Source organism: Heterodontus francisci, chromosome 2 (assembly GCF_036365525.1).
Source record: "Heterodontus francisci isolate sHetFra1 chromosome 2, sHetFra1.hap1, whole genome shotgun sequence".
Classification (NCBI taxonomy): Eukaryota; Metazoa; Chordata; class Chondrichthyes; order Heterodontiformes; family Heterodontidae; genus Heterodontus; species Heterodontus francisci.
In genome coordinates this window covers 225070125-225214303 of record NC_090372.1, presented here as the reverse complement: position 1 = coordinate 225214303, position 144179 = coordinate 225070125, and the positions used below count along the sequence as shown (strand labels likewise).

The window sequence follows — 144179 nt, the reverse complement described above, 5'->3', positions numbered from 1 at the left end:
AAAATAAAAGCTAAATACTGTGGCTGCTGGAAATCTGAAATAAAAACAGGAAGTGCTGGAAATACTCAGCAGGTCTGGGAGCATCTGTGGAGAGAGAAAAACAGACTTGATGTTTCGAGTCAGATATAACTCTTCAGAGGTTCTCAAAATACGGAGGATGAGTAGAAGAGGGTCAGGGTTGGAATGGTGGTGAGTTTTACTGAAATTTAAGGTTTATATTCAGGAGGTAATAACAGAATGTGACACTGTGACACATCTCTCTCACCTACAACAACTGCGAAAGGGTCATGAATGTCTTCATCAATAGGAAGCAGAGAATAGAGATGACCGCTTGTTTTTCGGACTGGAGGGAGGTATACAGTGGGGTTTCCCAGGGGTTGGTACAAGGGACATTGCTTTTTTTGATATAAATTAAGTATGTGGACTTGGCTCTGCAGGGAACAATTTCAAAGTTGCAGAAGACACAAATCTTGGAAGTATTGAGAACTGTGAGGAGGATAGTGATAAACTTCAAGAGGACAGAGACTGGCTGGTGCAGGGATCAGCACCGACATGTTGCACAATGGACATTTAACAAAATTATTAACTCAGCCATGGACATGAGGGCGATTAATCTGTATTTAAAGTCAATAGCCAATCCAATCCCATCAAAACACAGCCCAATTTAAAGCCCTATAAATAAAGTAGCTAAGCATATAAACATCAATGGAGAGCAGCGCAACTGTATTAGCTAGCTAGCAAGCATAATGGCATGCAATGCCAATGTGAATTACTTTTGTAACTACATTTAGAAATATAGAAACATAGAAAAATAGGAGCAGGAGTAGACCATTCGGCCCTTCGAGCCTGTTCCGCCATTTAATACGATCATGGCTGATCTTCCAAACTCAGTAACCTATTCCCACTTTCTCCCCATATCCCTTGATCCCATTAGCCCTAAGAACTATATCTAACTCTTTCTTGAATATATTTAATGATTTGGCCTCAACTGCTTTCTGTGGTAGAGAATTCCACAGGTTCACCACTCTCTGGGTGAAGAAATCTCTCCTCATCTCAGTCCTGATTGGCTTACCCCTTATCCTTAGACTGTGACCCCTGGTCCTGGACATGGGGAGGCGGTGGCGTAGTGGTATTGTCACTGGACTAGTAACCCAGAGACCCAGGGTATTGTTCTGGGGACATGGGTTCAAATCCCACCACAGCAGAAGGTGGAATTTGAATTTAATTAATAAATCTGGAATTAAAAGCTAGTCTAATGATGGCCATGAAACCATTGTCGATTGTTGTAAAAGCCCATCTGGTTCACTAATGTCCTTGAGGGAAGGAAATCTGCTGTCCTTACCTGGTCTGGCCTACATGTGACTCCAGACCCACAGCAATGTGGTTGACTCTTACATGCCCTCTGAAATGGCCGAGCAAGCCACTCAGTTGTACCTAACCATTACAAAGTCAATAAAAAGGAATGAAAAACTCCCTTTCTAACAGCACTGTGGGTGTACCTACCCCACATGGACTACAGCGGTTCAAGAGGCCGCTCACCAACACCTTCTCAAGGGCAATTAGGGATGGGCAATGAATGCTGGCCTGGCCAGCGTCGCCCACATCCCATGAATGAATAAAAACAAACCCTGCCATCGGGAACATCCTTCCTGCATCTAGTCTGTCCAGTCCTGTTAGAATTTTATAGGTTTCTATGAGATCCCCTCTCATTCTTCTAAACTCTAGCGAATACAAACCTAATCGACCCAATCTACATCAGTCCTGCCATCCTTCGCTGCACTCCCTCGACAGCAAGAACATCCTTCCTCAGTTAAGGAGACCAAAACTGCACACAATACTCCAGATGTGGTCTCACCAAGGCCCTGTATAATTGCAGCAAGACATCCTTGCTCCTGTATTCGAATCCTCTCGCTATGAAGGCCAACATACCATTGGCCTTCTTAACTGCCTGCTGCACCTGCATACTTACTTTCAGCGACTGGTGCACAAGGACACCCAGGTCTCGCTGCACCTCCCCCTTTCTAATCTATTGCCGTTCAGATAATAATCTGCCTTTCTGTTTTTGCCACCAAAGTGGATAATCTCACATTTATCCACATTATACTGCAACTGCCATGTATTTGCCCACTCACTCAACCTGTCCAAATCACACTGGAGCATCTCTGCATCCTCCTCACAGCTCACACTCCCACCTAGCTTTGTGTCATCTGCAAACTTGGATATAATACATTTAATCCCCTCATCTATATCATTAATATATATTGTGAATAGCTGGGGTCCTAGCACTGATCCCTGCGGTACCCCACTAGTCACTACCTGCCACTCGGAAAAAGACCCGTTTATTCCTACTCTCTGTTTCCTGTCTGCCAACCAGTTCTCTACGCATGTCAGTAACTCACCCCCAGTCCCATGTGTTTTAATTCTGCAGGTTAATCTATTATGTGGGACCTTATCGAAAGCCTTCTGAAAGTCCAAATACACCACATCCACTGGTTCTCCCTTAGCTATTTTACTAGTTACATCCTCAAAAAATTCCAGTAGATTTGTCAAGCATGATTTCCCTTTCGTAAATCCATGTTGACTTTGTCCGATCCTGTCACTGTTTTCCAAGTGCTCTGCTATTACATCTTTTATAATTGACTCTAGCATTTTCCCCACTACTGATGTCAGGCTGACCGGTCTATAATTCCCCGTTTTCTCTCTTCCTCCTTTTTTAAATAATGGGGTTACATTCACTACCCTCCAATCCATTGGAATTGTTCCAGAGTCTATAGAATTTTGAAAAATGACCAGCAATGCATCTACTATTTCTAGGGCCACTTCCTTCAGTACTCTGGGATGTAGATTATCAGGCCCTGGGGATTTATCAGCCTTCAATCCCGTCAATTTCCCCAACACCATTTCCCTACTAATACTGATTTCACACAGTTCCTCCTTCTCACTAGACCCTATGTTCCCCAACATTTCTGGGAGGTAATTTGTGTCCTCCTTTGTGAAGACAGAACCAAAGTATGTATTTAATTGGTCTGCCATTTCTTTGTTCCCCATTATAAATTACCACGTTGCTGACTCTAGGGGACCCACATTAGTTTTCACTAATCTTTTTCTCTTCACATATCTATAGAAGCTTTTACAGTCAGTTTTTATGTTCCCTGCAAGCTTACTCTCGTACTCTATTTTCCCCTTCCTAATCAATCCTTTTGTCCTTCTTTGCTGAAATCTAAACTGCTCCCAATCCTCAGGTTTACTGCTTGTTCTGATAATTTTATATTTCTCCTCCTTGGATCTAATACTATCCCTAATTTCTTTTGTAAGCCACGGTTGAGCCACCCTTCCTGTTTTATTTTTGCACCAGACAGGAATGAACAATTGTTGTAATTCATGCACTCTTTAAATGCTAGCCATTGCCTATCCACTGTCAACCTTTTAAGTAATGTTCCCCAAACTGTTTAAATGAGAAGACTAATTTATTGACTTACTTTCTGGTCACTGTGTTGGACACTAACTTAGTGAGGTACCTGGCATTTTTTTTCTTGCACAAGTCATCAATGTTTGCCTGCACACTTGTAGCAATGTGGAGTATTCCGGATATACATCCATCTGTCAGGAATGATCTTAATCACGCTCTCTCCCACTTCTCTCTGCCTGTGTCTCCGTCTGTGTGTGTGTGTCTTTCTCACTCCCTCCCTCTCTATGTCACCCTCTCTGTGTCATCCCCCCCTCACTGTGTCTTTGCCCCCTCTCTGTGTCGTCCTTCCTGTGTCCTTCCCCCATCCCTGTGTACCGCTCTACCCCTCTCTCTGCCCCTGCTCTCTCTCTCTGCCCCTGCTCTCTCTCTCTGCCCCCCTCACCCTCCCTCTGCCCTCTCTCTCCCTCTGCCCTCTCTCTCTGTCTGTCCTCTCTGTCTGTCTCTCTCTCTGCCCCGTCTGTCTCTCTCTCTCTCTCTCTGCACCCCCTCTCTCGCTCTGTGCCCTCTCTCTCTGCCCTCTCTCTCTCTGCCCCCCCTCGCTCTGTGCCCTCTCTCTCTGCCCCCCCGCTCTGTGCCCTCTCTCTCTGCCCTCTCTCTCTCTGCCCCCCCCACTCTGTGCCCTCTCTCTCTGCCCTCTCTCTCTCTGCCCCCCCTCGCTCTGTGCCCTCTCTCTCTGCCCCCCCGCTCTGTGCCCTCTCTCTCTGCCCCGTCTGTCTCTCTCTCTCTGCCCCCCTCTCTCGCTCTGTGCCCTCTCTCTGTGCCCTCTCTCTCTCTGCCCCCCCTCGCTCTGTGCCCTCTCTCTCTGCCCCCCCGCTCTGTGCCCTCTCTCTCTGCCCTCTCTCTCTCTGCCCCCTCTCGCTCTGTGCCCTCTCCCTCTGCCCTCTCTTGCTCTGTGCCCTCTCTCTCTGCCCCCCCGCTCTGTGCCCTCTCTCTCTGCCCTCTCTCTCTCTGCCCCCTCTCGCTCTGTGCCCTCTCTCTCTGCCCCCCCTCGCTCTGTGCCCTCTCTCTCTGCCCCCCCGCTCTGTGCCCTCTCTCTCTGCCCTCTCTCTCTCTGCCCCCCCTCGCTCTGTGCCCTCTCTCTCTGCCCCGTCTGTCTCTCTCTCTCTCTGCACCCCGTCTCTCGCTCTGCGTCCTCTCTCTCTCGTCCCCCAACTCTCTCTCTCTCTCTCTCTCTTACAGTTGCAGAGAGTGGGAACTCTCCCCTGAGCTGCTTCGTGATTGGTCTGTTTTTAAAAAAAATATTCACAGCCGTCAGTTTCACAGCTGACAGGTGTTTAGAACGGGAATAACACTTCCCATACCTCAATCAAGTTTAGGGTTTTCCAGTGAGCTTTAAAAAAATTGGAACCCGCTGGAATAATCCGAATCTTTCTGAGGTTTGGAAATGTTTTTCCCGCTCTAAGCACCTGGCAGCTGGGAAAATGATGCTTGCGAATTTTTTTTTTAAAGCCGTTCTGAAGAAGCCAATGGGAAATTTCTCTTTCCTGAAATTACCAGTCACGGACCCCAAAATCTTTTACCAGGTACACTGGTGTCCCTGTATGGACATGTTGCCGACTACTGGGCTGGTGGAATGGGAGGACACGTGGCAGATGAAATTTAATTCAGACAGTGTGAAGTGATACAGGTAGACAGGTCAGGTGTCTTTGATGCATTGGTGCAGACTCGATGGGCCGAAGGGCCTCTTCTACATTGTATTATTCTGTGAGTCTGTGATACATTTTGGAAGGAAGAATGAGGAAAGGCAATATAAGATAAATAGTACAATTGTAAAGGGGGTGCAGGAGCAGAGGGACCTGCAGGGTATACGTACACAAATCATTGAAGGTGGCAGGGCAGGTTGAGAATTCGGTTAATAAGGCAAATGGAATCCTGGGCTTTATCTTCTTTGGCCTCCTTGTCTCGAGAGACAATGGGTAAGCACCTGGAGGCGCTGCAGATAAAATTGGTTGTCGGGGCTGTTACACAGTTGGCTCTCTCCTTGCGCTTCTGTCTTTTTTCCTGCCAAAAGCTAAGTCTCTTCGACTCGCCACACTTTAGCCCCGCCTTTATGGCTGCCCGCCAGCTCTGGCGAACACTGGCAACTGACTCCCACAACTTGTGATCAATGTCACAGGATTTCATGTCGCGTTTGCAGACGTCTTTAAAGCGGAGACATGGACAGCCGGTGGGTCTGATACCAGTGACGAGCTCGCTGTACAATGTGTCCTTGGGGATCCTGCCATCTTCCATGCGGCTCACATGGCCAAGACATCTCAAGCGCCGCTGGCTCAGTAGGTTGTATATGCTGGGGATGTTGGCTGCCTCGAGGACTTCTGTGTTTGAGATATGGTCCTGCCACCTGATGCCAAGGATTCTCCGGAGGCAGCGAAGATGGAATGAGTTGAGACGTCACTGTTGGCTGACGTACATTGTCCAGGCCTCGCTGCCATAGAGCAAGGTACTGAGGACACAGGCCTGATACACTTGGACTTTTGTGTTCCGTGTCAGTGCGCCATTTTCCCACACTCTCTTGGCCAGTCTGGACATAGCGGTGGAAGCCTTTCCCGTGCGCTTGTTGATTTCTGCATCTAGAGACAGGTTACTGGTGATAGTTGAGCCTAGGTAGGTGAACTCTTGAACCACTTCCAGAGTGTGGTCGTCGATATTGATGGATGGAGCATTTCTGACGTCCTGCCCCATGATGTTTGTTTTCTTGAGGCTGATGGTGAGGCCAAATTTGTTGCAGGCAGCCGCAAACCTGTTGATGAGACTCTGCAGGCACTCTTCAGTGTGGGATGTTAATGCAACATCATCAGCAAAGAGGAGTTCCCTGATGAGGACTTGGGCTTTATAAATAGAGGCATATGAATAGGAAGGGAATAGAGGGATATGGGCCCGGAAGCGCAGAAGGTGTTAGTTTCGGCAGGCATCAAGATCGGCATAGGCTTGGAGGGCCGAATGGCCTGTTCCTGTGCTGTACTGTTCTTTGTTCTTTGTTCTAGCGTGCAAAAGCAAGGAATTTATGGTAAATCTTTATAAAACATGGGTTCGGCCTCAACTGGAGTATTGTGTCCAATTCTGGGCACCACACTTTAGGAAAGATGTGAAGGCATCAGAGAGGGTGCAGAAAAGGTTTCTGAGAATGGTTCCAGGGATGAGAGACTTCAGCTACATGGATAGATTGGAGAAGCTAGGGCTGCTCTCCTTAGAGAAGGTTGAGAGGAGATTTGATTGAGGTGTTCAAAATAATGAAGAGTCTGCACAGAGTAGATGGAGAGAAACTGTTCCCATTGGCAGATGGGTCAAGATACAGAGGACACTGAATTAAGGTAATTAAGTCAAAAGAAGCAAAAGTGACCTGAGGAAAATCTTTACACGGCAAGTGACTAGGATCTGGAATGCACTGCTTGAGAGGCAGATTCAATCACGGTTTTCTAAATGGAATTGGATAATTATCTGAAGAGAAAAACTTCACAAATTTACAAGGAAAAGGCAGGGGAATGGAATTAGGTGAGTTGCTCTTGCAGAGAGCTGGCACAGATATGATGGGCCGAATAGCCTCCTTCTGCGCTATTACCATTCCGTGATTCTATGATTGTATGATTCGAGACAATTGTCTAGAATTTGCACAGTGCTCTCCTGACCTTCTGCTCGAGCTTTGGTTGATGAGCATCTGTTTATATCAAGAACAATTTGCATTGTCTTTGATGATGATGGTTCGTTCTTTGCAGATGAAAATCAAGGGAAGATTCAGTGGTATGGGTGCTGGCACACTCACTGGTGGCTATACCATCCAATTGGAGATCAGGCTGGTGAGCATTTTGGCCACAGGAATTCTCAAGCTGGGGGACCCCAGATATAAGCTGCTTCCTTCTGTTTGATGTTTCTCTCCTACAGCTTCACATCTTCTGGTCTCAAAACTGTGTGTAACATTCCTGAGTTCTGAGCACCAGTCAAAAAATATAGTGCCTTTAATGATGTAAAAAATCACAAGGTGCTCACAGTCGTGTCATTATATAGAAACACTGAGTCACGTTCGGAGATATTAGGGCAGATGACTAATGTGGTCAAAGCTGTAGGTTTTAAGGGGCATCTTAAAAGAGGAGAGAGAGAGGCGGAGAGAGAGAGAGAGAGAGAGAGGCAGAGAGAGAGAGAGAGGCAGAGAGAGAGAGGTCAAGAGGTTTAGGCAGGGAATTCCAGAGCTTAAGGCCTCGGCAGCTGAAAACACGACCACCAACAGTGGAACGATTAAAATTAGGAAAGAGCAAGAGAGCAGAATTGGTGGAGTGCAGGGATCACGGAGGGCTGCAGATCTCAAGGAGATTACAGTGATAATGAGCAGCATGGTCACTGAGGTATTTGAAAACAAGGATGAGAATTTGAAAATCAAGACACCATTGCTTCGCAGTTTATGATGTTGATCAGTTACATAGATTCATAGAGTCATTACGGCACAGAAGGACAACATTCGGCTCATTGAGTCTGGCTCTCTGTGGAGCAAAGCAATAAATCCCACTTCCTCCCATCCCACTCCCGTAGCCCTGCAAGTTTATTTCCCTCATGTGTCTATCCAATTTCCTTTTAAAATCATTCATTATCTCCACTTCCACCACTCTCATAGGCAGCGAGTTCCAACACTCCCCCCTGCTCTCATGCTCACATCTCTGTCCTGGGATTGCTGCAGTGTCCCAGTGAACATCAACGCAAGTTCGAGGAACAGTATCTCATTTACCGATTAGGCACACTACAGCCTGCCGGACTGAACATTGAGTTCAATAATTTCAGAGCATGATGGCCTTTTTTTATTTTTACTTTATTTTATTTTGTTTCATCTTTGTTACCATGTGACCACCTACTAGGTTTTTCATGTTTGTGCTTTTGACTAGGACTGCTCATTAACACTCTCTCCGCACTAATGTTTTGTCTTATTATCACTATTATCACACTCTCTTTGCCTTTACCCCATCACCTCCTTCTCAGTTAATCTCTCCTGCCCCTCTGTCCTATCACACACCTTCCCTTTTGTTCTTTTCCCCCACCCCAGCTTTACTTTTTTGAAACCTATTACATTTCTAGCCTCTGCCAGTTCTGATGAAGGGTCACTGACCTGAAACGTTAACTCTGTTTCTCTCTCCACAGATATTGCCAGACCTGCTGAGTATTTCCAGCATTTTCTGTTTCCAGCATCTGCAGTATTATCACTCGGTGCATAAAAAAGTTCTTCCTCACATCCCTCCTGCATCCCTCGTCCAAAACTTTAAGTCTTATTTATATATAGCCAAAAAAAAGCAGTGGTCCTAGCACTGAACACAATAACACAAGAAATAAGAGCAGTTGTAGACCATATGACCCATCGAGCCTGCTCCGCCATTCAATACGATCATGGCTGATCTTGGGCTTCAATTCCACTTTCCTGCCCGCTTCCCTTATCCCTTGATTCCCGGAGAGGCCAAGAAACTATCTATCCCAGCCTTAAATATATTCAATGATGGAGCATCCACAATCCTCTGGGGTAGAGAATTCCAAAGATTCACAACCCTTTGAGTGAAGTAATTTCTCCTCATCTCAGTCCTGAATCATCGGCCCCTTATCCCGAGACTGTGTCCCCGTGTTCTAGATTCCCCGACCAGTGGAAACAATCTCTCAGTGTCTACTCTATCCAGCCCCTTTCAGAATTTTGTATGTCTCAATGAGATCAGCTTTCAGTCTTCTAAATTCTGGGGAATATAGGCCCAATTTACTCAGCCTCTCATCATAGGACCTTAGTGAACACCACTGTCTACCATCCTCCAGTCTGAAAAACAACCATTTACCATGACTCACTGTTTTCTGTCCTTAAGACATTTTTTTAATCCCAGTTTACACTGACCCTCCTATTCCATGAGCTTCAATTGTGTTAACCAGTCTTTTTATTTGATATGTTATCAAAAGCTTTCTTCAAATCCATACAGACAACACCCATTGCTTTTCCTTTATCAACCTTCTTGTTAATTCATCAAAAGGTTCAATTAGATTAGTCACGTGCAATCAGCCTTTCTTGAATAAGGGGGTCACATTTGTCACTCTCCAATCCTCTGGAACCTCCCCCATATCCAGGGAAGATTGGATGATTACAGCAAGCCCTTCCACCATCTCCACCCCACTTCCTTTAGCAACCTGGGATGCAAACCATCTGGAGCAGGCAACTTATCCACTTTAAGCATAGCCAGCCTTTCCAGTACATCCTTCCTATTAATTTTCACCTCATCCATTTCCCCCAACATCTCCGCTTCTACCAATATTTTGTCAGCATCCCCTTCCTTAGTAAACAATGATATAAAGTATTCATGAAATGTCCCAACCTTGCCCTGCGCCTCTAAGCATATATTACCCTCTTTGTCCTTAATAGACCCTACCTCTCCTCTTACTACCTGCTTACTATTTACATGCCAGTAGATGATTTTTGGGTTCCCTTTTATGTTAACTGCTATTCTATTCTCATATTCTTTCTTTGCCAGTCTTATTTTCCTCTTCACCTCCCCTCTCAAACTTATTAGATTTGCCCTGATTCTCACTTGAAGAATTCACCTGACATGCATCATACACCCTCTTTTTTTGTTTCATCATATTCTCTACCTCTCTCATCATCAAAGGAACCCTGGCTTTAGTTCCCCGACCTTTCACCCTTGTTGGAATGTACCCAGCCTGTATCTGAAACATCTCCTCCTTAAAGAACAACCATTGTTCCGTTACTGTTCTTCCTGTCAATCTTTGGTTCCATCAATTTCTATTAAATATCAGTAAGTAGCACCAAGTCCAGCTTGATGAAGTACTGCTGAGACAGAGTTCATAACTTGGGGAATTCAGCGCAGTCAGTGAAGAGATGCTGTTCTGGTCTTTTACAAAACAAGGAGCAGTCCGAGTGAGAGATTGGAAGACAGTGAGACCTGGTGGCAGCAGCAGTGGTGGCTGATAAATCAGAGCAGGAAAGAGCTGACCCTCCACTGTGTTTTCCAAACAAGCAAGGAGTGACGTCAGAGGACAGTGGGTAGGTGATTGATTGGAGAGTATTTAAAGGGTTTTTCCTTTCTCTCTAATCTAGGGTAGTCATTTAAACTAGAAGGCAAACTATAAAGTATTGTATTAAATTTACAGCTTAGATTAATTAATAGAATCCCAATTGGGGTGAGTATAACAGTAACTGAATTGAACTGTGGGAAGTCGTGGATGCATCATGTGTCCTTGACTAACACATCTGCAGGAAGTGTCACCGGCTGCAGAAGCTTGAGCTCCAGGTTTCAGAACTCGAGCAGCAGCTGGGATCACTGTGGTGCATCCTCGAGGCAGAGAACTACGTGAATAGCACGTTTCAGGAGATAGTCACCCCGGAGCTAAAGAGAGCACAGGCAGAGAGAGACTGGGTGGCTGCCAGACAGACAGAGAAGGTCAAGGCAGGTAGTGCAGGAGTCCCCAGAGAGCATCCCACTTTCTAACTGGTATTCAGTTCTGAGTACGGATGGGAGAGAGGGTTCCTCTGGAGAGTGCAGCAAGAGTCATGACCAGCGCACCATGGGTGGCTCAGCTGTGCAGGGAGGGAGGAGAAAGGACAAGAGAGCAATAGTGATAGAGGATTCTATAGTTAGGGAAACAGATAGGTGATAGGGCTTCAGATTTCTGGGGCATTGGGACCAGTTCTGGGGAAGGTGGGCCCTGTACAAACTGGATGGTCTGCAGCTGAACAGGACTGGGACAAATATCCTTGCAGGAAGGTTTGCTAGTGCTGTTGAGGGTTTAAACTAGTTGGACAGGGGGATGGGAACCTGAGCGCAGTCTTAGATAGGACAATTTCAGGGGAGAGAACAGGAGGCAGAAAATTAGTGACACTGAAAGACAGAAGAAGCAAAGGTTAAAAAGTGTGCAGCACAGAAATTTGGCAGTGTTAAAGGATATTTATTTAAATGCAAGGAGTATAGGAAATAAAGCCGATGAGCTGAGAGCAAAGATGGACATGTGGCAACACGATATCATTGCTATAACGGAAACTTGGCTTAAAGTGGGGCAAGAATGGCAACTCAACATCCCTGGATATAGAGTTTTCAGGTGGGAAAGGGAGGGAGGTAAAAAAGGAGGGGGTGTAGCATTATTGGCTAGGAATCAATAACAGCTTTGAGGAAGGATGATATGCTAAATGAATCATCAAATAAGGCCATATGGGTGGAGCTCAGAAATAAAAAAGGGGCAGCCACACTACTAGGAGTGCACTATATACCCCCAAATAGTGAGAGGGAGATAGAAGAACAAATATGTCGACAAATTTCTGAGTGCAAAAACTATAGGGCAATAATAGTTGGGGATTTCAACTACCCCAATATCATCTGGGATACAAACAGAGTGAAGGGCACAGAGGGGACAAAATTCTTGAAGTGCATTCAAGAGAACCTTTTTAGCTAGCATGTAACGAGCCCAACGAGAGGGGGCACAATTCTAGATTTAGTCTTCGGTAATGAGACTGGGCAAGTGGATGAAGTAGCAGTGGGTGACCATTGTGGAGACAGTGACCATAATAGTTAGTTTAGCATAATCATGGAAAGGACAAAAGGTAAAACAAGAGTAAAGATTCTAAATTGAGGGAAGACAAATTGTACGAAACTGAGAGGTGACCTGGTGAAAGTGGACTGGATACAGCTACTTGAAGGAAAATCAGTGGCAAACCAGTGGGAGGCATTCAAAAGCGAGATTCTATGGGCACAGTGTAGGCATGTCCCCACAAAGATAGCGGGTGGTACTGACAAATCTAGAACACCCCCCTCCGGTTATCTAGAACCTTATAGGAAAAGTTAAAGCAGAAAAAGAAAGCTGATGACGATCACAAAAATCTTAATACTTTAGTAGGTCTAAAGGAGTATAGAAAGTACAGAGGTGAAGCAAAAAAGGAAACCAGAAAAGCAAAGAGAGCACATGAAAAATTATTGGGAGGTAAAATCAAGGAAACCCCAAAGATGCTTTATCAGTGCATTAAAAGCAAGAGGATAACTCAGGAAAGGGTAAAGCCAATCAGAGATGTACAAGGGATGGTGTGAATGCAAAAGATTCTTAATGGTTTTTTTGTGTTATGACCAGGCGAGAAAGGTGTCTCGGGGTCTTTTATTGTCTTCACCTGGGCGACACAGTGGCGCAGTGGTTAGCACCGCAGCCTCACAGCTCCAGCGACCTGGGTTCAATTCCGGGTACTGCCTGTGTGGAGTTTGCAAGTTCTCCCTGTGTCTGCGTGGGTTTCCTCCGGGTGCTCTGGTTTCCTCCCACAAGCCAAAAGACTTGCAGGTTGATAGGTAAATTGGCCATTATAAATTGTCACTAGTATAGTTAGGTGGTAGGGAAATATAGGGACAGGTGGGGATGTTTGGTAGGAATATGGGATTAGTGTAGGATTAGTATAAATGGGTGGTTGATGTTCGGCACAGACTCGGTGGGCCGAAGGGCCTGTTTCAGTGCTGTATCTCTACTCTAATCTAATCTAATCTGTGATGCTGGGGACTTCAGGAGAAGGCTGAGATGGATCATCAACTCGGCACTTCTTGCTGAAGCTTGTTGCAAATGCTTCAGCCTTATCTTTCGCACTGATGTGCTGGGCTCTCCCATCATTGAGGATGGGGATATTTGTGGAGCCACCACCTCCAGTTAGTTGTTTAATTGTCCACCACCATTCACAGCTGGATGTGGCAGGATTGCAGAGCTTAGATCTGATCTGTTGGTTATGGGATCGCTTTTCCTTCTCAACAGTCCCCATTATCTGACATACATGTTCTTGCTTATCCTCCTCCCGGCAATGATATAGTTTCAACATATTGATATGATACAGCCAATTCTTTTTCCAGCGGTCTGGGGTGTCAATCAAATAATTTACTTCACCAATTCTTTTGGCTATTTTATACGGACCACTGAACCGTGCTTTCAGCTGTTCACCCTGTATAAGCAGTAATACTAACACCACATACCCTGGTTGAAATGTTCGGGTCTTGGCATGCTTGTCTGCCCATTTCTTCATGGTTGTTTGGGAAGCTCTCAGGTGTTCCTGAGACACTTTGAAAGCTCTCATGAGCCGCTCCCGGAACACAGATACATAATCTAATACAGAAGATTCGTCCCTCTGTCCTAAAAACTTTTCTTTAAATAGTTTGAGAGGATCTCATCTCATGCCCATAAACTAATTCAAAAAGACTAAAACTGGTAGACTCATTACACAGAATCACAGAATGATACAGTGCAGAAGAGGCCCTTTGGCCCATCAAGTCTGCACCGATGCATTAAAACACCTGACCTGTCTACCTAATCCCATTTGCCAGCACTTGGCCCATAGCCTTGAATGTTATGACGTGCCAAGTGCTCATCCAGGTACTTTTTAAAGGATGTGAGGCAACCTGCCTCTACCACCCTCCCAGGCAGGGCATTCCAGACCGTCACCACCCTCTGGTAAAAAAGTTCTTCCTCAAATCCCCCTTAAACCTCCTGCCCCTCACCTTAAACTTGTGTCCCCTCGTAACTGACCCTTCAAGTAAAGGGAACAGCTGCTCCCTATCCACCCTATGCCCCTCGTAATCTTGTACACCTCGATCAGGTCACCCCTCAGTCTTCTCTGCTCCAGCGAAAACAACCCAAGCCTATCCAACCTCTCTTCATAGCTTAAATGTTCCATCCCAGGCAACATCCTGGTGAATCGCCTCTGCACCCCCTCCAATGCAATCACATCCTTCCTATAATGTGGCGACCAGAATTGCACACAGTACTCCAGCTGTGGCCTTACCAAAGTTCTATACAACTCCAACATGACCTCTCTGCTTTTGTAATCTATGCCTCGATTGATAAAGGCAAGTGTCCCATATGCCTTTTTCACCACCCTATTAACCTGCCCTTCTGCCTTCAGAGATCTATGGACAAACACGCCAAGGTCCTTTTGTTCCTCGGAACTTCCCAGTGTCAGGCCATTCATTGAATAGTTCCGTGTCACATTACTCCTTCCAAAGTGTATCACCTCACATTTTTCAGGGTTAAGTTTAGTTAATTTAGTTTAGTTTCGAGATACAGCACTGAAACAGGCCCTTCGGCCCACCGAATTTCGACCCATCCCTGGTCACCTTGCAGCCATGTCTCTGTAATCCCGACTATATCATACTCGTTTACATTTACTTGCGTGATTAATTCATCCACTTTATTGCGAATGCTCCGCGCGTTAAGGAACTCCTGCAGTGATGTCCTGGGACTGAAATGATTGACCTCCAACAACCACAGACATCTTCCTTTGCACTAGGTATGACTCTAACCAGTGGAGAGATTTCCTCCTGATTCTCATTGACTTCAGTTTTGCTAGGGCTCCTTGATGCCATACTCGGTCAAATGCTGCCTTGATATCAAGGGCAGTCACTCTCACCTCACCTCTTGAGTTCAGCTCTTTTGTCCATGTTTGTACCAAGGCTGTAATGAGGTCAGGAGCTGAGTGGCCCTGGCGGAACCCAAACTAAGAATCAGTGATAGGGACCAACCCTGGTTCAATGAAGATCCAGATACCAATGACATCAAGGGATATGGGGAAAAGTGGGGTTGAGGTAGATGATCAGTCATGATCTAATTGAATGGCAGAATAGGCTTGATGGGCTGAATGGCCTACTTCTGTTTCTATGTTCTTAGGGGAGCAGGTTATTGCTGTGTAAGTGCTGCTTGATGGCACTGTTGATGACATCTTCCATCACTTTGCTGATGATCGGGAGTAGACTGATGGGGCGGTAATAGGCTGGGTTGGACTTGTCCTGCTTTTTGTGTACAGAACATACCTGGGCAATTTTCCACTTTGCAGGGTAGATGCCAGTGTTGCAGCTATACTGGAACAACTTGGCTAGGGGCACGGAAATTTCTGGATCACATACTTTCAGTATTATTGCCGGAATGTTGTCAGGGCCCATAGCCTTTGCCGTATCCAATGCCTTCAGTTGTTTCTTGATATCATGTGGAGTGAATTGAATTGGCTGAAGACTGGCATCTGTGATGCTGGGGACTTCAGGAGGAGGCTGAGATGGATCATCAACTCGGCACTTCTGGCTGAAGATCCATAAAAATGCTTCAGCCTTGTTTTTCGCACTGATGTGCTGGGCTCCCCCACCATTGAGGATGGGGATATTTGTGGAGCCACCTCCTCCAGTTAGTTGTTTAATTGTCCACCACCATTCACAGCTGGATGTGGCAGGACTGCAGAGCTTAGATCTGATCCATTGGCTGTGGGATCACGTAGCTCTGTCTATTGCATGTTACTTCCACAATTTGGCATGTAAGTAGTCCTGTGTTGTAGCTTCACCCAGTTTGACACATCATTTTGAGGTATGCCTAGTGCTGCTCCAGGCATGCCCTCCTGCACTCTTCATTGAACCAGGGTTGATCCCTTGGCTTGGTGATATTGGTAGAGTGAGGGATGTGCCGGGTCATGAAATGTGTGTACAATTCAGCTGCTGCTGATGGCCCACAGCGCCTCTTGGATGCCCTGTTTTAAGTTGCTAGATCTGTTCAAAATCTATCCCATTTAGCACAGTGGTAGTGCCACACAAAACAATGGTGGGTATCTCCAATGTGAATACAGGACTGCATCTCCACAAGGACTATGCAGTGGTCAATCTACAAATACTGCCATGGACAGATGCATCTGTGCCCTTGCCACCCTCAGTGCTTCCTCCAAGTGGTGTTCAACATGGAGGAGTACTGACTCATCAGCTGAGGGAGAGCGGTAGGTGGTAATCAGCAGGAGGCTTCATTGCCCATGTTTGACCTGATGTCATGAGATGGGGTCCAGAGTCGATGTTGAGGGTAATTCCCTCACTACTGTATACCACTGTGCCACCACCTTTGGTGGGTCTGTCCTGCCGGTGGGACAGGACGTACCCGGGGATGGTGATGGCAGTGTCTGGGACATTGTCTGTAAGGTATGATTCCGTGAGTATGACTATGTCAGGCTGTTGCTTGACTAGTCTGTGGGACAGCTCTCCCACCTTTGGAACAAGCCCCCAGATGTTAGTAAGGAGGACTTTGCAAAGTTGGATGTGCTGTTATCATTTCTGCTGCCTAAGTTGATGCCAGATGTTCCGTTTCAGTTTGATTCTTTTTTGACCTTTCTCTGGTGGTTTGGTACAATTGGATGGTTTGCTCGGCTATTTCAGGGGGCAGTTTAAGAGTCAACCACATTGCGGTGGGTCTGGAGTCACATGCAGGCCAGACTAGGTAAGGACGGCCAGTCCTGTGGCTACAGGAGCAGGTCAGAGGCTGGGAATTCTGAGATTGCAAGCACCAGACAGAGTTCAAACTCCAGTTCTCCACCTGTTCCTAAACACCACTTCCAGCACCTCACTCACTTTTGTTCTAATGTCTGCAGTTTGCTGATAATATTCAACCTGAGACAAAGAACAACACTTGCTGCATCACTGACTGATAAAAAGCAGAGCAAAACTATTTTAACCAGGATTGAATTTGATTATTATGGTCTGGACAAAAGCCAGGTTGATTTTGGTGTGAGGTTTTTCATATTTCTGCCTTCAGTTTTGACTTTTGGTCTGCATCCAAAATAATTCTGTTCATTATTAATAGTGTTAGACTGTTTGATTGTACATGACCTTAGATTGACCCTGGTGTGATGACAGGTTGTATTTAGAGGGAAATGCAGCCGTTATTTATTACACCACATTCAGTGTTTCAAACGGTTATCTCGTTGGACCAGGATGTCCTTTCCCAACTGTCAGTTTGTCAGAGAGAAGTTCTGTTCTGAAACAGAAGTTTGTAAACTTGTGTTAATTGTGGCTCAATGGAATTTCTCACCCGTTAGTCAGAAGGGGAAAGGTTCTAGACCCACTCCAGAGACTTGACTCGAAAGGCCGACTCGCGTCTGCAAATGAAACGTGACCCAAGCCCACCCTGGCCAGATTCCTTTCACTTTTTCCCATGCCCGACCAACCATCAGTTAATCAAGCTTCTGTTTTTCACTTTGTTGCTCATCTGCACAAGCTTTAAAGAATTGTAACAAAACCACATTTCAAGTCCAAAAAGTACATTAACATTGGAGCCACGTGGAGGTGGTGATTGAGTGTGTCTGACCCGGTCCGTTCCGGCCCAACCCGACCCAGCCCGAAGAGTGGACCCGGAAGAGTGACCCGACCCGAACCTAACACATGTTGTCGGGTCCAATCGGGTTCAGGTCAGGCAGTCACGCTCTACTTGACTCTATAATTTAGGATGACACTTCAGTACGGTACTGAGGGAGGGCTGCACTGTCGGAGGGTCAGTACTGAGGGAGGGCTGCACTGTCGGAGGGTCAGTACTGAGGGAGTGCTGCACTGTCGGAGGGTCAGTACTGAGGGAGTACTGCACTGTCGGAGGGTCAGTACTGAGGGAGTGCTGCACTGTCGGAGGGTCAGTACTGAGGGAGTACTGCACTGTCGGAGGGTCAGTACTGAGGGAGGGCTGCACTGTCGGAGGGTCAGTACTGAGGGAGGGCTGCACTGTCGGAGGGTCAGTACTGAGGGAGTGCTGCACTGTCGGAGGGTCAGTACTGAGGGAGTACTGCACTGTCGGAGGGTCAGTACTGAGGGAGGGCTGCACTGTCGGAGGGTCAGTACTGAGGGAGGGCTGCACTGTCGGAGGGTCAGTACTGAGGGAGGGCTGCACTGTCGGAGGGTCAGTACTGAGGGAGCACTGCACTGTCGGAGGGTCAGTACTGAGGGAGGGCTGCACTGTCGGAGGGTCAGTAGTGAGGGAGGGCTGCACTGTCGGAGGGTCAGTACTGAGGGAGTACTGCACTGTCGGAGGGTCAGTACTGAGGGAGGGCTGCACTGTCGGAGGGTCAGTACTGAGGGAGTGCCGCACTGTCGGAGGGTCAGTACTGAGGGAGTGCTGCACTGTCGGAGGGTCAGTACTGAGGGAGTGCCGCACTGTCGGAGGCTCAGTACTGAGGGAGTGCTGCACTGTCGGAGGGTCAGTACTGAGGGAGTACTGCACTATCGGAGGGTCAGTACTGAGGGAGTGCTGCACTGTCGGAGGGTCAGTACTGAGGGAGTGCTGCACTGTCGGAGGGTCAGTACTGAGGGAGTGCTGCACTGTCGGAGGGTCAGTACTGAGGGAGTGCCGCACTGTCGGAGGCTCAGTACTGAGGGAGTGCTGCACTGTCGGAGGGTCAGTACTGAGGGAGTACTGCACTATCGGAGGGTCAGTACTGAGGGAGTGCTGCACTGTCGGAGGGTCAGTACTGAGGGAGTGCTGCACTGTCGGAGGGTCAGTACTGAGGGAGTGCTGCACTGTCGGAGGGTCAGTACTGAGGGAGGGCTGCACTGTCGGAGTGTCAGTACTGAGGGAGGGCTGCACTGTCGGAGGGTCAGTACTGAGGGAGGGCTGCACTGTCGGAGGGTCAGTACTGAGGGAGGGCTGCACTGTCGGAGGGTCAGTACTGAGGGAGGGCTGCACTGTCGGAGGGTCAGTACTGAGGGAGGGCTGCACTGTTGAGGGTCAGTACTGAGGGAGTACTGCACTGTCGGAGGGTCAGTACTGAGGGAGGGCTGCACTGTCGGAGGGTCAGTACTGAGGGAGTGCCGCACTGTCGGAGGGTCAGTACTGAGGGAGTGCTGCACTGTCGGAGGGTCAGTACTGAGGGAGTGCTGCACTGTCGGAGGGTCAGTACTGAGGGAGTGCCGTACTGTCGGAGGGTCAGTACTGAGGGAGTGCTGCACTGTGGGAGGGTCAGTACTGAGGGAGTGTCGCACTGTCGGAGGGTCAGTATTGAGGGAGCACTGAACTGTAGGAGGGTCAGTTCTGAGGGAGTGCCGCACTGTCGGAGGGTTAGTAGTCAGGGGGTGCCGCACTGTCGGAGGGTCAGTACTGAGAGAGTGCCGCACTGTCGGAGGGTCAGTACTGAGGGAATGCCGCACTGTGGGAGGGTCAGTACTGAGGGAGTGTCGCACTGTCGGAGGGTCAGTATTGAGGGAGCACTGAACTGTAGGAGGGTCAGTTCTGAGGGAGTGCCGCACTGTGGGAGGGTCAGTACTGAGGGAGTGCTGCACTGTCGGAGGGTCAGTATTGAGGGAGCACTGAACTGTAGGAGGGTCAGTTCTGAGGGAGTGCCGCACTGTGGGAGGGTCAGTACTGAGGGAGTGTCGCACTGTCGGAGGGTCAGTATTGAGGGAGTGCCGCACTGTCGGAGGGTCAATACTGAGGGAGTGTCGCACTGTCGGAGGGTCGGTACTGAGGGAGCACTGAACTGTAGGAGGGTCAGTTCTGAGGAAGTGCTGGTCTGTTGGAGGATGAATACTGAGGGAGCCTCGCGCTGTCGCAATACACAGTAGTGGTAATTTAGGATAATAAAAACAAAAAATGCTGGAAAAACTAGCAGGCCTGGCAGCATCTTTTTTTTATTCATTCACAGGGTGTGGGTGTCGCTGGTCAGGCCAGCATTTATTGCCCATCCCTAATTGCCCTTGAGAAGGTGGTGGTGAGCTGCCTTCTTGAACCGCTGCAGTCCATTTGGGGTAGGTACACCCACAGTGCTGTCAGGAAGGGAGTTCCAGGATTTTGACGCAGCGATAGTGAAGGAACGGCGATATAGTTCCAAGTCAGGATGGTGTGTGACTTGGAGGGGAACTTGCAGGTGGTGGTGCTCCCATGTATTTGCTGCCCTTGTCCTTCTAGTTGGTAGAGGTCGCAGGTTTGGAAGGTGCCGTCGAAGGAGCCTTGGTGCATTGCTGCAGTGCATCTTGTAGATGGTACACACTGCTGCCACTCTGCGTCGGTGGTGGAGGGAGTGAATGTTTGTAGATGGGGTGCTAATCAAGCGGGCTGCTTTGTCCTGGATGGTGTCGAGCTTCTTGAGTGTTGTTGGAGCTGCACCCATCCAGGCAAGTGGAGAGTATTCCATCACACTCCTGACTTGTGCCTTGTAGATGGTGGACAGGCTTTGGGGAGTCAGGAGGTGAGTTACTCGCCTCGGGATTCCTAGCCTCTGACCTGCTCTTGTAGCCACATTATTTATTTATATGGCTACTCCAGTTCAGTTTCTGGTCAATGGTAGCCCCTAGGATGTTAATAGTGGGGGATTCAGCGATGGTAATGCCATTGAATGTCAAAGGGAGATGGTTAGATTCTCTCTTGTTGGGGATAGTCATTGACTCGCGCTTGTGTGACGCAAATGTTACTTGCCACTTATCAGCCCAAGCCTGGATATTGTCCAGGTCTTGCTGCATTTCTACACAGACTGCTTCAGTATCTGAGGAGTCACGAATGGTGCTGAACATTGTGCAATCATCAGCGAACATCCCCACTTCTGACCTTATGATTGAAGGAAGGTCATTGATGAAGCAGCTGAAGATGGTTGGGCCTAGGACACTACCCTGAGGAACTCTTGCAGTGATGTCCTGGAGCTCAGATGATTGACATCCAACAACCACTACCATCTTCCTTTGCGCTCGGTATGACTCCAGCCAGTGGAGAGTTTTCCCCCTGATTCCCATTGACTTCAGTTTTGCTGGGGCTCCTTGATGCCATACCTGGTCAAATGCAGCCTTGATGTCAAGGGCCGTCACTCTCACCTCACCTGTTGAGTTCAGCACTTTTGTCCATGTTTGAACCAAGGCTGTAATAAGGTCAGGAGCTGAGGGGCCCTGACAGAACCCAAACTGAGTGTCACTGAGCAGGTTATTGCTAAGCCACTTGATAGCACTGTCAATGAAACCACCCATCACTTTACTGATGGGTTTTAATTTTCCAAAATTCCCTAGATTCAGGGAAGTTTCCATTAGATTGGAAAATTGGAAAAAAGATAGGGAGACAGAAAGCAGGAAACTACAGGCCAGTTAGCTTAACATCTGTCGGAGGGAAAATGTTAGAAGCTATTATTAAAGACGTTATAGCAGGGCATTTAGAAAAAATCAAGGTAATTAGAGAGTCAACATGGTTTTGTGAAAGGGAAATCATTTTTAACCAATTTATTGGAGTTCTTTGAGGGAGTTACATGTGCTGTGGATAAAGGAGAACTGGTGGATGTATTGTACTTAGATTTCCAGAAGGCATTTGATAAGGTGCCACATCAAAGGTTGTTATTACAGCAAATAAAAGCTCGTGGTGTAGCGAGTAACATATTGGCATGGATAGAAGATTGGCTAGCTAACAGGAAACAGAGAGTAGGCATAAATGGGTCATTTTATGGTTGGCAAGATGTAACGAGTGGTGTGCCACAGGGATCTGTGCTGGGGCCTCAACTTTTTACAATTTATATAAATGACTTTGATGAAGGGACCGAAGGTATGGTTTTATAAATTTGCTGATGAGACAATGATAGGTAGGAAAGTAACTTGTGAAGAGAACATAAGGAGGCTACAAAGGGATATAGATAGGTTAAGTGAGTGGACAAAGACTTGGAAAATGGAGTATAATGTGGGAAAGTGGGAAATTGTCCACTTTGGCAGGGAGAATAAAAAAGAAGCATATTATCTAATTGCTGAGGGGTTGCAGAGCTCTGAGATGCAGAGGGATCTGGGTTTCCTGGTGCATGAATCACAAAGGTTAGTATGAAGGTACAGCACGTAATTAGAATGTTATCATTTATTGTGAGGGGAATCGATTACAAAAGTAGGGAGATTATGCTTCAGCTATACAGGGTATTGGTGAGACCACATCTGGAGTACTGTGTACAGTACTGGTCTCCTTATTTAAGGAAGGATGTAAATGCATTGGAAGCTGTTCAGAGAAGGTTTACTAGACTAATACCTGGAATGGGAAGGCTGTCTAATGAGGAAAGATTGGACAGGCTAGGCTTGTATCCACTGGAATTTAGAAGAGTAAGAGGCAACTTGATTGAAACGTATAAGATCCTGAGGGGTCTTGACAGGGTGGATGTGGAAAGGATGTTTCCCCTTGTGGAAGAATCTAGAACTAGGTAAGTAGAATCTAAACTATTGTTTAAAAATAAGGGGTCGCCCATTTAAGGCAAGGATGAAGAGAAATGTTTTCTCTCTCAGAGGGTCATGAGTCTTTGGAATTCTCTTCCTCAGAAGGCGGTGGAAGCAGAGTCTTTGAATATTTTTAAGGCAGAGGTAGATAGATTCTTGCTCAGGAAAGGGGGTGTAAGGTTATCGGGGGTAGGTGAGAATGTGGAGTAATCAGTTCAGACATGGTTTTATTGAATTGCAGAGCAGGCTTGAAGGGCCGAGCGGCCTACTCCTGCTCCTAATTCGTATGCTCGTATGATGGAGAGTAGACTGAAAGGGCAGTAATTTGCCGGGTTGGATTTGTCCTGCTTTTTGCGTACAGGCCATAGCTGGTCAATTTTCCACATTGCAGGGTAGATGCCAATGTTGTAGCTGTACTGGAACAGCTTGGCTAGAAACATAGAAAATAGGAGCAGGAGGAGGCCATTCAGCCCTTCGGGCCTGCTCCGCCATTCAAAAAAGATCATGGCTGATCGTCTAATTCAGTCCCCTGTTCCCGCTCTCTCCCCATATCGCTTGATCCCTCGGGACGCGGCTAGTTCTGGAGCACAGGTCTTCAGTACTATTGCCGGAATATTGTCAGGGCCCATAGCTTTTGCAGTATCCAGTGCCTTCAGTCGTTTCTTGATATCACGCGGAGTGAATCGAATTGGCTGAAGACTGGCATCTGTGATGCTGGGGACTTCAGGAGGAGGCCGAGATGGATCATCAACTCGGCACTTCTGGCTGGAGATTGTTGCAAATGCTTCAGCCTTTTCTTTCGCACTGATGTGCTGGGCTCCCCCACCATTGAGGACGAGGATATTTGTGGAGCCACCTCCTCCAGTTCGTTGTTTAATTGTCCACCACCATTCACGACTGGATGTGGCAGGATTGCAGAGCTTAGATCTGATCCGTTGATTGTGGGATCGCTTAGCTCTGTCTATCGCATGCTGCTTACGCAGTTTGGCACGCAGATAGTCCTGTGTTGTAGCTTCACCAGGTTGACACCTCATTTTGAGGTATGCCTGATGCTGCTCCTGGCATGCCCTCCTGCACTCTTCATTGAACCAGGGTTGGTCTCCTGGCTTGATGGTAATGGTAGAGTGGGGGATATGCCGGGCCATGAGGTTACAGATTGTGGTTGAGTACAATTCTGCTGCTGCTGATGGCCCACAGCGCCTCATGGATGCCCAGTTTTGCATTGCTAGATCTGTTCGAAATCTATCCCATTTAGCACGGTGATAGTGCCACACAACACGATGGAGGGTATCCTCAATGTGAAGACAGGACTTTGTCTCCACAAGGACTGTGCGGTGGTCACTCCTACCAATACTGTCATGGACAGATGCAGTCCTTTAGGACTCGGCCAACTCAGTCCTTAGTGGTGCTACCAAGCCACTCTTGGTGATGGACATTGAAGTCCCCCACCCAGAGTACATTTTGTGCCCTTGCCACCCTCAGTGCTTCCTCCAAGTGGTGTTCAACATGGAGGAGTACTGAGTCATCAGCTGAAGGAGGGCGGTAGGTGGTAATCTCCCCTCTCTCACCCTCCCCTCCTCTCGCTCTCTCTCACCCTCCCCTCCAATCCCTCTCTCTCACCCCCCCCCTTCCTCTCCTTCTCTCTCACCCTCCCGTACTCTCTGTCTCTCCCTCCCCTCCTCTCCCTCTCTCACTCCCCCCTCTCTCTGTCTCTCCCACCCTCCCCTCCCCCACTCTCTCTCCCCTCCCCTCCTCTCCCTCTCCCACCCTCCCCTCCTCTGTCCAACTCCCCCCTCTCTCTGTCTCTCTCACCCTCCATTCCTCCCTCTCTCTCTCTCACCTTCCCCTTCTCTCTCTCTCCCCCTCCCTCTCTTTCACTCTCCCCTCCTCTCTCTCTCTCCCCCTCATTCTGTCATTCTCACCCCCTACCTCCTCTCTCTCTATCTCCTTCTCCTCCTCTCCCTCTCCCCCTCCCACGCTCTCACCCACCCCTCCTCTCTCACTCTCCCCCCCTCTCCGTCCCTCTCACCCCCTACCTCCTCTCCCTCTCTCTCACCCTCCCTTCCTCTCCCTCTTGCTCACCCTCTCCTCCTCTCCCTCTCTCTCACCCTCCCCTCATCTCCCTCTCTCTCACCCTCCCTTCCTCTGACTCTCTCTCTATCCCCTCCTCTCCTCTCCCTCTCTCTCTCCTTCCCCTCCTCTCACTCCCACACCCTCCCTTCCTCTCTCTCCCTCCCCCACTCTCTCTCTCTCCCTCCCCTCCTGTCCCTATCTCTCACCCTCTCCTGCTTTCTCTCTCCCTCTCACCCTCCCTTCCTCTCCCTCTTGCTCACTCTCTCCTCCTCTCCCTCTCCCTCACCCTCCCCTCATCTCCCTCTCTCTCACCCTCCCTTCCTCTGCCTCTCTCTCTATCCCCTCCTCTCCCTCTCTCTCTCCCTCCTCTCTTCTCCCTCTCTCTCTCCTTCCCCCCCTCTCACTCCCACACCCTCCCCTCCTCTCTCTCCCTCCCCCACTCTCTCTCTCTCCCTCCCCTCTTGTGCCTGTCTCTTACCCTCTCCGGCTTTCTCTCTCTCTCTCAACCACCCCTCCTCTCCCTCTCTCTCCCTGCCCTCCTCTCCCTCTCTCTCACCCTCCCCTCCTCTTTCCCTCTCTCTCTCCCCCCCTCTCTTTCTCTTCCCCTCTGTCTCTCTCATACCTCCTCTCTTCCCCCACTCCTCCCCATCTCTTCACCTTCCCTTGCTGTCCCTCTCTCTCACCCCCCTCCTCTTTCCCTCTCTCTCTCACCCCTTCTCTCTCTCCCCCCTCTCCTCTCCCTCTCTCTCACCCTCCCCTCCTCTTTCCCTCTCTCTTACCCCTTCTCTCTCTCCCCCCCCCCCTCCCTCTCTCTCACCCTCCCCTCCTCTCCCTCTCTCTCACCCTCCCCTCCTCTTTCCTTCTCTCTCTCACCCCTTCTCTCTCTCCCCCCTCTCCTCTCCCTCTCTCTCACCCTCCCCTCCTCTTTCCCTCTCTCTTACCCCTTCTCTCTCTCCCCCCCCCCTCCCTCTCTCTCACCCTCCCCTCCTCTCCCTCTCTCTCACCCTCCCCTCCTCTTTCCCTCTCTCTCTCACCCCTTCTCTCTCTCACCCCTTCTCTCTCTCCGCCCCTCCTGTCCCGCTCTCTCACCCTCCCCTCCTCTTTCCCTCTCTCTCTCACCTCTTCTGTCTCTCCCCCCTTCTCTCTCTCCTCCCCTCCTGTCCCTCTCTATCACCCTCCCCTCCTCTTTCCCTCTCTCTCTCTTCCCTTCTCTCTCTCCCCCCTCCTGTCCCTCTCTCTCACCCTCCCCTCCTCTTTCCCTCTCTCTCTCACCCCTTCTCTCTCTCCCCCTTCCTCTCCCTTTCTCTCACCTTCCCCTCATCTCCCTCTCTCTCACCCTCCCTTCCTCTGACTCTCTCTCTATCCCCTCCACTCCTCTCCCTCTCTCTCTCCTTCCCCTCCTCTCACTCCCACACCCTCCCTTCCTCTCTCTCCCTCCCCCACTCTCTCTCTCACCCTCCCCTCCTGTCCCTGTCTCTCACCCTCTCCTGCTTTCTCTCTCCCTCTCACCCTCCCTTCCTCTCCCTCTTGCTCACCCTCTCTTCCTCTCCCTCTCTCTCACCCTCTCCTCCTCTCCCTCTCTCTCACCCACCCCTCCTCTCCCTCTCTCTCACCCTCGCTTCCTCTCCCTCTCTCTCACCCACCCCTCCTCTCTCACTCTCCCCCCCTCTCCGTCCCTCTCACCCCCTACCTCCTCTCCCTCTCTCTCACCCTCCCTTCCTCTCCCTCTTGCTCACCCTCTCTTCCTCTCCCTCTCTCTCACCCTCTCCTCCTCTCCCTCTCTCTCACCCACCCCTCCTCTCCCTCTCTCTCACCCTCGCTTCCTCTCCCTCTCTCTCACCCACCCCTCCTCTCTCACTCTCCCCCCCTCTCCGTCCCTCTCACCCCCTACCTCCTCTCCCTCTCTCTCACCCTCCCTTCCTCTCCCTCTTGCTCACCCTCTCCTCCTCTCCCTCTCTCTCACCCTCCCCTCATCTCCCTCTCTCTCACCCTCCCTTCCTCTGCCTCTCTCTCCTTCCCCTCCTCTCACTCCCACACCCTCCCCTCCTCTCTCTCCCTCCCCCACTCTCTCTCTCTCCCTCCCCTCTTGTCCCTGTCTCTCACCCTCTCCGGCTTTCTCTCTCTCTCTCAACCACCCCTCCTCTCCCTCTCTCACCCTTGCTTCCTCTCCCTCTCTCTCACCTTCCCCTCCTCTCATTTTCTCTCACCATCCCCTCCTCTCCCTCTCTCTCCCTGCCCTCCTCTCCCTCTCTCTCACCCTCCCCTCCTCTTTCCCTCTCTCTCTCCCCCCCTCTCTTTCTCTTCCCCTCTGTCTCTCTCATACCTCCTCTCTTCCCCCACTCCTCCCCATCTCTTCACCTTCCCTTGCTGTCCCTCTTTCTCACCCCCCTCCTCTCTCCCTCTCTCTCTCACCTCTTCTCTCTCTCCCCCCTCTCCTCTCCCTCTCTCTCATCCTCCCCTCCTCTTTGCCTCTCTCTCTCACCCCTTCTCTCTCTCCGCCCCTCCTGTCCCTCTCTCTCACCATCCCCTCCTCTCCCTCTCTCTCACCCTCCCCTCCTCTCCCTCTCTCTCACCCTCCCCTCCTCTTTCCCTCTCTCTCTCACCCCTTCTCTCTCTCACCCCTTCTCTCTCTCCGCCCCTCCTGTCCCGCTCTCTCACCCTCCCCTCCTCTTTCCCTCTCTCTCTCCCCCCTTCTCTCTCCCCCCCTCCTGTCCCTCTCTCTCACCCTCCCCTCCTCTTTCCCTCTCTCTCTCCCCCTTCCTCTCCCTTTCTCTCACCTTCCCCTCCTCTCCCTCTCTCTCACCTTCCCCTCATCTCCCTCTCTCTCACCCTCCCTTCCTCTGACTCTCTCTCTATCCCCTCCACTCCTCTCCCTCTCTCTCTCCTTCCCCTCCTCTCACTCCCACACCCTCCCTTCCTCTCTCTCCCTCCCCCACTCTCTCTCTCACCCTCCCCTCCTGTCCCTGTCTCTCACCCTCTCCTGCTTTCTCTCTCCCTCTCACCCTCCCTTCCTCTCCCTCTTGCTCACCCTCTCCTCCTCTCCCTCTCTCTCACCCTCTCCTCCTCTCCCTCTCTCTCACCCTCTCCTCCTCTCCCTCTCTCTCACCCACCCCTCCTCTCCCTCTCTCACGCTCGCTTCCTCTCCCTCTCTCTCACCTTCCCCTCCTCTCCCTCAGTCTCCCTGCCCTCCTCTCCCTCTCTCTCACCCTCCCCTCCTCTTTCCCTCTCTCTCTCCCCCCCTCTCTTTCTCTTCCCCTCTGTCTCTCTCATACCTCCTCTCTCCCCCCCCCCTCCTCTCCATCTCTCTCACATTCCCTTGCTGTCCCTCTCTCTCACCCCCCTCCTCTTTCCCTCTCTCTCTCACCCCTTCTCTCTCTCCACCCCTCCTGTCCCTCTCTCTCACCTTCCCCTCATCTCCCTCTCTCTCACCCTCCCTTCCTCTGACTCTCTCTCTATCCCCTCCTCTCCTCTCCCTCTCTTTCTCCTTCCCCTCCTCTCACTCCCACACCCTCCCTTCCTCTCTCTCCCTCCCCCACTCTCTCTCTCTCCCTCCCCTCCTGTCCCTGTCTCTCACCCTCTCCTGCTTTCTCTCTCCCTCTCACCCTCCCTTCCTCTCCCTCTTGCTCACTCTCTCCTCCTCTCCCTCTCTCTCACCCTCCCCTCATCTCCCTCTCTCTCACCCTCCCTTCCTCTGACTCTCACTCTATCCCCTCCTCTCCCTCTCTCTCTCCCTCCTCTCCTCTCCCTCTCTCTCCTTCCCCTCCTCTCACTCCCACACCCTCCCCTCCTCTCTCTCCCTCCCCCACTCTCTCTCCCTCCCCTCTTGTCCCTCTCTCTCACCCTCCCCTCCTCTTTCCCTCTCTCTCTCCCCCCTCTCTCTTTCTCTTCCCCTCTGTCTATCTCATACCTCCTCTCTCCCCCCCTCCTCTCCCTCTCTCTCACCCTCCCCTCCTCTCTCTCTATACCACCCTCCCCTGCCCCCGTATCCCTCTCTCTGTCTCTGACAGTTGCAGAGAGAAGGAACTCTCTGCTTTGTGGTTGGTTAGTTTTTAAAAATATTGCAGTTGTCGGTTTTACAACTGACAGGGGTTGAAGCAGAGACAGCAATTTCTGAACTTTGAACAAGTTTGTGGTTTTTCAGTGGGCTTTTAAAAAAAAAAAATCGGAACGGCCAGGAATCCAGGAATTTGTGTAAAATTCAGAAACCACTGTCTCTAAACTGACAGCTGCAATATTTTTCAAGTTGGATTGCTCTGGGAGAAGAAGCCAATGGGAAATTTCTCATCCCCGAAATTACCAGTCGTGGACTTCAAAACTTTGACCTTGGGCACTGCTGTCTGAGTACGGACAAGTTGCTGACCCCTGGTGAGAAGGTCAAGACCCAGCCAGAGACTTGACTCTACAATCCAGGCTGACTTAGAGTCATAGAGTCATAGAGTTATACAGCACAGAAACAGGCCCTTCGGCCCATCGTGTCTGTGCCGGCCATCAAGCCGATCTATTCTAATCCCATTTTCCAGCACTTGGCCCGTAGCCTTGTTTGCTATGGCGTTTCAAGTGCTCATCTAAATACTTCTTAAATGTTGTGAGGGTTCCTGCCTCTACCACCCATTCAGGTAGTGCGTTCCAGATTCCAACCACCCTCAATTCCCCTCTAAACCTCCTGTCCCTTACCTTAAATCTATAGATTCTATAGGTATGTGAAGAGAAAAAGATTGGTGAAGACAAATGTAGGTCCCTTACAGTCAGAAACAGGGGAATTTATTATAGGGAATAAAGAAATGGCTGACCAACTAAATGCATACTTTGGTTCTGTCTTCACAAAGGAGGACACAAATATCATACCAGAAATGTTGGGGAACACAGGGCTTTGTGAGAGAGAGGAACTGAAGGAAATCAGTATTAGTAGAGAAATGGTGTTGGGAAAATTGATGGGATTGAAGGCCGATAAATCCCTAGGGCCTGATGGTCTGCATCCCAGAGTACTTAAGGAAGTGCCCCTTGAAATAGAATCATAGAGAGATACAGCACTAAAACAGGTCCTTTGGCCCACTGAGTCTGTGCCAACCATCATTTGATACTAATCCTACATTAATCCAATATTCCCTACCACCTCCCCACAATTCTCCTACCACCTACCTACACGAGGGGAAATTTATAATGGCCAATTTAACAATCAGCGGGCACATTTTTGGCTGTGGGAGGAAACCAGAGCACCCAGCAGAAACCCATGTGGTCATTGGGAAAACTTGCAAACTCCACACAGACAGTACCCAGAACCGAACCCGAGTTGCTGGAGTTGTGAGGCTGCGGTGCTAACCATTGTGCCACCCCTAGTGAATGCATTGGTGGTCATCTTCCAAGATTCTATAGTCTCTGGAACAGTTCCTACAGATTGTAGGGTAGCTAATGTAACCCCACTATTTAAAAAGAGAGGTGGAGAGAAAGCAGGGAATTATAGACCAGTCAGCCTGACGTCGGTAGTGGGGAAAATTCTCGAGTCCATTATCAAAGATTTTATAGCAGAGCACTTAGAGAACAGTGGTAGAATCGGACAGAGTCAGCATGGATTTACGAAAGGGAAATCATGCTTGACAAATCTACTAGAATTCTTCGAGGATGTAACTAGTAGAGTTGATGAGGGGGAGCCAGTGGATGTGGTTTATTAGGACTTTCAGAAGGTTTTGAACAAAGTCCCACATAAGAGATTAGCGTGTAGAATTAAAGTGCATGGGATTGGGGGTAGTGTATTGCGATGGATAGAAAATTGGTTGGCAGACAGGAACTAAAGAATAGGGATAGATGGGTCTTGTTCCAAATGGCTGGCAGTGACTAGTGGGGTACCGCAGGGATCGGTGCTAGGACCCCAGATATTCACAATATACATTAATGATTTAGATGAGGGAACTAAATGTAATATCTCCAAATTTGCAGATGACAGAAAACTGGGTGGGAGGGCGAGTTGTGAGGAAGATGCAGAGAGGCTTCAGGGTGATTTGGACAAGTTGAGTGAGTGGGCTAATGCATGGCAGATGCAGTATAATGTGGATAAATGTGAGGTTATCTACTTTGGTAGGAAAAACAGGAAGGCAGATTATTATCTGAACGGCTATAAACTGAGAGAGGGGAATATGCAGCAAGACCTGGGTGTTCTCATATACCAGTCGCTGAAGGTAAGCATGCAGGTGCAACAGGCGGTAAAAAAGGCAAATGGTATGTTGGCCTTCATAGCGAGAGGATTCGAGTACAGGAGCAGGGATGTCTTGCTGCAATTATACAGGGCCTTGGTGAGGCCACACCTGAAGTATTGTGTGCAGTTTTGGTCTCCTTATCTGAGGAAGGATGTTCTTGCTACAGAGGGAGTGCAGCGAAGGTTTACCAGACTGATTCCTGGGATGGTGGGACTGACGTACAAGGAGCGATTGAGTCGGTTAGGATTATATTTGCTGGAGTTCGGAAGAGTGAGGGGGAATCTCATATAAACCTATAAAATTCTAACAGGACTTGACAGGGTAGATGCAGGAAGGATGTTCCCGATAGTGGGGGAGTCCAGAACCAGGGGTCATAGTCTAAGGATACGGGGTAAACCTTTCAGGACTGAGATGAGAAGAAATTTCTTCAGCCATAGAGTAGTGAGCCTGTGGAATTCGCTAACACAGAAAGTAGTTGAGGCCAAAACATTGTATGTTTTCAAGAAGGAGTTAGATATAGCTCTTGGGTCTAAAGGGATCAACGGGTATGGGGTGAAAGCGGGAACAGGTTACTGAGTTGGATGATCAGCCATGATCATAATGAATGGCGGAGAAGGCTCGAAGGGCCGAATGGCCTACTCCTGCTCCTATTTTCTATGTTTCTATGCCCCCTGGTTATTGACCTCTCTGCTAAGGGAAAAAGTTTCTTCCTATCTAACCTATCAATGCCCCTCATAATTTTGTATACCTCAATCATGTCCCCCCTCAGCCTTCTCTGCTCTAAGGAAAACAACCCCAGCCTATCCAGTCTCTCTTCATAGCTGAAATGCTCCAGCCCAGTTAACATCCTGGTCAATCTCCTCTGCACCCTCTCCAGTGCAATCACATCCTTCCTATAGTGTGGTGACCAGAACTGTACACTGTACTCCAGCTGTGGCCTAACTAGTGTTTTATACAGCTCCATCATAACCTCCCTGCTCTTATATTCTATGCCTCGGCTAATAAAGGCAAGTATTCCATATGCCTTCCTAACCACCTTATCTACCTGTGCTGCTGCCTTCAGTGATCTATGGACAAGTACGCCAAGGTCCCTCTAACCCTCTGTACTTCCTCAGGTCCTACCATCCATTTTATATTCCATTGACTTGTTAGTCCTCCAAAAATGCATCACCTCACACTTCTCAGGATTAACTTCCATTTGCCACTGCTCTGCCCATCTTAGCCATCTATATCATCCTGTAATCTATTTATGAAATCACCAATGTTCGTGTCATCTGTGAACTTGCTGATCACACCTCCTATAGTCACATTTAAATCATTAATGTACACTACAAACTGCAAGGGTCCCAGCACCGATCCCTGTGGTACACCAGTGGTCACAGGCTTCCAATCGCAAAAACAACCCTCGACCATCACCCTCTGCCTCCTGCCACGAAGCCAATTTTGGATCCAATTTGCCAAATTGCCCTGGATCCCATGGGCTCTTACCTTCTTAACCAATCTCCCATGTGAGATCTTATCAAAAGCCTTACTGAAATCCATGTTGATTACATCAACTGCTTTACCCTCATCTACACATCTAGTCACCTCCTCGAAAAATTCAATCTAGTTAGTTAGACACAATCTCCCCCTGACAAAGCCATGCTTACTATCCCTGATTAATCCCTGCCTCTCCAAGTGGGGATTAATCCTGTCTCTCAGAATTTTTTCCAATAGTTTCCCGACCACTGATGTTAGACTCACTGGCCTGTAATTACCTGGTTTATCCCTACTACCCTTCTTGAATAATGGTACCACATTCGCTGTCCTCCAGACCTCTGGTATCTCTCCTGTGGCCAGAGAGGATTTGAAAATTTGTGTCAAAGCCCCTGCTATCTCCTCCCTTGCCTCACATAACAGCCTGGGATATATCACATCTGGGCCTGGGGATTTATCCACTTTTAAGCGCATATTTTACTTGCCACTTATCAGTCCAAGCCTGGATATTGTCCAGGTCTTGCTGCATTTCTACACGGACTGCTTCAATATCTGAGGAGTCACGAATGGTGTTGAACATTGTGCAATCATCAGCGAACATCCCCACTTCTGACCTTATGATTGAAAGAAGGTCATTGATGAAGCAGCTGAAGATGGTTGGGCCTAGGACACTACCCTGAGGAACTCCTGTAGTGATGTCCTGGAGCTCAGATCATTGACCTCCAACAACCACAAAGCAGGTTATTGCTAAGCAAGTGCTGCTTGATGGCACTGTTGATGATACGTTCCATCACTTTACTGATGATTGAGAGAAGGCTGATGGGGCAGTAATTGGCCGGGTTGGGTTTGTCCTGCTTTTTGTGTGCAGGACATACCTGGTCAATCTTCCACATTGCAGGGTAGATGCCAGTATTGTAGCTGTACTGGAACAGCTTGACGAGGGACGTGGCAAGTTCTGGAGCACAGGTCTTCAGTACTATTGCTGGAATGTTGTCAGGGCCTATAGCTTTTGCAGTATCCAGTGCCTTCAGACATTTCTTGATATCACGTGGAGTGAATCGAATTGACTGAAGTCTGGCATCTGTGATGCTGGGGACTTCAGGAGGAAGCCGAGATGGATCATCAACTCGGCACTTCTGGCTGAAGATTGTTGCAGATGCTTCAGCCTTATCTTTTTGCACTGATGTGCTGGGCTCCATCATTGAGGATGGGGATATTTGTGGAGCCACCTCCTCCAGTTAGTTGTTTAATTGTCCACCACCATTCACCTGATAAGCTACATCCCAGAGTACTTAAGGAAGTGGCCCTTGAAATAGTAGATGCATTGCTGGTCATTTTTCAAAATTCTATAAACTCTGGAACAGTTCCAATGGATTGGAGGGTAGTGAATGTAACCCCACTATTTTAAAAAAGGTAGAGAGAAAACAAGGAATTATAGACTGGTTAGCCTGACATCAGTAGTGGGGAAAATGCTCGAGTCCATTATAAAAGATGTAATAGCAGAGCACTTGGAAAACAGTGACAGGATCGGACAAAGTCAACATGGATTTACGAAAGGGAAATCATGCTTGACAAATCTACTGGAATTTTTTGAGGATGTAACTAGTAAAATAGATAAGGGAGAACCAGTGGATGTGGTGTATTTGGACTTTCAGAAGACTTTCGATAAGGTCCCACACAGGAGATTAGTGTGCAAAATTAAAACACATGGGACTGGGGGTGAGTTACTGACATGCGTAGAGAACTGGTTGGCAGACAGGAAACAAAGAGTAGGAATAAATAGATCTTTTTCTGAGTGGCAGGTAGTGACTAGTGGGGTACCGCAGGGATCAGTGCTAGGACCCCAGCTATTCACAATATATATTAATGATATAGATGAGGGAATTAAATGCAATATATCCAAGTTTGCAGATGACACAAAGCTGGGTGGGAGTGTGAGCTGTGAGGAGGATGCAGAGAGGCTTCAGTGTGATTTGGACAGGTTGAGTGAGTGGGCAAATACATGGCAGATGCAGTATAATGTGGATAAATGTGAGGTTATCCACTTTGTTGGCAAAAACAGAAAGGCAGATTATTATCTGAACGGTGATAGATTGGGAAAGGGGGAGGTGCAGCGAGACCTGGGTGTCCTTGTGCACCAGTCGCTGAAAGTAAGCATGCAGGTACAGTAGGTAGTTAAGAAGGCAAATGGTATGTTGGCCTTCATAGCGAGAGGGTTCGAGTACAGGAGCAGGGATGTCTTGCTGCAATTATACAGGGCCTTGGTGAGACCACATCTGGAATATTGTGTGCAGTTTTGGTCTCCTTATCCGAGGAAGGACGTTCTTGCTATGGAGGGAGTGCAGCGAAGGTTCACCAGACTGATTCCTGGGATGGCAGGACTGATGTATGAAGAGAGATTGGGTTGATTAGGCTTGTATTCGTTAGAGTTCAGAAGAGTAAGACTTCACTGTCAGAGGGTCAGTACTGAGGGAGTGCAGCACTGTCAGAGGGTCAGTACTGAGGGAGCGCTGCACTGTCGGAGGGTCAGTACTGAGGGAGCGCTGCACTGTCGGAGGGTCAGTACTGAGGGAGCGCTGCACTGTCGGAGGGTCAGTACTGAGGGAGTGCTGCACTGTTAGAGGGTCAGTACAGAGGGAATGCCGCACTGTCGGAGGGTCAGTACTGAGGGGGTGCTGCACTGTAGGAGGAGTCATCATTTACAGAGGTGCAATTGTAGAAAATGATCTGTCAGTTTGAATGACTGTTATCTGGAGAGATGTAAAGAATTTCTATATTTATATTTTTAAAGAGAATGTCAGGTGTTACAGAACTGAAATATCTTCACCTTTCCAATGAGTCAGGTGTCCTGGATCTTATTCTCTCCCGGTTTCCCCTCCATTTCCTCTCCAAAATTCTTCAACATGTTCTTCCCTCCTTTATCAGGTACAACTCCATCCAATCAGTTTCCACCTGAGCTAGATCAGCCTTGTCACGACACTGGTAACCCAGATCCCCAGGCAGATGGTTCAATTGAAATTCAATTAATAAATCTGGAATTAAAAGCTAGTCTAATGATGACCATGAAACCATTGTCAATTGTTAAAAACCCATCTAATTCACTAATGTCCTTTCGGGAAGGAAATCTGCTGTCCTTACCTGGTCTGGCCTACATGTGACTCCAGATCCACAGCAATGTGGTTAACTCTTAACTGCCCTGTGAAATGTCCCAGCAAGCCACTCAGTTGTATCTAACCGCTACAAAATCTAAGAAAAGGAATGAAACCAGATGGACCACCTGTCAGCGTCCGAGACACCGGAAACAACAAAGACAACCCGGCCTTGTTGACTTGGCAAAGTCTGGCCCAAGTTTTGGGCCAACCATCAAGAAGATCGTCCCCCCTCAAATCTAAATCAGGGGACACAATCACTGACCAAAGCAAGCAAATGGACCGCTGGGTGGAGCACTACCTAGAACTGTACTCCAGGGAGAATGTTGTCACTGAGACCACCCTCAATGCAGCCCAGTCTCTACCAGTCATGGATGAGCTGGACATACAGCCAACCAAATCGGAACTCAGTGATGCTACTGATTCTCTAGCCAGCAGAAAAGCCCCTGGAAAGGACGGCATTATCCCTGAAATAATCAAGAGTGCCAAGCCTGCTATACTTTCAGCACTCCATGAACTGCTCTGCCTGTGCTGGGATGAGGGAGCAGTACCTCAGGACATGCGCGATGCCAATATCATCACCGTCTATAAAAACAAAGGTAACCGCGGTGACTGCAACAACTACCGTGGAATCTCCCTGCTCAGCATAGTGGGGAAAGTCTTTGCTCGAGTCGCTCTAAACAGGCTCCAGAAGCTAGCCGAGCGTGTCTACCCTGAGGCACAGTGTGGCTTTCGAGCAGAGAGATCCACCATTGACATGCTGTTCTCCCTTTGCCAGCGACAGGAGAAATGCCACAAACAACAGATGCCCCTCTACTTTGCTTTCATAGATCTCACCAAAGCTTTTGACCTCATCAGCAGACGTGGTCTCTTCAGACTGCTAGCAAAGATCGGATGTTCACCAAAGCTACTAAGTATCGTCACCTCATTCCATGACAATATGAAAGGCACAATTCAGCATAGCGGTGCCTCATCAGAGCCCTTTCCTATCCTGAGTGGCGTGAAACAGGGCTGTGTTCTCGCACCTACACTGTTTGGGATCTTCTTCTCCCTGCTGCTCTCACATGTGTTCAAGTCTTCAGAAGAAGGAATTTTCCTCCACACAAGATCAGATGGCAAGTTGTTCAACCTTGCCTGTCTTAGAGCGAAGACCAAAGTACGGAAGGTCCTCATCAGGGAACTCCTCTTTGCTGACGATGCTGCATTAACATCTCACACTGAAGAGTGTCTTCAGAGACTCATCGACAGGTTTGCGGCTGCCTGCAACGAATTTGGTCTAACCATCGGCCTTAAGAAAATGAACATCATGGGACAGGACGTCAGAAATGCTCCATCCATCAACATCGGCGACCACGCTCTGGAAGTGGTTCAAGAGTTCACCTACCGAGGCTCAACTATCACCAGTAACCTGTCTTTCGAATCAAAAATCAACAAGCGCATGGGAAAGGCTTTCTCTGCTATGTCCAGACTGGCCAACAGGGTGTGATAAAATGGCGCACTGACACGGAACATAAAAGTCCGAGTGTATCAGGCCTGTGTCCTCAGTACCTTGCTCGACGGCAGCGAGGCCTGGACAACGTATGTCAGCCAAGAGCGACATCTCAATTCATTCCATCTTCGCGGACTCCGGAGAATACTTGGCATCAGGTGGCAGGACCGTATCTCCAACACAGAAGTCCTCGAGGCAGTTAACATCCCCAGCATATACACCCTACTGAGTCAACGGCGCTTGAGATGGCTTGGCCATGTGAGCCGCATGGAAGATGGCAGGATCCCCAAGGACACAGAGAGCTCGTCACTGGTATCAGACCCACCGGCCGTCCATGTCTCCGCTTTAAAGACGTCTGCAAATGCAACATGAAGTCCTGTGACATTGACCACAAGTCGTGGAAGTCAGTTGCCAGTGATCGCCAGAGCTGGCGGGCAGCCATAAAGGCGGGGCTAAAGAATGGCGAATTGAAGAGATTTTGCTGTATGCAGGAAAAAAGACAGAGGTGTAAGGGGAGAGCCAACTGTGTAACAACCCCGACAAACAAATTTATCTGCAGCACCTGTGGAAGAGGCTGTCACTCTAGAATTGGCCTTTATAACCACTCCAGGCGCTGCTCCACAAACCACTGACCACCTCCAGGCGCTTACCCATTGTCTCTTAAGACAAGGAGGCCAAAGAAGATGACGACTCTGGAAGTGGTTCAAGAGTTCACCTACCTAGGCTCAACTATTACCAGTAACCTGTCTCTCGATGCAGAAATCAACAAGCGCATGGGAAAGGCTTCCACTGCTATGACCAGACTGGCCAAGAGGGTGTGGGAAAATGGTGCACTGACACGGAACACAAAAGTCCGAGTGTATCAAACCTGTGTCCTCAATACCTTGCTCTACGGCAGTGAGGCCTGGACAACGTATGTCAGCCAAGAGCGACGTCTCAATTCATTCCATCTTCGCTGCCTCCGGAGAATCCTTGGCATCAGGTGGCAGGACCGTATCTCCAACACAGAAGTCCTCGAGGCGGCCAACATACCCAGCATATACACGCTACTGAGTCAGCGGCACTTGAGATGGCTTGGCCATGTGAGCTGCATGGAAGATGGCAGGATCCCCAAACACACATTGTACAACGAGCTCGCCACTGGTATCAGACCCACCGGCCGTCCACGTCTCCGCTTTAAAGACGTCTGCAAACGCGAAATGTAGTCTTGCGATATTGACCACAGGTTGTGGGAGCCAGTTGCCAGTGATCACCAGAGCTGGCGGGCAGCTATAAAGGCGGGGTGAAGAGAGGCGAGTTGAAGAGACTCAGCAGTTGGCAGGAAAAGGGACAGCTGTGTAAGGAGAGAGCCAACTGTGTAACAGCCCCGATAACCAACTGTACCTGCAGCACCTGTGGAAGAGCCTGTCACTCTAGAATTGGCCTTTATAGCCACTCCAGGCGCTGCTCCACAAACCACTGACCACCTGTAGTCACATTCCCATTGTCTCTCGAGACAAGGAGGCCAAAAAAGAAAGGAGCCTGTTTGATTGTACATGACCTTGGATTGACCCCAGTGTGAAGACAGCTTGTATTCAGAGGAAAATGCAGCTGTTACCTATTACACCACACTCGGTGTTTCAAACGGTTATCTCGTTGGACCAGGATGTCCTTTCCCAACTGTCAGTTTGTCAGAGAGAAGTTCTGTTCTAAAACAGAAGTTTGTAAACTTGTGTTAATTGTGGCTCAATGGAATTTCTCACCCGTTAGTCAGAAAGTCAAAGGTTCCAGACCCACTCCAGACACTTGACTCTACAATCCAGGCTGACACTTCAGTGCAGTACTGAGGGGAAACTGTGGTGTCAGAGGGGCAGTACTGAGGGACTGCTGCACTGTCGGAGGGCCAGTACTGTGGGAGTGCTGCACTGTCAGAGGGTCAGTACTGAGGGAGTGCTGCACTGTCGGAGGGCCAGTACTGTGGGAGTGCTGCACTGTTGGAGGGTCAGTACTGAAGGAGTGCTGCACTGTCAGAGGGTCAGTACTGAGGGAGTACTGCACTATTGGTGGGGCAGTACTGAGGGGAAGCTGTGGTGTCAGAGGGACAGTATGAGGGACTGCTGCACTGTCGGAAGGTCAGTACTGAGGGAGCACTGCACTGTTGGATGGTCAGTACTGAAGCAGTGCTGCACTGTCGGAGGGTCAGTACTGAGGGAGCACTGCACTGTTGGATGGTCAGTACTGAAGCAGTGCTGCACTGTCGGAGGGTCAGTACTGAGGGAGCACTGCACTGTTGGTGGGGCAGTACTGAGGGGACATTACTCCATCAGAGGGGCAATACTGAGGGAGCACTGTGCTGTTGGAGGATGAGTACTGAGGGAGCACTGCACTGTCTCAATACACATAGTGGTAATATAGGGCATGGTATATATCAGGAAATTAGAGATGCAGATAGCAAGTGTAACACAGTGATCATGGGAGATCTCTATCTACATATAGATTGGGTCAACCTAATTAGCACTGATGCTGTGGAGGACAAATTCCTGGTATGTACACAAGATGGTTTTCTAGAACAGTATGTTGAGGAAACAACTCGCCAACGGGCTATTTTAGCTCTAGTTTGTGCAATGAGAAAGGGCTAATTAATAATCTCATTGTAAAGGAGCCTCTAGGTGAGTGACTATTAATTATAACATTTTATATTAAGTTTGAAAGTGATGTAGTTGAATCTGAAACTGGGATCTTCAATCTAAACAAAGGAATCCATGAAGGTGTGTAGGGAGGATGAGCAAACTGACCACAGCACCGTGGTACAGGGAGCCATTCAAGTGGGGGGAGAAAAGAGAAATGTAGTCATCATCGGGGATAGTGTAGTTAGGGGCATAGATACTGTTCTCTGTGGCCAGGATCGAGAGTCCCGAAGGCTGTGTTGCCTACCTGGTGCCAGAGTTCAGGATATCTCATCTGGGCTGCAGAGGAACTTGGAGTGGGAGGGGAAAGATCCAGTTGTCATGGTCCACGTAGGTACCAACGATACAGGTAGAATGAGGATAGAGGTTATGATGAGGGAAAGTCAGCAGCTAGGGGCTAAATTAAAAAGCAGAACCAAAAAGGTAATAATCTCTGAATTCCTACCTGAGCCACGAGCAAATTGGCAAAGGGTCAATAAGATTAAAGAGGTAAATGCGTGGCTCAAAGATTGGTGTGAGAGAAATGGGTTCGAATTCGTGGGTCACTGGCACCAGTACTGGGGAAGGAGCGAGCTGTTCTGATGGGATGGGCTCCACCTGAATCATGCTGGGACCAGAGTTCTGGTGAATCACATAACAAGGGCTGTAGATAGGGCTTTAAACGAAATAGTGGGGGGGAGGGTTCAGTTACATAAAAAACAGGAAGTTAAAGGAGAAGGTAGGAGTGCAGGTTAGTGGTGAGGCTGATTGTTACCGAACTGCAAGAAGTATACTGGTTAAACCAGAAGAGAGAAATAATAAACAGGTGAATAAAGCATCAGTGCTGAGGGACAGATTAGGGGGTATAGCCCAAATAAGAGTTCTATATACAAATGCACGGAGTGTAAGGAATAAAGTAGATGAGCTGCAGACGCAAATTCAAATGGAAGATTATGATGTGGTGGCTATTGTGGAGATGTGGCTGCAGGATGGTCGGGACTGGGAACTAAATATACCTGGTTATAAAGTTTACAGGAGGGACAGGGAAAATAGCAGAGGGGGTGGAGTAGCCTCACTGATTAGAAATAATATCACCTCATTGGTGAGGGAGGATATAATGAGGGGAAAGCACCTTATGGGTGGAATTGAGGAAGAGAAAAGGATCTAAAACTGTAATGGGTGTTGTCTATAGACCCCCTTGTAGCAGTTCTGAGGCGTTAGATTGTATAAATGCACAAATTAGGCAAGTGTGTAACAAAGGCAGAGTAGTATTAATGGGGGATTTTAACTTCCACATAGATTGGGAGAGGCAGACTAACACCTGTCAGAAAGGTAGTGAATTTCTGGAATGTGTCCGGGATAGTTTCCTACAGCAATATGTCCCAGATGTACAAAGAACAAAGAACAAAGAAAATTACAGCACAGGAACAGGCCCTTCGGCCCTCCAAGCCTGCGCCGATCCAGATCCTCTATCTAAACCTGTCGCCTATTTTCTAAGGGTCTGTATCTCTTTGCTTCCTGCCCATTCATGTATCTGTCTAGATACATCTTAAAAGACGCTATCGTGCCCGCGTCTACCACCTCCGCTGGCAACGCGTTCCAGGCACCCACCACCCTCTGCGTAAAGAACTTTCCACGCATATCCCCCCTAAACATTTCCCCTCTCACTTTGAACTCGTGACCCCTAGTAATTGAATCCCCCACTCTGGGAAAAAGCTTCTTGCTATCCACCCTGTCTATACCTCTCAACCTCCCTCAACCTCCGTCTTTCTAATGAAAATAATCCTAATCTGCTCAACCTCTCTTCATAGCTAGTAACAAGGGGACAGGCAATATTAGATTTAGTTATGAGTAATGAGCCAAATTTAATTAGTAGCCGAACTGTGTGTGAACATTTATCAAATAGTGATCACAACATGATCGAATTCAAGGTAGCGTTTAAAAGTGAAAAGCACGAATCAGCTACTAGAATTTTAGACTTGGGTAAGGCTGACTTTACTGAGATGAGACAGAGACTGTCCACGGTAAACTGGGTAGATCTGTTAATGGGTCAAACGACTGAAGAACAGTGGAGAATATTTAAAGAAACATTTAATGAAATACAGAATGAGTATATACCCCTGAGAGGAAAAAGCTCCACTTGACAGAAAAAACAGCCATGGACAACTAAAGAGATTAGGGATAGAATAAAACAAAAAGAAAGGGCTTATAAAAATGCAAAATGCAGCACAGATCCAGCCAAATGGGATCAATACAAAGACCAGCAAAGGGTCACAAAGCAGCTTATAATAGCTACTAAAAGAGATTATGAAAGGAAACTTGCAAGGGACATCAAAATCAATAAGAAGAAATTTTATAGTTACATAAAGGGAAAGCGGGTGGTCAAGAGCAAAGTAGGCCCAATAAAAGCTGAAACTGGAGATATTGTCATTGATAATGGGGAAATGGCAGACATGTTGAACAATTACTTTGCCTCAGTATTTACAGTTGAAAAGGAGGATAACTTGCTGGAAGTCCCGAACAAATTAATAGCCGATAGGGGACAGGGACTTCAGACAATTAACATAAGTAAAACAAGGAAATTAATGGAACTAAAGAGTGAGAAATCCCCAGGACCTGACAGTTTCCATCCGAAGGTGTTAAAGGAAGTAGGGGAGAACATTGTAGATGCCCTAACTATAGTCTTTCAGAGTTCCCTAGATTCAGGAGTGGTCCCTCTGGATTGGAAAGTTGCGCATGTCACTCCACGTTTTAAGAAGGGTGAAAGGGGAAACCAAGGAAATTACAGACCAGTTAGCCTGACATCTGTGGTGGGCAAGTTGCTGGAGTCTATAATCAAGGATAGGGTGACTGAACACCGAGAAAAAATTCAGTTAATCAGGGACAGCCAGCATGGATTCATGACGGGAAGGTCAGGCCTGACAAATCTCATTGAGTTTTTTGAAGAGGTGACTAAGGTAGTGGACAGGGGAATGTCTATAGATGTTATTTATATGGACTTCCAGAAGGCATTTGATAAGGTCTCACATAGAGACTGTTAACTAAGGCAGAAGCCCATGGAGTTGAGGGCAAATTATTGACATGGTTAGAAAGTTGGTTGAGTAGTGGGCGACAGAGAGTGGGGATAATGGGTAAGTACTCTGATTGGCAGGATGTAACTAGTGGTGTCCCACAGGGATCTGTGTTGGGGCCTCAATTATTCACATTATTCATTAACGACTTGGATGATGGCATAGTAAATCATATATCCAAATTTGCTGATGATACAAAGTTAGGCAGCATTGTAGACAGTCTAGATGATAGAATAAAATTGCAAGGAGATATTGACAGACCAGGTGAATGGGCAAAACTGTGGCAGATGGATTTCAATGCGGGCAAGTGTGAGATTATCCATTTTGGACCAAAAAAGGATAGAGCAGGGTACTTTCTAAATGGGAAGAGGTTAAGTACAGTGGATGTCCAAAGAGACTTGGGGTTTCAGGTGCATAGATCTTTAAAATGCCACGAGCAAGTGCAGAAAATAATCAAAAAGGCTAATGGAATGCTGGCCTTTATATCCAGAGGATTGGAGTATAAAGACACAGAGGTTATGCTGCAGCTGTACAAAACCCTGGTTACACCCCACTTGGAGTATTGTGAGCAGTTCTGGGCACCACACCTTAGGAAGGATATATTGACCTTGAAGGGAGTGTAACGTAGGTTTACAAGAATGATACCTGGACTACAGGGGTTAAGTTACGAGGAGAGATTACACAAATTAGGTCTGTTTTCGCTAGAATTTAGAAGGTTAAGGGGTGATCTGATTGAAGTCTTCAAGATATTAACAGGAAAAGACAGGCTAGATAAAGATAAACTATTTCAACTGGTTGGAGATTCTAAAACTAGGGGGCATAGTCTAAAAATTAGGACCAGACCGTTCAGGAGAGATGTTAGGAAGCACTTCTTCACACAAAGGGTGGTAGAGGTTTGGAACTCTCTCCCACAAACAGCAGTTGAAGCTAGAACAGTTGTTAATTTTAAATCTGAGATAGATTTTTGTTAAGCAAAGATATTAAAGGATTTGGGCCAAAGGCAGGTATATGGAGTTAGGCCGCAGATCAGCCATGATCTCATTGAATGGTGGGACAGTCTCCAGGGGATGAATGGCCTATTCCTGTTCCTATCTTCCTATGTTCCTATGTCCAATGTAAATTGACTGTGTTAAATCGGGAAACTACATGAAAAGGAATGACAGTAGGCAGGCAATGGATAGTATTTGAAGAATTAATATATGGTTTACAACAAATTTAGATATATTTGAGGCACAAAAACCCGACAGGAAAGGTGATCCAATGATAGCTAACAAAAGAAGTTAAAGATTGTATAAGATCAAAGGAAAAGGCTTATAAAGTTGCCAAAAAAAGTAGGAAGCCTGAGGATTGGGAACTGTTCAGAATTCAGCAAAGGAAGACAAAGAAACTGATAAAGAAAGGGAAAATAGAAAATTAAAGTAAACTAGCGTAAAACATAAAAACAGACTGGAAAAACTTCAACAGGTATCTATAAAAATAAAGATTAGCAAAGACAAATGTGGGCCCAGTCCAGGCAGAGACTGGAGATTTTATAATGGGGAATAAGGAAATGGCAGAGAAAATAAACAAACACTTTGTGTCTATCTTCACGGAGGAAGATACAAAAAAAAACCTTCCAGGAATACTCGAGAACCAAGGGACTAGGGAGAATGAAGAACTGAAAGAAAGTAGTGATAGTAAAAAAGTGGTAGTGGAGAAGCTAATGGGACTGAAAGTTGATAAATCCCCTGGACCTGATGATCTATATCCCAGAGTGTTGAAAGAGGTGCTGTAGAGATAGTGGATGTGTTGGTTGTCATCTTCCAAAATTCTATAGACTCTGGAATGGTTCACAAGAACACATGAAATAGGAACAGGAGTAGACCATATGGCCCATTGAGCCTGCTCCACCATGGCTGATCTTAGAATTCAATTCCACTTTCCTGCCCACTCCCCATATCCCTTGATTCCCTGAGAGATCAAAAATCTATCTATCCCAGCCTTAAATGTATTCAATGATGGAGCATCCCCAACCCTCTGGGATAGAGAATTCCAAAGATTCACAACTCTTTGAGTGAAGTAATTTCTCCTCATTTCAGTCCGAAATGATCGGCCCCTTATCCTGAGACTGTGCTCCCATGTTTTAGATCCATTTACCAGTGCAATGAATCTCTCAGTGTCTACCAAAGAAGAACAAAGAACAAAGAAAATTACAGCACAGGAACAGGCCCTTCGGCCCTCCAAGCCTGCGCCGATCCAGATCCTCTATCTAAACCTGTCGCCTATTTTCTAAGGGTCTGTATCTCTTTACTTCCTGCCCATTCATGTATCTGTCTAGATACATCTTAAAAGACGCTATCGCGCCCGCGTCTACCACCTCCGCTGGCAACGCGTTCCTGGCACCCACCACCCTCTGCGTAAAGAACTTTCCACGCATATCCCCCCTAAACATTTCCCCTTTCACTTTGAACTCGTGTCCCCTTGTAATTGAATCCCCCACTCTGGGAAAAAGCTTCTTGCTATCCACTCTGTCTATACCTCTCATTATTTTGTACACCTCAATCAGGTCCCCCCTCAACCTCCGTCTTTCTAATGAAAATAATCCTAATCTACTCAACCTCTCTTCATAGCTAGCGCCCTCCATACCAGGCAACATCCTGGTGAACCTCCTCTGCACCCTCTCCAAAGCATCCACATCCTTTTGGTAATGTGGCAACCAGAACGGCACGCAGTATTCCAAATGTGGCCGAACCAAAGTCCTATACAACTGTAACATGACCTGCCAACTCTTGTACTCAATACCCCGTCCGATGAAGGAAAGAATGCCGTATGCCTTCTTGACCACTCTATTGACCTGCGTTGCCACCTTCAGGGAACAATGGACCTGAACACCCAAATCTCTCTGTACATCAATTTTCCCCAGGACTTTTCCATTTATTGTATAGTTCACTCTTGAATTGGATCTTCCAAAATGCATCACCTCACATTTGCCCTGATTGAACTCCATCTGCCATTTCTCTGCCCAACTCTCCAGTCTATCTATATTCTGCTGTATTCTCTGACAGTCCCCTTCAGTATCTGCTACTCCACCAATCTTAGTGTCGTCTGCAAACTTGCTAATCAGACCACCTATACTTTCCTCCAAATCATTAATGTATATCACAAACAACAGTGGTCCCAGCACGGATCCCTGTGGAACACCACTGGTCACACGTCTCCATTTTGAGAAACTCCCTTCTATTGCTACTCTCTGTCTCCTGTTGCCCAGCCAGTTCTTTATCCATCTAGCTAGTACACCTTGGACCCCAAGTGCCTTCACTTTCTCCATCAGCCTACCATGGGGAACCTTATCAAACGCCTTACTGAAGTCCATGTATATGACATCTACAGCCCTTCCCTCATCAATCAACTTTGTCACTTCCTCAAAGAATTCTATTAAGTTGGTAAGACATGACCTTCCCTGCACAAAACCATGTTGCTGGCTCTGCTGCTCAGAAGGGAGGGAAAAAGAGTGGAAGGGCTATAGTCATCGGGGATTCGATTGTAAGGGGAGTAGATAGGCGGTTCTGTGGTCGAAAACGAGACTCCCGAATGGTATGTTGCCTCCCAGGTGCACGGGTCAGGGATGTCTCAGATCAGCTGCAGAACATTCTGAAGGGGGAGGGTGAACAGCCAGTTGTCGTTGTGCACATAGGCACCAATGATATAGGTAAAAAAGGGGATGAGGTCCTACAAGCAGAATTTGGGGAGTTAGGAGCCAAGTTAAAAAGTAGGACCTCAGAGGTAGTAATCTCCAGATTGCTACCAGTGCCACGTGATAGTCAGAGTAGAAATGAAAGAATAGTCAGGATGAATGCGTGGCTTGAGAGATGGTGCAGGAAGGAGGGGTTCAGATTTTTGGGACATTGGGACCGGTTCTGGGGAGGTGGGACCATTACAAATTGGACGGTCTACACCTGGGCCGGACTGGAACCAATGTCCTTGGGGGTGCTTTTGCTCACGCTGTTGGGGAGGGTTTAAACTAATGTGGCAGGGGGATGGGAACCAAATGAGGTCAGTAGAGAGTAAGGATGTAGTAACTAAAGCCTGTAAGGAACTAGATAATGAAGTCAGCGTGACTAAGGGAAAGAGTAGGCAGGGAGCAGATGATGAAACCAAAGGGACTGGTGGTCCGAGGTGTATTTGTTTTAATGCAAGAAGTGTAGTAGGTAAGGCGGATGAACTTAGGGCTTGGATTAGTACCTGGGAGTATGATGTTATTGCTATTACTGAGACTTGGCTAAGGGAAGGGCATGATTGGCAACTAAATATCCCAGGATACCGATGCTTCAGGCGGGATACAGAGGGAGGTAAAAGGGGTGGAGGAGTTGCATTACTGGTCAAAGAGGATATCACAGCTGTGCTGAAGGAAGGCACTATGGAGGACACGAGCTGTGAGGCAATATGGGCAGAACTCAGAAATAGGAAGGGTGCAGTAACAATGTTGGGGCTGTACTACAGGCCTCCCAACAGCGAGCGTGAGATAGAGGTACAAATATGTAAACAGATTATGGAAAGCTGTAGGAGCAACAGGGTGGTGGTGATAGGAGATTTTAATTTTCCCAACATTGACTGGGATTCACTTAATGTTGGAGGTCTCGATGGAGCAGAACTTGTAAGGAGCATCCAGGAGGGTTTTCTAGAGCAGTATGTAAATAGTCCAACTCGGGAAGGGGCCATACTGGACCTGGTGTTGGGGAATGAGCCCGGCCAGGTGGTTGAAGTTTCAGTAGGGGAATACATTGGGAACAGTGATCACAATTCCGTAAGTTTTAGAATACTCATGGACAAAGACGAGAGTGGTCCTAAAGGAAGAGTGCTAAATTGGGGGAAGGCCAACTGTACCAAAATTCGGCAGGAGCTGGGGAATGTAGATTGGGAGCAGCTGTTTGAAGGGAAATCCACATTTGATATGTGGGAGGCTTTTAAAGAGAGGTTGATTAGCGTGCAGGAGAGACATGTTCCTGTGAAAATGAGGGGTAGAAATGGCAAGATTAGGGAACCATGGATGACAGGTGAAATTGTGAGACTAGCTAAGAGGGAAAAGGAAGCATACATAAGGTTTAGGCGGCTGAAGAAAGACGAAGCTTTGAAAGAATATCGGGATTGTAGGTACAATCTGAAACGAGGAATTAAGAGGGCTAAAAGGGGTCATGAAATATCTTTAGCAAACAGGGTTAAGGAAAATCCCAAAGCCTTTTATTCATATATAAGGAGCAAGAGGGTAACTAGAGAAAGGATTGGCCCACTCAAGGACAAAGGAGGAAAGTTATGCTTGGACTCAGAGAAAATGGGTAAGATTCTAAACGAGTACTTTGCATCGGTATTCACCGAGGAGAGGGACATGACGGATGTTGACGTTAGGGACAGATGTTTGATTACTCTAGGTCAAGTCGGCATAAGGAGGGAGGAAGTGTTGGGTATTCTAAAAGGCATTAAGGTGGACAAGTCCCCAGGTCCGGATGGGATCTATCCCAGGTTACTGTGGGAAGCGAGAGAGGAAATAGTTGGGTCCTTAACAGATATCTTTGCAACATCCTTAAACACGGGTGAGGTCCCGGAGGACTGGAGAATTGCTAATGTTGTCCCCTTGTTTAAGAAGGGTGGCAGGGATAATCCAGGTAATTATAGACCGATGAGCCTGACGTCAGTGGTAGGGAAGCTGCTGGAGAAGATACTGAGGGATAGGATCTATTCCCATCTGGGAGAAAATGTGCTTATCAGCCCCTATCCAGCCCCTTCACAATCTTGTATCTTTCAATGAAATCACCTCTCATTCTTAAAAACTCCAGAGAAGATCAGCCCAATTTACTCAGCCTCTCATCATTGGACAACCCCCCCATCCCAGGGACCAATCTAGTGAATCTTCGCTGTACCGTCTCCAGTGCAAGTATATCCTTTGCAGATGACACAAAACTGGGTGGGAGGATGAGTTGTGAGGAGGATGCAGAGAGGCTTCAGGGTGATTTGGACAAGTTGAGTGAGTGGGCTAATGCATGGCAGATGCAGTATAATGTGGATAAATGTGAGGTTATCCACTTTGGTAGTAAAAACAGGAAGGCAGATTATTATCTGAACGACTGAGAGAGGGGAATATGCAACGAGACCTGGATGTTCTCGTACACCAGTCGCTGAAGGTAAGCATGCAGGTGCAACAGGCAGTAAAAAAGGCAAATGGTATGTTGGCCTTCATAGCGAGAGGATTCGAGTACAGGAGCAGGGATGTCTTGGTGCAATTATACAGGGCCTTGATGAGGCCACACTTGGAATATTGTGTGCCGTTTTGGTCTCCTTATCTGAGGAAGGATGTTCTTGCTACAGAGGGAGTGCAGCGAAGGTTTACCAGACTGATTCCTGGGATGGCGGGATTGACGTATGAGGAGAGATTGAGTCGGTTAGGATTATATTCACTGGATTTCAGAAGAGTGAGGGCGGATCTCATCGAAACCTATAAAATTCTAACAGGACTTGACAAGGTAGATGCAGGAAGGATGTTCCCGATGGTGGGGGAGTCCAGAACCAGGGGTCATAGTCTAAGGATACGGGATAAACCTTTCAGGACTGAGATGAGGAGAAATTTCTTCACCCAGAGAGTGGTGAGCCTGTGGAATTCGTTACCACAGAAAGCAGTTGAGGCCAAAACATTGTATGTTTTCAAGAAGCAGTTAGATATAGCTCTTGGGGTGAAAGGGATCAAAGGATATGGGGGGAAAGCGGGAACAGGTTACTGAGTTGGATGATCAGCCATGATCATAATGAATGGCAGAGCAGGCTCGAAGGGCCGAATGGCCTACTCCTGCTCCTATTTTCCTTGTTTCTATGTTTCTAATTGTGGAGACCAAAACTGCCCACAGTATTCCAGGTGTGGTCTCACCAAAACCCTGTACAATTGTAGCAAGACTTCTTTATTCCTGTACTCCAATCCCCTCTGCAGTAAAGACCAACATGCCATTTGCCTTCCTAATTGCTTGCTGTACCTGCATGTTAATTTTCTGCGTTCCTTGTACAAGTACACCCAAGTCTCTTTGAACATCAACACTTACAAGTTTCACACCTTTTAAAAAATATTCTACTTTTCTATTCTTACAACTAACGTGAATAACTTCCCACTTCCCTACATTATATTCCATCTGCCATCTTGTTCCCCACTCACTTAACCTATCTATATCTCTTTGCAGCCTCTCTGTGTCCTCCCCACAGCTTACCTTTAGACCAAGCTTTGTATCATCAAGAAACTTAGATACATTATTCTCTGTTTCTTCATCTAAGTCATGAATATAGATTGTAAATAGCTGAGGTCCCAGCACTGATCCTTGTGGTACTCCACTATTCACTGCCTGCCAACTTGAAAATGCCCCGTTTATGCCCACTTGCTGCTTCCTGTCTGTTAACCATCTTTCCATGCTAATATATTTACCCCCAACACCATGAGCTCTTATCTTGCCAAGTAACCTTTGGTGTGTCACCTTATTGAAATGCCTTTTGGAAATCCAGGTATACTACATCTACTGGTTCCCCTTTATCTCCCCTACTAGTTATATCCTCAAAAATCTCGAATAAATTTGTCAAACAGGATTTCCCTTTAGTAAAACTATGTTGACTTATTCTAATCTTACTGTGCTTTTCTAAATGCATTGTTAAGACTTCCTTAATAATAGATTCCAGCATTTTCCCAATGACTGATATTAGGCTAACTGATCTGTACTTCCCCATTTTTTCTCTCCCTCTATTCTTGAAAAGTGGTGTAACATTGGCCAATTTCCAATCTGATGGGATCGTTCCTGGATCTAAGGAATTTTAGAAAATCATAGCCAATGCATCCACTAATTCTGAAGCTCTCTTTTAGAACCCTCGGGTGTAGGCCATCAGGTCCCAGGGATTGGTCAGAATTTAGTCCCTTCAGTTTCTCCAAAACCTATTCTCTGCTGATATTGACTTCCTTAATATTCTCTCTCTTTTTAGCCCCTCGGCTACTGTCTATTTCTGGTATGGAACTTGTGTCTTCCACTGTGAAGACAGACACAAAATATTTGTTCAATGTCTCTGCTATTTCCTCATTCATAGAGTCATACAGCACTGAAACAGGCCCTTCAGCCCACTGAGTCCATGCTGGCCTTCAACCACCCATTTGTACTAATCCTACATTAATCTCATGTCCCCTACCACATCTCCATTTCCCCCTACTACCTACCTACACTAGGGGCAATGGCCAATTTACCTATCAACCTGCAAGTCTTTGGCTGTGGGAGGAAACCTGAGCACCTGGTGGAAACCCACGTGGTCACAGGGAAAACTTGCAAACTCCGCACAGGCAGTACCCAGAACAGAACCCGGGTCGCTGGAATTCTGAGGCTGCGGTGCTAACTACTGTGCTACTTTGCCACCCAGTCCTCATGATAATTTCTCCTGTCTCTGCTTCTGAAGGACCAGCTTTCACTTTAGCTACTCTCTTCCTTTTTATATACCTATAAAAGCTCTTACAATCTGTTTTTATATTACTGGCTAGTGTTACAAACAAGATGGGAGTAATGCACTGTTAATTCAGTGCTACTACTCCACAGGTCATAGCATATTAGTAAAGTTTCCGACCTACCAGAAAATAGCCAAATTAAACACTTTATTTGTCCCCCAGAATAAAGCACACCAAACCAGGTTTGTTTAAATTACAGCAGAATTAACTATTTATTAATAAACTAAATCTTAAACAATAATGGGATAAATCTATATATATGAAAACATTTTATAACTTCTTATTCTTCCTCACCTTCATGCACACACACATGAATTCAAAAACCAGTTAACTGGGGAAAAAGGCTTTTTGGTGTTCAACTGTTTCTTAAAAATAATAAAATAATTTAGTTTTCATGGTCTGGTAGGATATTTCCAGACCGGTGAGGTGTCCCAGAGTTGAATAGTTAGATGCCACTCGAAAGTGAGATTGATGAACAGTCTGTGATGGGTAGGCATTCAAGTCAATTCATCTGCAGCAGGCATCACAAAGAGCTTTCATTAGGGGTGCAGCAAGAGGTGTTCTTGGATTTTGAAATAGCATTCTAGCAATGGAAGCTTTCTTGAGATTTCAAGATCTCTCAAAACACAAAAGGCAACAGGAATCACTCTTAGGCAGGGATTCTTCAGAGACTGGAGGCAATAGTAATCTGACACATCCGAAATACAAGGCTTTCTCTCTGAAAAACAGTGTTCCTCCACAGAGTGTAGCAACTCCTCTTTTCCTGGGTCTTGTCTCTGTCCAGGCAGACACATGGACAAGGGTTTAGCTCCCCATACATTTGATTGCAACTCCTTCAAAATTTTTTTGACATCATGAAGAAATTAAAATTTCACTTGATACAGGAATTATTTTCAAGAGAAAGAGTTTCTGGGCTGTCTTCCTGGCAGGTCTGCAGCAGCAACTGGATTTTCAATTTAAAAGTAAAACTAACTGTTTCAACAGTCAAGTCATAGGACAGGCATAAATCTTCCTGGTTGCTTGGTAACAAGTCTTGCAGTCTGCACTCTTGAAACAGCAAGTGTTAGCATTTAGTGTTCGCAGAACCTTTGCCTCAGTTTTTAAAGGCACACAGAACTCTTGGCTTTCAACAAAAAAAACAAAGCTCTTGTGACACCTTCACCCTTGGTGAAATGAAACACCATTCTTGAAGATGTTCATTACAATGTAAAACATTTTAAACATATTTTCACATTCATGTCCCCATTCACTCTGCTGGTAGTTCACACAATTTGTCCTTGTACCATTGTTACTCATGTATCTCAACAAAGTTTAATTTGTGACAAAGCATCAGCGATAACATGGTTATTTTTCCCGAGATGTGTACAATGTTCAAATAATAAGGCTGCAACAATAAACTGCATCTGAATATTCTGGCATTTTGGTTTCAGATTTTTCCACAAACGTTAATGGATTATGGTCAGTATATATTAATGTTTATTTGTAGTCTTGGTGGACATATACTTCGGAATGTTTAAGAGCCAGCATTAGTCCTAATGTTTCTTTTTCCACAGTGGAATACTTTTTTTGGTGGCGATTCATTTTTTTTTAACGTGCCTGACTGGTTTTTCTATACAACATTTGGAGCAGCCAACACTGGTTCATTAGTTAAGATTGCCTTTAGCTTTTCAAAAGATGTCTGGCATTCACCTGACCATAGTACTTTGGTTTTCTTTTTCTGTAGCAAATCGGTCAGTTGAGCAACTATAGCACTTTCTGTAGAAACCACATATCCCCAAAAAACCTCATGATTTCATGTTTAGTCTTAGTGATAGGGAACTCCACTAAGGCTTGTACTTTTGCTGTTCTTGGCAGCACTTGGTCTTGCCCCACTATATGTCCAGCTAAGTTACTTTTGCTTTTGTGAATTCGCTTTTTGCCAGGTTACCACTAAATCAGCAGCTTGTAATTTTTTTAAATTGAGTTTCTAGCTGTTTTAAGTGTTCTTTCAAAGCATTACTGCATATCAGCTCATCAAGATATACGACACAGTTGGAAACACTGCCTACCACTTGATTCACTAATCTCTGAAAAATTGCTGGGGCATTTTTTAGCCTGAATGACATCACTCAGCACTGATAAAGACCGTCTCATTTGACAAAAGCCGATATTTCTTTAGGTCGAGGTATCAAAGGAACCTGCCAGTGTTGTGGGACAACTCAATCACCACAGGAGGAGACTCAGGTACAGGTTCAATCGACTTATTCAAGCGTACGCAGGGAGAGACTCCACCTTGGGTATTCCGAGGCAATACTCTGACTTTACATTCAAGAGCACAAACTTATACACCATTCTTATCATACAATGTGTTCAAACAACGGATGATTGATATGATTGATCATAAAACAATGGTGATTGATTACATATTCCAATGAACACTCGCCCTCAGCCGTATCAATACATATATCAGCAACATTCCACAGAAACAGTGGCCTCGAGGCCCCGGCCCCAACCTTTGCTCCCTAATCCTGTCCTTTACCCTAGCAGCATGTTTGTTTCTTTTCTCAACCTGACTGTTAAATTCTGCTGAGATGCTTTTCTAAAACTCACCTTGTTTCTATTTAACCCCTTCACCAGTATCCCTTTAACAAATCTATCTTTGTAATGGCACTGGCCACTCTCTCAGTATAGTCTTCCAAGTGAGGAATTGGGTAGGAGTCTGCCTTCATTACTGCATTGACATTTCTGTAGTCTATGTAAAGCCGAGTTGACCCATCAGGTTTAGGTACTAATACTATTGGTGAACTCCAGCTGCTTTGACTACGTTCAATTAAGTTGTTTTCCAGCATGTATTGGATTTCTGCTTTTACTTGCGTCTGTTTGTCTGGACTTAACCAATAAGGATGCTGTTTTAAAGGAAAGGATTCCCCTACATCCACATCATGTGTGGTTAAGGTTGTACTTCCTGATTTATCCCTACAGACTCTTTTAAATGATGTGAAAAGCCTGGTTAGGTCTTCACGTTGTTTTGCATCTAAGTACAAAAGCATGATGTCCAATTTTCCTAGCCATTCTGTATTTGCTGACTGGATAGTAGGAGATTCAATCTGAGAATTGTCTAGACCTCCTTCTGCTTCCTCCTCACTATCCTTTTCCTTCTCAACAGTCCCCATTACCTGTCTTACCTGCACTGGCTTATCCTCCTCCTTGTGATAATATTGCTTGAACATATTGATATGACACAGCCAATTATTTTCTGGTGATCAGGGTTGTCAATCAAGTAATTTACCGTACCAACTCTTTTGACCACTTTATACAGACCACTGAACCGTGCTTTTAATGGTTCCCCCTGTAATGGTAACAATACTAATACTTCATGCACTGGTTGAAAATTTCGGGTCTTTGCATTCTTGTCTGCCCATTTTTTCAAATTGGCTTGGGATGCTTTAAGGTGTTCCTGAGCCACATCACAAGCTTTCGTGAGCCTTTCCCGGAACACAGACACATAGTCTAGCAGTGACGATTCATTCTTTTGTTCTAAGAATTAGAATTAGAATTAGAATTAGAATTAGAACATTACAGCGCATTACAGGCCCTTCGGCCCTCGATGTTGCGCTGACCTGTGAAACCATCTGACTTACACTATTCCATTTTCATCCATATGTCTATCCAATGACCACTTAAATGCCCTTAAAGTTGGCGAGTCTACTACTGTTGCAGGCAGGGCGTTCCACGCCCCTACTACTCTCTGAGTAAAGAAACTACCTCTGACATCTGTCCTATATCTTTCACCCCTCAACTTAAAGCTATGTCCCCTCGTGTTTGCCATCACCATCCGAGGAAAAAGACTCTCACTATCCACCCTATCCAACCCTCTGATTATCTTATATGTCTCTATTAAGTCACCTCTCCTCCTCCTTCTCTCCAACGAAAACAACCTCAAGTCCCTCAGCCTTTCCTCGTAAGACCTTCCCTCCATACCAGGCAACATCCTAGTAAATCTCTTCTGCACCCTTTCCATAGCTTCCACATCCTTCCTATTATGCGGTGACCAGAACTGCACGCAATACTCCAGGTGCGGTCTCACCAGAGTTTTGTACAGCTGCAGCATGACCTCGTGGCTCCGAAACTCGATCCCCCTACTAGTAAAAGCTAACACACCATATGCCTTCTTTACAGCCCTATTAACCTGGGTAGCAACCTTCAGGGATTTATGCACCTGGACACCAAGATCTCTCTGTTCATCTACACTACCAAGAATCTTCCCATTAGCCCAGTACTCTGCATTCCTGTTACTCCTTCCAAAGTGAATCACCTCTCACTTTTCCGCATTAAACTCCATTTGCCATCTCTCAGCCCAGCTCTGCAGCCTATCTATGTCCCTCTGTAACCTACAACATCCTTCGGCACTATCCACAACTCCACCTACCTTAGTGTCATCCGCAAATTTACTAACCCACCCTTCCACACCCTCTTCCAGTTCATTTATAAAAATGACAAACAGCAGTGGCCCCAAAACAGATCCTTGCGGTCCACCACTAGTAACTAAACTCCAGGATGAATATTTGCCATCAACCACCACCCTCTGTCTTCTTTCAGCTAGCCAATTTCTGATCCAAAGCTCTAAATCACCTTCAACCCCATACTTCCGTATTTTCTGCAATAGCCTACCGTGGGGAACCTTATCAAACGCCTTACTGAAATCCATATACACCACATCCACTGCTTCACCCTCATCCACCTGTTTGGTCACCTTCTCGAAAAACTCAATAAGGTTTGTGAAGCACGACCTACCCTTCACAAAACCGTGCTGACTATCGCTAATGAACTTATTCTTTTCAAGATGATTATAAATCCTGTCTCTTATAACCTTTTCCAACATTTTACCCACAACCGAAGTAAGGCTCACAGGTCTATAATTACCAGGGCTGTCTCTGCTCCCCTTCTTGAACAAGGGGACAACATTTGCTATCCTCCAGTCTTCCGGCACTATTCCTGTCGACAATGACGACATATAGATCAAGGACAAAGGCTCTGCAATCTCCTCCCTAGCTTCCCAGAGAATCCTAGGATAAATCCCATCTGGCCCAGGGGACTTATCTATTTTCACACTTTCCAAAATTGATAACACCTCCTCCTTGTGAACCTCAATCCCATCTAGCCTAGTAGCCTGAATCTCAGTATTCTCCTCGACAACATTTTCTTTCTCTACTGTAAATACTGACGCAAAATATTCATTTAACACTTCCCCTACCTCCTCTGATTCCACACACAACTTCCCACTACTATCCTTGATTGGCCCTAATCTAACTCTAGTCATTCTTTTATTCCTGATATACCTATAGAAAGCCTTAGGGTTTTCCCTGATCCTATCCGCCAATGACTTCTCGTGTCCTCTCCTTGCTCTTCTTAGCTCTCCCTTTAGATCCTTCCTGGCTAGTTTGTAACTCTCAAGCGCCCTAACTGAGCCTTCACGTCTCATCCTAACATAAGCCTTCTTCTTCCTCTTGACAAGCGCTTCAACTTCTTTAGTAAACCACGGCTCCCTCGCTCGACAACTTCCTCCCTGCCTCACAGGTACATACTTATCAAGGACACGCAGTAGCTGCTCCTTGAATAAGCTCCACATTTTGATTGTGCCCATCCCCTGCAGTTTCCTTCCCCATCCTACGCATCCTAAATCTTGCCTAATTGCATCATAATTTCCTTTCCACCACCTATAATTTTTGCCCTGCGGTATATACCTGTCCCTGCCCATCGCTAAGGTAAACCTAACCGAATTGTGGTCACGATCACCAAAGTGCTCACCTACATCTAAATCTAACACCTGGCCGGGTTCATTACCCAGTACCAAACCCAATGTGGCATCGCCCCTGGTTGGCCTGTCTACATACTGTGTCAGAAAACCCTCCTGCACACACTGGACAAAAACTGACCCATCTAAAGTACTCGAACTATAGTATTTCCAGTCGATATTTGGAAAATTAAAGTCCCCCATAACAACTACCCTGTTACTCTCGCCCCTGTCGAGAATCATCTTTGCTATCCTTTCCTCTATATCTCTGGAACTATTTGGAGGTCTATAAAAGACTCCCAACAGGGTGACCTCACCTCTCCTGTTTCTAACCTCAGCCCATACTACCTCAGTAGACGAGTCCTCAAATGTCCTTTCTGTCGCTGTAATACTCTCCTTGATTAACAATGCCACACCCCCCCACCCTTTTACCATCTTCTCTGTTCTTACTGAAACATCTAAATCCCGGAACCTGCAACATCCATTCCTGCCCCTGCTCTACCCATGTCTCCGAAATGGCCACTACATCGAGATCCCAGGTACCAACCCATGCTGCAAGCTCACCCACCTTATTCCGGATGCTCCTGGCGTTGAAGTAGACACACTTTAAACCAAGTTCTTGCTTGCCAGTGCCCTCTTGCATCCTTGTAACCTTATCCCTGACCTCACTACTCTCAACATCCTGTACACTGGCACTACAATTTAGGTTCCCATTCCCCTGCTGAATTAGTTTAAACCCCCCTGAAGAGCACTAACAAATCTCCCCCCCAGGATATTGGTACCCCTCTGGTTCAGGTGAAGACCATCCTGTTTGTAGAGGTCCGACCTACCCCAGAAAGAGCCCCAATTATCCAGGAAACCAAAACCCTCCCTCCTGCACCATCCCTGCAGTCACGTGTTCAACTCCTCTCTCTCCCTATTCCTCGCTTCGCTATCACGTGGCACGGGCAACAACCCAGAGATAACAACTCTGTTTGTTCTCGCTCTAAGCTTCCACCCTAGCTCCCTGAATTTCTGTCTTAAATCTTTCTTTGATGAGTTTTAGAGGACTTCTTATTTCATGCCCCTAAACGTATTCGAAAGGACTAAAACCTGTAGACACATTCGGTGAATCTGTGGTGACAAATAAAAGAAAGTCCATCTCATTATTCCAATCATGAGACTATTTGTGGCGAGTGCCAAGCCTGCTATACTCTCACTTGCTGTGCCTGTGCTGGGACGAGGGAGCAGTACCACAGGGCATGCGCGATGCCAATATCATCACCCTCTATAAGAACAAGGGTAACCGCGGTGACTGCAACAACTACCGTGGAATCTCCCTGCTCAGCATCGTGGGGAAAGTCTTCACTCGAGTCGTTTAAAACAGGCTCCAGAAGCTGGCTGAGCATGTCTACCCTGAGGCACAGTGTGGCTTTCGAGCAGAGAGATCCACCATTGACATGCTGTTCTCCCTTCGCCAGCGACAGGAGAAATGCCACGAACAACAGATGCCTCTCTACATTGCTTTCATTGATCTCACCAAAGCCTTTGGCCTCGTCAGCAGATGTGGTGTCTTCAGACTGCTAGCAAAGATTGGATGTCCACCAAAGCTACTAAGTATCGTCACCTCATTCCATGACAATATGAAAGTCACAATTCAGCATAGCGGCACCTCATCAGACCCCTTTCCTATCCTGAGTGGCATGAAACAGGGCTGTGTTCTCACACCTACACTGTTTGGGATCTTCTTCTCCCTGCTGCTCTCACATAAGTTCAAGTCTTCAGAAGAAGGAATTTTCCTCCACACAAGATCAGGTGGCAGGTTGTTCAACCTTGCCCGTCTTAGAGCGAAGACCAAAGTACGGAAAGTCCTCATCAGGGAACTCCTCTTTGCTGACGATGCTGCATTAACATCCCACACTGAAGAGTGTCTGCGGAGTCTCATCAACAGGATTGCAGCTGCCTGCAACAAATTTGGCCTAATTATCAGCCTCAAGAAAACGAACATCATGGGACAGGATGTCAGAAATGTAAGACCTGGCCAGTACTAATGCTGACTTGTACATGATTTGGTCTTCTGAATCTCCATATGTCCTGCTAGAGGAATGTCATGTGCTCACTTTAATAATTCCTGGTGATATTTAGGTGGTACCACTAGCTGTCGAACAACCGTCCATTCTTCATGCACAGGTCGATGACGCGGTCTCCATTTCCTCCTCAAAACTCCATCTTCAATATAATAGCCTTCTGAAACTCCTTTCGCCTCAGCTTCTGTCAGGGCTGACTGTGCTATTCTATGTAACTCTGGATCAGCTTGCTGTGATGCAATTATAGAAGACTTGTTAAACATGCCATTTGGATTGTCCAAATCCCCCAGGAAAGTTTCGGATGCTCAGTTATCTGTTTGTGGTGCCAATTTTACCTCCAACAATGCAACTTGTTTAGCCATTGCTCGGGTTACTACAGACACAGAAAATATTCCTGGAAATTGTTCCTGTAATTGTTCCATTTCTTTAACTTCACTTGGTTTCTTTGTGACTACAGTAGAAACGGATACTTTTGCTCCAGCCAAAGCATTCCCTAGGAGTAGGTCAATTCCCTCTACTGGCAAACGATAGATAACTCCTACAGTTACCATCCCAGATATTAGGTCACACTCTAGGTGTACTCGATACAAAGGTACGGGTATATACCCTCCGCCAATACCACTAACTAAAACATTAGTATTCAGTGCGCTCTCTGGTGGAAATGTTATATCTTTCCCCAGCAAAAGAGTTTGGGTTGCTCCTGTATCCCTCAGTACAACGATAGGTTTACCCGCCTCACTTGAGGGATATGGAATTACTTTTCCTTATGACAAGAATTCATTATAACTTTCAGGTATCTTATTCACAACCTCTAAACTCACTTTAATTTTTTGTATCTCGTTTCACAGCTGCCGTTAATGCTGCAGTCTGATCTGAACATAGAACATAGAACATAGAACATACAGCACAGAACAGGCCCTTCGGCCCACAATGTTGTGCCGATCCTTTGTCCTCTGTCAAGGACAATTTAATCTATACCCCATCATTCTCCTTTATCCATATACCTATCCAAAAGCCTTTTGAAAGTCCCTAAAGTTTCTGACTCAACAACTTCCCCGGGCAAGGCATTCCATGCCTCGACCACTCTCTGGGTAAAGAACCTTCCCCTGACATCCCCCTTATATCTCCCACCCTTCACCTTAAATTTATGACCCCTTGTAACGCTTTGCTCCACCCGGGGAAAAAGTTTCTGACTGTCTACCCTATCTATTCCCCTGATCATCTTATAAACCTCTATCATGTCACCCCTCATCCTTCTCCTTTCTAATGAGAAGAGGCCTAGAATGTTCAGCCTTTCCTCGTAAGACTTATTCTCCATTCCAGGCAACATCCTGGTAAATCTCCTCTGCACCCTCTCCAAGGCTTCCACATCCTTCCTAAAATGAGGCGACCAGAACTGCACACAGTACTCCAAATGAGGCCTTACCAAGGTCCTGTACAGCTGCATCATCACCTCACGGCTCTTAAATTCAATCCCTCTGCTAATGAACGCTAACACCCCATATGCCTTCTTCACAGCCCTATCCACTTGAGTTGCAACTTTCAATGATCTATGCACATAGACCCCAAGGTCTCTCTGCTCCTCCACATGCCCAAGAACCCTACCGTTAACCCAGTATTTTGCATTCATGTTTGTCCTTCCAAAATGGACGACCTCACACTTTTCAGGGTTAAACTCCATCTGCCACTTTTCAGCCCAGCACTGCAACCTATCCAAGTCCCTTTGCAGACGACAATAGCCCTCCTCGGTATCCACAACTCCACCAACCTTTGTATCATCTGCAAATTTACTGACCCACCCTTCGACTTCCTCATCCAAGTCGTTAATAAAAATCACAAACAGGAGAGGACCCAGAACTGATCCCTGCGGCACGCCACTGGTAACTGGGCTCCAGGCTGAGTATTTACCATCTAAGACCACTCTCTGCCTTCTATCAGTTAGCCAATTCTTAATCCAACTGGCCACATTCCCCACTATCCCATGCCTCCTGACTTTCTCCATAAGTCTACCATGGGGGACCTTATCAAATGCCTTACTAAAATCCATGTACACCACATCCACTGGTTTACCCTCATCCACTTGCTTGGTCACCTGCTCAAAGAATTCAATCAGGCTTGTGAGGCAAGACCTACCCCTCACAAAACCGTGCTGACTGTCCCGAATCAAGCAGTGTCTTTCCAGATGCTCAGAAATCCTATCCCTCAGCACCTTTTCCATCAACTTGCCTACCACCGAAGTAAGACTAACTGGCCTGTAATTCCCAGGGTTGTTCCTATTCCCTTTCTTGAACAGGGGCACAACATTTGCCACCCTCCAATCACCTGGTACCACCCCCGTCAGCAGAGAAGATGAAAAGATCATTGCTGTACTTTCAGTTAGAGCCTCTTTCTCTGCATTAGCTTTGGATACCCCAACAAGTCCCAGGGGTTTACCTCGCACATTCCCCAACATCCTGAACAGAGATGTCCCAACTTGTTGCAATGATAACACTTGGGTTTGCGAACCTCACTTCTACCCTCAGCACCTTCCTTTCTGACCTGAGGAGGTGATCCCGGGACATTCCCAGCTGTTCCTTCTTGTCCCTGGATACTTTGCTTCCTTTCACTCTCCCACTTTCTATCCTTCGCGGCTTTATGAGGGTGACAGACAAAAGGTTTCAGCTTATTCACAAGCTCAAAATCATTAGCAATTTCAGCTGCTTGCCTGGCTTTTAAAACTTTCAGGTTTTCTACATGAATCCTCACTAATGAAGGAATTTAATTTTTAAACTGTTCCAAGAGAATCAGTTCTCTAAGGTTCTCAGACGTGGTTTCCATCTTTACTGCCCGTAACCAACGATCAAAATTAATTTGCTTTCCTCTTTCAAATTCTACATATGTCTGCCCAGCCAATCAGTTCTTAAAGGCACACAGAGCTCTTAGCTCTCAACTACTAAAAAACAAAGCTCTTGTGACACGGAGCTTACTCTCATTCTATTTTTCCCTTTTTTTAATCAACATTTTGGCAGCTCTTTGCTGGTTTATAAAACACTCCCAATTCTCAGACTTGCTACATTTTTTGCAACATTATAAACCTCTTTTTTAATCTAAACCTATCCTTAACTTCCTGAATGAGCAACAGATAGGTCTTTCTTGCTGAGTTTTTGTTTTTCAATGGGATGTATTTTTGTTGAACATTTGAAATGTTTCTTTAAAGTTTTCCCACTGTTTATTGACTGCCATATCTTTATGTCTATTTACCCAATTTACCTTCGCCAGTTCTCCCCTCATACCTAAGTAATTGGCATTGTTTAAGATTCTTGTTTGTGATTGGAGCATGTCACTTTCAAAATTAACATGGAATTCAATGGTATTATGATCGCTGTTTCCCAGTTGATCTTTTACTATGACATTGCTAATTAGCCCTGCTTCATTACACAATACTAGATCTAAGGTAACTTTATCCCGAGTTCGCTCCACAATGTATTGCTCCAAGAAACTGTCCTGAAAACATTCCACAAACTCATCTTCTGGACCACTATTTGTAATCTCAATGTCCCAGTCTATATGAAGATGAAAGACCCCCATAATTATTACATTGCCTTTGTTACAATCTGCAATAATCTCTTGTTTAATGCTCGGTCCATTGGGATAACTACTGTTAAGGAGCTTATAAACTACTCCCACCAGTGTTTTCTGATTCTTGCTATTCAATATTTCCACCCAAACTGATTCCAATTCATGATCTTCTGAGGACAGATCCTTTCTCACTAATGCCGTAATATCATCCTTTATCATCAGTGCTACCCCTCCTCCTTTGCTACTGTGTCTGTCTTTCTGAAATATTGTGTATCCAGGAATATTTATTTCCCAACATTATCATCAGGTAACCATGTCTCTGAAATGACGATTAGATTTAAATCATTTACCTCTATTTGTGCCACTAGTTCACCTATCTTATTGCTGATGCTTCGTGCATTCAGATAAAGAACCATTAATTTCATTATTTGCTTCTGTTCCCTTCAATGACCTTATTAACTGATGTACCATTTTTGTAAAACTTTCTCAGGTTGTATTTAGAAGGAAATGCAGCCGTTATTTATTACACCACATTCAGTGTTTCAAACGGTTATCTCGTTGGACCAGGATGTCCTTTCCCAACTGTCAGTTTGTCAGAGAGAAGTTCTGTTCTGAAACAGAAGTTTGTAAACTTGTGTTAATTGTGGCTCAATGGAATCTCTCACCCGTTAGTCAGAAAGTCAAAGGTTCTAGACCCACTCCAGACACTGGGCGGCACAGTGGTGCAGTGGTTAGCACCGCAGCCTCACAGCTCCAGCGACCCGGGTTCAATTCTGGGTACTACCTGTGTGGAGTTTGCAAGTTCTCCCTGTGTCAGCGTGGGTTTCCTCCGGGTGCTCCGGTTTCCTCCCACATGCCAAAGACTTGCAGGTTGATAGGTAAATTGGCCATTATAAATTGCCCCTAGTATAGGTAGGTGGTAGGGAAATATAGGGACAGGTGGGGATGTGGTAGGAATATGGAATTAGTGTAGGATTAGTATAAATGGGTGGTTGATGGTCGGCACAGACTCGGTGGGCCAAAGGGCCTGTTTCAGTGCTGTATCTCCAAACTTGACTCTACAATCCAGGCTGACACTTCAGTGCAGCACTGAGGGGAAACTGTGGTGGCAGAGGGGCAGTACTGAGGGAGTGCTGCGCTGCACTGTCGGAGGGTCAGTACTGAGGGAGTGCTGCACTGTCGGAGGGTCAGTACTGAGGGAGTGCTGCACTGTCGGAGGGTCAGTACTGAGGGAGTGCTGCACTGTCAGAGGGTCAGTACTGAGGGAGTGCTGCACTGTCAGAGGGTCAGTACTGAGGGAGTGCTGCACTGTCAGAGGGTCAGTACAGAGGGAGTGCTGCACTGTCAGAGGGTCAGTACTGAGGGAGTGCTGCACTGTCAGAGGGTCAGTACTGAGGGAGTGCTGCACTGTCAGAGGGTCAGTACTGAGGGAGTGCTGCACTGCAGTCGGAGATGCAATCTTTTACAATGATCTGTGATCATTGAATGACTGCGTGTTTAAATGAACAGAAGCTGGAGAGATGCAGAAAGAATTTCTATATTTATCCTTTCAAACAGAATGTCAGACGTTACTGAAATATCTTTACATTTCCAATCAGTCAGTGGCCTGTGGTCTATTCTCCCCCTGCTCCCCCTCCATTTCCTCTCCAAAATTCTTTGCCATGTTCTTCCCTCCTTTCTGTGGTACAACTCTGTCCAATTAGGTTTCCACCCTGTCACTGAAATGAAATATCTCTTATCAGAGGCACAAATGAGATCCTATGTGACTGTGACCATCGTAAACTATCTTTCTTCATCCATTTCAACCTGCCTGCCGCCTTTGGCACAGTTGACCACATCATCCTCCTCTAACACCGTCTCCTCCATTGTCCAACTGGGAGAGACTACACTCACCTGCCTCCATTCCTATCTATGCAGTCCTAGACAAAGCTATCCTGCAATGGCTTCTCTTCCCACCCCCACACCATTACCGTCCTGACCCCATCACTCCTCCCTTCATTTACATGTGGCCTCTTCACATCAGGGGCCAACTTTCACATGTATGCTGACTCCTCACGACCACTCACTGCGACAAGTGAGAGGTGATTCACTTTGGAAGGAGTAACAGGAATGCAGAGTACTGGGCTAATGGGAAGATTCTTGGTAGTGTAGATGAACAGAGAGATCTTGGTGTCCAGGTGCATAAATCCCTGAAGGTTGCTACCCAGGTTAATAGGGCTGTTAAGAAGGCATATGGTGTGTTAGCTTTTATTAGTAGGGGGATCGAGTTTCGGAGCCACGAGGTCATGATGCAGCTGTACAAAACTCTGGTGAGACCGCACCTGGAGTATTGCGTGCAGTTCTGGTCACCGCATTATAGGAAGGATGTGGAAGCTTTGGAAAGGGTGCAGAGGAGATTTACTAGGATGTTGCCTGGTATGGAGGGAAGGTCTTACGAGGAAAGGCTGAGGGACTTGAGGTTGTTTTCGCTGGAGAGAAGGAGGAGGAGAGGTGACTTAATAGAGACATATAAGATAATCAGAGGGTTGGATAGGGTGGATAGTGAGAGTCTTTTTCCTCGGATGGTGATGGCAAACACGAGGGGACATAGCTTTAAGTTGAGGGGTGATAGATATAGGACAGATGTCAGAGGTAGTTTCTTTACTCAGAGAGTAGTAGGGGCGTGGAACGCCCTGCCTGTAACAGTAGTAGACTCACCAACTTAAAGGGCATTTAAGTGGTCATTGGATAGACATATGGATGAAAATGGAATAGTGTAGGTCAGATGGTTTCACAGGTCGGCGCAACATCGAGGGCCGAAGGGCCTGTACTGCGCTGTAATGTTCTAATTCTAAATTCAAACCCCCAAAAATCCAAAAAGAACAGAGGATGATCAAAGAACAAAGAACAGTACAGCACAGGAACAGGCCATTCGGCCCTCGAAGCCTGTGCCGATCTTGATGCCTGCCTAAACTAACACCTTCTGCACTTCCGGGGCCCATATCCCTCTATTCCCTTCCTATTCATGTATTTGTCAAGATGTCTCTTAAACGTCGCTATCGTATCTGCTTCCACCACCTCCCCCGGACAGCATGTTCCAGGCACTCACCACCCTCTGTGTAAAAAAAAAAAACTTGCCTCGCACATCCCCTCTAAACTTTGCCCCTCGCACCTTAAACCTATGTCCCCTAGTAACTGACTCTTCCACCCTGGGGAAAAGCTTCTGACTATCCACTCTGTCCATGCCACTCATAACTTTGTAAACCTCTATCATGTCGCCCCTCCACCTCCGTCGTTCCAGTGAAAACAATCCGAGTTTATCCAACCTCTCCTCATAGCTAATACCCTCCAGACCAGGCAACATCCTGGTAAACCTCTTCTGTACCCTCTCCAAAGCCTCCACGTCCTTCTGGTAGTGTGGCGACCAGAATTGCACGCAATATTCTAAGTGTGGCCTAACTAAGGTTCTGTACAGCTGCAGCATGACTTGCCAATTTTTATACTCTATGCCCCGACCGATGAAGGCAAGCATGCTGTATGCCTTCTTGACTACCTTATCCACCTGCGTTGCCACTTTCAGTGACCTGTGGACCTGTACGCCCAGATCTCTCTGCCTGTCAATACTCCTAAGGGTTCTGCCATTTACTGTATACTTCCCACCTGCATTAGACCTTCCAAAATGCATTACCTCACATTTGTCCGGATTAAACTCCATCTGCCATTTCTCCGCCCAAGTCTCCAACCGATCTATATCCTGCTGTATCCTCTCACAATCCTCATCATTATCCGCAACTCCACCAACCTTTGTGTCGTCCGCAAACTTACTAATCAGACCAGCAACATTTTCCTCCAAATGATTTATATATACTACAAACAGCAAAGGTCCCAGCACTGATCCCTGTGAAACACCACTAGTCACATCCCTCCATTCAGAAAAACACCCATCCACTGATACCCTTTGTCTTCTATGACCGAGCCAGTTCTGTATCCATCTTGCCAGCTCACCTCTGATCCCGTTTGACTTCACCTTTTGTACCAGTCTACCATGCGGGACCTTGTCAAAGGCTTTACAAAAGTCCATATAGATAACATCCACTGCCCTTCCTTCATCAATCATCTTCGTCACTTCCTCAAAAAACTCAATCAAATTAGTGAGACACAACCTCCCCTTCACAAAACCATGCTGTCTTTCGCGAATAAGTTTGTTTGTTTCCAAATGGGAGTAAATCCTGTCCCGAAGAATCCTCTCTAATAATTTCCCTACCACTGACGTAAGGCTCACCGGCCTGTAATTTCCTGGATTATCCTTGCTACCCTTCTTAAACAAAGGAACAACATTGGCTATTCTCCAGTCCTCTGGGACCTCACCTGTAGCCAATGAGGATGCAAAGATTTCTGTCAAGGCCCCAGCAATTTCGTCCCTTGCCTCCCTCAGTATTCTAGGGTAGATCCCATCAGGCCCTGGGGACTTATCTACCTTAATGCTTTGCAAGACACCCAACACCTCCTCCTTTTTGATAATGAGATGACTGAGACTATCTGCACTCCCTTCCCTAGGCTCATCATCCACCAAGTCCTTCTCTTTGGTGAATACTGATGCAAAGTACTCATTTAGCACCTCGCCCATTTCCTCTGGCTCCACACATAGATTCCCATCTCTGTCCTTGAGTGGGCCAACCCTTTCGCTGTTTACCCTCTTGCTCTTTATATATGTATAAAAAGCCTTGGGATTTTCCTTAATCCTGTTTGCCACTGACTTTTCATGACCCCTTTTCGCCCTCCTAACTCCTTGCTTAAGTTCCTTCCTACTGTCTTTATATTCCTCAAGTGCTTCGTCTGTTCCTAGCCTTCCAGCCCTTACAAATGCTTCCTTTTTCTTTTTGACTGGGCTCACAATATCCCGTGTTATCCAAGCTTCCCGAAACTTGCCAAACTTGTCTTTCTTCCTCACAGGAACATGCTGGTCCTGGATTCTAATCAGCTGATGTTTGAAAGACTCCCACATGTCAGATGTTGATTTACCCTCAAACAGCCGCCCCCAATCTAAATTCTTCAGTTCCTGCCTAATATTGTTATAATTAGCCTTCCCCCAATTTAGCACCTTCACCCGAGGACTACTCTTATCCTTATCCACAAGTACCTTAAAACTTATGGAATTATGGTCACTGCTCCCGAAATGCTCCCCCACTGAAACTTCGACCACCTGGCCGGGCTCATTCCCCAAAACCAGGTCCAGAATGGCCCCATCCCTAGTTGGACTATCTACATATTGTTTCAAGAAGCCCTTCTGGATGTTCCTCACAACTTCTGCCCCATCCAAGCCCCTAGCACAAAGTGAGTCCCAGTCAATAGCAAGAGGGCGGCACAGTGGCGCAGTGGTTAGCACTGCAGCCTCACAGCTCCAGCGACCCGGGTTCAATTCTGGGTACTGCCTGTGTGGAGTTTGCAAGTTCTCCCTGTGTCTGCGTGGGTTTTCTCGGGGTGCTCCAGTTTCCTCCCACAGCCAAAAGACTTGCAGGTTGATAGGTAAATTGGCCATTATAAATTGCCCCTAGTATAGGTAGGTGGTAGCGAAATATAGGGACAGGTGGGGATGCGGTCGGAATATGGGATTAGTGTAGGATTAGTATAAATGGGTGGTTGATGGTCAGCACAGACTCGGTGGGCCGAAGGGCCTGTTTCAGTGCTGTATCTATAAATAAAAAATAAATAATATAGGGGAAGTTAAAATCACGCATCACGACAACCCTGTCACCTTTACATCTTTCCATAATCTGTCTACATATCTGTTCCTCTACCTCCCGTTGGCTGTTGGGAGGCCTGTAGTAAACATCCAACATCGTGACTGCACCCTTCCTATTCCTGAGCTCCACCCATATTGCCTCGCTGCACGACCTCTCTGAGGTGTCCACCCGCAGTACAGCTGTGATATTCTCCTTAACCAGTAATGCAACTCCCTCACCCCTTTTACATCCCCCTCTATCCCGCTTGAAGCTTCTGAAGCCTGGAACATTTAGCTGCCAATCCTGTCCTTCCCTCAACCAAGTCTCTGTAATAGCAACAACATCATATTTGCAAGTATTAATCCAAGCTCTAAATTTATCTGCCTTACCTGTTATACTTCTCGCATTGAAACAAATGCACTTCTGACCAACAGTCCCGCTGTGCTCAGCAACATCTCCCTGCCTGCTCTTCCTCTTAGTAAATAAGGCCAGTAGGACTATGTCCTCCTCATTTATTTCACTAGCTGTCCTACTGCTCTGGTTCCCACCCCCCTGCCACACTAGTTTAAACCCTCCCGAGTGACGCTAGCAAACCTCGCAGCCAGGATATTTGTGCCCCTCCAGGTTAGATGCAACCCGTCCTTCTTGTACAGGTCCCATCTGTCCCTGAAGAGAGCCCAATGGTCCAGATATCTGAAACCCTCCCTTCTACACCAGCTGTTCAGCCACGTGTTTAGCTGCACTATCTTCCTATTTCTAGCCTCACTGGCACGTGGCACAGGGAGTAATCCAGAGATTACAACCCTTGAGGTCCTGTTTTTTAACTTACTACCTGACTCCCTAAACTCCCCCTGCAGGACCTCATCACTCTTCCTGCCTATGTCATTGGTACCGATGTGTACCACAACCTCTGGCTGTTCACCCTCCCCCTTCAGAATGCCCCCTGTCTCTTCAGAGACATGGGAAGGTGATAGAAGCCCAAGTAGTCCTGGGAGAGAAAGAAAAGCAGGAGACACCAGGGGCCCCTCCTCCAGCCAAAAAGGTGCTATAAGTAGGAGTGAGACCCGGAAACCTGTGTGCTTCCATTGTAATAAAGCAGGTCATCTCAGAGCGACTGCTGGAAACTAAAGGGAAAACCTGTAGGGTTAATCAGGGCACACCCACTCAGTGAAGGAGAGGGGACCCTGATGGAAAACACAGCAGAACAAGCTGTGACTTTAACTGCAGTAAGAGTGAGATCCAGGAAGCTTACAGCTGCAAGTGCAGGAAAATGTTATCGGATTCAGGGTTTGTGTCAGAAAGGAGAGTAACCCATACTCCTCGAGTGAGGCCAGTAAGCCCATAGTAATTCTCAGGGACACAGGGGCCACTAGATCCGTTTTACTGGGAAAAGGCCTGACCTTTCCCCCAGAGACTGCAGTGAACACCAGAATGGTGGTGAATGGTGTTGGAGGGCAGTGGATGTCTGTACCTTTTCATCAGGTGCACCTGGAGTGCGACATAGTTTCGGGACCGGTGAGATCTGTCTGTCTGAGACTTTCATTGGAAAGTTAGAAAACCCAGGGAATGAAATAAATGAATCTCGTTGAGGCTCAGTGAGCTAATCCAGTATTGTGAGAGTTAGCACAGGCTGCCCAGTCTGAAAGAGAAGCAGAGGGAGTCCCTGATTGCTATTGTTTAAAGAATGAGGTACTGATGAGGAAGTGGAGTTCTCCTCACAGACCTGAGAGCAAGGAGTGGATAGTAATTCACCGGTTAGTGGTGCCACAGAGATACTGGAGAGAAATATTAAGAATGGCCCTTAAGATTATAATGGTTGTGCATGTCGGTAGATGAAAACCAAAGCCCGCATAAGACAGCAGTTTGATTGGCCAAAGCTCCACAAAGATGTGGTGGAGTACTGCAGGAGTTGTCACATGTGCCAGGTTGAGGGGAAACCCCAATCTACAGTGAAACCTGCACCCCTAAATCCTGGACTGGTGTTTTTAGATTAGAGATACAGCACTGAAACAGGCCCTTCGGCCCACCGAGTCTGTGCCGAACATCAACCACCCATTTATACTAATCCTACACTAATCCCATATTCCTACCAAACATCCCCACCTGTCCCTATATTTCCCTACCACCTACCTATACTAGTGACACTTTATAATGGCCAATTTACCTATCAACCTGCAAGTCTTTTGGCTTGTGGGAGGAAACCGGAGCACCCGGAGAAAACCCACGCAGACACAGGGAGAACTTGCAAACTCCACACAGGCGGTACCCGGAATCGAACCCGGGTCCCTGGAGCTGTGAGGCTGCGGTGCTAACCACTGCGCCACTGTGCCACCCCTCCAGCAGAGGGCTGGTGAACTGTAAGGGACCTCTGCCAAAACAAAAAGGGACAGGCAGACACAAGGCTGGCAAAATGTTAGTGAGGAAAGGGGGAAAAGGGACAAAGAGGGCAGGTTAAAGGAATTCCTGGAGGATTCCCAGATGAAAACCCCTGCTGTCCTGTCAGCCAACCCCGAAATGTTTGAAACGTTAGATCCCACATCCTCCTGTGTAAATGCAGACACGAGAAGCGCCCCATCAGAGTTGCTAGCAGCATTTACAGGAACCTGCAGAGACAAAGAGAGTCCTCAAGAGGGCACAGAAACCATGAAGATGATGCCTCACCTTGTCAAAGTGCTGCAGGGGAGTACAGTAGAATCTGGACAAATACCTGGAAACAGGAGTGTCCCGGAGGACAAAGGAGAGTTTAGCAAAGAATTCTCCCCCACAGTCAGGAGAAAAGGGAACCAACCATACCCTTACATGACTCATCAAGCATTGAAAGAGAGTTCAGAGTGGATCCACCCACTGCCAACGCCCATGAGCAGAACTCCAATTTAGGGCTAATTAAATCTGACCCTCCACCTGCAGACCTCAACAGGAACAAAGACACCCTCGGTAGTCATGGAAATGTGCAAACTGAAGAAAAAATTCCCATAAAATCACATGTTTATTGGGATGCCGAAAAGTGCAGTTTAAACAGGTACTGCTACCAAGAAAAAACAGGCTGTAACAATTTTTAGGAGTTCTGAATGAAGGAGAGAGATGTATGAAATAAAAACAAGAAATGCTGGAGACACTCAGCAGGTCTGGCAGCATCTGTGGAGAGAGAAACAGAGTTAACGTTTCAGGTCAGTGACCCTTCTTCAGAACTGGCAAATATTAGAAATGTAAAAGGTTAGAAGCAAGTAAAGTGAGGGTGGGGCAAGAGATAACAAAGGAGAAGGTCACAGAATAGCTGACCAGAAGGTCATGGAGCAAAGATATGTTAATGGTGTGCTGAAAGACAAAGCATTAGTACAGAAAAGGTGTTAATGGACTGAAAATTGAACAGCCACAAGTACAAACATGAAAAAAACAGTGGGTAAGCAAACTGAACAAACTAAGATGAAATAAAATAAAATAAACACAAAAAAAAATTGTTTAGAGGAAATAGAAAAATAACTAAAAAGATGTATGTGTGTTTTCCTGTACCTACTCTTCTCTCTAGTCCCTTTTAATGAAATGCTCTTCAAAAAATCACATTTCATTCCGCTGGGTATGGAGGTGGCATGAAGACCCCACCTGCCAAGAATGAGGTATGTTAATTTTGTCATATGAACGCTAATTTTAAACTGTTGCTGGAATGAAGAAATGGCTTGTTTAAAGAGATTAGCAATGGCTGGAAAATATTTGCATACTGAGAGACTACCTGGAGACAATAAAACCAGCTCCCTGATCCAATTAACCCAAATGGATTTTGATCACCAGACATTGAATGTGTAAGAAAGCCAGCATTCCAGGGTGTCTGTTAAAATGGGGATTTCACAAACGCAGGAGTTTGTTAAAACAGCTAGTCACATGACTAACCTGCTGGCCCAGGTTTTGTTTGATCTGCTCAGAGGACAGTTTGGGTCAGGTTGCAACTGATCTTGGAACAAGAGAGATTTTCTCCTGGCTAGCTCTCTCTCTCTCTCTCTCACAAATCTCCTAATCCACTGAAGTTATTTAAATCTCAAGAGAGAAAAGACTCCTACATCGAAACAAGTTTGAAAGTATGCACTGGACCCCAATGAAACGGCAAGACTTACCAATGATCAAAGACTCAACATCGAACTCAAAGGAGCGTAAATAAATCCGAGTTATTGGCTCAAATCTTTCCCCTTTATTCTTTCTCCTTTTCTGTCTCTATCTGCACGTGTGTTTATCGCGTATGCATGCTGGCATGGTCGCGCCATATATTTGTAGTTGTTAACAGAATCAGAGTTTAAGGTTAATAAACGTCCACCTTTCTTGTTTAAATCTAACAAACCCTGTCTGGTTGATTTCTTTGCCTTACAATTAGAGAGCAGTGAACAAGGATTCACTGAGGGGGAGCTAAAAACAGTGTTTTAAAAATTAAACCCTGTTACGGTCAAACCAGGAAAAGGCTGAGAGGGAACCCCTAGACCCCTTTCTCACCTGGTTTTAAAAACACAAAGATTGGCCGTGTGGTAGATAGCGAGGAGGATAGCTGTAGGCTGCAGGAAGATATTGATGGTCTGGTCAGGTGGGCAGAAAAGTGGCAAATGGAATTCAACTTGGAGAAGTGTGAGGTGATGCATTTGGGGAGGTCAAACAAGGTAAAGGAATACACAATTAATAGGAAAATACTGAGAAGTGTAGAGGAAGTGAGGGACCTTGGAGTGAATATCCACAGATCCCTGAAGGTAGCAGGGCAGGTCAATAAGGTAGTTAAGAAGGCATATGGAATCCTTTCCTTTATTAGCCGAGGTATAGAATACAAGAGCAGGGAGGTTATGCTGGAACTGTATAACTCATTGGTTAGGCCACAACTTGAGTACTGTGTGCAGTTCTGGTCACCTCATTACAGAAAGGATGTAATTGCACTAGAGAGGGTACAGAGGAGATTTACGAGGATGTTGCCAGGACTGGAAAAATGCAGCTCTGAGGAAAGATTGGATAGGCTGGGGTTGTTCTCCTTGGAACAGAGAAGGCTGAGGGGAGATCTGATTGAAATGTACAAAATATTGAGGGACCTGGATAGAGTGGAGGTGAAAGGTCTGTTCACCTTAGCAGAGAGGTCAGTGACGAGGGGGCATAGATTTAAAGTGTTTGGTAGAAAGATTAGAGGGGAGATGAGAAAAAACTATTTCACCCAGAGGGTGGTGGGGGTCTGGAACTCACTGCCTGAAAGGGTACTAAAAGGCAGAAACCCTCAACTCATTCAAAAGGAGTCTGGGTATGCACCTCAAGTGCTGTAATCTGCAGGACTACAGACCAAATTCTGGAAGGTGGGATTAGAACGGGTGGATCGTTTTTCAGCCGGCACAGACACGATGGGCCAAATGGCCTCTTTCTGTGCCTTAAACTTTCTATTTCTATTTCTATCCTCTCTGGATCCATGCTATCAAAACCTTTCACAATTTTAAAGATCTCTATTTAGTCGCCCCTCAGTCTTTTTCGAGAAGAGACCCACCTTGTTCACCCTTTCCTAATATCGATACCCACATATTTCTGGTCTCACCCCTGTAACTATTCTCTGCACCCTCTCCACTGCCTCTGTATCTCTTTTATAATATGGTGATCAGAAAAAAATCCTAATCTGACTATTCAGCTCTGGGACACTTCACCGAACCAAAAATATCCTACCGGAACGTGACAAACTTAACCATTTTATTTTTCCTGTTTTTATTCCTAAAAAACAGCTGTAAACCAAAAAAGCCTTTTTCTCCAGTTAAGCAGTTTTTGAATGTACGTGTGTGTGCATGAGGGTTAGGAAGAATAAGGAGTTTTAAAATCTTTTTATATATAGATTTATCCAACCTCAAAATTTTGAGGGGCCTGGATAGAGTGGAGGTGAAGTCCAACCCGGCCAATTACCGCCCCATCAACCTCCTCTCAATCATTAGTAAAGTGATGGAAGGTGTCATCAATAGTGCCATCAAGTGGCATTTGCTTAGCAATAACCTGCTCAGTGATGTTCACTTTGGGTTCCGCCAGGGCCACTCAGCTCCTGACCTCATTACAGCCTGGGTTCAAACATGTACAAAAGAACGGAACTCAAGAGGTGAGGTGAGAGTGACTGCCCTTGACATCAAGCGGCATTTGACCGAGTATGGCATCCAGGAGCCCTAGCAAAACTGGAGCCAATGGGAATCAAGGGGAAAACCCTCTGCTGGTTGGAGTCATACCTAGCGCAAAGGAAGATGGCTGTGGTTGTTGGAGGTCAATCATCTGAGCTCCAGGACATCACTGCAGGAGTTCTTCAGGGTAGTGTCCTAGGTCCAAACATCTTCAGATGCTTCATCAATGACCTTCCCTCCATCATAAGGTCAGAAGTGGGGATGTTCGCTGATGATTGCACAATGTTCAGCACCATTCACGACTCCTCAGATACTGAAGCAGTCTGTGTAGAAATGCAGCAAGACCTGGACAATATCCAGGCTTGGGCTGATAAGTGACAAGTAACATTTGTGCCACACAAGTGCCAGGCAATGACCATCTCCAACAAGAGAGAATCTAACCATCTCCCCTTGACATTCAATGGCATTCACAGAATCACAGATAATACAGTGCAGAAGAGGCCCTTTGGCCCATCAAGTCTGCACCGATGCATTAAAACACCTGACCTGTCTACCTAATCCCATTTACCAGCACTTGGCCCATAGCCTTGAATGTTATGACGTGCCAAGTGCTTATCCAGGTACTTTTTAAAGGATGTGAGGCAACCTGCCTCTACCACCCTCCCAGGCAGGGCATTCCAGACCGTCACCATCCTCTGGGTAAAAAAGTTCTTCTTCAAATCCCCCTTAAACCTCCCACCCCTCACCTTAAACTTGTGACCCCTCGTAACTGACCCTTCAACTCAGGGGAACAGCTGCTCCCTATCCACCCTGTCCATGCCCCTCATAATCTTGTACACCTCGATCAGGTCACCCCTCAGTCTTCTCTGCTCCAGTAAAAACAACCCAAGCCTATCCAACCTCTCTTCATAGCTTAAATGTTCCATCCCAGGCAACATCCTGGTGAATCGCCTCTGCACCCCCTCCAATGCAATCACATCCTTCCTATAATGTGGCGACCAGAATTGTACACAGTACTCCAGCTGTGGCCTTACCAAAGTTCTGTACAACTCCAACATGACCTCCCTGCTTTTGTAATCTATGCCTCGATTGATAAAGGCAAGTGTCCCATATGCCTTTTTCACCACCCATTTAACCTGCCCTTCTGCCTTCAGAGATCTATGGGCAAACACGCCAAGGTCCCTTTGTTCCTCGGAACTTCCCAGTGTCAGGCCATTCATTGAATAAACTATTATTATCGCTGAATCCCCCACGATCAACATACCATTGATCAGAAACTGAACTGGAATAGCCATATAAATACCGTGGCTACAAGAGCAGGTCAGAGGCTAGGAATCCTGAGGCAAGTAACTCACCTCCTGAATCCCCAAAGCCTGTCCACCATCTACAAGGCACAAGTCAGGAGTGTGATGGAATACTCTCCACTTGCCTGAATGGGTGCAGCTCCAACAATACTCAAGAAGTTCAACACTATCCAGGACAAAGCAGCCTGCTTGATTGGCACCCCATCCTCAAACATTCACTCCCTCTAACAGTGACGCACAGTGGCAGCAGTGTGTACCATCTACAAGATGCACTGCAGCAATGCACCAAGACTCCTTCGACAGCACCTTCCAAACCAGGGACCTCTTCCAACTAGAAGGACAAGGGCAGCAAATACATGGGAACACCACCACCTGCAAGTTCCCCTCCAAGTCACACACCATCCTGACTTGGAACGATATCACTGTTCCTTCACTGTCACTGGGTCAAAATCCTGGAACTCCCTTCCTAACAGCACGGTGGGTGTACCTACCCCACATGGACTGCAGCGGTTCAAGAAGGCAGCTCACCACCACCTTCTCAAGGACAATTAGTGATGGGCAATAAATGCTGGCCTAGGAAACAGGCTTGCTGTTGGCACTCTGTTCTCAGAGAGAGAGAGAACACCTCTCAGTTTTAAAGGTAAACAGCCACTTTAGTTTTTAAACAAAGGGGAAAAAACGACTTCCATGACAATATAGAGTCATCTCATTATTGTTTAAGACTTAGTTGATTAATAAATAGATCATTTTGTTGTTGTTTAAAGAAACCTGGTTTGGTGTGCTTTATTCTTGGGGACAAATAGAGTGCTTAATTTAGCTATTCCCTGGTCGGTGAGAAACTTTACTAATATGCTGTATAAATCATTGGTTAGGCCACAACTTGAGTACTGTGTGCAGTTCTGGTCACCTCATTACAGAAAGGATGTAATTGCACTAGAGAGGGTACAGAGGAGATTTACGAGGATGTTGCCAGGACTGAAAAAATGCAGCTTTGAGGAAAGATTGGATAGGCTGGGGTTGTTCTCCTTGGAACAGAGGAAGCTGATTGAAAGGTACAAAATTTTGAGGGGCCTGGATAGAGTGGAGGTGAAGGGTCTATTCACCTTAGCAGAGGGGTCAGTGATAAGGGGCATAGATTTAAAATGATAAGTAGAAACATTGGAGGGGAGATGAGGAAAATCTTTTTCACCCAGAGGGTGGTGGGGGTCTGGAACTCACTGCCTGAAAGGGTAGTTGAGGCAGAGACCCTCAACTCACTTAAAAGGAGTCTGGATATGCAGCTCAAAGTGCCGTATTCGGCAGGGCTACGGACCAAATGCTGGAAGGTGGGATTAGAATAGGTTTTTCGGCCGGCACAGATATGATGGGCCAAATGGCCTCTTTCTGTGCCTTAAACATTCTTTGATTCTACGATGCTGTGACCTGTGGAGTAGTGGGACTGAATTCACAGTGCATCACTACCGCCTTGGTCATAACATACTAACTGGGGCTCTTATTAGGATCGTATCCAAGCTAAGTACGTGAATTATAAAGGGGAGTAATAATCTGAATGAGAAAAAAAAGGAACCAGGTTTCTTCTATAATAGGGAAAAGGCTAATGAGCGTAATGACATTAGCAGTTGCAGCAGGTTTTCGGGAAAAGGAAAATGTGTCCCTCTGTGACTTGGAAACTTTAAGGTTACATTGGCAGCACAATTGTGGTTGGAGTTGAAATCAGGTGCTAAAAAAGCAGAGATAATTGACAAAATAGCACAACATTTGAATTTGGAAGAAGATGAAGATGTTAGGAAGTCAGAGGGTGATACAGTGTGAAATTGGCTAAAATTTCAAAGAGAAAGCGAAAGCGAAGCAAGGGAATTCAAATTTAAAGAGACGGAATTAAGACAATGGGGTAGAATTGACTCCAGGGAAAATACTGGTCAGGAAGAAGCTGAATTCAGGCCAGAACCCAGAGAAAAGCTGTTTAAATTTATACAAGCTCTCCCTAGGTTTGAAGAAAAGGATGTGGAGGCATTTTTCATATCTTTTGAAAAAATAGCCAAACAAATGAAATGGCCAAAGGAAAGCTGGACACTGCTTATGCAAAGCAGGTTGATGGGCAGAGCTCATGAAGCTTAAGCCATGCTTTCTGAAGAGGATTCTGAAGATTATGAGATGGCAAAAAAGATATTCTCTCTGAAGATGACTGTCAGAAGTTTCAAAACCTACAGAGATACAGAATTTGAAAGGGTGAAGCAAATTAATTTTGACCATTGGATTAAAGATGGAAAGCACGTCTGAGAACATTAGAGAACTGATTCTCTTGGAAGAGTTTAAAAATACAATTCCTTCAGTAGTGAGAATTCATGTAGAAAAGCAGAAGGTTTCAAAAGTCAGACAAGCAGCGGAAATCAGTGATGATTTTGAGCTTGTGAATAAGCCAAAACCTTTTGTCTGTCACCCCCATAAACCCGAGAAGGGTAGAAAGTGGGAGAGTGAAAGGAAGGCAAGTATCCAGGGACAAGAAGCAACAGCTGGGAATGCCCCAGGATCACCTCCTCAGGTCAGAAAGGAAGGTGCTGAGGTTAGAAGTGAGGTTCGCAAACCCAAAATGGGTCATCTTCGTTCAGAGTGCTGGAAATTGTGAGGTAAACCCATGGGACTTGTTAGGGTATACAAAGCTAATGCAGAGAAAAGACTCTGACTGAGAGTACAGCAGACCAGACTGTAGCTTTAACAGCAGCTGTAAAACCAGCGACAAAAATTAAAATGAGTTTAGAGGTTGAGAATAAGATACCTGAAAGTTATAATGAATTCTTGTCATAAGGAAAAGTAACTCCATATCCCTCAAGTGAGGCGGGTAAAACTTATCGTTATATTTAGGAATACAGGAGCAACCCAAACTCTTTCGCTGGGGAAAGATATAACATTTCCACCAGAGAGTGCACTGAATACTAATGTTTTAGTTAATAGTACTGTCGGGGGGTATATACCCGTACAATTGACAGAGAGCGCTGGGAAACAGAAAGCAGGCTGGAGTGAGTATATCAGTAAGCTTTTAATTTAATCTAAGTTAATCAAATATAATAAGGCTTGATCAATTCATTAGTATAAAAACTAAAAACGAAGGCGATTTTATAATTTACCATCTATAGAGAGAGAGAGGGACCAGCAAGGAGGGTATTGGTTCAAATTAGGAGCTGGGTAATTAAAATTTTTCAATGGTGGTAGTGTAACAGTTAGTGTTATAATAAGAGTATAAACACAGAGCAGGACTAGAAGTATTAATTACAATTGATTGTTTAAACAGGTATTTTTAATTTAATTTAAATCAAACATAACATCAAACATCCAAATATTTAACATCCAAATTAATGAATTAAATAGAATAGAGATGGCTGGGTAGGCAATGTGTTACAGCTGTAGTATGTGGGAGCTGGTGGACACCAGTGTGATCCACAGTGACCACATCAGCAAGTGTTGGCTGCTCGAGGAACTTCGGCTCAGAGTTGATGAGCTGGAGTCCGAGCTGCGGACACTGTGACACATCAGGGAGGGGGAGAGTTACCTGGACACTGTGTTTCAGGAGACAGTCACACCCCTTAGATTAAATACATCCAATCTGGGCCGTGGTCAGTGACAGGTGACTGCGAGTGAGGAAGGTATGGGGATCCAGAATTTCGCTTTGGAGGAGCCTCAGTCAGTGCCCTTATCCAATAGGTATGAGGTTCTTGCTCCCGGTGTGGACATGGGCACAGACTGTAGAGAGGATGAGCAAACTGACCACAACACCCTGGTTCAGAGCGCCATTCAAGTGGGGGGGAAAGAGTCATAGAGTCATGGAGTTATAAAGCACAGAAACAGGCCCTTCAGCCCACCGTTTCCACGCCAGCCATCAAGCCGATCAATTCTAATCCCAATCTCCAGCACTTGGCCCATAGCCTTGTATGTTATGGCATTCCAAGTCCTCATCTGAATACTTCTTAAATGTTGTGAGGGTTCCTGCCTCTGCCACCCCTTCGGGCAGTGTGTTCCAGATTCCAGCCACCCTCTGGGAGAAAATCTTTTCCTCAAATCTCCTCTGAACCCCCTGCCCCTTACCTTAAATCTATGCCCCCTGGTTATTGGCATCTCTGCTCAGGGAAAATGTTTCTTCCTAGCTACCCTATCGATGCCCCTCATAATTTTGTATACCTCAATCAGGTCCCCCCTCAGCCTTCTCTGCTCTAAGGAAAACAACTCTAGCCAATCCAGTCTCTCTTCATAGCTGAAATGTTCCAGCCCAGGCAACATCCTGGTGAATCTCCTCTGCACCCTCTCCAGTGCAATCACATCCTTCCTATAGTGTGGTGACCAGAACTGTACACAGTACTCCAGCTGTGGCCTAACTAGCGTTTTATACAGCTCCATCATAACCTCCCTGCTCTTATATTCTATGCCTCGGCTAATAAAGGCAAGTATCCCATATACCTTCCTAACCACCTTATCTACCTGTGCCTCTCCCTTCAGAGAAATTTAGGAGCAATAGGGGATAGCATAGCTAGGGGAATAGATACTGTTCTCTGCTGCAAAGACAGGGACTCCCGAAGGCTGTGTTGCCTACCTGGTGCCAAGGTTAAGGACATCTTTTTCGGGCTTGAGGGGAGCTTGGAACATGGCTTTAAAAATATCCCCATCCTCAATGGTGGGGGAGCCCAGCACATCAGTGCAAAAGATAAGGCTGTAGCATTTGCAATAATCTTCAGCCAGACGTGCCGAGTTGATGATCCATCTCTCCCTCCTCCTGAAGTCCCCAGCATCACAGATGTCAGTCTTCAGCCAATTCGATTCACTCCGCGTGATATCAAGAAACGACTGAAGGCACTGGATACTGCAAAGGCTATGGGCCCTGACAATATTCCGGCAATAGTACTGAAGACCTGTGCTCCAGAAGTTGCCGCGTCCCTATCCAAGCTGTTCCAGTACAGCTACAATACTGGCATCTACCAGGCAATGTGGAAAATTGCCCAGATACGTCCTGTACACAAAAAGCAGGACAAGTTCAACCTGCCCAATTACCACCCCATCAGTCTACTCTCAATCATCAGTAAAGTGATGGAATGTGTCACTGGCAGTGCTATCAAGCGGCACTTGCTCAGCAATAACCTGCTCAGTGACAGTCAGTTTGGGTATCGCCAGGGCCACTCAGCTCCTGACCTCATTACAGCCTTGGTTCAAACATGAACAAAAGAGCTGAACTCAAGAGGTGAGGTGAGAGTGACTGCCCTTGACATCAAGGCAGCATTTGACTGAGTATGGCATCAAGGAGCAACCCCCCCACCCCCCCACCCCACGCTCGCTCCCCCCCCCAACCTGCTCACTAGCCTCCCGCCCGCTCGCTCGCACCATCCCCTCCCCCGGCTCTCTCACTCGCTTCCTCGGTCACTCTCTCCATTGTGTGCTGCCATGTGTTTACATTGCCTTTGTGTGATTATTTGAGCAGCGCCATCTTTAATCCTGGCAGCTGCCTGAAGTCACAGACTGTGATGTTTTAGTGGCACAGGCTGCATTTGCACATGTGCCAGTGCAGTGCCACCTGTTGGTTGCGTTGTCAGCAAACGCAGTCTATTATTATAGATCGGAGATAGTGGAGGTCCCAGCACTGATCCCTCTGGCACTCCACTAATTACACTTTATCAACCTGAAAATGCCCCATTTATCCCAACTCTCTATTTTTTAAAAATCTTTTAGAGATACAGCACTCAAACAGGCCCTTCGGCCCACCGAGTCTGTGCCGACCATCAACCACCCATTTATACTAATCCTACACTAATCCCATATTCCTACCACATCCCCACCTGTCCCTATATTTCCCTACCACCTACCTATACTAAGGGCAATTTATAATGGCCAATTAACCTATCAACCTGCAAGTCTTTGGCATGTGGGAGGAAACCGGAGCACCCGGAGGAAACCCACGCAGACACAGGGAGAACTTGCAAACTCCACACAGGCAGTACCCAGAATCAAACCCGGGTCCCTGGAGCTGTGAGGCTGCAGTGCTAACCACTGCGCCACTGTGCCGCCCTGTTAGTTCTCCAATTCTGTGTCTAAGTTTAGATAAGGTAGACAAAGAAAAGCTGTTCCCATCAGATGATGGTACAAAGACTAGGGGACAGAATTCAGATTTTGGGCAAGAGTTACGGGGGGAGGGGCGTGTGAGAAAGAACTTTTAGATACAGAGAATGATAATATCCGGAAATTGCTGCCTACGAGGGTGGTGGAAACAGAAACAATGAATGATTTCAAAAGGAAATTGGACGGACAATTGAGGGAAATAAACTTGCAGGGCTATGGGAATAGAGCTGGGGAATGGAACTGACTGCATTACTCTGCAGAGAGCCATCATAGACTCGATGGGCCCATAATGGAAACACCGCATGCCAACTGGAAATATTAATTTCACTGGATAGAACTTTGCCTGGGACATTTTACTGTGATTGTTAAAAATAACATTTTACAAACAGAATACAAGCAGCTATAATAAAAACAAGATATACTGGAAATACTCAGCAGGTCTGGCAGCATCTGTGGAGAGAGAAGCAGATTTAACGTTTCAGGTCAGTGACCCTTCTTCAGAACTGACAAATATTAGAAATGTAAAAGGTTATAAGCAAGTGAGGTGGGGGTGGGGCAAGAGATAACAAAGGAGAAGGTGTAGGTTGGACAAGGCCACAGAATAGCTGACCAGAAGGTAATGGAACAAAAGCAAACAATATGTTAATGGTGTGTTGAAAGACAAAGCATTAGTACAGACAAGGTGTTAATGAACTGAAAACTGAACAGCCACAACACACAAAAATAAAATATATAAAAAACAAAAAATAAAATAATTAAAAATAAAAGTAAAATGGGGGGCCTGTCATGCTCTGAAATTATTGAACTCAATGTTCAGTCCGGCAGGCTGTAGTGTGCCTAATCGGTAAATGAGATGCTGTTTCTCGAGCTTGCGTTGATGTTCACTGGAACACTGCAGCAATCCCAGGACAGAGATGTGAGCATGAGAGCAGGGGGGAGTGTTGAAATGGCAAGCAACCGGAAGCTCAGGGTCCTGCTTACGGACTGAACGGAGGTGTTCCGCAAAACGGTCACCCAATCTGCGCTTGGTTTCCCCAATGTAGAGGAGACCACATTGTGAGCAGCGAATACAGTATACTACATTGAAAGAAGTACAAGTAAATCGCTGCTTCACCTGAAAGGAGTGTTTGGGGCCTGGGATAGTGAGGAGAGAGGAGGTAAATGGGCAGGTATTACACCTCCTGCGATTGCAGGGGAAGGTGCCATGGGAAGGGGACGAGGTGGTGGGGGTAATGGAGGAGAGGACGAGGGTGTCGCGGAGGGAAAGATCCCTTCAGAATGCTGACAGGGGAAGGGAGGGGAAGATGCATTTGGATTTGGCAACACGCTGGAGGTGGCGGAAATGGCGGAGGATGATCCTTTGGATATGGAAGCTGATGGGGTGGAAAGTGAGGACAAGGGGAACCCTGTCACGGTTCTGGGAGGGAGGGGAAGGGGTGAGGGTAGAGGTGCGGGAAATGGGCCGGACATGGTTGAGGGCCATGTCAACCACAGTGGGGGGGGGGAATCCTCGGTTGAGGAAAAAGGAAGACATATCAGAAGCGCTGTCACGGAAGGTAGCATCATCAGAGCAGATGTGTCGGAGACGGAGAAACTGGGAGAATGGAATGGAGTCCTCACAGGAAGCAGAGAGTGAAGTAGTGTAGTCCAGGTAGCTGTGGGAGTCGGTGGGTTTATAATGGATATTAGTAGACAACCTATCCCCAGAGATGGAGAGAGAGAAGTCGAGGAAGGGAAGGGAAGTGTCAGAGATGGACCATGTAAAGGTGAGAGAAGGGTGGAAATTCGAAGCAAAGTTGACAAAGTTTTCCAGTTCGGGGCAGGAGCAGGAAACGGCACCAATACAGTCATCAATGTACTGGAAAAAGAGTTGGGGGAGGGGGCCTGAGTAGGACTGGAACAAGGAATGTTCGACATATCCCACAAAAAGACAGGCATAACTAGGACCCATGCAGGTACCCATAGCAACACCTGCCCATATATGTCCTCTCTCCTCACTATCCTAGGCCCCAAACACTCCTTTCAGGTGAAGCAGCGATTTACTTGTACTTCTTTCAATGTAGTATACTGTATTCGCTGCTCACAATGTGGTCTCCTCTACATTGGGGAGACCAAATGCAGACTGGGTGACCGTTTTGCGGAATACCTCCGCTCAGTCCGTAAGCAGGACCCCGAGCTTCCGGTTGCTTGCCATTTCAACACTCCCCCCTGCTCTCATGCTCACATCTCTGTCCTGGGATTGCTGCAGTGTTCCAGTGAACATCAACGCAAACTCGGGGAACAGCCTCTCATTTACCGATTAGGCACACTACAGCCTGCCAGATCGAACACTGAGTTCAATCATTTCAGAGCATGACGGGCCCCTCATTTTACTTTTATTTTTAATTATTTTTTCTTTTTTATATATTTATTTTTTTGTGTTTGTTTTATTTTATTTCATCTTAATTTGTTCAGTTTGCTTACCCACTTTTTTTTTCATGTTTGTACTTGCAGCTGTTCAGTTTTCTGTCCATTAACACCCTATCTGTACTAATGCTTTGTTCTTCAACACACCATTAATATATTGTTTGCCTTTGCTCCATGACCTTCTGGTCGGTTGTTCTCTGTGACCTTAGAACATAGAACATAGAAAAATACAGCACAGAACAGGCCCTTCGGCCCACAATGTTGTGCCGATCCTTTGTCCTCTGTCAAGGACAATTTAATCTATACCCCATCATTCTCCTTTATCCATATACCTATCTAAAAGCCGTTTGAAAGTCCCTAAAGTTTCTGACTCAACAACTTCCCCAGGCAAGGCATTCCATGCCCCGACCACTCTCTGGGTAAAGAACCTTCCCCTGACATCCCCCTTATATCTCCCACCCTTCACCTTAAATTTATGACCCCTTGTAACGCTTTGCTCCACCCGGGGAAAAAGTTTCTGACTGTCTACCCTATCTATTCCCCTGATCATCTTATAAACCTCTATCATGTCACCCCTCATCCTTCTCCGTTCTAATGAGAAGAGGCCTAGAATGTTCAGCCTTTCCTCGTAAGACTTATTCTCCATTCCAGGCAACATCCTGGTAAATCTCCTCTGCACCCTCTCCAAGGCTTCCACATCCTTCCTAAAATGAGGCGACCAGAACTGCACACAGTACTCCAAATGAGGCCTTACCAAGGTCCTGTACAGCTGCATCATCACCTCACGGCTCTTAAATTCAATCCCTCTGCTAATGAACGCTAACACCCCATATGCCTTCTTCACAGCCCTATCCACTTGAGTTGCAACTTTCAACGATCTATGCACATAGACCCCAAGGTCTCTCTGCTCCTCCACATGCCCAAGAACCCTACCGTTAACCCAGTATTTTGCATTCGTGTTTGTCCTTCCAAAATGGACGACCTCACACTTTTCAGGGTTAAACTCCATCTGCCACTTTTCAGCCCAGCACTGCAACCTATCCAAGTCCCTTTGCAGACGACAATAGCCCTCCTCGGTATCCACAACTCCACCAACCTTTGTATCATCTGCAAATTTACTGACCCACCCTTCGACTTCCTCATCCAAGTCGTTAATAAAAATCACAAACAGGAGAGGACCCAGAACTGATCCCTGTGGCACGCCACTGGTAACTGGGCTCCAGGCTGAGTATTTACCCTCTAAGACCACTCTCTGCCTTCTATCAGTTAGCCAATTCTTAATCCAACTGGCCACATTCCCCACTATCCCATGCCTCCTGACTTTCTCCATAAGTCTACCATGGGGGACCTTATCAAATGCCTTACTAAAATCCATGTACACCACATCCACTGGTTTACCCTCATCCACTTGCTTGGTCACCTGCTCAAAGAATTCAATCAGGCTTGTGAGGCAAGACCTACCCCTCACAAAACCGTGCTGACTGTCCCGAATCAAGCAGTGTCTTTCCAGATGCTCAGAAATCCTATCCCTCAGCACCTTTTCCATCAACTTGCCTACCACCGAAGTAAGACTAACTGGCCTGTAATTCCCAGGGTTGTTCCTATTCCCTTTCTTGAACAGGGGCACAACATTTGCCACCCTCCAATCACCTGGTACCACCCCCGTCAACAGAGAAGATGAAAAGATCATTGCCAGCGGCTCTGCAATTTCATCCCTTGCTTCCCATAACATCCTTGGATATACCCCGTCAGGCCCGGGAGACTTGTCTATCTTCAAGTTATTCAAAAACCCCAACACATCTTCCCTCCTAACGAGCACTTCCTCGAGCTTACCAGTCTGTTTCACACCGTCCTCTTCAGTAATACACCCCTTCTCATTCGTAAATACCGAAGAGAAGTACTCATTCAAAACCTCACTTATCTCTTCCGGCTCAACACACAGTCTCCCGCTATTGTCCTTGACCGGACCTACGGTCCCCCTAGTCATCCTCATATTTCTGACATACGCGTAAAAGGCCTTGGGGTTTTCTTTTATCCTACCCGCCAAGCATTTTTCATGCCCTCTCTTAGCTCTCCTAATCCCTTTCTTCAGATCCTTCCTGGCCATCTTGTATCCCTCCAGAGCTATGCCTGTGCCCTTTTTCCTCAACCTTATATACGCATCCTTCTTCTTCCTAACAAGACTCTCAACCTCTCTTGTCAACCACGGTTCCCTCACATGACCATCCCTTCCCTGTCTGACAGGGACATGCTTATCAATGGCCCCTACTATCTGCTCCTTGAAAAAGTTCCACATTTCGACCGTGCCCTTCCCTGCCAGCATATGCTCCCAACTTATGCTCCTCAGTTCCTGCCTGACAGCATCATATCTACCCTTCCCCCAATTGTAAACCTTGCCCTGTTGCACATACCTATCCCTCTCCATTACCACAGTGAATGCTACAGAATTGTGATCACTATCTCCAAAGTGCTCGCCCACCAACAGCTCTATCACTTGCCCTGGTTCATTACCTAGTACCAAATCCAATATTGCCTCCCCTCTGGTCGGGCAGTCTACATACTGAGTCAGAAAAGCTTCCTGGACATACTGCACAAACACTACCCCATCCAAACTATTCGATCTAAAGAGTTGCCAATCAATATTTGGGAAGTTGAAATCCCCCATAATTACTACCCTGTGACTTCTGCTCCTTTCCAAAATCTGTTTCCCAATCTGCTCTTCCACCTCCCTGCTGCTATTGGGGGGCCTATAGAAAACTCCCATCAAGGTGACTGCTCCTTTCCTGTTCCTGACCTCAACCCACAGTGCCTCAGTCGGCAGATCCTCCTCGAAAATTCTTTCAGCAGTTGTTACATTATTTCTAACTAACAATGCCACCCCCCCACCTCTTTTACCACCATTCCTAATCTTATGAAAACATCTATAACCAGGTACCTCCAAGAACCATTCCTCCCCCTCACCTATCCACGTTTCAGTGATGGCCACAACATCGTAGTCCCAAGTGCCCATCCACGCCTTCAATTCACTCACCTTATTCCTGATGCTTCTTGCGTTGAAGTATACGCACTTTAACCCTTCTCCGTGCCCATCTGTCCTCTGCGACAGTGCTACCTTCCCCAATACCTCACTACACTCTTTGTCTTTCTGAGTGGACCCACTGGTCCCTGGACTACAAGTCCGGTTCCCATCCCCCTCCCAAACTAGTTTAAACCCTCCCGAACAGTACTAGCAAACCTCCCTCCCAGGATATTGGTGCCCCTCTGGTTCAGATGCAGCCCGTCCTGTTTGAACAGGTCCCATCTTCCCCAGAATGCAGTCCAATTATCCAAGAACTGGAAGCCCTCTCTTCTACACCATTCCTGCAGCCACGTGTTCAGCTGTGCTCTCTCCCTATTCCTAGCCTCACTATCACGTGGCGCCGGCAACAAACCAGAGATAACAACTCTGTCCGTCCGAGCTTTCAGCTTCCAGCCTAACTCCCTAAACTCACTTCTAACATCTGTGCCACCCTTCCTTCCTACGTCGTTGGTGCCAATGTGCACCACGACCTCTGGCTGCTCCCCCTCCCCTTTAAGGATCCTGAAGACGCGATCACAAACATCACGGACCCTGGCACCAGGTAGGCAACAAACCATCCGTGCGTCTCGCTCGCGCCCACAGAACCACCTGTCGGTACTCCTCACCATCGAGTCCCCGATGACTAGTGCTCTCCCATTCTCCCTCCTTCCCTTCTGAGCCACAGTGCAGGACCCCGTGCCAGAGGCCCGTTCACTGCAGCCTGCCCCCGATAGGCCGTCCCCCCCAACAGTATCTAAAACTGTATACTTGTTGCTGAGGGGAACGACCACAGGAGATCCCTGCACTGACCTCTTCCCACCTCTAACTGTTACCCAGCTGCCTTTGTTTTGTGGAGTAACGACATCCCTGTAGCTTCTATCTATCACCCCCTCAGCTTCCCGAATGATCCTCAGTTCATCCAGCTCCAGCTCCAGTTCCCTAACACGGTCTGATAGGAGCTGGAGACGGATGCACTTCCAGCAGGTGAAGTCGGCAGGGTCACCGGAGGTTCCCCTCACCTCGAACATACTGCAGGAGGAGCACTGCACTCCCCTGGCTGCCATTTCTTTTACTCAATTACCCCTTAATTAAGTACAAATATAGATATTAACAAAAACAGTGAAATAGCTTACCTGTTCAGTCCTTTTTGGCTAGAGGAGGAGGGTAAAAAGGGTCTCGGGTTAACTCTGCTCCGCACCTTTAAAGAAAATACCTACCCAGGAGTCCTTGCTGCCGTCCAGCTTCCGGTTCCTCCCGCGCCAAAAGTAACTTGAACACAAGGAAAACAGTAAGTACAACTTTTAAAACAACTTTTAAAACACAGCTCCTGTTGCCTTCACTTACCCACCGAAGAGTCGCTACCTTCTCCTGCTTCTCCGCCGATTTGTTATCTCTTGCCCCACCCCCACTTTACTTGCTTATAACCTTTCACATTTCTAATATTTGCCAGTTCTGATGAAGGGTCACTGAGCTGAAACGTTAACTCTGCTTCTCTCTCCACAGATGCTGCCAAACCTGCTGAGTATTTCCAGCATTTCTTGTTTTTATTTCAGATTTCCAGCATCCGCAGTATTTTGTTTTTATTCCATGTTTTAAATCTTTGCCCTGTCCTTGTATTCCCTCTTTCTAAAGATTCCTCTATTCCAGCCCAGGTTTACATAAGAAAAACAATGGGAGCAGGAGTCGGCCATTAGGCCCCTTAGCCTATTCCACAAGGTAGCTGATCTGCTCCCTCAACCTCACTTCCTGCCCCATTTCCTTGATTCTTTGAGTATGCAAAAACCTCTCAATCAGTCTTGAATCTATTCAATGACTGAGCCTCCACAGCTCTCTGAGTAGAGAATTTCAAAGATTCACAATGAACAAATTTCTACTCTGCTCAGTCCTAAATGGCCAGCCTCTTTTCCTGAGCTTATGTCCCAACATTCTCAACTCTCCTGGCTGGGGAAGCAGCCTCTTAGCCTGTAAAGTGTTGTCATACAGACCCCCACCTGCCAAGAATGAGGCATATTAATTTCATCATATGAACATTAATGTTAAACTGTTGCTGGAGTGAAGAAATGACTTGTTTAAAAAGAGATCACCAGACACTTGGCCGGAGGACATTTGCATACTAAGAGACAGTGCTTGGAGAGACAAAAGAATTGCTCACTGATTCGATGAACAGAGATTGGGCTGGACAATGGTGATACACATCTTGTCGTGGTGGGAGGGAGCACTACACCCCCCAACCCCTCAACCTCTCCCACCGAAAGCTTTGGAATCCACAAAAGATGCAGGGGAGTTTGTTGAAAACAACTTAGTCACATGACTAACCTACTGACCAACTTGGAGGTTTGAATTGTGCCCACACAGACTGGAGATTGTAACTGAACCTGGAACAAGACAGTCTCTCTCCTGGCTGGCTCTCTCTCACTTTCTCTCAAGCCTCCAGACTCACTGAAGTTGCTGAAACCTCAAGAGAGAAAAGATCCAACCTCGAAACAAGTTGAAGCGTGCACTGGGCCCCAACGAACAGCAAGATTTACCGGAACCAAAGACTCCACATTGAACTCAAAGGACCATAACTAGCAGATATTGCCTCCAACCTTTCCCCTTTATTCCTTCTACTTTTTCTGTCTCTATCTGCGTGCGTGTTTATCGCGTATGTATGCTAGTGTGGCCGCGTTGCGAACTCATAGTCATTAACCAAATTAGAGTTTAAGGTTAATAAACTTCCACCTTGCTTATTTATGTCTAAGAAATCCTGTCTGATTTCTTTGCCTAATAATCGGAAGGCAGTGAACAAGGATTCACTGAGGGGGAACTAAAAACATGATGTTTTAAAATTAAACCCTGTTACAGTTAAACTAGGCAAAGGCTGAGAGGGAACCCTGAGACCCCCTTCTCACCTGGTCATAACAGTGCCAAGCCCTCTCATAATCTTATACACTTCAATGAGATCACCTCTCATTCTTCAAAAGTCCAGGGAATAGAGGTTAATTTTACTTAATCTCTTCGAATAGGACAAACCTCTCCTCGTGAATCAATCTAGTGACCTTTTTGCATGCATAAGTCAAGTATATCCTTTCTTCATTAAGGAGATCAGAACTAATTAATGATGGTATAAGCACAATAAAAAGGGATGACCTAAATTCAGGAAACCATGGTGTAGAAGCAGTTTGGGTAGAGATGAGAAATGAAAGAGGCAAGAAGTCACTTGTGGCAGTGGTATACAAGCCCCCTGACAGTAACCACATGGTAGGACAGTGTATAAAGGAAGAGATAATGGGTGCTTGTCAGAAACATACAGCGATAATCATTGGAGGATTTTAATCTACATAGAGACTGGAAAAATCAGAAGGCAAAGGTAGCCTTGATAAGGAGGTCATAGAATGTTTTCAGGATAGTTTCTTAGAACAGCACATTCTGGAGTCAACCAGAGAGCAGGTTATACTAGACCTGGTCTTGTGTAACGAGATAGGATTATTAATGACCTCATAGTCAAGGCGCCCCGAGGTAGCAGTGATCATAATATGATTGAATCTTGCATTCAGTTTGAGGGAGAGAAGAATGGGTCCAAGATCTTAAACTTAAACAAGGGCAATTATGAGGGCATGAAAGCAGAGCTAGCAAAAGTGAACTGGCAAATTAGGTTAAGGGATAAGTTAATAAAGATGCAGTGGCAGATATTTAAGGGGATATTTCGGAATCAAAGTGACTTTTGACAATGCAGCCCAGTGCCCATGTCATCAGAGTGCACCCAGGTTCGCACAGGCACAGAACAGACTCTTGCTGTCAGTCTGGTGCTGCAAATGCTCAGCCGACATCAGCAGCCAGCTTTCCAGGACTAATTCGCACATGTGCGCAAAAACGTCATTCGGCACTCATCACTCTCGGCCTCCCCACTTCTCCCCACTCAGCTGCTCACTGCCCACTTCACCACCCACTCCTGGGAAGTGAGGAAGAGAGAGAGTGACATGATAGGCAGGGAAGGGGAAGGAGAATGCGAGTGGGAAGGAGTGGGGAGCGAGCAGCAAGGCGAAGAAGGGGAATTGCACACACAATCAAGCTGAACACAAGCTCCCAGGATTTATCTGTTCCAACTTCCAAAATGTTGGAAATTCCTTTTTAAAATGCTCACTGGTTTAAAATTAGGGGTTGTGTCCAGACACAATTGTCAATAAAATTCATTAAACAGCACGTTGCTGGGAGCAGGAGAGGTGACCAGAAACAGGAGGGAGTGGAGAGCAGAGGAGAGGAAGCAATGAGGCTGCGATCATCTTTTGGTTTCATTCCTTATTGTTTTTGTGATGAATTGAGCAGCACCATCTTTGCTACTGACAGCTGCCAAAAACATCGCAGACAGTGACATTTCAGTGCATGAGGCTGCATTTGCACATGGGCAAGTATTGCGCTGCCTAGTGGTTGCATGGTCAGCAAAATCAGCCTTTCAGAATACGCAGAATAGATACATTCCAACAAGAAAGTAAAATTCCAAGCGGAGGACCCACCATCCGTCATTAACTAAAAAAGTTAAAGATGGTATCAAAATTAAAGGAAAAACATATAAATCATCATTTAGTTGTACAGAACTTGAGTATTGCTGAAAATAGAGAGATGTTATCGAAGCTTTTCATCCTGCACTCATCAGGACAATCACAAGAATAACCAATGTGAGGGAAAACAACAACTTATACTGCATGAGAAGAGAGTGCTGATTGGAGTCGGTGGGCTTATAATGGATATTAGAAGACAGCCTATCCCCAGAAATGGAGACAGAGAAGTCAAGGAAGGGAAGGGAAGTGTTGGAGATGGACCATGTAAAGGTGAGAGAAGGATGGAAATTAGAAGCAAAGTTGTGGGAGCAGGAAACGGCACCAATACAGTCATCAATGTACCGGAAAAAGAGTTGGGGGAGGGGGCCTGAGGAACTGGAACAAGGAATGTTTGACATATCCCACAAAAATACAGGCATAAATAGGACCCATGCAGGTACCCATAGCAACAGCTGCCCATTTACGTCCTCTCTCCTCACTATCCCAGGCCCCAAACACTCCTTCCAGGTGAAGCAGCGATTTACTTGTACTTCTTTCAATGTAGTATACTGTATTTGCTGCTCACAATGTGGTCTCCTCGACACTGGGGAGACCAAACGCAGACTGAGTGACTGCTTTGCGGAACATCTCCGCTCAGTCTGCAAGCAGGACCCTGAGCTTCCGGTTGCTTTCCACTTCAACACCACCCCCTGCTCTCATGCTCACATCTCTGTCCTGGGATTGCTGCAGTGTTCCAGTGAACATCAACGCAAGCTCGAGGAACAGCATCTCATTTACCGATTAGGAACACTACAGTCTGCCGGACTGAACATTGAGTTCAATAATTTCAGAGCAGGACGGGCCCCACAATTTTACTTTCATTTTTAGTTATTTTATTTTTTATATATTTATTTATTTATTTCATCTTAGTTTGTTCAGTTTGCTTACCAACTGTGTTTTTTTTAATGTTTGTGCTTATGGCTGTTCAGTTTTCTGTCCATTAACACCCTATCTGTACTAATACTTTGTCTTTCAGCACACCATTAACATATTGTTTACCTTTGCTCCATGACCTTCTGTTCAGTTATTCCTTGACCTTGTCCTTTCTACACCTTCTCCTTTGTTATCTCTTGCCCCACCCCCCACTTTACTTGCTTATAACCTTTCACATTTCTAATATTTGCCAGTTCTGATGAATGGTCACTGACCTGAAACATTAACTCTACTTCTCTCTCCACAGATGCTGATAGACCTGCTGAGTATTTCCAGCATTTCCTGTTTTTATTTAAAACATGGATCTGTTCAATCCACTGAGATCACAAGGGGACATTCCAGGAGATGGGGGTCTCTGAGAGGGGCTTTGGTCTGGAGCTGAATCAATCTTCCCCAATGTCCATGGGATGGAAGCGGCCTCTCTCTGTCCCACAAGATACCGAGTGTGTCATTACCACAAACAACAAGATGATCATTTACAATTCTCGCTTTCTTTACTTCATGAGACTTTATGTCTAACTTCTATCCGTGCTGCCTCCTTAAGAGGGGACACTTGTGGAGCTGTCTTTGGAGCCAGTGTCCTTTCCTGCTTTATTAAAAACAGAGCCCATCTCCGTGTGAGCCGTGGGAATGCGGGTTAATGTTGAGGAGGCGGTGGAGCTGGGACTGTGTCTCAGGCTGATTGGCAAACTCATTTACTGCAGCTTAAACAGAGCTGTCAGAAAAAGGGGCATTGTGTTCAGTAACCTTACTCACCTGGGAGGTTTCACTTGTTATCATGGAGATATTCCGTATTCTAGCTTTGTTATTTGTTACAATCTGTTCTGCTCAGCCGCCCTCTCTCTTTCTGCCTGCTGATAAATGTTGGATATCTCCCAAATTCCGGCAAGAGTGTGGATTTGCGGGAATTGCAGGCAGTGAGTGTGTGCGGAGAGGTTGTTGCTTTGATGTTGGGAGCCGGGATGTGCCGCCGTGTTTCTATTCACTGGACAATCTGCCAGGTGGGTGTATTCTCACTCCGTCTATATTCCAGAGCAGTTATTTCCAGGGTCAGCTGCAGTTGGGCTTGTCCAGGATAATCCTTTCATTTTCCTTGGATTCAATTCAGTGAATATTTCAAACCTGTCTGAGTGAAACTGATTGTGGGATGAAGACCATCTCCTCCAATAGTTTATCTTCATCCCAATCAAACTCCCCAAGGAGAATCCCGGGAATATTAACTGTCAGGATTTAACACTGAGCCCTGATAATATTGGACAGGTTTAGGGTTTGGTTTTAAGCAGAGTTTTGGAGGGGAGAGTTTTGTGGAGAGAATTCCATTTAAATTTGAGACAGATGGAAACCCTCATGTTAATAGCAGGAGAGAGAATTCCCTGATGATCAAGGGGCTGGAATTGAGGGGAAATGGATATGGGGAGGGGATTTTAACCCCGTGACACTGTTGTCCTGGGAGCTGATGTGAGTTGGAGTGCAGGGTAAAGATTGAACTGGATTTGGTGTGGGTTAGGATTGGGACAGGAATGTTATAGAAGAGTGGAAGTGATTGTGGGATTGGGATCCTCCAGGTGAGAGGTGATGGAATCATGCCTTTTATTTGTTCCTGGGATGTGGGTATTAATGGCCAAGCCAGCATTAACTGCCCTTGAGAAGGTGGTGGTGAGCTGCCTTTTTGAACTGCTGTAGTCCATGTGAGATAGGTACACCCACAGTGTGAGGAAGGGAGTTCCAGGATTTTGATGCAGGAATGGTGATTATAGTTCCAAGTCAGGATGGTGTGACTTGGAAGGGAACTTGCAGGTGGTGGTGTTAACATGTAACTGTTTGCTTTGTCTTTCTAGGTGGTAAAGCTTGTGGGTTTGGAAGGTGCTGTCTGAGGAGCCTTTGTGTGTTGTGCAGTGCACCTTGTAGATGGTACACACTGCTGCTACTGTTTCAGAGTAGGGGAGTGAAGGTTTGTGGATGGGGTGCCAATTAAGTGGGCTGCTTTGTCCTGGATGGTGTAAGTTTGTTGAGTGTTGATGTGCCCATCCAGGCAAGTAGAGTGCATTCTATCTCAATCCTGACTTATGCTATTGTAGATGGACAGGCTTTGAGTTAATCACTGCAGGAATCCCAGCCTCTGACCTGCTCTTGTAGCTACACTATTTATATAGTTACCCCAGTTCCCAGGATGTTAGTGGGGGATTCAGTGATCATAATATCATTGAATATCAAGGGGAGATGGTCATTGCCTGGCACTCATGTGGCATGAATTTTACTTGCCATGATGAAATTGGAATATTGTAGCACAGGAGGCCATTCCTACCATCAGGTACTTACTGGTTCCCTGAGTAAAGAACAGTACAGCACAGGAACAGGCCATTTGGCCCTCCAAGCCTATGCCAATCTTGATGCCTGCCTAAACTAAAACCTCCTGCACTTCCAGAACCCATATCCCTCTATTCCCATCCTAATCATGTATTTGTCAAGATGTCTCTATCGTATCTGCTTCCACCACCTCCCCTGGCAGCAAGTTCCAGGCACTCACCACCCTCTGTTTTTTTTTTTTTAAACTTGCCTCGCACATCCCCTCTAAACTTTGCCCCTCGCACCTTAAACTAGTAACTGACTCTTCCACCCTGGGAAAAAGCTTCTGACTATCCACTCTGTCCATGCCACTCATAACCTTTTGTAAACCTCTATCATGTTGCCCCTTCACCTTTGTTGTTCCAGTGAAAACAATCCCAGTTTTTCCAACCTCTCCTCATAGCTAATGCCCTCCAGACCAGGCAACATCCTGGTAAACCTCCTCTGAACCCTCTCCAAAGCCTCCACGTCCTTCTGGTAGTGTGGCGACCAGAATTGCACGCAATATTATAAGTGTGGCCGAATTAAGGTTCTGTACAGCTGCAACATGGCTTGCCAATTTTTATACTCTATGCCCTGACTGATGAAGGCAAGCATGCCGTATGCCTTCTTGACTACCTTATCCACCTGCGTTGCCACTTTCAGTGACCTGTGGACCTGTACGCCCAGATCTCTCTGCCTGTCAATACTCCTAAGGGTTCTGCCATTTACTGTATACTTCCCACCTGCATTAGACTTTCCAAAATGCATTACTTCACATTTGTCCAGATTAAACTCCATCTGCCATTTCTCCGCCCAAGTTTCCAACCGATCTGTATCCTGACAATCCTCATCATTATCCGCAACTCCACCAACCTTTGTGTCGTCTGCAAACTTACAATTCAGACCAGCTACCTTTTCCTTCAAATTATATACATGTGTATATGGATATACAGCAAAGCTCCCAGCACTGATCCCTGCGGAACACCACTAGTCACATCCCTCCATTCAGAAAAGCACCCATCCAGTGTTACCCTCAGTCTTCTATGACTGAGCCAGTTCTGTATCCATCTTGCCAGCTCACCTCTGATCCTGTGTGACTTCACCTTTTGAACCAGTCTGCCATGAGGGACCTTGTCAAAGGCTTTACTGAAGTCCATATAGATAACATCCACTGCCCTTCCCTCATCAATCATCATTGTCACTTCCTCAAAAAACTCAATCAAATTAGTAAGACACGACCTCCCTTCACAAATCCATGCTGTCTCTCCCTAATTTCATTTGTTTCCAAATGGGAGTAAATCCTGTCCCGAAGAATCCCCTCTCATCGTTTCGCGACCACTGACATAAGGCTCACCAGCCTATAATTTCCTGGATTATCCTTCCCACCCTTAAAGGAACAACATTGGCTATTCTCTAGTCCTCTGGGACCTCACCTGTAGCCAATGAGGATGCAAAGATTTCTGTCAAGGCCCCAGCAATTTCTTCCCTTGCCTCCCTCAGTATTCTGGGGTAGATCCCATCAGGCCCTGGGGACTTGTCTACCTTAATACTTTGCAAGACACCCAACACCACCTCCTTTTTGATAATGAGATGACTGAGACTATCTGCACTCCCTTCCCTAGACTCATCATCCACCAAGTCCTTCTCCTTGGTGAATACTGATGCAAAGTACTCATTTAGTACCTCGCCCATTTCCTCTGGCTCCACAGAGATTCCCATCTCTGTCCTTGAGTGGGCCAACCCTTTCCCTGGTTAGAGCAATTGGCTCTTTCTTCCCCTCCGCCCCCCAAAGCCCTGCATGTAGTCTCTCGATAATTATCCAATAGCCTTTGAAAGCTCTGATTAAATCTGTCTCCACTACTCGGGCAGTACATTCCAGATCCTAACCACTCGCTGTGTCAGTTTTCCCTCCTGTCACCTCTGCTTCTACCAATCTCCTTCAATCTGTGCCCTCTGGTTCTCCACCCTTGTGCCAATGGGAACAGTTTCTCTCTAATTGGTCTAGGCCCCTCATGTTCCCCACCTATCAAATCTCTCCTCCTGGGGAAGCTGGGACTGTATTCCTTGTTCTATCCAGAGCTGAAATCCCAGTCCCTCATCCCTGGAAGCATTCTCAGAAACATGTTCTGCTGAGATTGGGACAACAACTAAACGCCTTTCATTGCCTGTCTTGCAGTTTGCACCAAGGATGGGCGGGTCCTGATCGCCATCTCCAAGGATTTGACGCTGCCTCCTGTAAACCTGACAACGGTGCATCTGAAGGATGGACACGGAGCTGAGTGCAGTCCCACCGTGGCCTCTGTAGACACTGTGCTCTTTGAGTTCGCACTCACTGAGTGTGGCACTAGCCAGCGGGTATGTATTGTGGCTTGGCTGTCCCATCAATGGGTGTCAGTCAGTACTGATGGTCTTGTGTCTCTTGTAGCTGGACGGGGTGGACGTGGTGTATGAAACGGATGTGTTGGCTCAGTTTGAGATCTTGGATGGTGCTTTGGGATCGGTGAGCCGGGACAGCCCCTTCAGGTGAGAATGGGAGCACATTGAGCGGCTAGAGGTGGTGAGGAGCTGAATTGTGTAGCCGTGTCCCTTCTCTTGCAGGCTCCATGTCCAGTGCAGTTACAAGGGAAGCCAGGAGTCTGAATTGCAGCTGAAGCCCCGAGTTTACACCCTTTCTCCGCCACTGCCTGCCACTGAGACCGGGATCCTGCTTCTGGAGCTGAGAATAGCGAGAGGTAGCGAGTGCTCTCTGATGGCTAGTGTCCAACTTCTGTCTCTCTCTCTCTCTGTCTCTGCACATTGTGGCCATCCTGCATCTTTCTCCTTTCAGATGCTGCCTACCGGAGCTGGTACGTGGCCAGTGACTACCCGATCCTGAGTGTGCTCCGGGAGCCCGTGTTTGTGGAGGTTCGTGTCCTGAACCGGAACGACCCATCCCTTGTGCTGGTGCTCAATGAGTGCTGGGCGAGCCCTACTGCCGAGCCCTATTCCCAGCTTCAATGGAAGCTCCTGGTGAACAGGTGAGGGGGTGGGGGAGGCAATGAAGATTCAGCAAAGCAATGAGGTGTTAGCAAGTGGTTTCCCTGTTCCTCTGCATTGTATTCTAGTCTCATCTTGGATCACTAGTTGACAGCAATGCTATCATTCTTTCTGTTCCAGGTGCCCCTTTACTGGTGACAACTACAAAAGCCGCCTCCTCCCGCTAGACGCTGCTTCCCATTTGCGTTTCCCAACTCATCATAAGCGCTTTGTAGTCAGCACTTTCACTTTCTGGGAGCGAGTTTCAGGCCGGCCTCTGAGCGGGGAGGTGAGTCTCCTTCAGTCATTCTGGCTGACTTGGTTGAGCTTGTTACTGAGTGAGCTCCCTGTTCTATCTATCTTTTTGAATGGAGAAGCATTCCTCTCCTCCTGCTTCCTGGGAGCTGTGGCACTCACCATACCGCACTGTCTCTTTGCAGGTTTACTTCCACTGCAGTGCTGAGGTTTGCTCTCCTTCCAGCCGAGAGAACTGCACAGCTTCCTGCAGCCCCAGTAAGTACCTGGGATGTGAGTAGAAAGTGAACCCTGATGGGGAGTGTGTGAGAGATCTGAACACTGGGCCCAGAAGTGTCAGCAATCCTGCAGCTCTGAACTGCTCAATGTTTTCCCCCAAGTCCCACTGTGTGCAAGTTTCCATCAGGAAGTGGCAGTCAGTGTGAGCACAAGAAAGCAGGGAGATGCAGACCAAGCATGTTGTGATCCCTCAGCCAGGATAATGTGAGCAGGAATGTTGGTTCATTGTTCCTGATTCCTCACCTGCAGAGTGGAATCTAATTGGTCCAGGTGCTCTCTGCTCCAAACCTCATCTGGTCAGGAATAGGTTGAACATTTTTTGTCTGGGACATTGAACTGGCACCTTATTCTCATTCTGTCACCAGGTATTCCAGATGTAATGAAACTATTTTCAGTGGAGAGGACATTCCTATCAACTGGTGACATTACTTCACGGAGTCCACACTGACCATTCTGCAAGCTGCTTGGTTGAAGCAGGTTCATTTGAATGTTGGAAAATCTGTTTTAGTCAGGCAGCCATTTTTAACTCGTGCCTCCTATCTGATACTTTGCGCCTGAGGTTTTTTTTTTTTGCATCTGACCAAGTTTTATAAATAGAGGAAGCCTTTCCACCCAGTCACTTTTTAACTCTTAAAGCATCAAATCAGTCCCATTCCCTTGCTCTATCCCTGTAGCTCTACAAGTTTTATTTCCATCAAGCACCCATCCAATTTAGTTTGAAACTTGCATGTGGTGGAAGCAGAGATAATCAAGTTTGAGCTTGAACATCAGATTCAGGCAACTCATGAACCTTGAACTCCTCCTTTCCCAGAGAGACGAAGAAGCACCAATGACCAGTCTGGGACCTTGGTGACCACTGGACCCATCATTTTCCTGGAAGATGGGGAGAGATTGTCTGCAGGGATCCAGCAGGAAGAGAAAGGTAAAGGAGGAACTTCCTCCAGTGTGTAGTGATGCAGTAACTGGTGCCCCTCTAACCCTGGCTTCTCTCCACAGATGCTGCTGTGGATTCCCCCTCCCATGTTCTTCCTGGAGTAGCAGTTGGGGTGGCTCTGCTCTCTGTGGCCCTGTTGGTTGGGACTGTTGCTGTGTGGAAAATGGATGTGGGTCACAGGGTGGGTTCTGAGTGCAGATCAATGGAACTGTAGATCTGTCTGGATAATAAACTGCTGTTTATAGATGAAGTCTTGGTCTCTATCTGAATGTTAAATTATTCAATGGCAGTTACAATTTATAATGAACTCTCTTCAGTTATCAATTACACCTCACCCACAAGTGCAAAATGAGGTTGATCATGATTCTAGATGTAACTGACTGATCCTGTGCATTTGTCTCAGGCACAGTGGTTAGCACAGCAGCCTCAGAGCTCCAGTGACATGGGTTCAATTCCGGGTATTGCCTATGTGAAGTTTGCAAGTTCTCCATGTCTGTTTCCTCCAGGTGCTCAGGTTTCCTCCCACATGCCAAAGACTTGCAGGTTGATGGGTAAATTGGCCATTATAAATTGCCCCTAGTATAGGTAGGTGGTAATTGGGACAGCTGGGATGTGGTGGGAATATGGAATTGATATAGGATTAGTACAAATGGGTGGTTGGCACAGACTCAGTGGGTTGTTGGGCCTGTTTCAGTGCTGTATCACTAAACTAAACTAAAACCTCTTTCTGGTACTGCCAGTTCCACAAATATATTAACCAGTTCAAACCTGACATGAGCAGTCAGCTCCATCCTCAGTGAACAGGACTGGTTTTCTGGACTCCACCACAGACATCTGAACAATCTGCTCCTGCTCAGAATTAACCCTGAGCTGATGTATTGAGGATTAGTCTAGACCATGTGCTTGGGTTTTTATTGGGTTGCTGGAGATACTGGTTACTGACAAATATACCTGGATGCTGCAGGAGAAGGGAGAATTGCAACATGAGCACCAGCATTCCTACTAATTGGACCAAGTTAGGATGTCTCTGATGCATCCTTGAAGATGGGGAAACAGCAAGTCAGGTTGCTGAAATGACACTTAATGGGAGATTAGGAAAACTTACTGGAGCCTGGCAGTGCTGCAGGATTCCCTTGTTTCTCTAGTCTGGGTGATGTTTGTAATTGACAAATCTGATTGATCCTACAAATATCTTTAGCAGTTTGGGCTGTTGCTGAGCAGCAGTGGAAGCTGAATACTGAGTCTGAGCAGTTGTTGGGAATTGTCAAACGCAGATTGATTACAGACCCATTACAAAGCATGAAGGAGGGAGTCTGGCTGCTCATCCTTGTGTAGTGTCAGCTGAATGAAGCTCTACTCCACTCTATTCAGTGGAATGACACTGCTCATACAACAGCTCAGTGCTAATTCAGTACACTTGGCTGGGCAATCCTTTAGAAAGGGATTGCTGCTGATATTGAGCATGTAGTTTCAGAAGGCTTGGGGAAACTCAGCTGAAAATGACAGTAAAGTCAGACAATATTGGCATAAAATCAATAACTATCTGTAACCATCTGCATCCTGTTCTGTAACTATTCCTCCCATCACCTCTGGTTCTATTGACCAGCTTGTTCCCTTTTGGTTCTGATATATTGTAACAATGGTAAGTTCTGTAATGACATTTCAGACCCTCATTTTGAACAAAACAATACAGCACAGGAACAGGCCATTCAGCCCTCCAAGCCTGTGCCTATCTTGATTCCTGCCGAAACTATAACCTTCAGCACTTCTGGGGCCCACATCCCTCTATTCCCTTCCTATTCATATATCTGTGAAGATGTCTATCGTATCTGCTTCCACCACCTCCCTTAGCAGCAAGTTCCAGGCACGTGTGTGCGTGATCCACTCTGAACTTTGACCCTTGCACCTTAAGCCTATATCTCCTACTAACTGACTCTTCCACCCTGGGGAAAAAGCTTCTGACTATCCACTCTGTCCATGCCGCTCATAACTTTGTAAACCTCTATCACGTTGCCCCTCCACCTCCGTCGTTCCAGTGAAAATGATCAAATCACCTCAATCTCCTTTATTAGGAACAGCAGCAGCTTCTACAATCTATCAACATAATTGGCGTTGCTCATTCTCGTAACTTTTCAGCACCCTCTACATCCTTCGCTTACCTTGATTAGTGTCCAGAATTTTCAACTGGCCTCCAGTTGAGGTCTAAACAATTTTAGTCCACATTCATGCAGGGAGGTCCATTTCCACATTTTTTTTTTAGAATTCTAGCATTACAGCACAGTACAGGCCCTTCAGCCCTCGATGTTGCGCCGACATGTGAAGCCATCTGACCTACACTATTCCATTTTCATCCATATGTCTATCCAATGACCACTTAAATGCCCTTTAAAGTTGGCGAGTCTACTACTCAGTAGGAGGGGCATGGAATGCCCTGCCTGCAACAGTAAAGAAACTACCTGACATCTGTCCTAAATCTATCACCCCTCAACTTAAAGCTATGTCCCCTCGTGTTTGCCATCACCATCCGAGGAAAAAGACTCTCACTATCCACCCTATCTAACCCTCTGATTATCTTATGTCTCCATTAAGTCACCTCTCCTCCCCCTTCTCTCCAATGAAAACAACCTCAAGTCCCTCAGCCTTGCCTCAAGACCTTCCTTCCATACCATGCAACATCCTAGTAAATCTCCTCTGCACCCTTTCCAAAGCTTCCACATCCTTCCTATAATGCAGTGACCAGAACTGCACGCAATACTCCAGGTGTGGTCTCACCAGAGTTTTGTACAGCTGCAGCATGACCTCATGGCTCTGAAACTTGATCCCCCTACTTGAATCTGAACTAGTGTAATTTTATTTCTGGCTCAAGGAAAAGACAAATGCCTAATAAAATCCTTCATTGACTATTTATTCTCTGCTTCCTGCTGTTATGACAGACAGGAGTAGTGCACAGTCTTTCTTCAGTTCCACTTCTCCATGGGTCATCACAGGACAGTATTTAGGAGTGACCACTGCACAGTCCTTGTGGAGACAAAGTCCCATCTTCACATTAAGGATACCCTACATGTTGTAGAACTACAACCATGGTGAATGGGAGAGAACAAACAGTACAGCACAGGAACAGGCAATTCAGCCCTCCAAGTCTGCACTGATAATCATGCCATGATTGCCAACATATCTAGCAACGCAAAACTGAGCATCCATGGAGGTGCTGTGGGCCATCAGCAGCGGTGTTGTACAAAACTGCAATCTAACCTCCACGGTCTGGCATTTCTCCACTCTACCATCCCCGGTTCAATGAAGTGTGCAGGAGTAGCACCAGGCTTACCTCAATGAAGTGTCAGCCTGGTGAAACTACAACCCAGGATTACTTGCATGCCAAACAGCATAAGCAGCATGCAATAGGCAGAGCTAAATGATCACACAACCAACAGATCAGATCTAAGCTCTGCAGTCCTGCCACATCCAGTGATGAATGGCAGTGGACAATTGAACAACTAATTGGATGAGGCAGCTCCACAAATATCCCCATCCTCAATGATGGGGGAGCCCAGCACATCAGTGTCAAAAAGATAAGGCTGAAGTATTTGCACCAGTCTTCAGCCAGAAGGGCAGAGTCGATGATCCATCTCTGCCTCCTCCTGAAGTCCCCGGCTTCACAGATGCCAGACTTTAGCCAATTTGACTCGCTCCACATGATATCAAGAAATGACTGAAGACACACAAGTCATCAAGGCTGTTTGTTTTCAAACAAAACCTCTAGTGTCTCCCACTGACTCTTGTAGCAATAACAAAATCCATGGAATTTTTCAGTGTTGCAAATAACAAACATCCACAATCTTTAACCGAAGTCCTCAAAACATCTCAAACAGATCATAACACTGCCACTGAGCTAATTTTGGTTCCAATTTGCTCATTCCCCTTGGATCCTATGAGCTTTCACTTTTCTCACTAATCTGCCATGTGGGACCTGGTCAAAAGACACATTTCATTGTAGACATCAAAACTTGCTCATTGACTATTACCTCCTTCAAAGAGTTATTGAAGTTAGTCACAAATGAGCTTCCTTTAATAAACCCAACACTGGTTGTCCATCTCATCCTTCACTTGCTAATTGACGATTTTTCAGTCCCTCAAATTTCTCCAATAATTTGCCCATTGACTTTACACAGACTACCTTGTTATTACCTGATTTACTCAGTGCCATTAGAGACGTTCACTCCTTTAGATGTGCATCAGCTCAGTCCTGATACGCCACCTGCTGTACCCTCCAGCTCCAAGATCAGAATACAGATGTGTCAATTATAATTTCACTCCCCAAATTTGCTATGTTTGAGCAGTTCCCAAGAGTGAAATATTCTAATTTGTAAAACAACTTTACTTGTGGCCCTGGTGATTTACCAGCCACAATTGGCAAGTAATTGTTTATGAAGGTGTTTATTTTTATTAGTGTGTATTCCTAATGTCCAGCATGCAGTCTGACAATTAAGGAAACTCTTACAGAAGCCATAGACATGAAGATTATCTGAAAACTTGGTGACCAAGGAAACATTACAAATTCATTAGTGATCTTCAGCCTCAGATAGCCACATAGGGGAATGATATGACAAGAGAGGCCTGGTTTAAAAATGGGCATGGTACAGTAAGGAGCAATGAAGGAAGGAGGGAGAGAAACAATGGCGGTACCATTCCACAACTGCATATATTCCAGGGACCAACTAGTAGAAAAAGATACAGTGGAACTAATTTGCAAGGAAATTACTGAGCATTGCAAAAACTATATAGAGTAGTTATAATGGGGGACTTCAATTATTCTAATGTGGACTGAATAATAGTCGTGTAAATGGTAGAAAGGGGGAAGTGTTTCTCAAGTGTGTTCAGGAGAATTTTCTACTTCAGTTATGTTTCTAGTCCAATGAGGAAGGAGACATTTCTGGATCTGAACCTCATTCTAGGGAATGAGATGGGACAAGTGGATCAAGTGTTAGAATATATAGAGACAGTGTTCATATCACAAGGCTTAGGTTTTTTTTTGGAAAAAAAATGTAGGGACAAATTCAGAGGAAAAGTAATGAAATTTGGGTGAAGTCAATTTCAATGGTATGAGAATAGGTCTGTCCCAGATATATTGTCAGGCAGAATTGCAATTGAATAAAGGACTACTTTTCAAAAGAGTTTGGGTAATGTTAAGGTGCATTCCCATGAGAAAGATAGGACAAAAAACAAAGCCAGAGCTCCCTGGATGACAAGAGATAGAGAGTAAGATGAATCAGAAAAAAGGTGTATGACAGAAGTCAGGTGAACAAGTGTGAACAGGCTAAACATTGAAAGTTCAGAGTGAAGTGGAAGAAATGAGAAGCAAAAAGAGGAGAGACTGGCAGCTAACAACAGGGAATACAAAATCTTCGATAGGCAGATCTGAGGAAGGATGTTCTTGCTCGAGGGAGTGCAGCAAAGGTTTACCAGACAGATTCCTCTGATGGTGGGACTGACGGATGAGAAGAGATTGAGTCAGTTAGGATTATATTCGCAGGAGTTCAGAAGAGTGAGGGGGGATCTCAGAATTTTATAGGTTTCTCACAGGACTTGACAGGGTAGATGCAGGAAGGATCTTCCCGATGGTGGGGGAGTCCAGAACCAGGGGTCACAGTCTAAGGATACGGGGTAAGCCATTCAGGACTGAAATGGGGAGAAATTACTTCATCCAGAGAGTGGTGAGCCTGTGGAATTCACTACCACAGAAAGCAGTTGAGGCCAAAACATCTCTTTTCAAGAAGGAGTTAAATATAGATATCGGGGTTGGATCTAAAGGGATCAAAGTGGTGGGGCAAAAGTGGGAACAGGTTACTGAGTTGGATGATCAGCCATGATCATAATGAATGGCGGAGCAGGCTCAAAGAGATGAATGGCCTACTCCTGCTCCTATTTTCTAGGTTTCTATGTCAGCAGTAAAAGGTGCTAAGAGAATGAGTGGGGCTGATTCAGGACTAAAAGTGGGAAGTATGGAGGCAGAGGGCATAGCTGAGGCATTAAACAATTACTTAGCATTGGTCTTGACCAAGGAAGATGCTGCCCAAGTCAGTGACAGGAGGTAATTAACATACTGTATAGGCTAATTGATAGCAGTGACATTAGAAAGACTGGTTGCAGTTTAATTGGTAAGTCAATGGGACTGGATGAGATACATCCAAGGATACAGAGAGACCAGGGCAGAAATTGCACAAGTACAGACCATAATCTTCCATTCCTCAGAGACGGGAGTGGGGCCAAAGGACTGCAAGGATAAACCCATCCATTACAGGCCAGTCAGTTCAACCTCATTTATGGGAAAGTTTTTTGAAAATGAAAATCCAGAGCAAATTAACAAGTCACTTGGACACATGTGGATTAAAGGGAAGCCAACATGGATTTGCTAAGGGAAAACAGTGAATAACTAATATTTCAGTGAAGAAACTGAGGGTTGGAGAGTGATGCAGTTGGAATGTACATGGACTTCCTGAAAGCATTTCAGAAAGTGCCTAAAGCAGGTTTGTCAGCAAAGTTGACAACAATGGAATAAAAGGGATTGACAAGGACCTAGACATAATGCATAGCAAAATTAACATTTGCCAATGACACAACTTGGAATTATTGTGAAGAGGATAGTGATATGTCTTTAAAGACAGGTTGATGGAATGGGCAGACAAAATATAGAACATAAAACATTACAGCGCAGTACAGGCCCTTCGGCCCTCGATGTTGCGCCGACCATCTGACCTACACGATTCCATTTTCATCCATACGTCTATTCAATGACCACTTAAATGCCCTTAAAGTTGGCGAGTCTACTACTGTTGCAGGCAGGGCGTTCCACGCCCCTACTACGGAGTAAAGAAACTACCTCTAACATCTGTCCTATATCTATCACCCCTCAACTTCAAGCTATGTCCCCTCGTGTTTGCCATCACCATCCGAGGAAAAAGACTCACTATCCACCCTATCTAACCCTCTGATTATCTTGTATGTCTCTATTAAGTCACCTCTCCTCCTCCTTCTCTCTAATGAAAACAACCTCAAGTCCCTCAGCCTTTCCTCATAAGACCTTCCCTCCATACCAGGCAACATCCTAGTAAATCTCCTCTGCACCCTTTCCAAAGTTTTTTGAAAATGAAAATCCAGAGCAAATTAACAAGTCACTTGGACACATGTGGATTAAAGGGAAGCCAACATGGATTTGCTAAGGGAAAACAGTGAATAACTAATATTTCAGTGAAGAAACTGAGGGTTGGAGAGTGATGCAGTTGGAATGTACATGGACTTCCTGAAAGCATTTCAGAAAGTGCCCAAAACAGGTTTGTCAGCAAAGTTGACACCAATGGAATAAAAGGGATTGACAAGGACCTAGACATAATGCATAGCAAAATTAACATTTGCCAATGACACAACTTGGAATTATTGTGAAGAGGACAGTGATATGTCTTTAAAGACAGGTTGGTGGAATGGCAGACAAAATATCAGGCAGAAGTGATTCCAGAAGAATGAGGAAAGGCAATATAAAATAAATTAGAGATGGTGTGGGGAGGAGGATGAGGAGGTGGTGGTGTAGTGGTAACGTCACTGGACTAGTAATCCAGAGTACAAGACCGATGGCAAAATGGACGTGGACAGTGCTGCCTCGCTCTGGGAAGTAATCTTCAAATGAATATTCAGGACATCAGGTAGAAGACATGCAGTCCGCACTCCGCGGCGAAACCCAGCTACCCAACCATATAGGACTAAGTGTTGGGCCTGGGTCAGATTTTAATTTTATACCTGCGGCAGGCTTTACTAGCAAGTGTTAGGAAAGCTTCTATATTGATCAGCATTTTTGAAATCTGGTGTAATTTAGAGTTGGATTTTGGGAAAACTGAAAAGACTCCATCGATGGTTTTTAACCAGGTAAACAATTACTGGAAGGTTCCCCATTTTCAAATAACCCAGCAGGGGTTTGTGACTTGGAAGATGTTTACAAGCCAAGATTGAGAGGTCAGGAGGCTCATCTCCTGTGAAATTGTTGGTTTATATTTGGACAGCTAGTTGGGATATTGACAATGGTTCAAAAGACAGTTGGAGAAAACTTGCAAAGAAAAACAAACCACCCCAACTCAGTCTGTTCCTGCAGTTTGGAAAGAGCCTGCCACTTTTCCAACTTGGAACTGAAAAGCACGTGTAAGAAGCAGACTAAAACTGGTGCTGCATTCCTGCTGTAAGGAATGTGTCTGAAACCTCTGCTGCTGCATTTCCTGGAAGCCTACCCAAACTGATCTGCAATATCACCCAAGAACTATTCTAGGAAGATCCCAATGAGCCCTCCATATGCATTTGGGATACCAAACCAAAACAAAGGACAGGCTTCCATATCTACCCTTTCTTCAAGAAGTTAGTATTTTATCCCAAGTTTTGTTTTTTTCAGGCAGGGGTAAAAAGGGTACTTTAATATTTCACCATCTTAATGCTTTACTTCATTACTGGTTATGGCTCATTTTATAATAATGAACTGGATTTTGTTGTTTAAAGAAATCTGGTTGGTATGTTTTGTTCTGGAATTAGAGTCTACGATTGACCGTTTCAGTAAGTGGGATAAAATTTAAATATATGTTGTGATCCATGGAGAAGTGGAACCAGAGCAAACAGCGCACTCCTCCCACCTTGTTTGTAACGTAATTGGTGGCTTATTGCAGGATATCCAATGCTGACAAGGTGCAATCATAAGTGGGGTAATGAAAAAAGGACCAAAAAAAAAAAGGTTTCCAATGCAGTAGATGAATAGTTTACTTCACTTGCCTGGATGGGTACAAATCCAACACTCAAGAAGCTCGACACCATCCAGGACAAAGCAGCCCGCTTGATTGGCACCCCATCTACAAACATTCACTCCCTCCACCACTGACGCACAGTGGCAGCTGTGTGTACCATCTACAAGATGCACTGCAGCAATGCACCACGGCTCCTTAGACAGCACCTTCCAAACCCACGACCTCTGCCAACTAGAAGGACAAGGGCAGCAAATACATGGGAACACCACCATCTGCAAGTTCCCCTCCAAGTCACACACCATCCTGACTTGGAACTATATTGCCGTTCCTTCACTGTCACTGGGTCAAAATCCTGGAACTCCCATCCTAACAGCACTGTGTGTGTACCTACCCCACATGGTCTGCAGTGGTTCAAGAAGGCAGCTCACCACCATCTTCTCAAGGGCAATTAGGGATGGGCAATAAATGCTGGCCTGGCCAGTGACGCCCACATCCAGTGAATGAATAAGAAAAAAAATACTGGAATGTCTCAGTTGCTGTGACTTTTCTGGGGAAGGAGAATACATTCCCAGGTGATTTGAGCCACTTCATCAAACTTAAAATAAAGGATTTGGCAAAACAGTTGGTGTTGGAGTTAAAACCAGGAGCTAAGAAAGCAGACAATTGATGTAATAACATTTGAAATTAGAAGAAAGCAAACTAGAGGAAAATGCAGTTGAAGTAATTCAAATTCAGTAATGAGGCAGTTTGAAGTTGTCAAAGATCGAAATAGAACTGAAAATTTAAGCAGGAAGAATAGACAATGAAAAATAAAAACTTGAACTAGAATTTCAGAGAAGGAAGGGAATTCGAAGTTAAAAAGCTGGAACTAAGACACCAGTGTAGCCTTGACTTCAAGGAAAATCCTGGTGAGCAAAGATCTGACTCCAGCCCAGGACCTAGCAGACCACCATTCCAAGTTTGAGGCAAGGGATTAGAAGCACTTTTCTATTTCTTTTGAAACAAAGATGCCAGACAGATGAAGTGGCCTAAGGAAAGCTGGACACTGCTGCTGCAAAGCAGGTTGATGGGCAGAGCTCAAGAAGTTTATGCCATGGTTGCTGAGGAGGCTTCTGCAGATTGAGATGAAAACTATCCTCACTGAGTTCCTGAAGCTTAATGAAGAATTTTAGAACTTGGAGATTGTCTGGGTAGACTTGTATAGAATTTGGGGGTAAAGCAAATTAATTTTGAAATTTGGATATGGGCACTAAAGGTAGAGGCCACATATGAGAATCTTTGAACTAATTCTCCTGGAAGATATTAAAATTCACTCCCTCCTTTGGGAAGAGCCCATGTAGAGAACCAGAAGGTTGAGCGCTGTGGAAATTGCAGATGATTACGAGCTTGTTGACAAGCCCAAACCCTTTGTCACCCCCACAAATCTGAGAAGGATAGAAGGTGGAGGTGAAAGGAAGGCAAGTAGCCAGCGCTAACGGATAGCTGGGAATGCCCTGGGATCTCATCAGGCCAGAAAGGAAGATGCCGAGGGTGGAAGTGAGGTCCACAAGGCTACAGCACTGACTGCAGCTGTAAGGCTAAATACAAAAACCACTGTGTGCAGGGTTTGTGAATGTGATTCCGAAGAGTTTAGGGAATTCTTGTCAAAAAGGAACAGCAACTTCTTATCCCTCAAGTGAGGATGATAAACAGTTATACTTAGGAATACAGGAGCCAACTAAACAGTTATTCTGGGGGAAAAGGCACAAGATTTCCACCAGAGAATGCACTGAATTTCAAGGATTTAGTGAATGACATTGACAGGGAGTTACATATACACCTGTACCTTTGTATTGGGTGTACTTGGTGTGACCAAATGCCTGGAATGGTAATTCTAAGAGTTGTCCATAGTTTGCCAGTAGACTGATCTGATCTATTCCTGGGGAATGATCTGACTGGAGCAAAAGGCAGCAGCTTCTCCAGTAGTCACTGGAAAAACCAAGTGAAGTCAAAGTGCCTTTCAGTGCAGCAGCTTTTTCAGGAGCAGCGTGTGAGCGAGTGAGCAGCTGGGAAAGTCAGTTTGAAAGTAAATTTAATTTCCTTTTGTTTTTCGGCGGAGGCCAGGGGGCTGCTGGGTAAGTAAAACACTATATATTTGGGCGGTTTAAAATAACTTTCCTTTCAGTGCAGCAGCTTTTTCGGGAGCAGCGTGTGAGCGAGTGAGCAGCTGGGAAAGTCAGTTTGAATGTAAATTTAATTTCCTTTTGTTTTTCGGCGGAGGCCAGGGGGCTGCTGGGTAAGTAAAACACTCTATATTTGGGCGGTTTAAAATAACTTTCCTTTCAGTGCAGCAGCTTTTTCGGGAGCAGCGTGTGAGCGAGTGAGCAGCTGGGAAAGTCAGTTTGAAAGTAAATTTAATTTCCTTTTGTTTTTCGGCGGAGGCCAGGGGGCTGCTGGGTAAGTAAAACACTATATATTTGGGCGGTTTCTGAACCCGAGACACCACACTTGTAGTGTCTCCCACCCGCCCTCCTCCTCTAACCAAAAAAAAAGGACTCGGAGGGGTGTTTATAAGGTAAGGCTTTTTCGATTTCTTTGGTTTTATTGTGATTGGTAAAAACTTTTCGTTCCTTTTTCATTTAACTAAGTTTAAACTTAAGATTAAAAATGGCAGGAGATCTCAGACCCGTATCATGCTCCTCTTGCTCAATGTGGGAGCTCAGGGACATGGCTGATGACCCTGACTCCTTCACGTGCAGGAAGTGTGTCCAGCTGCAGCTCTTGTTAGACCACATAGCGAGGGAGGTAAAAGGGGTGGAGGAGTTGCATTACTGGTCAAAGAGGATATCACAGCTGTGCTGAAGGAGGGCACTATGGAGGACTCGAGCAGTGAGGCAATATGGACAGAACTCAGAAATAGGAAGGGTGCGGTAACAATGTTGGGGCTGTACTACAGGCCTCCCAACAGCGATCGTGAGATAGAGGTACAAATATGTAAACAGATTATGGAAAGATGTAGGAGCAACAGGGTGGTGGTGATAGGAGATTTTAATTTTCCCAACATTGACTGGGATTCACTTAGTGCGAGAGGTCCAGATGGAGCAGAATTTGTAAGGAGCATCCAGGAGGGTTTTCTAGAGCAGTATGTAAATAGTCCAACTCGGGAAGGGGCCATACTGGACCTGGTGTTGGGGAATGAGCCCGGCCAGGTTGTTGAAGTTTCAGTAGGGGACTACTTTGGGAATAGTGATCACAATTCCGTAAGCTTTAAAATACTCATGGACAAAGACGAGAGTGGTCCTAAAGGAAGAGTGCTAAATTGGGGGAAGGCCAACTATACCAAAATTCGGCAGGAGCTGGGAAATGTAGATTGGGAGCAGCTGTTTGAAGGTAAATCCACATGTGATATGTGGGAGGCTTTTAAAGAGAGGTTGATTAGCGTGCAGGAGAGACATGTTCCTGTGAAAATGAGGGATAGAAATGGCAAGATTAGGGAACCATGGATGACAGGTGAAATTGTGAGACTAGCTAAGAGGAAAAAGGAAGCATACATAAGGTCTAGGCAGCTGATGAAAGACGAAGCTTTGAAAGAATATCGGGAATGTAGGACCAATCTGAAACGAGGAATTAAGAGGGCTAAAAGGGGTCATGAAATATCTTTAGCAAACAGGGTTAAGGAAAATCCCAAAGCCTTTTATTCATAGATAAGGAGAAAGAGGGTAACTAGAGAAAGGATTGGCCCACTAAAGGACAAAGGAGGAATGTTATGCTTGGACTCAGAAAATGGGTGAGATTCTAAACTAGTACTTTGCATCGGTATTCACCGAGGAGAGGGACATGACGGATGTTGAGGTTAGGAACAGATGTTTGATTACTCTAGGTCAAGTCAGCATAAGGAGGGAGGAAGTGTTGGGTATTCTAAAGGGCATTAAGGTGGACAAGTCCCCAGGTCCGGATGGGATCTATCCCAGGTTACTGTGGGAAGCGAGAGAGGAAATAGCTGGGGCCTTAACAGATATCTTTGCAGCATCCTTAAACACGGGTGAGGTCCCGGAGGACTGGAGAATTGCTAATGTTGTCCCCTTGTTTAAGAAGGGTAGCAGGGATAATCCAGGTAATTATAGACCGGTGAGCCTGACGTCAGTGGTAGGGAAGCTGCTGGAGAAGATACTGAGGGATAGGATCTATTCCCATTTGGAAGAAAATGGGCTCATCAGTGATAGGCAACATGGTTTTGTGCAGGGAAGGTCATGTCTTACCAACTTAATAGAATTCTTTGAGGAAGTGACAAAGTTGATTGATGACGGAAGGGCTGTCGATGTCATATACATGGACTTCAGTAAGGCGTTTGATAAGGTTCCCCATGGCAGGCTGATGGAGAAAGTGAAGGCGCTTGGGGTCCAAGGTGTACTAGCTAGATGGATAAAGAACTGGCTGGGCAACAGGAGACAGAGAGTAGCAGTAGAAGGGAGTTTCTCAAAATGGAGACGTGTGACCAGTGGTGTTCCACAGGGATCCGTGCTGGGACCACTGTTGTTTGTGATATACATTAATGATTTGGAGGAAAGTATAGGTGGACTGATTAGCAAATTTGCAGACGACACCAAGATTGGTGGAGTAGCAGATAGTGAAGGGGACTGTCAGAGAATACAGCAGAATATAGATAGATTGGAGAGTTGGGCAGAGAAATGGCAGATGGAGTTCAATCAGGGCAAATGCGAGGTGATGCATTTTGGAAGATCCAATTCAAGAGTGAACTATACAGTAAATGGAAAAGTCCTGGGGAAAATTGATGTCCAGAGAGATTTGGGTGTTCAGGTCCACTGTTCCCTGAAGGTAGCAACGCAGGTAAATAGAGTGGTCAAGAAGGCATACGGCATGCTTTCCTTCATCGGACGGGGCATTGAGTACAAGAGTTGGCAGGTCATGTTACAGTTGTATAGGACTTTGGTTCGGCCACATTTGGAATACTGCGTACAGTTCTGGTCGCCACATTATCAAAAGGATGTGGATGCTTTGGAAAGGGTGCAGAGGAGGTTCACCAGGATGTTGCCTGGTATGGAGGGCGCTAGCTATGAAGAGAGGTTGAGCAGATTAGGATTATTTTCATTAGAAAGACGGAGGTTGAGGGGGGACCTGATTGAGGTGTACAAAATCATGAGAGGTATAGACAGGGTAGATAGCAAGAAGCTTTTTCCCCCAGAGTGGGGGTTTCAAATACTAGAGGACACGAGTTCAAAGTGAAAGGGGAAAAGTTTAAGGGGGATATGCGTGGAAAGTTCTTTACACAGAGGGTGGTGGGCACCTGGAACGCATTGCCAGCAGAGGTGGTAGATGCGGGCACGATGGAGTCTTTTAAGATGTATCTAGACAGATACATGAATGGGCAGTAAGAAAAGAGATACAGAAGCTTAGAAAATAGGCGACATGTTTAGAGAGAGGCTCTGGATCGGCGCAGGCTTGGAGGGCCGAAGGGCCTGTTCCTGTGCTGTAATTATCTTTGTTCTTTGTTTGTTCTTAGACAGAACAGTTACAGGAAAAAGATTCCAGGAATTTCCTTCATATGTTGTAACCTGAGTAATGGCTAAACCAGTTTCATTGTCAGAGGTAAAATTAGCACCAGTTGAATAACAAACTTTATTTCATTTGGACTATCCAAATCCCTATACAGCAAGTCTTCTCTATCACTAACTCTGGATTAGCTTGCTCAGCCCTGATCAGCTCTAACAGAAGCTGATACAAAGGGCATTCCAGAAGGTCACTATATTAAAAATGAGATTCTGATGAAGTGACAACCTCTTCAGACCTGTGGATGAAGAACAGATGGTAGTTGATAGTGGTACCTCTGAAGTATTGGTGGAAACTATTGAAGATAATGCATGAAATTCCTCTTGTGGGGGTTATGGGGAATGTGTATAAAAATCATTTACTGGCCAGGTCTTTCCAAGGAAGTGGTGAGTTTTGTAAAACATACAGTCCATGTGCCTTGTATGGTAACAGTTCAAGAGGGCAGCTCACCACCACCTTCAAGAACAATTAGGGATGTGAAATAAATGCTGGCCTAGATAGTGACCCCACATTCCAGGAATGAATATAAAACAGTGCCAGATTGTGGGAAAACTAGCACCTCCAATTCCCATACCAGTTGTTCAGAATCATTTTAGGTGTTGGTAGACTGGAGGACCTTTACTGAAAGCAAGTGGGACACCAATATATACTCATCACCATGGATACAGCTACTTGGTTCCCAGAAGCCATTCCCTGGAGAACTATTTCTGCTAAGGTAGTGGTAGAAATATTAACCCAGTTCACTAGATTATAGATTACTGATTTGATCTGACTGAAATTCAAAGGTCCCATTTTATGTCAGATTTCTCAGGTGTTCTGGGTAATTTAGGTATAACAGTTAAAGCCTTCACCAAACCACCCACAGACAGAGCTTTAGAAAGGTACCATCAGACCCTCAAAACAATGATCAAGGCATACTGTCACAAATATCCCCATGATTGGGATAAATGACTAGAATTTTTGTTGACCAGCAGGGATTCACCTAATGAGTCAAAAGGACTCAACTGGTACAATTATTTAATTGATATAATACACCAGGTCCTCAAACTAATTTTTTTTTTTGAAGAACAGAGGGATGAATCTTTTGTGCTTGATGTATCTGTATTCTGGGAACAGCTCATGAGCTTGCAAAGTTGTTCAGGAACACCATAAAGCTTCCCAAACAACGACGAAATGGGCAGACAAATATGCTAAGAGCTGAAGATTTCAACCAGGGAATGGAGTGTTAGTATAATGCCTTTTACAAGGTGAACCACAGGGATATTCAAGTGCCAATATCTTACTGAAGTGATCTGTAGATCAGATTTAAGTAAAGCAAGTATCTTCCAGCCATAAGCAATGATTAATACACTCTACTGCAGAGTAGCTGGCTAGCTAAGTAGTTAAATAGTCCAACCTGGTTGCTGCAGTTTCAGCTTCAAAAGTATGGAGGTCTGGGGGCAGCCTGCAAATAGAGTGCAGATTCAAACAAATAATGTGAAGAGTTTGGTGAATGCAGAGTTTAGTGAAGAGAGCTGTTCCTTTATTTACCCTCCAATATTTACTACAGTGCAGTGGAAGGAGCTGGATGGCAAGGAGACCCAAGGCAATTGGCTTTCCATTTTGGATAATGTGAGGGCATTGGTTACTCAGGAGTGTAGTCGGAGCCAAGTTTGTGGAACCACAGCTAGTTTAGCTGCACAGGAGGGAGAGGAAGAGTAGTGTAAGGGGATTCATTAGTTAGGGGAACAGAGGCATTTCTGCAGCTTATAGATGTAGCTCCAGGATGGAGTGTTGCCTGCTTGGTGTGAGTAGAGAGGCACAGTGGCTACAGGATTCTTCTGGGGGAGGGTGAACAGCCAGAGGTTGTGGTCCATGGTGGCACCAAAAGGTGGGGGAAATAAGACAAGGGAGACAAGGCCTGAAAGCAGATTTTAGGAAGCCAGCATGATTAAATTGCAGGAGCTCAAAAGCAGTAATTTCAGGATTACTCCTAATCCCACAAGAGTACAGGAACAGGAGAATTGAGTGATTGAACATGTGGCTGGAGAAGTGGTGGAGGAGAGAGGGCATCAGATTTCTGATGCATTGGGACTGGTTCTGGGGTAGGTGGGACTTGTACAAGATGGACAGGTTGCATCTTAGGCCTGGGACCAATATCCTCACAAGAGCATTGTTACTGCCGTTGGGAAGGGTTTAAACTACATTGGCAGGGGATGGGAGCTCAGATTGGAGGGAAGCAAAACTGGAAACCAGGAGCAAATATCAGACATATTGGGAGAGAGCTAGCACTAAAAGTAGGGGATAGCAAGTTATTAGGTGGGGCAAGGGAGAAAGTAATAAAGTCTAAAACAGGATAATGTACATACATGGAGTGGGGTAAATAAGATTGGGGAGGTACACGTGTAAATTGCCATGTGGAAATATGATGGTTATAATTAGACCTGGCTCAAAGGGCAGGACAGGTGTTAAATATTCTTGGATACAAAGTGTTCAGGAAAGATAGGAAAGGGGAAAAGAGGGGTAGCAGTATTGATTGAGAGCATTGCAGTGCTAGAGAAAAAAAAAAAGGTAAATCCCAGACGAGTTAAGGACAGAATCAATTCAGTTAGAGCTAAAGGAACAGTTACATTGCTCAGTGTTGTCTACAGGCCACCAGCTAGTGGTATAAACATGGAACAAAATGAGGGAGATGCTAAAATTATAGGGTAGTTATAGTAGGAAGAAACTTTATTCAAAGAAATAGTGGTCGAGTAAAAGGCAGTGAGGGGCAAGAGTTCCTAGAGAGAATGTTCAGGAAAATATTTACAGCAGTATGTTGCTCAGCCAATGAGAAAGGAGACACAGCTAGAAATGGTTCATGGGAATGAAGTGATCCAAGTGGATCAAATATCAGGAGAGCATTTAGGAGACAGTGATCATTGTATCTGGAGGTTTAGGCTGACGATGGAAAAAGGACAAAATAATCCAGAGTAAGAATAATTAACTGGTGAGGGTCAGTTTCAATGAGGCAAGAACGGAGCTGGGGTGAATAAATTGGAGTCAAAGATAGGCAGGAAAAGAAAGTCAGTAGCTGAACAATGGACTACCTTGAAAGAGAGAAAGCTGAGGCCCAGTCAAGGTATGTTCCTGAAGGGTAAAAGAGGTCAGGCAAACAATTCCAGAGCTCCCTGGATGACCAAAGTAGAAATTAAAAGAAAAAAAAAGTGCACTTATGATAGATGCCATGTAGAAAATACTGTGGAGAATCAGGCTGTACAGGCAGTCCAGAGGGGAAAGTGAAAAAGAAATAAACAGCAATGAGTATGAAGAGACTGGCAGCTAAAAATGGAATCAAAGTTTTCTATAGACATAGGAAAAAGATGGGGCTGATTATGGACCATAAAGAGGATTTACACATGGAGGCAGAGGGCATCGCTGAGGTATTAAATAATTACCTTACATTTCTCTTTACTCAGGAGGTGCAACCCAGGCAATGGTGCAATGAGATAATTCAGACACAGTTTAAAATTGATGGACATATTAGATAGGCTGTCAGCACTCAGATAAAGCACCAGGAGAGATTTATCCAAGATAGAGGGACAGAGGGGGGTGGGGGAGGGAATCATGGAGGTACTGGCCTTAATTCAGTCTTCCTTAAACTTGGTGCCAGAGGACTGGAGAATTATAAATGTTCCACCCTTGTTCAAAGAAGGGTGAACTAGAAGCCCAGCAACTACAGGTCAGTTTAACTTCAGTGGGGAACTTGGAACAAAATTAGTCACATGGACTAATTGTGTTAAAGGAAACCAGCATAGGTTCTATGTAAAAATCACAAACATGGAGGTTTTTTTGGAAGAGGTAACAGAAGGTTGATGTGTGCAGACTTCCAGAAAGGGGTTTAATAGTGCCAGTCTTGAGCAAGGTTAAAACTCATGGGATAAAAAGGGACAGTAGTAATGGATATGAAATTGGCTGAGTGACAGGACAAAGTTGTTAATGGATTATTTGGAGATAGAGGAAGGTTTGTAGTAGAGTTCCCCCAGGAATCAGTGTTGAGACCCTTGCTTTTCTGATACAAGTGACCTAGACCTTGGTGTACAGGGTCTAATTTCAGAGTTGACAGATATGAAACTTGGAAGCATTGTGAATGGAGAGGAGAGTTTAGAACTTTGAAAGGATAGGCATGTTAGTGGAATGGGCAGATAGATGGCAGATGAAGTTCAATGCAGAGTAATGTGAAGGGATTCATTTTGGTAGGAAGAACAGAGAAACAAAACAAAGGGTACAATTCTAAAGGGGAAGAGACCTGGGTGTATATGTGCACAGGTCATTGAAGGTGACAAGACAGGTCGAGAGAATGGTTAATAAAACCAAAAGTACTGGATACTTCATTAATAGGGGCATTGAGTACAAGAGCAAGGAAGTTTTGTTGAACTCTTACAAGACACTAGTGCTGCCTCAGCTAGAGTATTATGACCCATTTTGGGTGCCACACTTAAAGACAAGATGACATTGGAGGGAGTACAAGAGATTCACAAGAAAGGTTCCAGGATGAGGAACTGGATTTTAAAAGAGAAAGACAGATTGAAGTTAGGTCTATTTTCCTTGGAGAAGGTGGAGGAGAATTGACAGGATGTAAAAAATCAAGGGTCTAGACAGTAGAGAAACTGTTCCCACTTGTGAAAGGGTTGAGAATAAGATGGGACAGATCAAGTATTTAAGAGAAGCAAATGTGACTGAGGAAATACTTCATACAGCAAGTGGTTAATGTCTTGAATGCAATGACTGAGTGGTGGAGGCACATGCAATTGAAGCAGTCAAAATGGAATTAGACTGTTGAGCAGGACGAGTGTGGAGGGTTTATGGGAGAAGGCAGGAGAAATGGAACGGAGTTAATTGCTCTTGGAGAGCTGGTATAGACAGGATGGGCTGATTAGAATCATTGGTGCCAAAGGAGGCCAATGGTCAGAGTGAGGGGTGAAGGCAAAAAGGAGCTTTAATTGTGCTTTACTTCATTACAAACTGAATGTTAACTAGTAAACAATTTGTTTAACGAAAGCTGGTTGATGTGTTTTATTCTGGAATAAAACAATTTTTCCCCCCACTTGCCAATGTGGTCAACATTTAAATTTGTTACTGGTGCAGAAGTGGAATTAGAACCAACAATACACTCCTCCCACCTCAGTTATAACACAAGTGACTCAGTTCAAGAGCAATTACAGAGAGATGGACAATAAATGCTGACCCAGCCAGCAATGTCCACATCCCATGACTGAATTAAAAAGGAGCAGAGGGACCTGGGGGTATATGCACACAAACCATTGCATGTGGCAGTGAAGGTTGAGAAAGTGGTTAATAAAGCAGATGGGTAGTTAGGACTTTGTAAAGAGAAGCCTTGCAGCACAAAAGCAAGTTGGTGAAACTTTCCAAAACATTGCTTTGGCCTCAACTGGTGTACTGTGGAATTCCAGACACCATGCTGAAAGGTAGGTTTGGAGGGATTTAGAGGGTACAAACAAAAAAATATACTGGAATCTAGTGTGAGGAACTTGAATTATGTGGATATATTAGAGAAGCTAGTGCTGTTCTCCCAGTAAAAATGAACTGGAAGTGATTTTATCAAAGTGTTCAAAGTGAGGGTCTGCAGTGTATTTTATTTTTTATTTAGAGATACAGCACTGAAACAGGCCCTTAGAGTCTGTGCCGAACCACCCATTTATACGAAGCCTACAGTAATCCCATATTCCTACCACCTACCTGCACTAGGGGCAATTTACTATGGCCGATTTACCCATCACCTGCAAGTCTTCCACTGTGGGAGGAAACCGGAGCGCCCGGCAGAAACTCCGCAGTCACAGGGAGAACTTGCAAACTCCACAGTCAGTACCCAGAATTGAACCCGGGTCCCTGAAGCTGTGAGGCTGCAGTGCTAACCACTGCACCACTTACCATTGGTAGAATAGATCAGAACCAGAGGACACAAGCTGGTCAGCAATAGATCGAGGTGATACAAGGAATAATTACACCACAAAAAGGATGCAGATGGTTAGGTAGTTATTGATTTTATGCTGATATTGTCTTACTTTACTGTCATTTTCAGGTGAGTTTCTCCCAAGCCTTCTGAAACTGCATGCTCAATATCAGCAGCAATCCCTTTCTAAAGGATTGCCCAGACAAGTGTATTGAATTAGCACTGAGCTGTTGTATCAGAGCAGTGTCATTCCACTGAAGAGTGGAGTAGAGCTTCATTCAGCTGAAACTACACAAGGATGAGCAGCCACAGACTCCATCCTGAATATCCTAATGCTGACCCTCCTTCATGCTTTGTAATGGGTCTGTAATCAATCTGCATTTGACAATTCCCAACAACTGCTCAGACTCAGTATTGAGCTTCCACTGCTGCTCAGCAACAGCCCAAACTGCTAAAGATATTTTTAAGGATAGCATTGCTGGTCACAAATTACAATCACCCAGACTAGTGAAACAAGGGAATTCTGCAGCACTGCCAGGCTCCAGTCAGTTTCACTAATCTCCCATTAAGTGGAATTTCAAGCAACCTGACTTGCTGTTTCCCCATCTTCAGAGGTTGGGATGAAGACATCCTGGCTTGGTCCAAATAAATGAAATGCTGGCACTTTTCCTCAGGTAGCACTCCCACCTCCTGAACTACCCAGGTATATTATTGTATACCAGTAGCCGAGTAAAACCAAGCACATGGTCTAGACTAATACTCACTATATCAGTTCCATGTAGAGAGTGATAAAATGTTTATAGGGAATCCAGGGACCAGTCCTGTTAACTGGGCATGGGTGGTACAGCTCACTTACCAGGCTTGAACTGGTGGAAATAATTCCTTCATGGAAGTGGCAAGACTGGAGATATGAGACTAAAGCCCAGTATCAGTTAGATACAAATAAGATAATTGTGCAACCTCATCTTACTCCAAACCCAGTGAGGTTTATACCTCCTTCTGTTGCTGTGGGGAGGAAACGTAATTTACAGCTGAAACTAGATTATAAATGGCAACTTCCATTCCATTAAATAATTTAACAGATGGAGACCAAGACTACATTAATAAACAGGAGTTTATTATCCAAACAGATCTACAGTTCCATTGATCTGCACTCAAAACCCACCCTGTGAGCCACATCCATTTTCCACACAGCAACAGTCCCAACCAACAGGGCCACAGAGAGCAGAGCCACCCCAACTGCTACTCCAGGAAGAACATGGGAGGGGGAATCCACAGCAGCATCTGTGGAGAAAAGCCAGGGTTAGAGGGGCACCAGTTACTGCATCACTACACACTGGAGGAAGTTCCTCCTTTACCTTTCTCTTCCTGCTGGATCCCTGCAGACAATCTCTCCCCATCTTGCAGGAAAATGATGGGCCCAGTGGTCACCAAGGTCCCAGGCTGGTTATTGGTGCTTCTTCGTCTCACTGGGGAAGGAAGAGTTCAAGGTTCAGTAGTTGCCTGAATCAGATGTTCAAGCTCAAACTTGATAATCTCTGCTTCCACCACATGCAAGTTTCAAAGTAAATTGGATGAGTGCTTGATGGAAATAAAACTTGTAGAGTTACAGGGATAGAGCAAGGGAATGGGACTGATTTGATGCTATAAGACTTAAGCATTGACTGGGTGGAAAGGCTTCCTCTATTTATAAAACTTGGTCAGATACAAAAAAAAAAAAAAGATGTCTGGGGCAAAGTATCAGTGATAGGGGGCACGAGTTAAAAATGGTTGCCTGACTAAAATTGATTTTCCTATATTCAAATGAACCTGCTTCAACCAAGCAGCTTGCAGAATGGTCAGTGTGGACTCCGTGAACTAATGTCACCAGTTGATAGGAATGTCCTCTCCACTGAAAATAGTTTCATTACATCTGGAATACCTGGTGACAGAATGAGAATAAAGTGCCAGTTCAATGTCCCAGACAAAAAATGTTGAACCTATTCCTGACCAGTTGAGGTTTGGAGCAGAGAGCACCTGGACCAATTAGATTCCACTCTGCAGGTGAGGAGTGAGGAACAATGAACCAACATTCCTGCTCACATTATCCTGGCTGAGGGATCACAACATGCTTGGTCTGCATCTCCCTGCTTTCTTGTGCTCACACTGACTGCCACTTCCTGATGGAAACTTGCACACAGTGGGACTTGGGGGAAAACATTGAGCAGTTCAGAGCTGCAGGATTGCTGACACTTCTGGGCCCAGTGTTCAGATCTCCCACACACACCCCATCAGGGTTCACTTTCTACTCACATCCCAGGTACTTACTGGGGCTGCAGGAAGCTGTGCAGTTCTCTCGGCTGGAAGGGGAGCAAACCTCAGCAGTGCAGTGGAAGTAAACCTGCAAAGAGACAGTGCGGTATGGTGAGTGCCACAGCTCCCAGGAAGCAGGAGGAGAGGAATGCTTCTCCATTCAAAAAGATAGATAGAACAGGGAGCTCACTCAGTAACAAGCTCAACCAAGTCAGCCAGAATGACTGAAGGAGACTCACCTCCCCGCTCAGAGGCCGGCCTGTAACTCGCTCCCAGAAAGTGAAAGTGCTGACTACAAAGCGCTTATGATGAGTTGGGAAACGCAAATGGGAAGCAGCGTCTAGCGGGAGGAGGCGGCTTTTGTAGTTATCACCAGTAAAGGGGCACCTGGAACAGAAAGAATGATAGCATTGCTGTCAACTAGTGATCCAAGATGAGACTAGAATGCAATGCAGAGGAACAGGGAAACCACTTGCTAACACCTCATTGCTTTGCTGAATCTTCATTGCCTCCCCCACCCCCTCACCTGTTCACCAGGAGCTTCCATTGAAGCTGGGAATAGGGCTCGGCAGTAGGGCTCGCCCAGCACTCATTGAGTACCAGCACAAGGGATGGGTCGTTCCGGTTCAGGACACGAACCTCCACAAACACGGGCTCCCGGAGCACACTCAGGATCGGGTAGTCACTGGCCACGTACCAGCTCCGGTAGGCAGCATCTGAAAAGAGAAAGATGCAGGATGGTCACAATGTGCAGAGACAGAGAGAGAAAGAGAGACAGAAGTTGGACACTAGCCATCAGAGAGCACTCGCTACCTCTCGCTATTCTCAGCTCCAGAAGCAGGATCCCGGTCTCGGTGGCAGGCAGTGGCGGAGAAAGGGTGTAAACTCGGGGCTTCAGCTGCAATTCAGACTCCTGGCTTCCCTTGTAACTGCACTGGACATGGAGCCTGCAAGAGAAGGGACACGGCTGCACAATTCAGCTCCTCACCACCTCTAGCCGCTCAATGTGCTCCCATTCTCACCTGAAGGGGCTGTCCCGGCTCACCGATCCCAAAGCACCATCCAAGATCTCAAACTGAGCCAACACATCCGTTTCATACACCACGTCCACCCCGTCCAGCTACAAGAGACACAAGACCATCAGTACTGACTGACACCCATTGATGGGACAGCCAAGCCACAATACATACCCGCTGGCTAGTGCCACACTCAGTGAGTGCGAACTCAAAGAGCACAGTGTCTACAGAGGCCACGGTGGGACTGCACTCAGCTCCGTGTCCATCCTTCAGATGCACCGTTGTCAGGTTTACAGGAGGCAGCGTCAAATCCTTGGAGATGGCGATCAGGACCCGCCCATCCTTGGTGCAAACTGCAAGACAGGCAATGAAAGGAGTTTAGTTGTTGTCCCAATCTCAGCAGAACATGTTTCTGAGAATGCTTCCAGGGATGAGGGACTGGGACTTCAGCTCAGTGAATAGAACAAGGAATACAGTCCCAGCTTCCCCAGGAGGAGAGATTTGATAGGTGGGGAACATGAGGGGCCTAGACCAATTAGATAGAGAGAAACTGTTCCCATTGGCACAAGGGTGGAGAACCAGAGGGCACAGATTGAAGGAGATTGGTAGAAGCAGAGGTGACAGGAGGGAAAACTGACACAGCGAGTGGTTAGGATCTGGAATGTACTGCCCGAGTAGTGGTGACAGATTTAATCAGAGCTTTCAAAGGCTATTGGATAATTGTCAAGAGAGGACATGCAGGGCTTCTGGGAAAGGGAAGAGCTGAATTGCTCTGAGACAGTATGGACACAACAGGCCAAATGGCCACTTGTGCTGTTTCTCAGACTTATTTGGGGAAAGCAACCTCTGTGCCACACAAGTGCCAGGCAATGACCTTTGCTAACAAGGGAGCAAGTAACTATCTCTCCATGACATTACAATCACTGAATCATCAATTACAAGGACATAATTGTTTGGAGAAAACAGATTCACAAGAATGTTGCCAGAGTTTGAAAGTTGGATATGAGGAAGATTGGCTCGGCAATGGTTGTTTCCTTTAGAAAAGGAGGAGGCAGAGAAGTGACTTAGAGATGTACAAAATTATGAGGGGCCGAGATAGACTAGACAAGAAAGACCCATTTCCCCAATCAGATGTCAGTTACCAGGGGGCACAGATTTATAATTGATGGATTAGAGGAGACATGAGGGAAGCTTTTTCACCCAGAGGGTGACGAGTGTCTGACATTCACTACCAGGAATTGTGCTGCAGATGGAAACCCTTAATTTAAAAAAAAGTTACCAGGACATGCACCTGACAAGCTGTGACCCACAAGGCTATGGATTAGGTGCTGGAAGGGGATTAGATGGTGTCTGTGCTGACTGAATAAAACTAGCTGCCCAATGGGCTGAATGGCCTCCTTCTGTGCTGTAATTTTTCAATGGTTATGAATTTCCAACACCCTGGGGCTACCATTGAACAGAAACTGAATGGAAGCAGCCATTTAAATACTCTGGCTCCAGGAGCAGGTCAGAGACTGGGAATCCTGCTGCAAATAACTCACCACCTGACTCCCCAAAGCCTGTCAACCATCGACAAGGCAAAAGTCAGGAATGTGATGGAATACTTTCCACTTGCCTGGATCTGTACAGCTCGAACACAAGTTCAACACTATCCAGGACAAAGCAGCCCACTTGATTGTGGATAGCTTGCCATTCACATTGTACCATCTACAAGATGCACTGCAGCAATGCACAAAGGCTCCTTAGACAGCTCCTTCCAAACCCACAACCTCTACCACCTAGAAGGACAAAGGCAAATGCATGGGAACACCTGCAAGTTCCCCTCCAAGCCACAAGCGATCCAGACTTGGAACTATATCACCATTCCTTCACTGTCACTGGGTCAAAATTCTGGAACTCCCTTCCTAACAGCATTGTGGGTTTACCTACCCCACATGGAATGGAGCTGTTCAAGAAGGCAGCTCACCACCACCTTCTCAAGGTGAATTAGACATGAACAATAAATCCTAGTCCCATCAGAGATGCCCACAGCACATGAACAAATGATTAAAACATGCTCCCATCATTTCCCAGGAGAATCCCAATCCCAGAATTAGTCTCACTCTTCCATAACTTACCTGTCCCAATCTTAACCCACACTAAATCCAGTTCAATCTTTATCCTGCGCTCCAACTCACTTCAGTTCCCAATCCAACAGAGTTAAAATCCCCTCCCCATATCCAACAACCCACCCAATTCTCACATTACTTCAATTCCAGCCCCTTGAACATCAGGGAATTCTCTCTCCCTGCCATTGACAGGCGGGTTTCCATCTGCTTCAATTTTAAATGGAACTCTCTCCACAAACCTCTCCTTCCCTTCAAAACTCTGCTTAAAACCAAACCCTGAAGCTGTCCAATATAATCAGGACTCAGTGTTAAATCCTGACAGTTAATATTCCCGGGATTCTCCTTGGGGAGTTTGATTGGGATGAAGATAAACTATTGGAGGAGATAGTCTTCATCCCACAATCAGTTTCACTCAGACAAGTTTGAAATATTCACTGAATTGAATCAAAGGAAAATGAAGGGATTATCCTGGACAATCCCAACTACAGCTGACCCTGGAAATAACTGCTCTGGAATATAGACGGAGTGAGAATACACCCACCTGGCAGATTGTCCAGTGAATAGAAACACGGCGGCACATCCCGGCTCCCAACATCAAAGCAACAACCTCTCCGCACACACTCACTGCCTGCAATTCCCGCAAATCCACACTCTTGCCGGAATTTGGGAGATATCCAACATTTATCAGCGGGCAGAAAGAGAGAGGGCGGCTGAGCAGAACAGATTGTAACAAATAACAAAGCTAGAATACAGAATATCTCCATGATAACAAGTGAAACCTCCCAGGTGAGTAAGGTTACTGAACACAATGCCCCTTTTTCTGACAGCTCTGTTTAAGCTGCAGTAAATGAGTTTGCCAATCAGCCTGAGACACAGTCCCAGCTCCACCGCCTCCTCAACATTAACCCGCATTCCCACGGCTCACACGGAGATGGGCTCTGTTTTTAATCAAGCAGGAAAGGACACTGGCTCCAAAGACAGCTCCACAAGTGTCCCCTCTTAAGGAGGCAGCACGGATAGAAGTTAGACATAAAGTCTCATGAAGTGAAGAAAGCGAGAATTGTAAATGATCATCTTGTTGTTTGTGGTAATGACACACTCGGTATCTTGTGGGACAGAGAGAGGCCGCTTCCATCCCATGGACACTGGGGAAGATTGATTCAGCTCCAGACCAAAGCCCCTCTCAGAGACCCCCATCTCCTGGAATGTCCCCTTGTGATCTCAGTGGATTGAACAGATCCATGTTCCTCTGCCCCCTCCTTCAATCCCTATTTCTGATGCCTCCTCTATTCCAGTCCTTGTTCCAGAGATCTTTCTAACACCTTCTGGAGATTCTCTTGGACTTTCACATGTGATGCTTAGCTCTCTCTGAATTAGGAGTGGGGGCAGCCTGACTTTGGATCTTCATTTTCTACTGGGACACCCCTGCTTTGGGGACTATGAGGATTTTGGATGATCATGTGATCCCCATCAGGTCAATGCTTCATCTCAGTAGAGGCACATTTTTATTAGGAGCTGACTGAGCACACAGTGGGATTGAGTTCAGAATATACAGTGGATTCAGTCCTGGATCAGTACAGCTGCACATTCTGCAGTGTCACTTTCTGTTTCAACATTGCTTTTCAATGGGTTTCAATAAACTACTTTCTGTCTCAATGCATCTTGACTCAGTTCATTGACCTGGTTCAGTACAGCACAGATACCCACTGTCCAATGTGTCATTGTGGACTGAGTGAGTTTAGTAATCACCTGATCTGTCCAGACCATATTGTTAGACAAGTCATGCTTCAGTTCCATCAAAGAATCTTCCACATGGATGGAGTTGATCACTAGGCTCTGCTCAACATGCTTGAGAGAGTTGTTGAGGGGAATGTGATTGATGTGGTGAAAATGGACTTCCAAAAGGTGTTTGATAAAAGTCTCACAATAACAGACTTGTCAACAGAGTTGAATCCCATGGAATGAAAGGGACAGTGGAAACATGGATACGAAGTTGGTTGAATGACAGGAAGCAGAGTGTAGTGAAGGTGGGGGGGGGGGGGGTGGAGGAGGGGAGGTGATGGTGGGGAAGAGAACAAAGGGAAGGTGTGTGATATTGTCTACAGCAAGAGATACTAAATAACAAAGATTTCCTGGAACAATGGCAAAGAGCATGTTAATGGTTGTGGTGAAAGACAGTTGTATTGGGAATGGAGGAAGGTATATAATGGGGTTCCCCAGGGGGGCAGTATTGGGACCACTGTTTATCTTGATCTAGATTAATGATATAGATTTGGGTGTGCATGGCACAATTTCAAAATTTGGCAAAAACAAAAAGTTGGAAGTATTGTGAACTGTCAGGATGATAGTGATAGATTTTATCCTCCACATGGAGATCAACAAAAAACAAAAGAATTGAATCCACTGACTGACCCCAATTTAGGAAAGAAGTGAGGAACCAATTTTTGGATTATCTCTGCTTTCTGAGCCTCTGGTTTTAATCTTTCCCCAACAATCCCAGCTACAATCTTCAAATGATCTTTTGCCAATTATTTCGAGGCACTGAGAGTCAGATCTTCTCTCTTGACAAAGTTTTGAACATCAATAGTACTCATGTTAATTTCACACTGATCACAGACAAAGTAAAGGTGAAATATTCTTTGCTTTTGCTCTGGGAAATTCCAGTCTATCCATTCCATAGCCCAGTCACACATCACATCCCGGACAAGATCCCAATTTGTTACGATCCCCGTGGAGATCACTAACAAACCAAAAGGATCAAATCCATCAACTGACCCAAATTTAGGAAAGAAAAACCAAATGGACACAATTTCACTTTAAAAATGTTACATTAACACTCAAACCAAAACCAACATCGATTAAACATGAACTAACAGTTAAATCATGGTCGGTATATGTATCTTAATGTTTACACATTAATTATCAGATGCAACAAATATAGTTCTCACAAGTCCTTTGAGCAGTCTTATCAGCAAGATGGCAATGAACACTTCTACATCACAGACTCAATCACAGCTCCAAGAGAACATAAACAGGCTGGTGAAATGGGGGACACATGGCAGATGGAATTTAATGCTGAGAAGTGTGAAGTGATACATTCTGGGTGGCAGAATGAGGAAAGGTAATACAAAATAAAGGGTATCATTCTAAAGGGGCTGCAGGAACAGAAGGACCTAGGGGTGTAAATGCACAAAACATTGAAGGTGGCAGGGCAGGTTGAGAAAGACTAGTTCATTCTGAGTCTATGCAACTCTATTGGGGAATGAACCTGCATTAATAGCTGATGAACCAAGGAATGACCTCCAAGCTGTCAGTTCACTTACAGTCAGAGTGACTTTTTATTTATTCGTTCAGGGGATGATCCATCTCGGCCTCCTCCTGAATCCCCAGCTTCACAGATGCCAGCCTTCTGCCAATTCGATTCACTCCACCTGATCTCTCTCTCTCCTGGTCTCTTTATGCTCAGCTCCGCTCTCGCTGTTTCCCGCTCTCTGAGTGAACTCTTGTTCTCTTTCCCGGTCTCTTTATGCTCCGCTCTCGCTGTTTCCCACTCTCTGAATGACCCCTCACTTACTCTCTCTCCCGGTCTCTTTATGCTCTGATCCACTCTCGCTGTTCCCTTCTCTCTGAGTGACCCCCTCACTTATTCTTTCTCCCGGTCTCTTTGTGCTCAGCTCCGCTCTCACTGTTTCCCGCTCTCTGAGTGAACTCTCACTCTCTCTCTCGGGCTCTTTACGCTCCGCTTCGCTCTCACTGTTTCCCGTTATCTGAGTAAACTCTCGCTCTCTCTCTTCTGGTATGTTTACGATCCAGTCTGCTCTCACTTTTCCCGCTCTCTGAATGAAATCTCGCTCTCTCTCTCTCCCGGGCTCTTTATGCTCCGTTCCTTTCTCACTGTTTCCCACTCTCTGACTGAGCTCTCGCTCTCTCTCTCCTCGGCTCATTGTGCTCTGCTCCGCTCTCGCTGTTTCCTGCTCTCTGAGTTAATTCTCACTCTCTATCTCCCGGGCTCCTTATGCTCCGCTCTGCTCTCATTGTTTCCCGCTCTCTGATCATCTCAAGCAACCCTTGACCCCAGCGTCCTTGCAAACTACTGCCCCAACTCTACCCTGTTATCAGGAGACAGTCTGTGAGGATTTAACCCCTTACGCACCTGGGATCCAAGGACACGGGGCGTGGTGTCGGAGGGGGAGGAAAACATACATACAAAGATAACACTGTTGCCCCCACCTCCTCATAAGACCCATATAATCCCACCCCCTTTCTATATGTAGTCATGGGCTGAGCTCCGACAGGTGGTGCGCACGATATTCCGAACACGCACCTGTCAGATTTTTTTGTTTCTTTTCGTCGGATGCAGCTGACTCTTGTTGCATAAGTAGAGCATTGTATGCATACTTTATCATTTCCCGAGTGGACTTGTAACCATGTATTAAAATAAGCTTTATCTCTACTCCAGTCCCTGACTGTTGGGATACATATACCATCAGTGAAATTATACAAAGCCCCATAGTTCATGTAGTTATGTCCCTCCTGTGTTTGTTGTTGCTCCAGTGGTGCATCAGCATTCTCTTGTGCTTGTATTAATCTCAGAGTTCCCAGTATCACGACTTCCCAGAGTCGAAGTGCCCACTGTGGGTTCATCACTTCCGGTGTTTTAATCCAGGGATTTAAACAAAATGACCTGGTCGTCACCAGGTGTTAGTTCCTGGTCTACTCATTTCCTCACCTGTGTGGGTGGAAAAGGTTCTATTGTTTATGGGTTAATAGCTGTGTCTTTTATAATCGTACCATTTCTATCTCGTCAAGTCCGTGTCTGTATTTCCATCGGATTTGTATCTGAGCACGCTGCGCTCGTGCCTGAGTGGTGATGAATACCAGCCAGACTCCGGTTAACATCACCACTACTCCCAGTCCCCCGAACATTCCATTCTCTAATGTGTTTCGCCACTCCTGGTATCACATGACATACCAGGTGGTCTCCATGATAGGCACTATCTCAGGTTCAGCCATCATTCCCTTGATTATATTTTTTCCGTTGGGACCAGTGTTTCCACCGGCCCTTCCCTTTCATATCGACACATGCACAGGTATCACTAGTCATGAATAATATCGTATGGTCCGGTCTACCTTGGGGTGAATCCTGCCTGTTTGGGGGTAACTCGGACCAAAACATTCTCCCCTACTTGTGGTATGGCTGGGCCGGCCTTATCCTTGTTTTGTGTCTCCAGGTCCCGTATGGCCTGCTGATCCCTCACCTCCTGTCACAACTCTTTGAACTGCAGATCTAATTGTCTTACGTTTTGCCTAATTCAGTCTCGTAGAGGTCCCATATCCTCCCCGCCTACTATGATGCTTTCGGGGAGTTGCATAGCCCTCCCTGTCATGAGTTTGAAGGGGGTCAAGCCTGTCATTCGGTTGGGTGTAGCTCTTAGTCTCATTAATATACAGGGTAAGACATCTACCCACCCCTTTCCGGTCTCAGAGATGGCCTTTGCTATAGCTGTTTTTAGAGTGCGGTTTATTTGCTCCACCATTCCTGAACTCTGCGGGTGATAGGGGACATGAAACCGTTGTCGGATTCCCAGTAAACCACAGGCTCGCTTCATGACCTGTCCTGTAAAGTGTGTGCCCTGGTCTGAGTCGGGAATGCTTCAACCCACCTGGTGAACTGAACAATGATCACCAGACAATACCACTTTCCTCTACTATTAGGCAGAGGCCCAGTAAAATCAATTTGCAGGTATTCCCACGTACCTTTATGTCGGGGCTGATGTGCCATTTTAACCTTGATGGGTTTTCCCGGGTTATGTTGTGCACATATTATACAATGTTGGCAGTGTTTCTCCACGTCTCTCCCTACACTGGGCCCACCACCAATCTTTGGTTCAGCATCCCATCACATCCGGGGTGATCCGGTTTGTGGTACAGTTTGAGTAGCTCAGTCTGTATGGAGGACGGGACGACTACTTGTAGTCCCTTTCACCAAACCCCTTCTCCCCCAACAACTGCCCCTTGATGTTCCCATCGGGATCGTTCTTCCATGCTAACCTCTTCCTGTACTCTTTTAATGTTTAATTCCCCTGGTCCTAGTGCGGCTACTTGAATGGTCTGTGGCACAGCCCTCTGTGCGGTATTCCGGGCTGCCTGGTCAGCTAACATGTTTCCCTGTTGTTCCTTACATTCCATCTTCCGATGCGCTTTGATATTTATTAAGGCTGCAGCAGCTGGTCGCTTAACTACTTCTACGAATTCTCGAACCACGTTCTCGTGCTGAATATGTCCCCCTCCTGACGTTACATACCCTCGTCTACTCCACGCTGTCATATAATCATGTACTACCCCAAATGTGTATCTACTGTCTGTAAACACATTCACGCGTTTTCCCTCTGCTAACTTTAGGGCTTCCATTAAAGCCACTAAATCCACAGAATATTGTTCCTTCCAGTCCCCCTTGTAAGAGGACTGTGTCACTTTGATCTACCACAGCCCACCCCGTACGGAACTGTCCATTTATATATCGTCTGGATCCATCAACATAGAGGGTTATGTGGGGATCTGTGAAGGGTTCGTCCACTATTTCTCCTTCTACTTCTTCATCTATTTCTGTCTGGCACTGATGTGGTTCTCCCTCGGCTATTATTCCCTCGGCTGGGTTGATCCCTGTATCTCTAATGATTTGTATCGATTGGTCTTTAGGTAACAGTACTGCTTCCCACATGGCTCGTCGAGCATCGGACACCGTTTTCAATCTCCCGGTGTTTAACAACTCCACTATAGTGTGTTTGGTATGTATAATCAGCTGTCCAGACATTGTGACAGGTTCACATACTCTCACTGCCCAGGCTGTGCAGTCGAGTGCAGCCACGCATCGGTGGAGCCCTCTAACTACCGGAGATTCTTGTGTAGAATAGTATGCCACTGGTCTCATCACTCCTCTCCTTTCCTGGGTTACTACAGCATTATAGAACCCTCCATCGAGATCATAATAGATCTGGAATGGCTTTGTCATGTCTGATAGTCTGAGGGTTGGGGCTGCAAGCAGCCCTGCCTTTAATTTACCATATGTTTCCTCCTGCTCGTTTCCCTATTCCACTAGTACCATCCCGGGCTTTCCTCCTTTCACTAAGTGTTGGATAGGTTCCACCTGGGTAGCGAATTGGGGAATGAAATTTCTGCAGTAATTGAACAAGCCCATCACTCGCTGTACCCCCTGCACTGTCGTGGGTCGGGGCATATTAGCGATTGCTGTTTTGCGATCGGCGGGGAGGGCTTTACTTCCCTGACTTATGTCATGTCCCAAGTACCGTACTCTGGTCTGGCCGATCTGTGTCTTCTTTTGGGTTAATTTTGAATCCTGATTTTTCTAATGTCTTTAATACGGTTACCAGGGCCCCTAGGCGTTCTCGGTTGGTCACCGAGGTGATCAGGATATCATCCACGTACTGTAAGATAGTACTATTATATGTGGCTAGGTCACACTCTTCCAGGGTTTTGCTCATGATCCGGTGAAAGATGTTTGGGCTGTTGTGGAATCCCTGTGGGAATCTGGACCTGGTGTATTGTTTGCCCTTTGAGATGAAGGCAAATGTTTCCTGGGACTCAGGGTCCAGTGGGATTGACAAGAATCCATTTGTGATATCTAGAACTGTAAAAATCCGATGTTCTGGATTGAAACCGTTGAAGATCGTGGCTGGGCTGGCTACAATAGGGTGCTCTTTGGGTGTTACTTTATTTAGGGCAGTATAATCTATAGTTAACCGGTAACTCCTGTCGGGTTTTTTAACTGGCCACATGGGGGAATTTGTGATTGACACTGTTGGCCGTAAAATGCCCTGTTCTATCAGTGCCATTATTATTCCCTCAGTTGCCTGCATGGCCTCTGGTTTAATCGGGTATTGTTTGTGAGGCGGGTGTGTTGGCCCAACACTTCGTTCTGGCGTGGTTTTGATGAGACCACATTCCTGTTTGCTCTCGGCCCAGATTCCTGGTATAGCTTGGCATATTGTTCCCAACATCCCATCTCCAGTCCAGTCCCTGGCCAAGGTATTAATGCTGCCTATCGTCGCTACATTCCTTAGTGGGACCCATTTACCATTGATTCTGTCTTTGTGTCCCTTTTTAGTCGTCCAGATTATTTGTCTATTCTGTGCGTCTACAATTGTGCCCAGCTCATTGAGTAAGTCCATACCTAGTATTGTACCTTCCGGGTTTGGGCACACCCAGAACTGGACTTGTAGTATCATACCCTCAGTTTCTAATATCTGTGTTTCACTTTTGTATGCTATAGTTTTACTGCCCCCTACTCCCTGTATCATAATAGAGTGGCGGGTAGTAGGCAGGTCAAGGTTAGTCAAGGATACTGATGCTCCCGTATCTATTAACATATCACATCGCTGGCCCCCTAACGATGCCTCAATCCACATACGGGGATCGGATTCCTGCCCGGGGGCCGATGTCACTCATTGGAGCTGTGTTTGTTGTCGTGTCAGGTGCTGTATGATATCTAACAGCTGTTGATTACTCATTTTACTGGCGGCTGTGCCTGTCTCGTCAATCACCTTTCCTTTCCTTTGTTGCTGCTGGGGTCCTTTTCCTTCCTGTTCACCCCCTCTGTGCCCAGGTCAGAGGCTAGGAATCCTGAGGCGAGCAACTTACCTCCTGACTCCCCAAAGCCTGTCCACCATCTACAAGGCACAAGTCAGGAGTGTGATGGAATACTCTCCACTTGCCTGGATGGGTGCAGCTCCAACAACACTCAAGAAGCTCGACACCACCCAGGACAAAGCAGCCTGCTTGATTGGCACAACATCCACAAACATTCACTCCCTCCACCAACGACGCACAGTGGCAGCAGTGTGTACCATCTACAAGATGCACTGCAGCATTGCACCAAGGCTGCTTAGACAGCACCTTCCAAAGCCACGACCTCTACCAACTAGAAGAACAAGGGCAGCAGATGCATGGGAACACCACCACCTGCAAGTTCCTCTCCAAAACACACACCATCCTGACTTGGAACTATATCGCCGTTCCTTCACTGTCACTGGGTCAAAATCCTGGAACTCCCTTCCTAACAGCACTGTGGGTGTACCTACCCCAAATGGACTGCAGCGGTTCAAGAAGGCAGCTCACCACCACCTTCTCAAGGACAATTAGGGATGGGTAATAAATGCTGGCCTGGCCAGCGATGCCCACATCCCATGAATGAATAAAAAAGTCCTTTATTTCGTGCCCCATTTTGTGAGAGTTTTTGCATTTCTTACGGCCATCCTGCCTTGGGGCTCTCCACTCAGCGTGACGATGTCCTGGTTCATTGTAGTTAAAACAGGTCTCTGTTCTTTTTACAGAGGCTGCTTTGCAAGATTCTGTCAGAAGGGTGGCTATTTTGGATTTTTGTTGATTATCTACAGCGGTACCCCAATTTTCCAAATCATGATAATTATTGTAATTTACTAGTCCCGTTTTCGATATTGCCTGGTGAGTGGGGCTTATTCCGTCCCTATATAACTGGAGAAATGTTGGATTTTGTCGATCTACATTTGCCATGTCACTGTGCGCTAGGAAAGCTTCGGACTTTCTAGTCCCATATTCCTGCGCTCCTTCCCCTTTGTTCTGAGTCACCCCTACAATCGAATTCCAATTTATGGTGGGTGGGGGGTGGGGAACCTGACCAAGGGTAGCAGTGACATCGGCTTTTATGGTGGTGGGGGGGGGGTGGGGAACCTGACCAAGGGTAGCAGTGACATCGGCTTTTATGGTGGTGGGGGGGGGTGGGGAACCTGACCAAGGGTAGCAGTGACATCGGCTTTTATGGTGGGGGGGGAGCGGTGGAACCTGACCAAGGGTAGCAGTGACATCGGCTTTTATGGTGGGGGGGGGGGGGGGGAACCTGACCAAGGGTAGCAGTGACATCGGCTTTTATGGTGGGGGGGGGGGGGGGGGAACCTGACCAAGGGTAGCAGTGACATCGGCTTTTATGGTGGTGGGGGGGGGGGGGGAACCTGACCAAGGGTAGCAGTGACATCGGCTTTTATGGTGGGGGGGGGGGGAACCTGACCAAGGGTAGCAGTGACATCGGCTTTAAACATAATCAGGTCTTGTTCCAGTTGTTGCAGGTCGGCAGCCAGGTCCGCACACCAGGTACCATCCCAGTGGGCAGCCTGCAATCGTTCCCAATAATTCTCAGGCATTTTGGTCCTGATTAATCCTGTGACATCCCGATTGTGGAGATTGTGACAAATTTGCATTTCTTTAATCTTCTGCCAGAAGATTGCATTGTTATAACGGGGTTTTAGGAGTGGAAGTTTATCCAGTAACTTCATCGTGTCCCCGGGAGACAGGGATATATATGTCATTCTTAAATGTGCTGGTCGGGCTGGTTGCCCTGGGTGTCCGTCCCGGCCCACCGCCCCGTGTTGTGCTGGCACCCCAGGGACGTACTCCACCTTTACAGGAGCTGTTTTGGCCTTATTCGCCGGAGCGTAAGTAGGGGAGGGGTCTTCTCCTTCTTGGTTATAATTATGTGCCTCCTCCTCGAGCGATCCCCAATCAATATCATCCTCATTAGGCAGTTCGTTAGGGCTGCCTGTCAGTGCTGGTAGGACTGTCCGTCCGGACAGAACAGTCACCTGCTGCTTTTTATCTTTTACATATTGGTTTACTCGTTCTGTTAGTTTGACATGGGCATGAAGAATTAGAACCCAGGCTTTTTCATCCTTGTCTTTCTTTTCCTTCTTCCACCATTCCCACTGGTCATCCGGCTGGTCATCAGGTTTCCAACCTGATTTCATCATTTTCTCTATTAATTTTTTATGTTTCTTTGGCAAGTGACAGGTAAGGGACCTTCTGGCCCCCATTCGAGCTCCATCTTTTAACTGGCCAGGCTTGGATAGGATTAGAACTGTTAGAAATCTACTCTCAGAGTCTGCTTTCAGCCCAGCGCAACTTGTAGTAGATTGTATCCTGGCTAACTGTCGGGTCACAAGTCTGTCAGTATTTCACATAACAAGCTTATGATATTCTGAAATACTTTAAGCAATTCCTGACAGTGCACTAGGTATCTTAACGAACTTAAATCCAGAGCACCTCGGGGCCCTGGTAACCGTATTAAAGACATTAGAAAAATCAGGATTCAAAATTAACCCAAAGAAGGCACAGATCGGCCAGACCAGAGTACGGTACTTGGGACATGACATAAGTCAGGGAAGTAAAGCCCTCCCCGCCGATCGCAAAACAGCAATCGCTAATATGCCCCGACACACAACAGTGCAGGGGGTACAGCGAGTGATGGGCTTGTTCAATTACTGCAGAAATTTCATTCCCCAATTCGCTACCCTGGTGGAACCTATCCAACACTTAGTGAAAGGAGGAAAGCCCGGGATGGAACTATTGGAATGGGGAAACGAGCAGGAGGAAACATATGGTAAATTAAAGGCAGGGCTGCTTGCAGCCCCAACCCTCAGACTAACAGACATGACAAAGCCATTCCAGATCTATTATGATCTCGATGGAGGGTTCTATAATGCTGTAGTAACCCTTTACTTTCCTTTTTTTTAAATCTCTTTTGTCAATTTAGAGCAGAGGGGATGGAAGCTAGGGCAGTTGTATGCTCCTCTTGCAGGATGTGGGAGGTAAGGGTCACCACTTGTGTCCCTGCTGACTTCACCTGTGAGAAGTGCACCCAACCCCAGCTCCTCACAGACCGCGTTAGGGAACTGGAGCTGGATGAACTTCGGATCATTCAGGATGCTGAGGGGGTGATAGAGAGCAGTTAGAGGGAAGTAGTGACACTTAATTCATGTCTTACCAACTTAATAGAATTCTTTGAGGAAGTGACAAAGTTGATTGATGAGGGAAGGGCTGTCGATGTCATATACATGGACTTCAGTAAGGCATTTGATAAGGTTCCCCATGGCAGGCTGATGGAGAAAGTGAAGGCGCTTGGGGTCCAAGGTGTACTAGCTAGATGGATAAAGAACTGGCTGGGCAACAGGAGACAGAGAGTAGCAGTAGAAGGGAGTTTCTCAAAATGGAGACGTGTGACCAGTGGTGTTCCACAGGGATCCGTGCTGGGACCACTGTTGTTTGTGATATACATTAATGATTTGGAGGAAAGTATAGGTGGACTGGTTAGCAAATTTGCAGACGACACTAAGATTGGTGGAGTAGCAGATAGTGAAGGGGACTGTCAGAGAATACAGCAGAATATAGATAGATTGGAGAGTTGGGCAGAGAAATGGCAGATGGAGTTCAATCAGGGCAAATGCGAGGTGATGCATTTTGGAAGATCCAATTCAAGAGTGAACTATACAGTAAATGGAAAGGTCCTGGGGAAAATTGATGTCCAGAGAGATTTGGGTGTTCAGGTCCACTGTTCCCTGAAGGTGGCAACGCAGGTAAATAGAGTGGTCAAGAAGGCATACGGCATGCTTTCCTTCATCGGACGGGGCATTGAGTACAAGAGTTGGCAGGTCATGTTACAGTTGTATAGGACTTTGGTTCGGCCACATTTGGAATACTGCGTACAGTTCTGGTCGCCACATTATCAAAAGGATGTGGATGCTTTGGAGAGGGTGCAGAGGAGGTTCACCAGGATGTTGCCTGGTATGGAGGGCGCTAGCTATGAAGAGAGGTTGAGTAGATTAGGATTATTTTCATTAGAAAGACGGAGGTTGACGGGGGACCTGATTGAGGTGTACAAAATCATGAGAGGTATAGACAGGGTGGATAGCAGGAGGCTTTTTCCCAGAGTGGGGGTTTCAATTACTAGAGGACACGAGTTCAAAGTGAAAGGGGAAAAGTTTAGGGGGGATATGCGTGGAAAGTTCTTTACGCAGAGGGTGGTGGGCACCTGGAACGCATTGCCAGCGGAGGTGGTAGATGCGGGCACGATGGAGTCTTTTAAGATGTATCTAGACAGATACATGAATGGGCAGGAAGAAAAGAGATACAGAACCTTAGAAAATAGGCGACATGTTTAGAGAGAGGATCTGGATTGGCGCAGGCTTGGAGGGCCGAAGGGCCTGTTCCTGTGCTGTAATTATCTTTGTTCTTTGTTCTTGTTCTTAAGTTACAGGATAAAGGTAGCTGGGTGACCGTCGGGGGAGGGATCCCCTGTGGCCGTTCCCCTTAATAATAAGTATAGCGTTTTGGATACGGTTGGTGGGCCGGGGACCTACCAGGGGAAAGCCACAGCGGCCAGGTGTCTGGGACTGAGCCTGGCTCAGTGGCTCAGAAGGGAAGGGGGGAGAATGGGAGAGTGATAGTGATAGGAGATTCAGTGGTTAGAGGAACAGACAGGAGATTCTGTGGACGCGAACGAGATTCCCGGATGGTATGTTGCCTCCCGGGTGCCAGGGTCAGGGATATCTCGGATCGAGTCTGCAGGATTCTTATGGGGGAGGGGGAGCAGCCAGAAGTCGTGGTACACATCAGTACCAATGACATAGTTAGGAAAAGGGATGAGGACCTGAAAAGCGAATATAGGGAGTTAGGTTGGAAGCTAAAAGGCAGGACGAACAGGATAGTAATCTCAGGATTGATACCGGTGCCACGTGCTAGTGAGGCTAGAAACAGAGAGCGAGTGCAGTTGAACACGTGGCTACAGAACTGATGTAGGAGGGAGGGCTTCAGATATGTGGATCATTGGGATACCTTCTGGGGAAGGTGGGACCTGTACCAGAAGGACGGGTTGCATCCGAACTGGAGGGGCACCAACATCCTGGCCGGGAGGTTTGCTAGAGCTCTTTGGGAGGGTTTAAACTAGTTTGGCAGGGGGATGGGAACCGGAGCTACGGATCAGTGGATGGGGTAGCTGTTGAACAGGCAGATACCGAGTGCAGAGAGTCTGTGAGGAAGGTTAGACAGTTGACAGGGCAAAGTTGCAGCCAGTATGATGGGTTGAAGTGTGTCTATTTTAACGCAAGAAGTGTCAGGAATAAGGGTGATGAGCTTAGAGCATGGATCAGTACTTGGAGCTACGATGTTGTGGCCATTACGGAGACATGGATGTTGGATGTTCCGGGGCTTAGATGTTTCAAAAGGAATAGGGAGGGAGGTAAAAGAGGTGGGGGAGTGGCATTGCTAATCAGGGATAGTATCACAGCTGCAGAAAGGGAGGTCGCCGAGGAGGGTTTGTCTATTGAGTCATTATGGGTGGAAGTCAGAAACAGGAAAGGAGCAGTCACTTTATTGGGAGTTTTCTATAGACCCCCCAATAGCAACAGAGACACGGAGGAACAGATTGGGAGGCAGATTTTGGAAAGGTGCAGAAGTAACAGGGTTGTTGTCATGGGTGACTTCAACTTCCCCAATATTGATTGGAACCTCCTTAGTGCAAATAGTTTGGATGGAGCAGTTTTTGTCAGGTGTGTCCAGGAAGGTTTCCTGACACAATATGTCGATAGGCCGACTAGAGGGGAGGCTATGTTGGACTTGGTGCTTGGCAACGAACCAGGCCAGGTGGCAGATCTCTCGGTGGGAGAGCATTTCGGTGATAGTGATCACAACTCCCTGACCTTTACTATAGTCATGGAGAGGGACAGGAGCAGACGGGATTGGAAAATATTTAATTGGGGGAGGGGGAATTACAATGCTATTAGGCAGGAACTGGGGAGCATAAATTGGGAACAGATGTTCTCAGGGAAATGCACGACAGAAATGTGGAGGTTGTTTAGGGAGCACTTGCTGCGACTGCTGGATAGGTTTGTCCCGATGATGCAGGGAAGGGATGGTAGGGTGAAGGAACCTTGGATGACAAGAGATGTGGAACAGCGAGTCAAGAGGAAGAAGGAAGCTTACTTAAGGTTGAGGAAGCAAGGATCAGACAGAGCTCTAGAGGGTTACAAGGTCGCCAGGAAGGAACTGAAGAATGGACTTAGGAGAGCTAGAAGGGGACATGAAAAAGCCTTGGCGGGTAGGATTAAGGAAAGTCCCAAGGCGTTCTACACTTATGAGAGGAACAAGAGGATGGCCAGAGTGAGGGTAGGGCCGATCAGGGATAGTGGAGGGAACTTGTGCCTGGAGTCGGAGGAGGTAGGGGAGGTCCTAAATGAATACTTTGCTTCAGTATTCACTAGTGAGAGGGACCTGGTCGTTTGTGAGGACAGCGTGGAACAGGCTGATATGCTCGAACAGGTTGAGGTTAAGAGGGAGGATGTGCTGGAAATTTTGAATGACATGGGGACAGATAAGTCCCCGGGGCCAGACGGGATATACCCAAGGATATTACGGGAAGCGAGGGAAGAGATTGCCGCGCCTCTGGCGATGATCTTTGCGTCCTCACTGTCCACTGGAGTAGAACTGGATGATTGGAGGGTGGCAAATGTTGTTCCCTTGTTCAAGAAAGGGAATAGGGATAACCCTGGGAATTATAGACCAGTCAGTCTTACGTCGGTAGTGGGCAAATTATTGGAGAGGATTCTGAGAGACAGGATTTATGATTATTTGGAAAAGCATAGTTTGATTAGAGACAGTCAGCATGGCTTTGTGAGGGGCAGGTCATGCCTCACAAGCCTTATTGAATTCTTTGAAGATGTGACAAAACACATTGATGAAGGAAGAGCAGTGGATGTGGTGTATATGGATTTTAGCAAGGCGTTTGATAAGGTTCCCCATGGTAGGCTCATTCAGAAAGTAAGGAGGCGTGGGATTCAGGGAAAGTTGGCTGTCTGGATACAGAATTGGCTGGCCCATAGAAGACAGAGGGTGGTAGTAGATGGAAAGTATTCAGCCTGGAGCTCGGTGACCAGTGGTGTTCCACAAGGATCTGTTCTGGGACCTCTGCTCTTTGTGATTGTTATAAATGACTTGGATGAGGAAGTGGAAGGCTGGGTTAGCAAGTTTGCTGATGACACGAAGGTTGCTGGAGTTGTGGATTGTGTGGAAGGCTGTTGTAGGTTGCAACGGGACATTGACAGGATGCAGAGCTGGGCTGAGAAGTGGCAGATGGAGTTCAACCTGGAAAAGTGTGAAGTGATTCATTTTGGAAGGTCGAATTTGAATGAGAATACAGGCTTAAAGACAGGATTCTTGGTAGTGTGGAGGAACAGAGGGATCTTGGGGTTCATGTCCATAGATCGCTCAAAGTTGCCACCCAAGTTGATAGGGTTGTTAAGAAGGCGTTTGGTGTGTTTTCTTTCATTAACAGAGGGATTGAGTTTAAGAGCCGCGAGGTTATGCTACAGCTCTATAAGGCCCTGGGGCGACCACACTTGGAATATTGTATTCAGTTCTGGTCGCCTCATTATAGGAAGGATGTGGAAGCTTCAGAGAGGGTGCAGAGGAGATTTACCAGGATGCTGCCTGGACTGGAGGGCATGTCTTACGAAGAAAGATTGAGGGAGCTAGGGCTTTTCTCATTGGAGCGAAGAAGGATGAGAGGTGACTTGATAGAGGGGTACAAGATGATGAGAGGCTTAGATAGAGTGGATAGTCAGAGACTTTATCCCAGGGTGGAAAGGGCTATCACCAGAGGGCATAATTTTATGGTGATTGGAGGAAGGTTTCGGGGAGATGTCAGAGGTAGGTTCTTTACACAGAGAGTGGTGGGTGCGTGGAATGCACTGCCAGCGGTGGTAGTAGAAGCAGATACATTAGGGAGATTTAAGCGACTCTTGGATAGGTACATGGATGATAGTGGAATGAAGGATAGGTAGTTAGTTTTATCTTAGAGGAGGTTAAAGGTTCGGCACAACATCGTGGGCCGAAGGGCCTGTACTGTGCTGTACTGTTCTATGTTCTATGTTCTATGTTCTATGTTCTATGTTCTATATTCTATGTTCTATGTTCTATGTTCTATGTTCTAACCCAGGAAAGGGGAGGAGTGATGAGACCAGTGGCATACTATTCTACACAAGAATCTCCGGTAGTTAGAGGGCTCCACCGATGCGTGGCTGCACTCGACTGCACAGCCTGGGCAGTGAGAGTATGTGAACCTGTCACAATGTCTGGACAGCTGATTATACATACCAAACACACGATAGTGGAGTTGTTAAACACCGGGAGATTGAAAACGGTGTCCGATGCTCGACGAGCCATGTGGGAAGCAGTACTGTTACCTAAAGACCAATCGATACAAATCATTAGAGATACAGGGATCAACCCAGCCGAGGGAATAATAGCCGAGGGAGAACCACATCAGTGCCAGACAGAAATAGATCAAGAAGTAGTGGGAGAAATAGCGGACGAACCCTTCACAAACCGGATCACCACGGATGTGATGGGATGCTGAACCACCTGCTCAAAGATTGGTGGTGGGCCGGTGTAGGGAGAGACGTGGAGAAACACTGCCAACATTGTATAATATGTGCACAACATAACCCGGGAAAACCCATCAAGGTTAAAATGGCACATCAGCCCCGACATAAAGGTCCGTGGGAAAACCTGCAAATTGATTTTACTGGGCCTCTGCCTAATAGTAGAGGAAAGTGGTATTGTCTGGTGATCATTGTTCAGTTCAGCAGGTGGGTTGAAGCATTCCCGACTCAGACCAGGGCACACACTTTACAGGACAGGTCATGAAGCGAGTCTGTGGTTTACTGGGAATCCGACAACGGTTTCATGTCCCCTATCACCCGCAGAGTTCAGGAATGGTGGAGCAAATAAACCGCACTCTAAAAACAGCTATAGCAAAGGCCATCTCTGAGACCGGAAAGGGGTGGGTAGATGTCTTACCCTGTATATTAATGAGACTAAGAGCTACACCCAACCGAATGACAGGCTTGACCCCCTTCAAACTCATGACAGGGAGGGCTATGCAACTCCCCGAAAGCATCATAGTAGGCGGGGAGGATATGGGACCTCTACGAGACTGAATTAGGCAAAACGTAAGACAATTAGATCTGCAGTTAAAAGAGTTGTGACAGGAGGTGAGGGATCAGCAGGCCATACGGGACCTAGAGACACAAAACAAGGATAAGGCCGGCCCAGCCATACCACAAGTAGGGGAGAATGTTTTGGTCCGAGTTACCCCCAAACAGGCAGGATTCACCCCAAGGTAGACTGGACCATACGATATTATTCATGACTAGTGATACCTGTGCATGTGTCGATATGAAAGGGAAGGGCCGGTGGAAACACTGGTCCCAACGGAAAAAATATAATCAAGGGAATGATGGCTGAACCTGAGATAGGGCCTATCATGGAGACCACCTGGTATGTCATGTGATACCAGGAGTGGCGAAACACATTAGAGAATGGAATGTTCGGGGGACTGGGAGTCGTGGTGATGTTAACCGGAGTCTGGCTGGTATTCATCACCACTCAGGCACGAGCGCAGCGTGCTCAGATACAAATCTGATGGAAATACAGACACGGACTTGACGAGATAGAAATGGTACGATTATAAAAGACACAGCTATTAACCCATAAACAATAGAACCTTTTCCACCCACACAGGTGAGGAAATGAGTAGACCAGGAACTAACACCTGGTGACGACCAGGTCATTTTGTTTAAATCCCTGGATTAAAACACCGGAAGCGATGAACCCACAGTGGGCACTTCGACTCTGGGAAGTCGTGATACTGGGAACTCTGAGATTAATACAAGCACAAGAGAATGCTGATGCACCACTGGAGCAACAACAAACACAGGAGGGACATAACTACATGAACTATGGGGCTTTGTATAATTTCACTGATGGTATATGTATCCCAACAGTCAGGGACTGGAGTAGAGATAAAGCTTATTTTAATACATGGTTACAAGTCCACTCGGGAAATGATAAAGTATGCATACAATGCTCTACTGATGCAACAAGAGTCAGCTGCATCCGACGAAGTGAAACAAAAAAATCTGACAGGTGCGTGTTCGGAATATTGTGCGCACCACCTGTCGGAGCTCAGCCCATGACTACATATAGAAAGGGGATGGGATTATATGGGTATTATGAGGAGGTGGGGGCAATGGTGTTATCTTTGTAACTATGTTTTCCTCCCCCTCCGACACCACGCCCCGTGTCATTGGATCCCATGGTGAGTAAGGGGTTAAATCCTCACAGATTGTCTCCTGATAACAGGGTAGAGATGGGGCAGTAGTTTGCAAGGACGCTGGGGTCATGGGTAGGTTGGGATGATCAGAGAGCGGGAATCAGCGAGAGCAGAGCGGAGCATAAAGAGCCCGGGAGATAGAGAGAGCGAGAGTGCACTCAGAGAG

The 144179-nt window shown here is 46.3% G+C and overlaps 2 protein-coding genes across 2 annotated transcripts; one reads left to right on the top strand and one right to left on the bottom strand.

The window, feature by feature from the left end:
- Positions 1–52986: 52986 nt before the first annotated feature.
- On the bottom strand, positions 52987–126050 carry LOC137351714 (zona pellucida sperm-binding protein 4-like). Its single transcript, XM_068016452.1, has 9 exons — positions 125564–126050; positions 123089–123267; positions 122921–123018; positions 122712–122845; positions 122425–122614; positions 122138–122285; positions 121914–121986; positions 120965–121075; positions 52987–54487 (listed from the first exon to the last, which is right to left on the bottom strand). The coding sequence occupies exons 1-9, from the start codon at positions 125784–125786 to the stop codon at positions 54132–54134; spliced, it is 1512 nt and encodes a 503-aa protein (XP_067872553.1). The 5' UTR covers positions 125787–126050; the 3' UTR covers positions 52987–54131.
- Positions 93082–99588, top strand: LOC137351755 (zona pellucida sperm-binding protein 4-like). The gene is made up of 9 exons (XM_068016557.1): positions 93082–93546; positions 97050–97228; positions 97299–97396; positions 97472–97605; positions 97701–97890; positions 98030–98177; positions 98329–98401; positions 99234–99344; positions 99419–99588. Exons 1-9 carry the CDS (start codon positions 93324–93326, stop codon positions 99568–99570), a joined length of 1308 nt encoding a protein of 435 aa, XP_067872658.1. The 5' UTR covers positions 93082–93323; the 3' UTR covers positions 99571–99588.
- Positions 126051–144179: the final 18129 nt, after the last annotated feature.

What these genes read in the sequence shown, in the direction of transcription:
- LOC137351755 (XM_068016557.1), top strand. Translation starts at nt 93,324, where the DNA reads ATGGAGATATTCCGTATTCTAGCTTTGTTATTTGTTACAATCTGTTCT. An exon ending in AGTGTGGCACTAGCCAGCGG is followed by an intron (nt 97,229 to 97,298) that starts GTATGTATTGTG and finishes TGTCTCTTGTAG; the next exon opens with CTGGACGGGGTGGACGTGGT. An exon ending in GCCGGCCTCTGAGCGGGGAG is followed by an intron (nt 98,178 to 98,328) that starts GTGAGTCTCCTT and finishes GTCTCTTTGCAG; the next exon opens with GTTTACTTCCACTGCAGTGC.
- LOC137351714 (XM_068016452.1), bottom strand. Translation starts at nt 125,786, where the DNA reads ATGGAGATATTCTGTATTCTAGCTTTGTTATTTGTTACAATCTGTTCT. An exon ending in GGAGCTGAGAATAGCGAGAG is followed by an intron (nt 122,615 to 122,711) that starts GTAGCGAGTGCT and finishes TTCTCTTTTCAG; the next exon opens with ATGCTGCCTACCGGAGCTGG. An exon ending in GATCCAGCAGGAAGAGAAAG is followed by an intron (nt 54,488 to 120,964) that starts GTAAAGGAGGAA and finishes TCTAATTCTTAG; the next exon opens with AACAAAAGAATGAATCGTCA.